This window comes from Lissotriton vulgaris, chromosome 12 (assembly GCF_964263255.1).
Source record: "Lissotriton vulgaris chromosome 12, aLisVul1.2, whole genome shotgun sequence".
Classification (NCBI taxonomy): Eukaryota; Metazoa; Chordata; class Amphibia; order Caudata; family Salamandridae; genus Lissotriton; species Lissotriton vulgaris.
The window spans coordinates 317,047,233-317,191,411 of NC_141700.1; the positions used below are offsets into that span (position 1 = coordinate 317,047,233).

Below are 144,179 nucleotides of genomic sequence, written 5' to 3' on the forward strand. Positions count from 1 at the left end.
TGCTTGTACCGCTTTCTTTTGAGCTCCTGTGTGGGTATAAAAGACCCATGGTTCTTCTACTCCTTGTGCTACTTCATACACTACCGAAGGGTGTTGTGTGAATGTAGTTCCACCTCATGAGGTTAATAAAATATCTTTTTACTATTTCAGCTTCTGTGCCAACTTCTATTTTCTGGTCTGAGGACTTTTGTGCAGAGAAAGGTGAATCCCTAGCACTGGTAGGCCTTGCTGAGGTCCACCTTTACAGATTGGTGCCCTACCAAGTGGGGCTAATCGGCGACTTGGATGCCCGAAGGAGTGGATGAAACGAAGAATTGGAATCTCGCTACGGACGATCACTGCCGGAGGAGACCCGCGTCTTGGCACCCACGGTGTTTTTCCTCTCTTTCTGATCTGACCCTCCAGGTGGTGCCCGTCCTCGACTGAGATCTCTTCTGGTGTTCGCCATGCAGAGACCATTTGGTCGATTCAGAACTGGGCAGTTGGAATCTGGAGACTTTTGTTTGGTAAGGCAGTTTGATGCAACACTTTGTATATAGAAATTGGCCAATATTTGGAATTTGTTTGGATATATATGAATTGCAAATTATATAGACCGGTAACGAGGAGACTTTTCTCTACTTTTTATAAAACTTAAAAGGCACACATTTAGATAAGTGCTACTTTGCGTATAATATTGCATATACTGCAATATTCTTGACAGGCCTGCTCTTAACACACTTCGTAGAATGTGTTGCTTTCTTGGAGGTACCAGTATGGAACTTGAACGGAATCAGCCGGCTCCTCCAGAGGGGACACCAAATAGGGATATGTATATTACAAGTGGTATTTCTTCTAAAATGTACAGCACGTTATGGAATAAATATACTAGTAAGGATCCTGAGTTGCGATGGCCTATAAATGGGTCATTTTATCTTAAAAAGATTCAATATGTGGAACAATGTATGTTTAAACGTAAAAGTAGACCGGATATGTTTGATTGTGTACGAATGTGGGAGAAAGAAGCGCATGAACGAGTGAGAAGAGAGCAAAGTTTGGTAGAAAAAGAAAAAGGCAAAAATATCCATGAGAAAGCGCTGGAACTGAAAAATAAAGAAATGAAGGAGATAAAAGAGAGAGAGGATAGGGAGCGACGTTTTCAGGTAAATGGCCAATACCCTGTCCGGCGCCCCCTTTACCCTCTACTTATTAAACCACAAGACGATTCCATTTTGTTAGATCGTTCCCCACCTCCATACACTTTTCTCTCTGCCCCTACTATTAATTCTGATGATGATATTTCTCCTACAGATCAGGATCAGTTAGGATCCGATGCTCAGCATCAGACTCGCTCAATTCTACCGGTTGATCGTGCAGCCGCTCTTAGATCAGCTGCTTGCAAAGCAGCTTGCGATTGCATTTCTGTTTCAGATCTTGTAGCTGATGTACAACAATGGCAGGATAGGGAACAGTTATATTTTGTAGAAACATTCACAGCAGAAGTGATTGCACTGTTTAGAAAGCATTCCACAGAGTTAGAGCATGTTGATATAGCAAATGATTGTAAATAATTGCATGACAGTCTTTATCTCCCTTCTCAGGTGGCTGACTTAATTAGACATGTGGTTAAACTATGACCTGATGAACTCTGTGTGCTAGAGGAGAAAAAGGCAGCTGCTGCAGCTGAACAAGCTGTTTAGAACCTCCCTGCTGCAGGATGACGCCTCAGGGAAAGATAAGAATATTGTGGTTCATGTGAAACCCTCGTGGGAAGCCTCGCTTTGTATGTCCCTCTTAAGGGTACGGGAACAGATGATAATAAGGATTCCACTGATGCAAAGGGTTATTTCATTTATAATTGGGTTTATACTCCATGGAGTAGAGCAGATGTCATGGCTCTTAAAGCTGCTTTGCCTGACCCACGGAAAAATCTGGCCGCCTTTTATGAAGAAGTTGAGTGAGCTCTTAATTCTTGTTCAATGACTTTGTCTGATATTGATATTTTTTTTGGCTTATTCTACCCCCTGATATGTGAAGATCTATTCGTAAAGTTGATGCTCATGTAACTTTTGGGGATGTCTGGAAGGAATTAGAGAGGATTGATTCCGAAACGAAACCCGCACATAAACCACAACAAGTGATTTTAGATCTTCCAGAGGCTATGGTAGTTAAATTGAAATCTCTTATTCCAGCCAAAAAGACAGATTGGACCGTGGTAGCATCCTGTAAGCAAAAGGCAGATGAATCGGTCTCTGACTTCTTTACACGTTTTGAGGAGGCATTCCACGATTTTAGTGGCCAGTCATTGACAGATGACAAGGGCAGGTATCTGTTTGTCGATAAATTTGTCGCGAACATGTTGCCAGGAATAGCTAGTCGCCTAAAGGCCAGTAAAAATTCATGGACAACGTCTTCCCCAGTCTCTCTTTTGACTATGGCTCAGTATTATGAATGTCAGGAATTGGAAGCTGAGGGCAATGAGGATAAAAATACTAAGGAGTTGAAAAAAAACAGTTATGTTAGCTCATGCTTATTGTCCATCTTATAGAGGTGTTGGCAGCGGCGGACATGTGTCATATTTCCCGAGCGCACCATCTTATGCTCGGACTACTCTGTCTTCTAAACAGTGCGCATATTGTAAGAAAATTGGACATTGGGTTGTTGACTTTCAAGAATTGCATGCTCAGCAGTATCAACGTGGACGGGGGCAAATGAGAAGCCGCATGGGGTATTTGAGAAACAGGGGTGGCGTGGATAATCGCGCCAGGTTTGAAACTGTTGCGTATACTCAGAATTCCCCTAATACTTTTGATAGACGAAACCAATATCATATGCCTGATTATTTATCTTCTGGTTTGAAGGATTCTGCTTATGCATAAGAACGCCTAGGATGGGGAAAGGAATCAGTTAAAGTCCCAGTAGATCGTAGACACGTATTATGCTATCAGCTTTCAACTGGAATGTATATGGATTTCCACACTGCACAATATGTTGGTCTAATTTGGTTGCCACCTCAAAATCTGTTTGCACACGGGTATCTTGATTCACTGATGCACCAAACGGTCATAGTTCAATCATGTATACATGTATGTAACTGATTGTATTACATCTATATAGGGTATTTTCTCATATGCAATAACCATTGTCCTGAAGATGGTCTGACGGACTGACGCCACCTAAGACCGAAAGGTTGACTCCATCATCTGCTTCCAAAATATTGATTGTATCCAAGTGATTATTATTCTCATTAGGAGTATATCATTGATATTTTGATTGGAATATATGTTTCTTTCATGAATTGTAGAACAAACTTGATTTCACCTTTTTCATGAATTATTGCTGAATTAATTTTTCATGTGTACGCCTTTTTACATATATATAAATATTTTTGTACTTTCAAAAGATATCCCAGTGTGTTGTGCTTTATATATTCTTTTATTGACTTTGTCGAATGACAATTGGGTGGCTGTTCTGATTAGACTCACTACCAGAGTAGATCTAATATAAATAACTACATAACTTTTCCTAAAACAAAGTCCCTGTAGTCATCTTTACCTGTCATTAACAGTTTCGCTCAAGCCTCCAAGGGTGTATTGGGATTCCCCTGCGATTACACAATACCCAGTATTCTCTGACATCATAACACTCCTCCACAGAGATAAATAGAGCGCGCTGATCACTAGCGCCGCTCCACTGTAAGCATTACTCCTGAGGCGGAAAGCCGGGAGCTCGTAATTGCAGCATTTTAACTTGTTAGTTTCGTGTTTTAAAACTTGCTTATTTGCACATTGCATTGTATTTTGGCACACACCCCTGCCTCGCCGAGCAGCTGATCATTAGCTGTTTGAGCCAAAACGCTCGTATCTTGGCGCCATTGCACGCCGAGGGAGAGTATAGTCACGCCCATCTCTTGCTGCCCACGCCCCCTCCACAGAGATAAATTGAGCGCGCTGATCACTAGCGCCGCTCCACTGTAAGCATTACTCCTGAGGCGGAAAGCCGGGAGCTCGTAATTGCAGCATTTTAACTTGTTGGTTTCGTGTTTTAAAACTTGCTTATTTGCACATTGCATTGTATTTTGGCACACACCCCTGCCTCGCCGAGCAGCTGATCATTAGCTGTTTGAGCCAAAATGCTTGTATCTTTGGCGCCATTGCACGCCGAGGGAGAGTATAGTCACGCCCATCTCTTGCTGGCCACGCCCCCTCCTACGTCATCAGCTGCCACTATAAAATATGTGTCCATACCGGAAGCGCAGCGGACGAGCGCAGCGGGCACGCCGATTGCGCGCCGAAGGCGCGCTTAAGGCAAGCTCGTCTGCGCTCGTCCGCGACGAGGACGCGACCAGCGCCGCCAACCATGCCCAAATCTGCCCGCTGCCCTCACGTTACACCCGGGATGCACTGCTTAATCTACGAGGTTCAGCTCACGAAGGTAAGCTCACCTTTGAAAACACAGCGTTTCCTCTATCTGACTTCACCCACAAGGGCTTGATCTTGGGAGGCCTACTGAACGTCAGATCTCTACCTAAGCATGCTACTGAAATCAATCTCCTTATAGAATCCCACCATCTAGATGTCCTTTTCTTAACCGAGACTTGGACACATGCCGACTGCGATATTGATTTAGCATCTGCCTGCCCTCTAAACTTCAATATTCTGCATCTCCCCAGACCCAAAGGCCGCGGTGGCGGAGTTGGCATTATCTTCCGAGCCTCCTGGCAAATAAACACCATAGACATAGACCCAGTGCCCGGGATTGAGCTCTTTGGTCTGGCCATAAACTGCCACCTAGGAGATATCTTCACGGCGATCATTTGCTACCGACCTCCAGGGGCATTTTCCATCCCGCAACAGCATGCATTTCTCACGATTTTTACAAACCTGGCAACCTCCCACAACAAACTAGTTATTTTAGGGGATTTTAATCTCTGGCCAAACGGCAGCTTTGATACAGGGCTAGACAACCTCCTGCTGTCCTGTGACAGCGTGGGGCTCCACCAATTGGTTAAGCAACCCACCCATTGTGCAGGCAATCGACTCGACCTTATTTTTTCGAGTCCTGATCTAACACATGTAGGCAACATTTTGCCTATGAGCTGGACGGACCACTCACTTATCAAATTCTACATCACCAGCACCACAACAAGAAAGCCCAACAAAAGCTTTCTACCAGAATTTACGTACCGAAATTGGAAAGCCCTAGAAAAACTAAGCTCCACCACCAAAGTCTTCAATGTGGAAGAAAGTTTCTCTTCTGCCAGCTCGGTTGATAACAACTACAGATCTTTCAGCACGAGGATAACATCCATCACAGACTCTATTGCCCCACTGAAACAGTGTAAACCTAAAGGCAGAGCACCTGCTCCTTGGTACAATGATTCCCTGAAAACTCTCAAATCAGCTTGTAAACAGGCTGAGAGGAAGTGGAGACTAGGATATTTTGACAACAATAAAACCCTCTGGAAAAACAAGCTCCGTGAATACAAATCTGCTATCGCAGAGAGCAAATCGTCCTACTACTGCTCCACTATAGTTAACGCAGCCAACAGTTCAAAAAGCATATTCCAGATCCTGGATAACCTCATACACCCTGACTGCGCCAAGAAAACTATCCCCCCATCTCAGACCCTCTGACAATCTCGCACAGTTCTTCACGGACAAAATCGAGACCATCATTAACAACCTGGTAACCCCCCCATCGCAAAACACTCTAACCTCCCCCGGAGCTGTTTCCGCCAACCTTGATCCTCCAAGTTTAGCATGCCCTCCTAGGGAAAGTCTCCTGGCCTTTCCCCAGATCCCCGAAGCAGAATTCGAGAGACTGGCACAGGGCATCACCTCCGGGTCCCCCCTTGACCCATTGCCCCCTAAAATCTGGAAAGCATGCGGGAACGAATTATTCCACACCCTTCGGAGGATCTGCAATCAATCTCTCTGCTGTGGACTCGTTCCCAACCCCTGGAAGCAAGCCCTCATCACTCCGCTACTGAAAAAACCATCTCTGAATCCAGAATGCCTTTCCAACTTTCGACCCATATCACTTCTGCCCTTTCCGGCGAAAGTGGTGGAACGATGGGTCAGCACCTGCCTGTCAACATACCTTGAGCAGAAACACGTTCTGGACGACTTCCAATTCGGATTTCGTCCAGCCCATGGCACCGAAACAGCAGTACTTACTGCCATGGAAGAACTTCGAGTGCGGGCAGACAGGGGCCAAGCCGTGGCCTTGATCCTATTGGACCTGTCTGCCGCATTCGATACTGTCAACCACGTGATCCTGCTAGAGAGGTTGAGAGAGGCTGGGGTTGACGGCACTGCCCTGCTCTGGTTTCACTCTTATCTCAGTGATAGGAAACAGGCTGTATCCCTCCCCCCTTTCCAATCTGCCTTCTCCCCAGTCCCTCACGGTGTACCCCAGGGTTCCTCTATCAGTCCGATCCTTTTCAATGTTTACTTAAAGCCACTGGTCACTTTAATCAAAACCCATAATATGACTACAGTAAACTACGCGGACGACACCCAACTCATTTTCTCTTGGGAGGGGGAAGATTCCATCCCCATGGAAGCCTTCCACGACTGCCTAAGAGACACTGCAGGCTGGTTACACCGTAATTCCCTCCAATTCAACTCCTCGAAAACCGAGGTTTTGTTCTGTCCTGCGAGCCGAATCCCTCGCCTTCTGCCTGTGGAATTCTGGCCCCCGGAAAACCCAGATAATCCGCTACCTGTCGCCAGTGTTCGCAATCTGGGCGTCATGCTATATAATAAACTTAGCATGGAAACGCAGGTAACAAGAACAGTCGCCACCTGCTCGGCCCTTATGCGTTCATTACGTAAAATCCTGCCATTACTACCACCTCAGGCCTGAGCATTGATAGTCAGGTGCACTATTCTTAGTCGCCTGGACTATTGCAATGCCCTCCTGCTCGAATCTCCTACGGTACTGTTGGACAGACTCCAACGAGTCCAGTCGGCAGCAGCCAAATTGGCCCTTGGATGGACCAGGAGATCCTCGGCCACTGCTGCCCTAGCCGAGCTTCATTGGCTTCCCTTGAAGCAACGAATAGCCTTCAAGGCTCTCTGCTTGGTCTTCAAGGCATTACACGGATCAGGACCAAGATCCCTACAACAAATGTTTTCTTGGTACATCCCATCCAGAACTCTACGATCCGCAACCGCCTGCCTTGTGACAGTACCCAGATTTAAGAAGGCCAGGATCAGGGGAAGATCTTTCAGAGTAGCTGCTGCTAAGCTTTGGAACAGTCTGCCTGCCGACATTCGCCAAATTCCACAGCTCCTACCTTTCAGGAAACAAATAAAAACATGGCTCTTCCCCTAGCTTTCCCTCCTCTTCCTTCCCCCATAATCACTTCCCATCGCTTCTAACCCAGGAGTAAGCTTCTCAGCGCCAGGATACCTGCCAGGTGACAGCCGCGCTCTACAAGTGTTTTAAATAAATAATAAATAACGGTTCCTTCGACAGCAACTACTTTTAGTGTGTTTGATTTGAAGAATTATTCATCCTGACAGACGATTTTGTTTAGCTTCACTTTGAATACCCATCCTTTAGATTCTGTAGAGTTCCCCAAGGGTATACAGAGAGTCCTAGTATTTACAGCCAAGCATTGAAAAGACAGCTTGATTCTTTACCTGTGCCGACTGGGGTAGATCTCATACAATATGTCGATGACATCTTGTTGGCAGCTGATTCGCCTGAACAGTGTTAAAAAGGAACACTGTCATTGCTGTTCTTTCTTGCATCACACCATCACAAAGTTTCACTGAAGAAATTGCAGTATTGTAGACAGAAGGTTACCTATTTAGGTCACCTCCTGTCTAAGGAGGGACGTGCACTTACACCAGACCGCATTCAAGCTATTTTAGACACACCGTGCCCATTACTCAGAACGATGTTCATGCATTCATTGGTCTTACTTCTTTTTGTAGGCAATGGATTTTAGGCTTCTCAGACATTGTTAAACTTTTGTTGACTCTTCTGACTAAAGACACTCCAATGCCCCTTCCATGGACGACTGGATGCCAGAATGCTTTTCAACAGTTGCGACAAGTTCTCTGTTCTGCACCAGTATTAGGCACCCAAGACTACACTAAGGCTTTCACACTCTATGTACACGAGAGGGATGGTTGTGCGCTTTCAGTTTTAGTACAGACACACAATGAAAAGCAATGTCCTTGTACATATTTTTCAGCAGTTCTTGATCTAGTTGCTCGTGCATTGCCTGGGTGATTCCGTTCTGTCGCAGCGGCAGTTGTGTCTATACGTCAGAGTGAAGGGATAGTCTTGCCACATTGACTGTTGGTGTTAGTACCCCATGCAGTTGATGCCCTTTTGAACCAAACTAAACCACAGCATTTATTAGTGCTAGGCTGACAGGATACAAATTGACACTCGTGGCCCCTCATATCACATTGAAAAGGTTTTCAACCCTGAATCCAGCTACTTTGTTGCCATATCCAGCAACTCAGTCCCAGTCACAAGAGCCTCATGATTGTATATTCCTTACTGAGGAACAGACAAAGAGTTGTGTTGATTTGCAAGATACGCCCCTCTCAAATGTTTGAAGCTATCAGATGGCACAACATCAGCTGCATATGCAATCACAACACTTCAGACAGCAGTTGAGACAGCTCGTATTCCACAGAAGTCAGCTCAGGTAGCTGAGCTAATAGCTTTGAAACGAGCGTGTGAACTTAGTACTGACTTGTCTGTGAACATCAACACTGATAGTCGCTATGCTTTCGGAGTGGCTCATGAGTTTGGGTTACTCTGGAAGGAAAGAGGCTTTCTTACTTCCCACGGGATGCAAATAATGCATGGAGAATTGGTACACAATCTTCTGACTGACTTGACATACATGAAGAAAACAGCGATTGTTAAAAGTAGCGCACACAAGAAAGTGACAAATAAAATAGGACAAGGTAATGCCTTCCCAGATCACACAGCTCGTGAAACTGCAATGCAGCGAAGCACCACATCTCTGTACATAGTGAAGTCACAGGCTGAACGTTGGCATGATGTTAGGCAGGAAGTGCTAGACATGCAGAGATTTCTTTCTGCAGAAGAATGTGAGCAATGGTCTAAGGAGGAACCATTCGATGATGAGGGCTGTTGGGGAAATAAAGACATGACCAAGTGGAGACAACCTATGATTAATATGGCACATGGGCCGGCACATGTTGGAGCCTCCTCGATAACAAAATTGCTTACACAAGTTTGGGAGCACCCAGAAATTGCCGGCACAGCTAAAAAGACAGTGCAGTCCTGCTTGATTTGTCTTCAGTACAATCCTGGAAAAGGGACACAAACTCCTACAGAAGGGTTTGCTACATCAACTGCACCTTTTGAAGTTTTACAAATGGATTACATCCAGCTTGAATGATGTAATAATCTAAAATATGTCCTAGTAGTGGTATGTGCCTTCAATAAATGGATAGAGGCGTACCCTACGAAAGATCATACAGCTCTCACTACAGCAAAGGTGCTTTTAAAGGAATTCTTCCCCAGATTTGGTGTTTGCAAACTTTTAAGTAGTGATAAGGGACCCCATTTTATTGGGCAAGTTGTCGAGTACGTCTTGAAAGGATTAGGGATTAAGCAGAAGTTTCATGCTGCCTTCCATCCACAATCAGCTGGGCTAGTTGAGAGATACAATGCTACTCTCAAGCTGAAGCTAACTTAAATCCAGGCTTCCACCTTTTTGAAATGGCCTGATGCACTACCCTTGGCACTGTTGTCCATTACATCAGTGCCACAGTCACAATCTGGTCTTACACCATATGAGGTGGTATTTGCAAGGCCTATGAATATTTGGGGAATTCCTAAGCCATGCCCCATACATGATGTACCATATGTCTTGATGAGTGACTACCTATCTCAGTTGACCGACAGTTTTATTTCTATTCATCAACAGGTTCGAGAAGCTCTTCCTGACAGGTCTGAAGGTGAGAGCCCCGGACTACGGCCCGGCGACCATGTCATAGTCCGATCCTTCCAGAGGTCGAGCAGCTTGGAGCCTAAGTGGCGTGGCCCAGAGCAAGTCCTCCTAGCGATGAGAACTGTGGTACGAGTGACGAACAGGAGGAACTGGGTGCATTCTACCGAATGTAAAAGAGTGCCGTCTACCCTGGTGGAATCTGCTGCCCTGATCGACCATCGAGACATCGTGAACATGGAGAAAGGCCGAGCCATATCACCTGAAGAACCTGAGGAAGTCTTCCCGGACCATATGATTCCTGGTGTATTCCGACATCAACTGGGGCTCTAGAAAGAAACTTCATTGTTGAAAAAGACTGGTTGAGCAACCGTCCTGGGTTTGTGATAGACTGATGTGGTGAGGGGGGGATCTTTTTGCTAAGTGACACCCGTCTCAGCCCTCAGTGGAGAAACCAACGGCTGCCCAGGTCTTTAGAGCTCCAACGGTTTTGTTACTTGTTACTTTGTTACTCCAACAATGAGATGAATGTGCCTATGGAAAAAGCATTAACTGCTGCGAGGATTTGCGACAAGAGGATTATGTGTGTTGTTGGGTTCACTGTCACTATGATCACTATGGCAGTGATAACTTGGGTTGTAGAGGAAGTGGCTCCTGCTCAACAAATACTGACTGTAACTACTCCAGCACCCATTGAACACCACTATTTTACTATCCCTTATCATGAGCAAAAAAATAGACAGTCTTATCTGAACAACACGTCCACTCAGATGTTGCACCGCACGCACAATGCTACGCACATTACTGTCTGTTGGGTGTGTGGAATGATGCCAGCTCATCAGAAAAAGGGAGGAACACATTGCATTCCTCTTCCCTTTTCCCACAACGGCTCTTGTCAAGCCTGGTTTGCACTTCTATTGGCTTCTCAAGTGGCTAATATTACTGATATGGGTCTATGGAGATTAAACTACTACCTTAATAAAGCATGTTATCCTGATGAAGAAGGTGATTCGCAAGCTAAAGGGACTAAATGGGTGATGGAGGCATACCGACAAGGAAATGCTTCTGCACATTATGTTTACCCAAATACTCGAACTGCTAAGGGTAATGGACCATTTGTTATAGCTGTCACTAGAGCCCGAGCAGATTTGTGTGTGAGTAGTGTTGGGAAAATTCCAGTGGGAAGAAGCGAACGTACCTTGGCTTTGAACATTGCTGGCACCAACAACAGGAGTTTTATGTCTTCACATAATACATACTTTATTTGTGGAAACAAGGGATACTACTATCTACCTGTTGGATGGTCTGCGGTCTGTTACGTGTCCTTTTTGCTACCTCCTGTGTTTCTGGTGCCTTCATCATATCAGAAGGACTATCAACTGTTTAATGATATTTCTAAGAACAGATACAAAAGAACAATAAGTAATGATGAGGTGGATCAGACTGACACCCCACTGCAGCAATATGTTGACTTCAATTTTGGGCTGTTCTTTTTCGTTGGTGCTGCCTTGAACAGCAGAAAAATCCGACGATTGACTCGTGTCTTGGAAGCTGTGACCAACCAGACAGCTATGGCATTTGGAAACATCACAGAGGAACTACAGATTGCGAGAATTGTGGTACTCCAAAACCGTATGGTCCTGGACGTGGTTCTGGTTCGAGGTGGTGCATGTCACATCATCGGAAGTAGTAGTTGCATGTACATTGCAGATCATGCCCCCTCTGTTTTTGATGCAATATCCAAGCTACACAAAATAGCTGCTGAGATTCACCCTGATACTGGCACATGGACTTTGGACAGTTGGTTTTGGACATTGATCTCTACCTGGGGCTGGAAACTATTAACAGTGCTGTGCATATTACTTGTAATTCTACTGAGATGCTGCTTATGTATACAATGTGGTCCAATGCTTTGCTCCATCTTTATCACTGCATGTACACCTACCAGACGTGATGTTTAGCAAATAAATGCACAGCGTGTACTAGATAAATGGATTGATGAAATGATGAGGATCGACATACATGATGTATACCTAGACTCTTCTAGAATATAGATGTCTTCAGCTAACACCAAAAGGGTTGTCTGTGGAAATTTGGCAGAGATCGCTGTTAGCATTTATCGGAAGTCATCTAGTTTCTGGCAGCCATTTTGTCAACCATGTGCTCGCCATGTGCTTTTTCCTTCTTCACTGTTGCTTGCCCTTGTTCTTTGCTTAAGGAACTGGCTATACTTAGCCTCTGCTACTCTACACATGCGCAGAAGAGTCTGAAGCTGCCTATGCTCCTGCTCTAGTTTGTAACTGTCAGGTTGTTTTTACCAAGGTCAGCAAATGTTGGCTCCTTCTTTACTGTTGACTGAGCATTCTTTGTATGAAAATGTATGTATGTAACTCTCCTATGTGTGCTTGGACCGCCTTCTTTTGAGCTCCTGTTTGGGTATGAAAGACCCATGGTTCTTCTACTCCTTGTGCTACTTCATACACTACCGAAGGGTGTTGCGTGAATATAGTTCCACCTCACAAGGTTAATAAAATATCTTTTTACTATTTCAGCTTCTGTGCCAACTTCTATTTTCTGGTCTGAGGACTTTTGTGCAGAGAAGGGTGAACCCCTAGCACTGGTAGACCTTGCTGAGGTCCACCTCTACAGAACTGTACCTCCATCTTCAACAAGAGTAAGGAGATTAAGAAATATGTGAGGAATATTGCGGGGTGTTGAAGGAATTAAACAAGTTGGAAGAGGCAGGTGCACAGGAAGTGACTCGGAGGAAGGGATTTTCCGCTATAGGTACTTGGCTTAGTTGCACTGGTGGTGGACTTCTAGTTGATCTACAGATGCCCATCTGGATCACTGGTGTTTGTGTGATTTGCTTAGTTGCTAGAGTGAAAGGGTTTAGAATTATGTAAATGAAGAAAACATTCACAGAGAGTAACAATACTGACAGGGGGAAAATAGAGTTGAAGGATGAACAGTGTGAGATTTATGATGAGTGGAGGGAAATGGAGAACGCTAAGCTTAATCAACAATGGATTAAAAAGTACTTATTCAGTAATGGGGTGTTTAAATGTCTTGTGGGATGGCTGTTCTAACCATCAGAGGGGGGACTGAGACAGTGTAGCTTTATACATTATATTTTAGACTAACAATATATTAATTCATATGTTATTATGTGGCCATACACTCATAGAGGAGCTACATTTTGTATAACTAAATGTATGCTCACTAGTTTATAGTGATTAACTAAATGTTTAACCAGATGTATGTTCTTGAATTGGCCTTATTGTGGGTAGGCTTCAGCTCTTCAAAAGTCGTTCACTGATATCCTAATGTTGATTTCAAAATGTCACATTTTCAATTTCGTTGTAGGAGCAAGATAACAATTTGTTGAACGACTACACTAAAAATTGTAGCTATAGAAATTGCACTGTATCATCACTGTGCCCAACTCTAAATGAGGCCCTATTAATTTATTTTTATGATATTCGACTGTATCAGAATCTGATATAGTTTCACTGGCAGATACTTTATTTAATGGAGAGTGTAACTGTTGAATGTGTCACAGTGCATATTACTATCGCTAAACACTAAAGGACTATTTCGTAAAGGCATTTATGAGTATGTAAGGTACTTCACATATTCTAAATGTCTCAGTGAAGTTGCCTTATAAACCTTCTAAATAGGAATGAAATGATAATATTTATGCTCAGTGAGCACAACAAGAAATACCTGTACACTTTTTGGCACTTTTACTAAATAGGGAATATTTTGTGGCTGATTCACAAAGGCATTTCTGAATGTGTGATATATTACTCCTATAGAACTATTTCACATACTCCTAAATGCCTGTGTACCCTATAGTTCTGCTGTGAATCTGGCCCTTAGTATACACAAAAAATGAACGCCATAATCTTTATTGAGTTCAAAATGAATCTTAGGAAAATACCACATTTTGTGATCGTGCAGAGATCCAATAAACCTCTTCTATATTATCTGGGTTTGAAAAAAAATCTTGTGTAACAATAATTCTTCCACAGAATTCAACAATTTTAATTTATCTCCGGATGTGTATGATTTTATCAGAACTTTTTAATAATTGTAAAAGTTTGTTAAGTATTTTCACATCAGTCACCATCAACATTTTGATTTACATTCATGTGAACATACATTCTTCAGAACCATTTTGTTCATTGATGGAGAGCTGTGAACACACTTGTTTCAGTAAATAAGTATTACTTCAAATAGTATTTATTTTAGGCTGACCCATCATTTTGATATTAATGGCTTTAGAGCATACAATACGAGTATTAATGATTGATTAGGATGGTAAAAAAGAGGGTCTTAAAATATAAATTTGTTGACATTTTAAAAAAGATCTTAAGTAGCCAGGTTTCATAAATGATGGAGCTAATCTTATAAGCAACTGTATTTTTATTACTGGCCACCACATTTTAAAGTTTGGCTTGATTCCAGTTTCTAAGCAGAGTGCTGCCTTCTGCAGTTCCTTACGTATCATAACTAGGACTCCCAGTTTTATATTATTCCTTTATTAACATTCCCATATATATTCTTTCATAATTTCTTTTGATCATATTATTGGTATTTTTCCATGTTTTTTGTTTGCTCAGTGACATAATGAAGTTGCAACTAGTGTATTCTTATATGTATTCATTGCATAAATGCACCCTCACACATCGATGCTTATTGAGATATAACACTATAAGCAGTCATGTATAACATAACAGTACCTTCATATGTAAATAGAGTCTTAGCACAAACACATATCTGCAGATATTTGAGGAAATTCAATACAAATTATTGAGTTCTTTCAGCAGTTGTCCTGCAGAAGTGTGGGTATCGGTGTGTCATTCATGACTTGCAGCATGATCAGTTGCTCAAATGATGACTTCTAATCTGGGCATAAATAAAGATCAGAAACCTATTGTTTTCCATATCTATTTATATGTGAGAATCATTAAAACTGAGAACTAGAAGCCCTTGTCATAAGAAAATGTCCAAAATGGTAGCCCTTGGGTCATTTTATAGAAAGGGCCCTGAGGATATATGGGGGGGGTTTGCATCTGCTTTTTGCTCTCCTTGGCCACGTCAGTAATATAGATCATGTAGGATGTAAATGTGCACTGATACAATTTCAGGGATGTGTTTACTCATGGCAGCGTTCAAATGAGGGAATCATTTGCCTTTGTTCCATATTACAGACGTGGGTGCAGAGGCCACAATTCTGTCAGGAGGTGCACTGATTGCACCATATAGAGGTGGTGCATTGGCACTGCACACTCAAGAGTACTGCTTGAAAGGGGGGTGCCACGAAAACTATAGGCATCCCCATGCAAGCCAGTGCAGTCACTCACTCACCTGCCTGCAGTGGTATCTTTACCTATCTCCGAAATGCAGGCCAGGTTGCTGCCTGCACAGTGAAAGATTGACCAAAGGCTTCAAACAGCCAGTCTATTTTTTACTTTGCACTGTTTGCAGTGCCAGCACTGGTTCGCATCTAAACTAGAAACCACACATTGGCTGTGATATGACACTATCGCAGTCTGGTACTGCCGCACAGACTTAATATTTGCTGCAGTGCACTGTGAGGCAGTGCATCATATCCAAAATTCCGCCCTGTAGGGGCATATTTATCAAGATTTTGCGTCACCCTTGCGCCATGCAAAGCGGTGCAATGCCGACGCACAGTCTAGATTTACCAAGCCATGCATTACTATGCAGCAGGGAGGAGTTCCATAGGTGGAGCTGGGATGTTCCCTCACATCCACCCGTGGATTATGGCATATTCCCAAATTTATCATTAGTGGTAGACCTAGAAATGTGTCCAAATACTACACCTCCCCAGGTGAGGTATAACAAGGAGAAATATCTTTATTTCTTCTCATTGTTTCCTCTTTCTACGTGTGCTGCATTCTGCAGCACACATAGAAAGAGGAAAATGCCTCTCAGGATTGTCTTGCCTAGAAAAAGTCACCCTTGCAACATAATGCAAGGTGGCCCGTGTAGGCTCTAGGCAGTCAAAAGTGTGCCAGCACTCGGATAGGACAGAAATGTGCCGTATAATGTTAAATATGGCCGATTCCTGCTCTTTCCCTTTCATGCAGTGCAGCAAAGTGGCTTGCTGCATTCCACTGCTTGAAAGATTGATAAACATGCCCCCTAGTATTCAAATCATGTTTTCCATTTTGGACAAAATAAGGATGCAGCACAGGATAGGCTGATCATTTCCACGTTCCTAAAGATCTTGCCCAAGTCCGAATTTCAGCATGCATGTGCACTACTTAGGGAATGATAAATTCACAGATATATTTTTTTAAATTGCGGCAAACTTCATCCTGCCACTTGCCCTGGGCAGACAGATTAATCATAGCACAATTTTCACGTTTGCCTCCATTGGGCTGGGCTCGATTCCAGTTGAAGTAATTGATGGCGATCCCATTGACATCCACAAATTTCCCTTCCGTGACCATATCGGTGATTCCCAGCCAGAACTCGTTTTCTCCTGGAAGGCTTTTCTTCCCATAGTCGCGCACAGCATTGTTTTCATCAATGTTCCTGGGAGTTGCCAGCGTCCCTCCTTTTGCAATGCAGTCTTCATTCGCTTCGTGGAAGTGCTTAGCCTCATCAAACGACAGGTAGCACCTTTTGTGAATCTTTGTGCCTCTCAAGCAGACTGTAATGCAACAAAAGAAACGTTGACACATTATTAGACAGAAACAACAATACAAAGTTACTACTAAGGTTTGCCATTTTGGTGTCCAAAATACAGTTTTTTTCTTGGATTTTTTATATTTTATTTTATTCTTTTAAACCATAAAATACACTATGCAGTGTTATAGAGAAAAAGTAGTATCTGATCCCTGAACTAGATGTCATCATTTATAGAGGTTTAGAGCAGGTAAAAATATTTTTTTCCTAGAGGAACTACTTATCAAAGAAATGTACCCCATGCGCAAAATGGGCTTTGTTCATGCACATTACTTTACACACACTCACTCATCTGCCCCCTGCCAAATGTGTGATTAAAAGATACCAGGGGGATTGGCATAGTTAGCACTCAATGCATTCCTTATTCACAGTGGTATGCGCCAACATCTTGAACATACCACACTTTCCCCTCCACTACAGCTTTCTTGAACTACATTACATTAGTGCTCCAACAGGGGAAGGTGCATTCCAGTACACAGACAGAAATGTCCCCTGCTTGCCAGCAGCGTAGCTAGAACTTTGGTCGCCCATGGCAGTCCCCCCATTTGACGCCCTGCAGCTGCATGTAAGAGCGGGTGGGGGGTTGCTGGCGATTCCTGCGTGTGCTGCCCCGCGATGGCCGCAGTTAAGGGCAGGGATAGTGGGCCGCCAAAACTTGCACTGTGTAGGGCAGATCGCCCCTACGCCCCCCTCCCCCCACTGCTGCCTGCACTGTAGATCCGGTACTCCACCGCCCATGAAGAAAATTAAAGATGAGTTCAGAAATTCATTCCTATCCCAAACTCGTTCATTGACATAATAAATCTGTTTAAGGCTGGTCCTTGAAAATTCACTCACCTGAGAGGCTTGGGTGCAGAGCAATGCAGTACAGTGCTTAAATTGTGGTGATGGATGCAAGTGGTATGTGCTAGCACATATTTTTGGGGCCCATAGTCTATTTTTCATGCTTAAATTTAGATTCAGTGCAACATGCAGAATTTAAAAAGTCGGAGAAAGGAAGAGGAAGTGAAAGCTAGCAAGATTGATATTAAGAGTCAAGAAGTGTACTGTGGTCGAAAAAATAGGCATACACTGAAATTGAAACTATGCAGTCTTAGGGGTCTGTTAGGATGACCGGCGGATCGCCACCACCCATATGGCGGTGGCGATCCACCCGCCATTTCTGTACACCCGCCTAACATTTTCCCCCGCCATATTACGATGGCGGTGGGGAATCAGGTGGACGGAAAGACCGTCTGACAGTTTCCCGCCGGTACCGGGCGGGAAAGACCTGCAATATGGTGGTGGTGGTGCCTTCCAGGCACCGCCGTCCACTTTATTATGATGGCAGTCTCATGCCTTTCCATGGCGAAGAATCCGCCTTGGAAAGGCATGCAGAAAAGGCCTTTGGGGACCCGTTCAGGCACCCAGGGGGTTGGGGGGATGGGTAGCTGACCGTGGGGGCTACCCATGGTTCCCACAGACATTTGCATGCACAAGGTGGCAGGCATCACGCGGTGCCTGTCACGTTGTGCATGCAAATGCACAACATGGCCTTTTAACAATATGGCGGGTGCTGAATACAGCACCGTCTGCCACAATGTTAAATATATAGGATGCGACTGCCATGGTGGCATCCTAATTGGCGGTGCGGACCCACCACACCACTGGCGGCCGGACTCAGCACCGCTAGTGTGGCAGGCGGACTGGAGTCCACCTGCCATCCTAATAGACCCTTAGTATTCAATAAAACTGGAGCGCAGCAGCACCTGCAGCAGGCTACAAAAACACACAAACTTTGTTCTCCTGGGCTTACTGTTTATACAAACACTGGTGCAGGGAAGCCAATCAGTAGTGTTAAAAGGGAGGCATCAACTGCTTGTCATAAATGAAATGCCAGACTGAAACAGCAACTTACCAGAACCTGCCTGGGGGTGCCGAGAGTCCTCCACGCTCCACGCTAACCTGCATTGGTGTTCGTTGGTTTCCTCCCCGCCGCCGCTCGAGTCTCCCTCGTGGCCGCCGGGTGAAGGGAACTACATTTCCCAGCCTGCTCCTGACCCGGAACACCTTCCCTGGAGGCGCTTGAAAAACCCGCCGTCCTCGGTGGAGCGGGTGTCTTGCCAGCAACTTACCAGAACCTGCCTGGGGGTGCCGAGAGTCCTCCACGCTCCACGCTAACCTGCATTGGTGTTCGTTGGTTTCCTCCCCGCCGCCGCTCGAGTCTCCCTCGCGGCCGCCGGGTGAAGGGAACTACATTTCCCAGCCTGCTCCTGACCCGGAACACCTTCCCTGGGGTCATCGCGCCCGGAGGCGCTTGAAAAACCCGCCGTCCTCGGTGGAGCGGGTGTCTTGCCAGCAACTTACCAGAACCTGCCTGGGGGTGCCGAGAGTCCTCCACGCTCCACGCTAACCTGCATTGGTGTTCGTTGGTTTCCTCCCCGCCGCCGCTCGAGTCTCCCTCACGGCCGCCGGGTGAAGGGAACTACATTTCCCAGCCTGCTCCTGACCCGGAACACCTTCCCTGGGGTCATCGCGCCCGGAGGCGCTTGAAAAACCCGCCGTCCTCGGTGGAGCGGGTGTCTTGCCAGCAACTTACCAGAACCTGCCTGGGGGTGCCGAGAGTCCTCCACGCTCCACGCTAACCTGCATTGGTGTTCGTTGGTTTCCTCCCCGCCGCCGCTCGAGTCTCCCTCGCGGCCGCCGGGTGAAGGGAACTACATTTCCCAGCCTGCTCCTGACCCGGAACACCTTCCCTGGGGTCATCGCGCCCGGAGGCGCTTGAAAAACCCGCCGTCCTCGGTGGAGCGGGTGTCTTGCCAGCAACTTACCAGAACCTGCCTGGGGGTGCCGAGAGTCCTCCACGCTCCACGCTAACCTGCATTGGTGTTCGTTGGTTTCCTCCCCGCCGCCGCTCGAGTCTCCCTCGCGGCCGCCGGGTGAAGGGAACTACATTTCCCAGCCTGCTCCTGACCCGGAACACCTTCCCTGGGGTCATCGCGCCCGGAGGCGCTTGAAAAACCCGCCGTCCTCCGCGTCGCGGGACGCGAGCGGGATGCCCGGACTAAGCCCGGACAAAGGGCGGACAGTCTAAGACAGTCCAAGACTGGCCACGACTGGACTGGCCCGGAACACTAACATCTGCCGTACCGTGAGTTACTTGTCGCAGTGTCTTCTTGCTTTTGGTTTTGACTGTGTATACGTACGGGGCTGTTTTGCTATCCTACCTTGCCCCTTTTATTAACCATGTCAAAGAGGAAAACACCTGTCACCCCTGCCAATACTATGGAGAACTATCTGGTACACAGAGTGACTAAAATAATCAATGATCGGCGGTCCTCCCTAGGGCTTAATGATTCCCCTCCCTGTGCTCAAACAGAAGTGTCTTGCTTAATCGATTTAGACACAGAAGCCATAGAAGCCATGAATCTAAGTGACGCTGAAAATGTGGAAAATGTTGTCTCAACTGTACTAAACACTTCTATAAATGTCCCACAATCTGTTATAAATACTGAATCACTAGTGGTTGATGAACCTAACCTGCACTGTAATGACTTAGTGTTAGTTGATGGCAGTACCACTCCGCCAACACCAGTCCCTGCTCCAAGAGCAGTAAAGAGGTCCACTAAAGTTCCCACTAAAAGGCCAGGACTACGATCATCAAATAGTAAAAAACCATCAACTCCGCCTAACCCTAAACACAAAAATGTAATTGATGACATAGTAGAGGAAGGGAGTTGCACTATAGATTGGGATGACTTGTTGTCGAACAAATTCATGGGTATGTTAGAATCTAGGATTGTACGAATAATTAAACCACTAATATCGAAAATAGATCACTTGTCCGATAAAGTACACAAACTAGAGTCTTTACTAAAAACAACAAACGACAACATGGGGGACATTTCTAACTCAATCATAATTAAAATAGATGAGCTGCAGGAAAGTATGATTGAGAACGTAAAAGCTGCACCTGCACCAGTGCAGACTGGTGCTCCTAGTGCTACAAGTGATCTTATCAACCCCACTGTTGTAGTTTCCCCACCGACAAAAGAGAATGGTTTTATATCTGACTCCCACCTTGATCTAAATCCTGTCGAGCTGATAGTGGAAGCGTCACCTCTAGTGTTAGTACTTGCCAACGTCCCAATATTGAAAAAAGATCAGATTGAGACTCCAGATTCTCTCCTAAACAAATCATTGCAGTGGCTAGGCAATAATATCCAAGCAACTCCTTGGGGTAAAGAAAAGTTGTCCGAGGACTTGCTATCAGCAAGAAGAGTTAAGTGGATAGGGTCTAAACCCAAGAAATTTGCCGGGGATTGTGTGGTATTAAATTTGAAGGGTCCAGATGTATTGCCAGACATCCTACAAAATATGCTCCCACCCCAACGAAGAACGGCAGAAATAGTCCCGCTAACGTTAGACTTCTTCTATAGTAGAAGAGGTCTACTAGCAAAACCAACTATTCTTAGAACCAAGTGGTCAGTGGTTGGATCTAGAAGGGATAGGGGTGGTACTAGCGGTGACTGGGGGTTAAATTTGGATAACTGTTTTTCGGCTCTATCTGACTTAAACGAATGCGATTGACTCGAAAGCCACAATCGGGCCTCTAAAATTGGGGCGATGCAGCAAAAACTCACAGGAGAAGGTAACATAAATAGCTCTAATCTGGGCAACCTGAATAAAGAGAAAAATAAATCATCGCACTTGACATGTAACAACCGCGTTCTAAAAGTGTTAAAGAGAGCAACAGAAGTTCATATATGTGCTACTGGGGTTGGAGAGTCTGAGATTAGTTCAAGGGATGGGGAAAAATTTGTATTAGAAGTGCCAATTAATGTAAGCGATCAGAAAGAAGATCAGCTACCAGATCAATGCAAAACTAATACTCTATCCCTTGTATCATGGAATATTGCAGGCATAGCAAGTAAGATAAACACATTGGAATGGGCTGAATATATTAATCAGCACGATATCATTATGCTGCAAGAAACCTGGTCACTTACCCCAACATTTAAAGTGGGATATTTAAATTATTACATCCCGGCAATTAGAAACCGCCTCGGACGCCCATCTGGAGGCTTGTTAATCTGGGTACGACAATCTCTAAATGTCATTATAACACAACTATCAATACCATCAAATGACATTATGGCCCTTACTGTCAGATGGGAAAATGGCCAAGACCTCAGCATCTTTAACGTTTATGCTAGGGGAGTGTCTACGGGAAAAACTTCTAACACTTTAGCAGTTCTAGAACAAAACATAGAATTATTATCACCACAAAATCAATTAATAGTCGGTGGTGACTTCAATGTAACCTATGAGCCCCTGGGGGAAGAGGACAGGATTCTGTCCGAGGAAGAGGATGCCAAGTGGGGAATCCCACAGTTGGATTTGCCTGCCATTAAAAAATGGAGTAATGTGGCAATCCAGCTAAAAAGTCTCTGTTTAGCCAGAGGGCTGAGAGCGGCAAACGGGCGCTCGCCTTCCGATCTAGTAGGTAATAATACGTTCGACAATGGCCGATCATCTAGCAGAATCGATTATATACTAATAGATGTAAAATTTTGGAGCAAAATGCTAGACATGGTTGTAGAACCTAGACTAGAAAGCGACCATAATCCTTTAAAACTAACCTTCATCTTCCACTGCAAGCCCCCATCGCAGCCTAAGGATAATGGAATGGTGACGCAGGATGTAGTATGCTCCAACAACCAGCGCCACCTTAAATGGGGAATGATGATAAAAGATAATATAAAACTAGAGGCACTTAAAATGTTAGTGGTAAATGAAGTAAATAATATCAGGTCTGAACAAGGGATGTCAGGCTTCCAAGATTATATGATGGAGGCCCATGAAAAACTTTTTACTGAATTACAAAGTTTTTTCATCAAAAGAGTAGATTCCGGTAAAGAGGGTAAAACCCTACAGAGACAAGGCTGGTATGACAAAAGTTGTAGATTGGCACGACTTAATTTGAGTTCAGAATTAAAAATCGGCAATGCAATAGGAATTAGGAGAGCAAGAGATGAATACAGACAAGCCCAAAAAAAGGCCAAGAAACGCTGGGATGAAGAAGGATGGCAGGAATTGAAGGAAGCTTGCGCTGCCAAGGACTCCAAGCGCTTTTGGGCTATTGTAAAATGGGAGAGGGGAGGGATAGCTGCCCAGCCACAAAACAATGTCCCTATTAACAAATGGATTGAGTTTTTTAGACCACAGTATGCCCGCAATCCGGTCCATGCTTCTGTCCAACATCCGCCATCTATTTTCTTCAAAAACCAAATATTCGATGAGAATGATGTAACTAAAGCATTGGATGGTATAGCAGGAGGAAAAGCCCCAGGTATGGATGGCATCCCGGCCGACGTATTTCTGTCGGACCGGAATGCGTGGTGCTCATATTTTAAAATGCTGGCTAATGCTGTGGCAATGGGAGGGGAAATACCCCACTCATGGAAGGGAGCAGAAATAATCCCCATATTTAAAAAAGGAGACAAAACACTAGCCCAAAATTATAGACCAATAAGTCTCATAGATACTGCGCAAAAAGTGATGGGTCGCCTAGTTCAGAATAAGCTACAACAATGGATTGACGACAAAAACATACTATCCCCTTATCAGGCAGGGTTTCGCCCACTGACAAGTAGTGTTGACCAAGTTCTCTATTTCTTAACAATTTATTGGAGAAATGTCTCACTCAAAAAGGGATCGCTGTACGCAGTCTTTGTAGACCTAAAAGCAGCCTTTGACCTAGTCCCCAGGGAAAAATTGTGGGAGACCCTGGCTGATGTAGGCCTAAGCCAGGAATTTATTACTCTTCTTGTCCGCCTCCATGACAATAACTTTGCCAAAATTAGATGGGGCAAGCAAGGTGAAACCACAGATTCTTTCCCAGTAGAACGAGGAGTTAGGCAAGGCTGTGTGCTAGCTCCAACACTGTTTTCAATTTATATTAACGGAATTGTTGACCACCTAATGAAATCCCCAAGTGACGCCCCTATTATAGCAGGTCGCCATGTCCCAGTTTTAATGTTCGCGGACGACACGCTCCTACTCTCACGCACTCCGAGCGGTCTCCAGAAAGTGGTGGACGCCTTTGGGGAATTCTGTGATAGTAGAGGACTTGAATTGAATACTACTAAAACTAAATTCATGTGCCTAAACTACCAGTCCTCTTTCAAAGGAGTAATCAAATACAAAGGCATCCCTCTAGAGAAAGTGGACGCTTTTACCTATTTAGGCATCACCATGCAAGGAAACATGAAGTGGCAATCGCATATTGATAATACTCTATTAAAGTTTAACCAGCTTGCTGGTGCAGTAGCACTGAAACACCGCAAATCATTAACAAAGCCGGTTAAACCTGCACTAGAGATATACAATATGAAAGTATTAGGTGCCTGCTTGTATGGGTCTGAACTGTGGGGGGTTTCAAATCTGAGGGAATTGAGTTGTGCAGAGAACAGGTTTTTGCGAGGGCTAGTTATGGTCCCACAAAGCACACCCATGCTCACTTTGAAATTGGACCTTGGCAAGAAAAATATTGAGGATATAGCCAGACTACGGCCACTCCTATATTGGAGGCGCTTGATGGTGACCCCAGAGCTGGGCCATTATGCTGAAGCTTTGAAGGATGTCATTGAGTTTGACCGATTCCACTGTATTAAATGGTTAAAAGAACTCAAGGGGCTTCTTGTATTGTTAAAACTGGATCATCTATGGGGAAACTATGATGTGGCTAGTTTTCCATCAAAAGCAAAATTGAAAGAACTGTACTGGGAAATGGTGTACACAGTGATGTTCCGTAAAGGTTCCCAATCAACACTGACAACCCGCTTCTGGGATATTAAAATGTATCCGTCGTGTGAAATATATTGGGACATAATAGAACGCCCTTACGATAGGAAATTGTACTTCCAATTCCGCATTGGAACCTTACCGGTAAATGCTTTTAAAAAGCATTGGTCCCCCATGTGGGATGATCATTGCTATTCTTGTAAGGACCAAATTGAACATATTTCCCACTTGCTGTTTTGCTGTCCACAATATGCTACCCCTAGACGTAAATGGCTGAAGCCAGTGTGCCAAATTATTGGCACACGTAGTCAATCAACAGCCTTGAGAATACTTGAAACGGATTCCTCCACACTTTTTGTAGTTGCCGTAGCTAAATTTCTTGCCTGGGCATGGTCAATACGCACATGCACTTTAAAGACAAATGTTAATGTATTATGAAATAGTGTTGTCTTAAATTTTCCTATTGCATTGTATGAATTGTCCTTTTTTTTAAGAAATGATCTGAATTTTAACCGTATTGTATTTATCATGTAATATTCGGCTGTCAAATGTTTAATATGTGTTTTAAAATTATTTTTAAATATAGTATTTATTGTATTAGGGACAGGAAGGATGCTTTTATGACAAATGTCGAATAAAGCTTTACAAAAAAAAAAAAAAAAAAAGAAACTGGGAGAATACAATCTACACTGAATGAACAGCCCTTTCTCTGGACATGGTCCATTTTGTAAAAACAGCGCCTGTAGACACTTCCTTGAGTTACCTTGCATCAGGGAGGTATTACATGTGTAGAGCATGCGAGTTCCATTGTGTCAACTCATGTCTTTTGATGCAAACCCATATTTACTCAAGTCAGTAAACAAGTGTTTGTGACAAAATGGTGCACCTACCTGAGGCTGGTGTAATAAGGAGAAATATCTTTTATTCTTATTCCTTCACATGAATGTAATGTGAGCTGCATTCTGCAGGAGAAATAAGCATCTAAGAATAGTTTTTGTGCAGAAGGGTATGAAATCCTACACAAAAACAATTCTGATCACAACACAGGCACCCTTTTATTGTCGTGAAGGGGTGCTTGCTTTGGCGCTAGGTAGAAAGTAGTGTGCCAGTGCTATGAGAGAGTAGAACTATGCCACATCTTAGTAAATATGACACACTTCCGCATGCTATTCTTCAATGTAATACAGCACAGAAACTTCCCTTGCAGCATTGCATTGTGTCAAAGGTAAATGAATCTGCCACTATAGGTTTTGCCCAGAATCACTTAATGTCGAGCCAACGCCATGACTCAAACCTGATTCCCCTGTTTGAAAATAGGCAACTCTGGCCTCTCCCCTTGTTCCAAAACCTATCATTGAGGTTGCTGAATTCACTATGCCATAGGTTAAAGTCATTGCATTGCATAAATTCCCATAACTAAAACAATAAATATATTATATAAGATGCACAGTTGTGCAATGAGTGCAAGTCAGTTTGATATATTGGTAAACTAGAGATGTAACAAAAATCATGACATATAGTACTGCGTATGTTTCAAAACATGGTATACAAGATACATAATGTAGTGTTGAGAATACAATTCACATATTCTCTACTACCTGTCAGACAGACAAGGTGCACTTTCCTAGAAACACTGGGAAGTTAGGCAGAAGAAGGTAACCAACTCCGACAGCCCAACAAGGAATTGGAACACTCTTGCTCCTCTTCCTACATGACTACTGGTGCTGCTACATTCAACAAGCATTGAAACGGCATTAGGTTTCTCCTATGCTCTCCTACTCCATGATACATGAAGAGAATAGCCTCAACAGCACATGAGGCGGTATAAAGAAGGAGAAAAGCAACTGAAAAATTGCAGATGCCCATTTTGACACAAGCTTGTACGGTCCAGGGAATCTCACCTTTGTGTATCTAACAGTGACTAATGTTAACTGTTCAATGGTGCTGCACAGAAAAATGCAACTGTTTCCTGCATGTCACTGACTCAGACCTGTGACCCGTGCTTGAAATACCTTATCTGAAAGCTGGGGAACAGATAACAAAGATGAACACACTGAGGAAGATTCGGAAGCGATTCGTAAAGATTTCATTAAATTCATTTTTAGCTCAGCATCGGAGGAACACGGATACGAGAAAGAATATCGGTGATGTAGCTCAGATTTCATCTAGATTCAGGAATTGCTTTATTTTTGTGTTTCAGGCAGACTGCTTTTAAAATGGCATGCAGATTTTAGTGCAAGTGAAACACATGAAGCATGAAATGAGGCCTGGTCAAAATGCTTTGTGTCTGAAATGCTTTCATTTAAAACCCATGCTCAAATAATTAATCCAGGGTGTTAAAAATGTGTTTAGTTTAGATTTACCTCACTATAGAATGTACATTTAATGTAAGAAATGTTTTTTTAAAAACTTTGAAAGTAGCACATAATTGTGGTGAAATAACCAGTATTTTGCAGTGTAGGAAAAACTTGTGACTTCAGTTTCATTTAGAAGGTTCACTGTGGCCTCTTTAGCCTTAAAGATAAGAATGGAATGTGCGTTCTATGCTCCCAGCTCCTTTTCCTTGTATCCACTGTTCCTGTCTCAAGAGACCTTGGCTTTGTTGCATATTTTAGACAATGCATATTCAGTTCATAACACATCTTTCTTATAATGTGCATTCATTAATCAACCATGCACCAACACTACACGTGGGGCAAACGCAATTTACTTGAAAAGCTGTCTAAAACATTAGAGTATGTTGCTATGAGCATGTATTAACTGTTTGCGCTTGGAAAAATTGCACTAGTACATGTTTATGCTATGTTGTACATTGCCCATTTTTCATGTTGTGCACAAATAATAAAAAGGCTTCTTTAAATTAATAGCTTTTGCTAGGTGATAATTAATACACTGACTGACTGACTGGCTGACTGAAATATTTTTAAAGTGCTCGATTGCCGAGGCGTCTTGGCGCTATAGAACAGAATACCAGGAAGAGCAAGTTAGGTCATGAAGAAGAGCCAAGTTTTTAGTGTCTTCCTAAAGCTCAGTTTAGACTTGTCAGACCGCAATGCAAGAGGCAGCGAGTTCCATGATTTGGAGGCTTTGTGGGAGAAGGACTTCCCGCCCCACCGGGCTCTCCGTATTTTAGGCAGGCACACCAGATCTAGACTGGCTGATCTTAATGTGCGCTGCGGAGTATAGCGGGGGAAGAGTTTAGCTAAATCTTCTGGTCCTTTCCCATACTGCGATTTATGGACTAGGCAAAGGGCCTTGAATTGGATTCTACGTCTAACTGGGAGCCAGTGCAGTTCGTGTATGACTTTGGATGTTGGATGACGTTTTGGCAAATTCAACAAGACTCAGGCTGCCACATTTTGAATTGCCTGCAGCTTAGTCATTTGTCTTTCTCCACTGCCCAAATAGAGTGAGTTGCAGTAGTCCACTCGAGACATTATGAGGGCTCCCATCACCATCTTTTGTATAGTGGGTGGAATGTACGGTAGAATCTATCTGAGTACCTTAATGGTGTAGAAGCAGGCCGACGTGAGCTGGTTAATTTGTGCAGTACAGGAGAGGTCTTTTTCAAGCAGGAATCAAAAATTCCTGACCTTATCCGCTGGAACAGGACAGGAGCCAGCCTCCGGGGGCCACCAAAACTGGCTCCAGACAGATGGCTTCTTGCGGAACTCTATTACTTCGGTCTTCTCGGTGTTCAGTTTTACGAAATTGTGGCTCATCCAGCATTTTATGTCTAGGAGGCAGTTCCTGAAACATTCTGCTGTAGCTTCTATTGATTAGGAGAGAGACCCCGCGATTTGTGTGTCGTCGGCGTACGACACTAGATGCAAGCCATGGGATTTTATTAGCGCAGCTAGTGGCGTGACATACAGATTGAACAACGTCGGTGATAGGGCCGAGCCCTGAGGTACACCACCTGGGAGATAACATTTGTCAGATTGAAAGCCTCCCCAATGTACTTGTTGAATACGACAATCAAGAAAGGATGTTAATAGGGCTAGGGCAGTGTCTGTAATTCCTAGGGCTCTCAATCTGCTCAGTAGGACCCTATGGTTCACGGTATCGAACGCCGCGGTCAAATCTAATAAGACCAAGGCCGTTCTTCCACCCTCATCCATTGTTTTGCGGATATCCTCCATTGCCATGATAAGAGCAGATTCTGTTGAATGACCGGGCCGGAACCCATGTTGTGAGGGGTCGAGTAATTTGTTTTGATCTACATATTTCATTAGTTCTTGGTTCATAGCTTTTTCCAGAATCTTAGCCGGTAGCGGAAGGCAAGATATCGGCCGGTAGTGTTTCGGTTCCATCGGATCCAGGGTGTCTTTTTTGAGGATCGGCCTGATGCAGGCTTTCTTCCATCTACGTGGAAATTCGCCCGATCTAATTACCTCGTTCAGCAGTGGAGTCAAAGCTGAGGTTATTGTCTCTGGAATCATATGCATTACATACGGAGGGCATGGGTCGAGGGGAGATCCTGATTTCATCTTGGTAAGTAGATTGCTAACCTGTGTCTCCTCTAAGAGTGGGAAGTGATAGTAGTTGGTGGCACCTGGGGTTGTGTGTTCAGAAAGGGCAGCAGAAGTGCCTGCTGCTAGGGTGTGAAGGTCGTCATAAACTGCCTGCACCTTTTGTTGAAAGAAGATGGCTATGTTCTCAACAAAGTTCTTATCCGGTACAAAGATGGTGCCACGAGGACTCTTTGCCAAGAAGGTCATTGTTTTAAAAAGTTCCCTAGGAGTATTGGGGGCTTCTTGAATTTTTTTGGTAAAAAAGGCTGATTTAGCACAAGCTATCACTGTCTTGTATTCCTGTAAGGCTTTAGTGTATTCAAGCCTGTTGTGCTGACTATAGTCTGTGCGCCAGATTCGCTCATAGCGCCGGCATTTAAGCTTTATTAGTTTCACATCTGCAGTGTACCATTGAGCAGTGGCTGAGCGTCTTCTAGTTTTTTTATGTTCTACTGGGGCCAGCTCATCCACTACATGGCTAATTCAGTTGTGGAACCTGGTCGCCCCCGTATCGCTATTATAGGTTTCAGGTAGTGGAGGATCCCTCAAAAGTGTATTGGCTAATTTATGGGGGTCCAACTTCTTCCAGGGGCGTGTTTTCTCAGGAAGCGACAGGCCTCTTTGACAGCTAGTCAGAGGATTTAATTGCAGGTTTAAGAGGATGGCTGCATGATCGGACCACGGAACAGGCAAAATAGATTTTACACTTATGTGGTCATTATTTGTAAAAATCCCATCAAGAGTGTGTCCTGCAACATGTGTGGGTTTGGAAATTAGTTGATGCATCCCAAAGCTAAGGAAATTATCAATTAGTGTAGTTGCTTCAGAGTCATTATTGTCTTCTAGGTGAAATTGAAATCACCCAGTATTGTGTAGGTGACTGAATCTGGGGTCGATTCCAAGTATGTGTGGAGTGCTTTAGAGAAAGGGGCTCTGGGCCCAGGAGGCCTGTACACAAGCAGGCCAGAGAACACTAGTTGGTTTCTATCTTTAACGGTAAAGCTCAAGGCCTCGGCCTCCAGGTCCAGTTGGGGAAGAGTAAATACTTTAAAGTGAGATTTGTAAATTATCGTGATTCCACCTCCTATTGAGCCAGATCTATTAACGTATGCTACAGAGTAGCCTTCGGGAACTGCTGTATTCCAGTCTGGGCCGGAGGTTTTGGATGCCCATGTCTCTGTGAGGAATTCTAAATCAGCGGCATAGTCCGTGAAAAGAGCTTCAATTTTGTATTTGTGTTTAACCATAGATCTAGTATTTATAAGAATGTTTTTTAGGGTTCTTTTCCTGCCTTGCGTGTGGTCAGCCGTACGTGTGCAGTTATTATTCGTGAAAGTGCAGCTATTTGAGGTATTGCGCTCACTCCCAGCTTCGCACGAGTCCTGCAAGTTATGAGGAGAGGGAAGGGGATCTCTAAGCGCCCGATACCCACAGGAGAGGCAGCTTGAGGACGTAACGGTGCCCTTGTCAAGTAGCATGGTAGGATGTATAAAGCTTATTGGGATCAGACTAAGTAAATCCTCTCTAGAGTATTGTATGGTGGAAAAATGGGCATAGGTTTGGGCGCTGAGCGCGGGCCCAGCGCGGACGGGCGCAGACAGGCTTGCCTTAGGCGCGCCCTCGGCGCTGCGCTTCCGGAAGAGCATAGGGCTATGTAGGCTCGGGTCCCGGAAGTCGCGCCTGCTAGAGAGCGTCCCTGCAGTCCCACCACCCCTAAGATGGCGGCTATCGGTGCTAATAGATTATGGACAGCCCAGTTCTCCTACCGCTTCTAACAGGACTTCCCGCGGCGGATAGGGTGTCGGTGAGCAGAGAAAGAATTATTAGTCACTTTGCAGGTCGATTTCTAATAAGCAAGCGTGCTAAGCAAATACAATTTTTTTAAATCAATTGTCTTTGAAACAAAATTTTAAATCAATTATTCGAAGATGCAAGAATAAAACGAAACTTTTCTTAAAAACGTAGTAATCACGATTAAAAGAAGCTGCTTGGTTCTGGTAACAGATTTGAGCATATCTAAGTAAGCGCTAACCGCTCCGCTGTATTCTGTTCTAGTGCCAGGCCTCCGGCCGAGTCCAGTCTATGTAGGCTTGGGTCCCGGAAGTCGCACCTGCTATAGCGCGTCCCTGCAGTCCCACCACCCCTAAGATGGCGGCTATGGGTGCTAATAGATTATGAACAGCCCAATTCTCCTACCGCTTCCAACGGGATTTCCAGCAGCAGATAGGGTGTCGGGTGAACAGAGAAACAATTATTAGACACTTTGCAGGTCGATTTCTAATAGGCAAGCGTGATAAGCAAATACAATTTTTTAAATCAATTGTCTTTGAAACAAAATTTTAAATCAATTGTTTGAAGATGCAAGAATAAAACGAAACTTTTCTTAAAAACGTAGTAATCACGATTAAAAGAAGCTGCTTGGTTCTGGTAACAGATTTGAGCGTATCTAAGTAAGCGCTAACCGCTCCGCTGTATTCTGTTCTAGTGCCAGGCCTCCGGCCGAGTCCAGTCTATGTAGGCTCAGGTCCCGGAAGTCGCGCCTGCTAGAGCGCGTCCCTGCAGTCCCACCACCCCTAAGATGGCGGCTATGGGTGCTAATAGATAATGGACAGCCCGGTTCTCCTACCGCTTCTAACGGGACTTCCCGCGGTGGATAGGGTGTCGGGTGAGCAGAGAAACAATTATTAGTCACTTTGCAGGTCGATTTCTAATAAGCAAGCGTGCTAAGCAAATACAATTTTTTAAATCAATTGTCTTTGAAACAAAATTTTAAATCAATTGTTCGAAGATGCAAGAATATAAGGAAACTTTTCTTAAAAACGTAGTAATCACGATTAAAAGAAGCTGCTTGGTTCTGGTAACAGATTTGAGCGTATCTAAGAAGCGCTAACCGCTCCGCTGTATTCTGTTCTAGGTATTAGAATGTTGGGAGGTGAACATAATGGGGTTTACCTCATAAATTAATATTCTTTTGTGTTTGTTTTGCTTTTAGGCCCACAATAAAATGGATGCCTAAGATTCCAGCATGGCTGAGAATTGTTAGCAGTGTGCTGAATGAGAGATGCATGCGCAGAAGAATGTGCCTGCTGCATGAACTGCCAAGTGCCTCAAGTGAAGAAACATGGGTCAAGGCCACAATGATCTGTACACTCCTGTCCCTGTGCCAATGTACCAGAGAACAAGACAGAAACTGATTGATAATTGTTTTGCAAGAAATGTTCTTATTGATAGATGTTATGTATATTATTATTAGCACGAAGCTCCTATTGTCAGAACTGGTGTGGGTTGGACTTGCGATGAGAACAGGATGCTAAGATCCCTATGTCACCTATGCCAACCAATCACAGTGCGAGTTTCTACTGAAACTGCAATATTGTTAGTCTAGTCAGCCAAGAATTATGGTATAAATAATGACTCCCTTAGGGGGCATGTCAAGAGAGATGAGGAGAGGGAGCAGATCTGGCCAGACATCATTTGGGTTAGGTACGTGAACGTCACGGGTGCAGTCTGGTAGGAGATTGCATCTGAGGAGACATAGAGAGAGAGGGGAGGCTCTGCTCATTATTTTTGGCAAGAGACCAGGTAAGTTCTGCGAAGCCATAGTGAGAAGGAAGGGCAGCTTCTGTGGGGCATGTGCAGCTCCTGACACAGAGAGACAGATGAACAGACCAGGGCAGAGAGAGCAGCTGATAGAACAGGTTTATATTTAGATGCTAAAACTCTAAGTTTGTGCTTTGACTAACTAACTAGTTTTGAAAAGATTATTTGTCTTATGCATTTATTTCTCTTTATGGGAGATTTCTGCCACATATTAATTATTGATTAGCCTTGCGAAACGTACTCTTGAATTATATTTTCCTGAACTCTTTAAAGAATTCTGACTGACATTTGATACCTCATTCCCTTCCTTTAAGGAATGCCTTGTATTCCATCTGTAATATGTTCTGTATTAATTCTATTTTTCCTATTTTCAATTCTGTAACCTGGTTGATATTTGACTAAAGAATAAAGGGTCAGAGAATCTTAACTTTTAACCTGAAAATAAAACTCTTAAAAAATACTCCCAACTCTCTTTATTGGCTTAAATAATAATTGAATTTTGATTTTTCATGTTAATTGAAAAGTTTCCTGAAGGTGATACACGGTGGCAAAGGCCCATCACCTTTAACACCTTAAGTGGTGCGTTGGTGCGTTGGCCGACGGCAGCACTACCTCCCCAGTGCTGCGCACGACCATTGGACGTCCATTCAGCACTAGTTCCAATGGACAGCGCAGCACTGGGGAGGGATGTTTACTAGCATCTATGAGGTTAAAGCGGTAAACTAGAGGTAAATGATGTTTTGCATTGGGAAATTACTGTGAAATTACCGCTGGATCACTGGTGTGATGTATTTTTAGAAAGAAAGCATACTTGTTTCATTAAACTCATTTCTTAGCCAGTGTTAGAACTGGGATTTCTGGTTGGCTAAGGCTTACGCCAAAGCCAGGCAGAAAGCACCATTGTAGTCAGGGCAAGGGAGTCACACGCCAAGATAACCCCTGCTCACCCCCTTGGTAGCTTGGCACGAGCAGACATGCTTATCCCAGAGGCAATGTGTAAAGCATTTGCGCACGCACACAACAGCAACAACATCCTAGGCACACCACAAAAGAAACTCCACACAAGGTTATTTAAAAATAACTTTTGTATTGTCAAAACACATCAGATATTAATCACACAATATACTTTGTGCCAACTGGCACGGGCAATATTCACAAGGGATTATTTACACCAGGACAGGGCCACGTGGGCCACTGTCAGAATCAGCACTTATTAGAAATAGCACTTCTAGAACATAGAATAAGTGTATCACAAAATAACAATTCTAGACCACAACCAGTAACCACTGGTAACAGGTAGGTACACACTACGCAATACTAATAACCATAGGCCTAGATCACGCATGGACACATTACCTCTCTAGTGTAAACTATACTAGCCAAAACACAACCACCTAAGAATAAAATTGATTTAGGGGAATAGGTCAGAAGCATTACACATGATGCATAAAAACATTCAGAGGTGTAGGTAAGACACATAATGCATAAAACACATTCAGCGGTGTCACAGGCATAATGGCACAGCACATTACGCATAACTACATTTAGGCCTAACCAGTAAAACTACAGTAGGCAATCTCTCACTATTCTAAACACATTAGACTCTGCCTCCTAAGAATAAATCACATTTAGGGGCGTAACTCACAGTGAAGTAAACTCTCACTAACATACACCTACATAGGTAAAATAACCTCATAATCATAGTACCATCACATTGCGCAAAAATCCCATTAGGCAATTACCTTTATAAACATAGTAAAATCACAGTGCGCAACAATCACATTAGGGCCTTGCCCCCTATCCACATACCAGTCCCCTGGCCAACTGGCCATCTCAAGAAGGGGCTCAAATGCCCTGTGTCCAGAATGTCAGGGCGTGCTGCCAATGCAGTGCCAGTCAGGGGTGTGCCAATGGCTCAAGCCTAAACGTTGCAGCTGCCCACTACTTGCTGGGCAGCTGAGGACAATCCCAAGGGCCTAAACGCTGCAGCTGGCACTAAGTGCTGCACAGCTGTGGAAGGCCTGGCACCTCTGTGCCATCTCCGCCCCTCACAAGGACTCTCACTCAAATGCGCCTAAACGGTGCAGCTGCCCACTAATTGCTGGGCAGCTGAGACCTCAGTAAAACTGTGACATGGGCTCTCACTAGCCATCAGGACAAGCTGTGCCGCAGGGGTTGGAGCCACACTGGCTCTGAAACTGTGCCACATTGTAGCCACACAGGCTCTAAAATCACTGTACCCCCTTAGCCCACTAGCTCCTTAAATAAATATGTCCCCAAACACTAGCGCTTGAAAATAGGGCCAGGGGATTGCCACACAGGCTCTTTGAATAATCAGGCCCAACACTAGGGCCATGCAGGCTCTTAGGATTATCAATAAAACATTGGGGCTGCCCGCTACCATCCGGGGCTGCCCTAAATGCATCCTATGCTGAGCCTGTACTGGTAGGGGCGCGGGCCTCTCGGGGCTCTCCAACCAACATTGCCCCCTCGTTGGAGCCATGTGGGCTCAGGAACTATGCACTCTCCACCGTCCCCCGCCCCCCGGGGCAGCTCTACTCACCGGCTGCTCTCCAGAGGCGGCGGGGGACGCAGTCTTCTGGGGGCAGTCTGCTGGGGCTCTCCCTCGCTCACGGGGGCCTCGGCGGACATCTGCTGGCAGCGAGCAGGTGTCTTTGACTGCTTCAGGGCTCCTTTGCGCAGAGCTGGGCTCTCCTCAACCATCGAAGCCCCGCCTGCACCCTCGATGCTGCACTCCTAACACGCAGGGCTCTCCCCGGACACGGGAGCCCTGCTTTCTCCTCTTCCTGGTGCCGGTGGCAGGTGCGGGACTTCCATAGCAAAACCGGAAGTCCCGCCCGCCGTCAGGCACCACAGTGCCTGACTTCCGTTTTCACCGCGATCGCAGTGGGGATCTCCTATCGGGGGCAGCACCGAGGGGTGGGCACCCTCGGCGCGAGAAACAACCAGAGAAGTGGGGTGGGCACCCGCTACAACCAAATAAACAGCGAGCAATATGCAGGGTAGGCTCCTGCTGGTAAACAACCAGACAAGCAGACATAATGCAGCCACAGCGCCCAGCGCTGCAAGAGTTTAAACAGCGTTCCCAGAGGGAAAAATAAGCGCTCACTGGGCCAACATCTCCAAAGTAAAATGCAGCCTCCCCACGCCGCCAAAGGTCCTAGAGAATCCAGGGCAAAGCTAGGTCCCCCATCCTCCCAGGCAAGGCATAGGGGTCCCAAAGAGTCATCCAGGGCATCCAGGGGCTGGGCAGGCACAGGAAGGCAAGCCTTCCCCTGGGCCCCAGCAGCAGCACGCCCCTGGTTGTTTCAAGTGTAGCACAAGAACATTTTACAAGAGGTCACAGACTCTTTTTATACACAAAATCCCTTTGTCTAGCAGGGTGCAGGCCATGTGAGAACCAGCTACAACTGTTTATGGGGAACTCCTTTCACTGGCCAGGCTAGGGACATCAGACGCACCACAGGGGGTGGAGCCAGCATTGTGGAGGGAAAAATCCAGCCCTATTCAGGTCCCAGGTGTACCCCTCCCTCACATCAACATGCTAATCTCTCCATTCACCACCGGGGCAGACCCATCCTGACTCCTGGAGCCAGGCTCACCAGCCAGCTCTAGCCAATCACACGCCAGACACAAATTACACTAACATGCCAACTTCTAGAAGTGGCACTTCCACACTAGACACAATCATGCTGCATACATCATTGCGCAGCATTCAATCTCATGAGTTCGCACATACCAAACTCGACCCTGCACTCCCCACACATCAGGAACTACCATGGTCACACATATTCCCCATGCATTCCTATGAGAGGGTAGGTCACTCTCACCACACACACAGAGAGCGCCCGCACTTTACACTGAACCACAGTGAAGAAGGGCACAGAGACCTAAAATCCTCAACACCAGGCTACAGAAACAGGCTAGGCAAAAGCAAAAAGTTTCGGGGTGAACCTGCCAAAAAGGGCCGGGTCCAACAGCCAGTGTGAAATGTCATGTTACCTTTCCAAAATGTCAATAAATGTCTGGAGAAACCTTTGCAACAAAACAGAAAAAAGGCTGTCCTCTCCGCCACTGGAAGTATCCCCCATTGACCGATGATTAGTTTGTGGTGGCAGTTTGCTTCAAAAAGAATACAACAATGCAGGGCAAGCATCACAGGAGTGGAGAGGATGTGGTGCAGCAGCCACAGCTGCTGACTCAAGAGCTGGGAATCCAGGTTTAAGTCTCGGCAGTGCAACATCCTGCAATTCAGTGCAAATGACAATCTCTCTGGGTGATAAAGTGCACAATATAAATCTGCTAACTTAATTTAAAGTATCACCCAAGCAAAAAGAGGCAAAACTTTAAGAAAAAACAGTTCACCAAGGTAGATGGTAACAGTGTTTTGGCTACGGGATTCTGATAAAAGAAGCATTGGTAAATACAGGAAAAATATCTACAGCCAATAGAAATGAAGGAAAAGTAAGTGGAAAGCACAGGAACCAATGAAACACCAAGAAACAGAGGGGGCAGGATGTAAGTCCCTTTTAAGTTTATATTAAAAACAATAGATTTTACAAGTACGGTGCAAGCGCTGTGCAGGCGAAACCTAAAAAGAAAACTCAAAATATAATTGTTGTTATGTTCCAAGCCATGGATACTCACAAACTTTCTCTTGGGGACCAAATTTACACTGTGGTTTATGTTTGAGGGCCTCACCAGTGGGGGCTGGGCCAGTGGGGGAGGGGGTGGGGCTAGAGCAACCAATAAAAACTGACCATGAGGTTGATCACTGGTCCCTGCAGCGGACACCTTCGTCCACTGAGCCACCAGACCCGGCATACACACCTCTCTCTCTTGCTCTCTTTCTCTCTCTGTCTCCCTGTCTTGCTCTCTTTCTCTCTCTGTCTCCCTCCCTCTCCTTCCCTTTCTCACTCTCCTTTACTCTGTACCCCTCCCTCTGTCTCCCTCCCTCTGTCTCCCTTTCCCTCTCTCACTCCCTCACTCTTGTCTCCCTTTCCCTCCCTCACTCCCTCACTCTGTCTCCCTTTACCTCTCTCACTCCCCCACTCTGTCACTCCCTTTCCCTCCCTTCCTTTCCCTCCCTCCCTTTCCCTCCCTCACTCCCTTACTGTCACTCCCTTTCCCTCCCTCACCCTCCCTTTCCCTTCCTCCCTTTCCCTTTTCTTCCTTCCCTCTCACTCCCTCGCCTGGTCTCCCTTTCACTCCCACACTTTGTCTCAACTTCAGGGATTGCGCACTCCTTGACCTGTTCCATAATTTGCCTGCAGTAAGAAGAATTCACAATTATTACCAGTGTATTAGTATTAGGCAGAAACTATTCTTGAATCAAAGCTAATGGGATCTTGAATGCAGTAGACTCAAGTGCAAGGGACTCTGCAGTAAAGCACATGCCACCCTCCTAAAGTTCACATACTTAAATATGAGTAAAGATAAGCATTTTAACATTTGTAATGCTGCCATGATAACTTTATCCGCCTACCTTCAGATTTAATTTACCAATCCAATTAACCTGCTACAACCCCAGATACTAACCAAAATGACAGGAAAATTTGAGCCAGAGGATTGTCTAGTTGGATACAAGTGAATTGTCAAGTTACTAGTTAATGTGTTTATGTGCCCACGATAAAATTAGGCTATTCCTCAACACATCAGTTCTTGTGCTAACTTTTACATACGAGGACTTGGAATACATAATGCAACGCAAGTTGCAGGGGACGGGGAAGCCACCTTCAAGTCCCACAACCGAAAGAAAAGTTACTAGTCACAGCAAATTAAACTGGTCTATTTGGTCACTAGAATGTTGAGCGCTCAATTAAAGAAAATGGTGTAGCATACAACTTGTACACCAGCAATCCAACATTGGTCTTTGTTGCACCCTTTAATTTACAACATTCTACTCGCAGGGTACAGAATGTCAAATAGCCTTTCTGCTGCAGGCTATTCCAGTTAGAGTTCATTCTTGTTCGAAACCTTTAACTTTGGTTGAGGGTAGCCAGTAAAGTCTCTCCCTTTCCCTCCCTCACCCTCCCTTTCCCTTCCTCCCTTTCCCTTTCCCTTTTTCCCTCTCTCACTCCCTCACCCGGTCTCCCTTTCTCTCCCTTACTTTTTCTCACTTTCTTTCACTCTCCCTCCCTTTCCCTCCCTCTCCCTCTGTCATTTCACCCTTCCTCTGTCATTTCACCCTGCCTCTGTGTCAGACCGGGCTGAGACAGCTTCGGAGCACACACACACACACACACACACACACAGCCGCACCAAGCACATTAACAGGTCTTTAAAAGACCATTAACATGTTAATGAGGCTGTGTTGTTCACCTCTCAGCGCCCCTGCACCTCCACTCTAACTATGGCAGGAATCGCCAGGCCGGCCCCCACAGAGCAGCAGTCTCCGAGTTGCGCTGCTGCTACTTGTGTTTGCAGAGACTCTTTAAAATAAAAAAATTTAAAACACTGGTATGATATGTGCAAGGTCCACGGGCCGACAGGGAAGGCCGTACTATGAGTACCCGTATTCCAAGCCATATCTCCTTTTCCTCATTGGGTTGCATTGATTGTATGGAAAGATTTCTCCTTGCAGGAACACAACACAACCCCCAAAGCCCCTACTGAACTAGGGACCCTTAGCACTTCAGGGCCCCCCATCCTTTCAGAGGGCCACCAATTACTAAAAGGCCAATTAATATCTGTGAGATATGGGAAACTCAGGGTCCCGTCTTCAGATTCTGCAGAGGTGGCCATAATTTTGTGTAACGTGACTGGCTTCTTGTTTCTAATTTCAATTTTCTTTTGTTACAAACTGTAATTCTTTTGTAGTAAAGTTTAATACCCTTGTCTCATGCTTGTGCTATAAATAAAATGCAATATTAAACAAAATATATTAAACCTCTGGGGCTTCCAGTGGAGGAACACTGAATTGCCCATGCATGTAAAAATATCACTATTTTTCCAGATGGATACACCAAATGTCACTTCAAATGCGTTGGTAAAATACTACAACCATTTCTGCGCTGTCTAATTATATAATACAGTAAGTGGTTTGAGTTATTGTACAGAAGTGCTACACTAGGACCTGTTTTGAACCTATTCAGTAATGAGTTTCACGGGGAGCATGGCTTACATGTTTTAAATCCTGTGTGATCCTTGTTATGTTATGTATTTTGTTATGTTATGTATTTTTGTAGAGCGCGACAGCTGCCCCAGCGACGGGGCATCCCGGTGCTAAGAACCATATCATAACCAACTGAGAGGGGGAAAAAAAGGAGGCCTACAGGGGGGGAAGAGGTGAGTTTTAATGGCTTTACGAAAAGCTGAGAGGTTGTCGATGCAGCGGATGTGGAGGGGAAGAGAATTCCATAGCTTTGCCCCCAGCAATCTGAATGAACGTCCTCCGATGCAACAGAACTTAGTGTGTGGGACCACGACTAGGTGTTGCCCTCTAGAACGGAGGTTGCGTTGGGGGTTGTAGGGCGTTAACAGCGGGCGTAGGAGCTCGGGGCCCTCAGTTTTCAGAATTTTAAAGGCAATGGTGAGGGCCTTGAATTGGATGCGGGCTTCCACGGGCAGCCAGTGAATTCTGTGAATGGTAGCTCTCGCGGAGCACCTTCTCGGCAAGCCTACTATTGCCCTGGCCACAGAATTCTGTATATGCTGAAATCTCTTGGTTTCCGCCTTGTTAGCGCCTAGCAGCATGACACTCGCATAGTACAGTCGGGCAAGGATGGTCGATTGTACAATGAGTTGTCGCGTTTTGAGGTCGAAGAAGCCTAGGATGGGGTTGAGGCTTCTCAGAAGCCCAATGCAAGTCGCGGCAACTTTTTTGGTGTGGGACTGGAAATTTAGCGCAGAGTCCAGCCATACTCCTAGATTTTTTGCCAGAGTTTTAGGGGGAGGGGCTGGGCCCAGTGAGGGGGGACACCAGAGGTCACTCCAGCTGTTGGGATTCTTGCCCAGGAGCAGCACCTCTGTTTTTCCTGCATTAAGTTGAAGGCAGTTAGCAGTCATCCAATTGGCGACGGCGGGCAGTCCATCCCTGAATCCAGTGGCATCGGGGGAGGGCGCCTCGTTGAGGGTGATAACCAGCTGTGTGTCGTCGGCGTACAACACCATTGTGAGATCCCACTTTTTGGCTACTTCGGCCAGAGGCTGCATATATAAATTAAAAAGGGATAGACTGAGGGCAGAGCCCTGTGGGACTCCTTGTCCTATAGCTTGGGATTGGGAGATAAAAGGGGGAGCTGACACCCGGAAGGACCTATTCGTGAGGAACGATCGGAACCATTCCAGTGCCAAGTCTTGGACCCCGCTATTTGCCAGGCGCTTTAGAAGGATGTCATGGGAGATCGTGCCAAAGGCCGCGCTGAGATCGAGCAGTATCAGCACAGCACTTTGACGGTGTCCATGATTTTCCGCAAATGCTCCGTGGAGGAAAGGAGAGCGGACTCCGTACTATGGCCCGGCCTGAACCCGTGTTGGGAGGGGTCCAGGATGTTATTTTCCGCCATGTGGTCATTTAGTACGTTGTTCGCGTGGGCCTCTGCTAGTTTGGCCACCAAGGGGAGCAGAGAGACGGGCCGGTAGTTCTCCGGTTTGGTGGGGTCTAGGGTGGGTTTCTTTATAATGGGAGTGACCCAGGCCTGTTTCCAGCAGATGGGTACTGTGGCCGAGGCGAAGGAGAGATTGAGGAGTGAGAGACAACAATTAAAACAAAATTACCCCATATCAAGTTTTATCTTATAATTGGAAGAAAGTATGTCACTGCTCTCCCTTCTGTTCATAGAAGCAGTGTCCCAGAAATGTCTCTTACTGTGCATTACAAAATACTGATAACACAGAAAATTGCCAATAAAATTAATCAATAATGATGTCAATTTGTCTTAGGTTCCAAAACGAAAATGCATTGAAAAATGTCACATAGAAAATGGTGCAGAATGCATTAAGCTGACATTCCTACTGCTAGGCCTCAGCTAGGCTTTTATTTTTTCTATAATATGGATGCCTTTAGGACAATGTTGAACTTTGCACAAGATTATTCAATAGCTTGACCTTAAAAGTGACTTGCTTAGATACTGTCATAAGTGTAGAATGTGCCGAGTTTATAAACTGTATTACTTTCTTCAGCTACATATTCTCGATAAACTTGAATTGAACTTCCTTTTTTGTTATGTGTCCATATAGTATTGAATAGAGAATTTGTTTTTAAAATAAACGTATGCTTATAAGAGATTGACTTCCATTACCTAACAGGAGATCTGCAAGTAAATCATTCTGTATTTAGAGTAGTTCATTGTTCTTCAGTGAAGCATTTAATAAATGATAGACTGAACACTGCAATGTTCTACCTGGGAACCAGGCTAGCTTGTCTCAGTTGTATACATGCTAACATGGTAGGATACATTTCTGATACTGGATCAGGAGCTTCACATTTTTGCTATGGCAAAGGAAGAACAAGACCGCTTACATATGGAGGATTCCTTCTCATTGGAGGAGAACTTTCGGAGCTGTCACATTGTAATACCATGTTTGTATGCCTTTTATATTAGTGCGTGGTTCTATCTAGCGAGCGCACGTTTGCTCTTACTCATTCCTTTTGCGCCGCTCCTGCCCACTTGCTGTAAGCTACTGCTGATGGTGATTGGTGTTGCTTGACACTTTGCAGGTGATTATTTCTTCACTTTTCTCTGAAAGGTACAACTACTTCTATGTCTGTTAATCTAAATTCACCTGATTGAGATTTACTTGTGCAGTTGCTACCTTGACTGCATACTGATGGTGTTGGAGAGATGAGATTCTGCTGAGTTTCAAGATTTGCTCTTTATGGGGAGTTCAACTTACTTTAGACTTCAATTTTGCTCTTTTCAAAGAACTCTTTATGGGTTCTAGTAGGTTAGGTTCCTTTTAGATAGAATAGGTACTAATTCCTTTGTGGAGCACGCTGATGTATTGCTATATTGATGCCTCTAACCATATATTTTCTATGAAATTTGTAACCAGATGTATTTGATTTCTTAATTGAATAAGAAGATAAACAAACAACTTACTAATTTCTGAATGAAAAATAAACTTTTCAAACTTTCCAGAACCTCTCATCATTGACTGAACTTAAATGTCATTTATCCCAATGATTGATTTGATTTGAGCCGGTTTCCATTCATATACGGTGGCAAAGATTTGTTGCCTGTGAGAAGTTGTGGTCCATTCTTCTAAGAAAAAGGTTGATTTTGTACTGGAGAGTACATTTAGACTCTTACAACACTATCAATCCAAAGGCCCAGATTTTTCAACTAAAGGCAAGGCAATCCCATAAGCCAATTGATAATGCCACGTAGAGCCATGTGGAGTGGCAATGAGTGGCTTAGTAACGCAAGGCAGTGCATGTCACTGCCTTGTGCTACTCTGCATGGGATAGGCTTTTCATGGGTGCAGCGTGCATGTTCCCATGTATCCACCCATGGTTTTTGGTCCATCTCCAGATTTTCTAAGACTAGTAAACCTAGGAATGAGTCAAATGCGTTGCCTCGCCAAGTGAGATGTAATGAGGAGAAATATGTATATTTCGTCTCGTTATTTCATCATACTGAAAAAGGAAAAAGCCTCTAAGGATTGTTTTTTTCTGCACAAAAAGAATCCTGCCTGCAACACAGGCACCCTGCACCATGGCGTAAGGGTGCCTTCGTTGGTGCTTGGCAGCCGCAAGTGCACCAGTGTCGGAAGAGCAGGACTGCTTCATATGTTATTAATTATGAAGCATTTCTGCTCTCGTCATTTGACTCAGGGCAGCACAACGCAGCAAGTTATCTTGCTGCGTTGTGTTGCACCAAATGATGATAAAACTGCCCCAAAGTGTTTGAGTAGCGGTCCCTGCACTATCATGGTAAATCCTCTGGAATTTATTACCCATGCTTGTCTGCCTGGAGGGAAACATCTAGCTGTACAGTCAAATCTTAGAGACCCATCTCCATTAGACCAATGCTCTGGGTAAATCATCTTTCATGTGTTGCTCTTATTGTATTCTTTTAGTCCTTAGTCCAATTGCATTGAATCAATCAATAGACCACACTGATGTGATACGAAAGAGTAAATACAACAAAAGCTAGCAGAAACACCTAGCCCTACCTTGCCCACTGTGATTAATCAATGTCAAACATGTAATACATTGCACTATGAAAAATAAGATAATGAAACAAGTATTTCAACATGTATATGTATGAGAAATATTGTGATAGGACTACATCACGACATCAAGGTAGACTCAGGGATTTTGAAACAGAAAGATATTAGGAAAATAATTGTATGTCATTTTTTAATATGGCCCTTCTTGCAGGGTCATCCCCAAACTTTTTGCTTCTTCCGCCCTTATTTTTTCCTGACCTGTGGCTGTTGCCAATAGGACTCTGCGAACTTTACCACTGCTGATCAGTGCTAAAGTGCATATGCTCTCTGTGTAAATGGTTATGATGATTGGATATACATGATTGGCATATTTGTATCACCAAGAAGTCCCTAGTAAAGTGCACTGGGTGTTCCAATGCTACTAGTGGCCTGCAGCACTGATTGTGCCACCCACATGAGTAGCCCTAAAATGGTCTCTCAGGCCTGCCACCGCAGTGCCTGTGTGCAGTCTGTGAACTGCCATGTCCTCCTGGTCAGTGTCCCCACTGACCAGGCCTAACCCTACCCTTTTTATGCACATTGGTCACCCCTTTGGAAGGCCCAAGGTACCCCCCTGGGCAGAGTGCAGTGTATGTGAAAGGTAGAGCATGTGCTTGTGCAGGTGACATGCTCTGGTAGTGAATTACAGCCATTTTCGTTTTTCACTATTGTAAGGCTATCTTGCTCCATAGGTTACCATGGGGGATGCTGGCTACAGTGGCTACCATCATTTCTTCCCATAGGAACAAGATAGGACATAAAAGTCTAGTATCCCTGAACTCAGAATTTATTAACACATCTTTTAGGAAAGGTTGTTTTTAAATCCTGGGTTTGAGAACAGCACTTTTAGAAAGTTGCTGTTCTCTTGTCTGACCCTTCTGTGTGCCTTGGCCTGTTTGTGTATTAACTGTCTGGTTTGAGAGTGACAGGGGCTGGGGATTCCCCAGGAGGCTTGCTAAGTCAGCCCTAGGCTGAATGACTGCATTTGCAACTTTTGTGGTGGGAGGAGATAGCACCTGGGCCTGAATAGGGCTGTGCCTGCCTTCCACAATGCCTGCTCCACCTCCTGCTGGGCGGCTGATGACCCTGCCCCTCACTCTGAAAGGAAAGGAGAAGCCAGGCAAACAAAGTGCTCAAGCAACACCCAGAACTGGTTCAGACCGGGCTCAGGGCCCACTTGCACAAAGAGAACAAAGACTTTTAGGGGTATAAGTACAGGACCCCTGACAACAGAAAATTAGATCATCCTGGAATCAAGAAGGAACCTCTGCCAAGGAGAAAGCTGAAACTAAAGAAGGAAGATTGTCCAGCTGTTGCTCTACTGGATTGCCCTGCTGTTGCTTTGCTGCCAAGGAGATGAGAAGGACTTTGCGGTGTGCTGTGTCCCCTTGATTGAAGGAATCTCCAAGAGCCTGAGAAGAGCTGGCTCCCTGTTATGAAGTCCTAGGAACAAAAGGACTCAACCCCCAGCTTCCCCTGAGCTCTACTGAGAGATTTCTGTTCTTCCTGGAGTGCTTGGCCCATGTGTGGTGCCTCTGGAAGTTGTACCTGTGTTGGGAAGCTGGAAACTAAACTTGAGAGACTTTGCTAAAGAAAAGTTATTGCATCGCTCGCTGCGGAGCGCATCCCCGACAGTGCGAGAAGTTTCCCGCCGCTAGGAAGGTCGAGATTGTCGCAGCGCCTGTTGCTGCTGTCAGAGCCGTCGCATCCTTCGTTTGCGGGACGCACCCGATCGGTGCGGGAAGTCTAACATCGCTGCGAGTGTCGTCGCAGAGCCTGTCGTCGCTGAGTGAGATCGCCGCACCGCCTGCTTGCGGACCGCGTCACGTCGCTGCAAGAGTCATCGCCAAAGCCATTGCATCGAGGAGCTGCGAGAGAGATCACCGCTGGTTCGCGCATCATCGCCCCGGAGATCGTCGCACCTCCAAAGATCGTCGCATCGTGTCTTTGCGAGAACAAACTTCCTACGGAACCTACGCACCGGAATCCATACAAGTGGCCTTCCTCCCCATACAGACCGGATTTGTCGCAACACGCCCGCTGCTGCAGCGGGGCTGTTGCATCGCCTCCCCAGGGTCTCAGGAGCAACGCATCGCTTGTTTTCCACCGCACCAGCTTCTGCTTTTGGAATTTTGTCGCAACTAAAGGTACTGTGTCTAAAGCGTGATGAAACTGTGAACTTTTCACGCAACTGTGGATTATTTTATCGCAACCTAAAGAACTTTTATTACAACCTTAAGAACTCTTTTGAAACCATATTCTTGAACTGTGTATGTTGGATTTTTGTTGTTTTGGTCTTGTGTAGTTTAGATTAAATACCTTTATTTTTCTAAACTGTTGTAGAGTCAGTTTGAGGTGTTTTCACTGTGTTACTGTGAGTGTTGGTACAAATACTTTACACATTGCCTTCTGATTAGGCTCGACTGCTCGTGCCAAGCTACCTAGAGGGTGAGCAGGGATTATCTAGAGGGTTTCCTCCTTGCCCTGACTAGAAGCAAGGGTCCCTATTTGGACAGTGGTACCTACCTCTGCCAACTAGAGACTCCTAGTTCTAACAGTCACAATATGGACATCTATAATAATGACCTGCAAATATGTCGTCTCCACAGTATAGACAACCAACATATGTCTGATTTACTGTTCTGAACTCCACATCTATTTACCTTGTCAATAGGTTGGTAGTCGATATACTAGACTCAAAATAGTATGTATGTAATAAATGTGAGTACATATTATAACTTCACCATTATGGCAGAACACTGAGACAGTTTTTAAAGAGATCGCCCCAAGCAAATTTCTTCATTGCTATTATTGGACTAATAAGCCTTATGATACATTTACCAACAATTCCCCTGAGCAAAGTGCTCATTTTTAAGCTCCTGAGAAAAAACTTGCATTACAAAAGGGCACACAGTTAGTGGGGTGACTTCTGTAATATGGATTTAGTGAGAACAAAGTTTGCATTCATGTAATATCAAGTGGGGTTTCATTAATACACTTAGGTGCTTCTGTGCACACACCCTATATTATTGTATACTGTGTGGGAAAAAATATCCTAAAAACCTCCTTGCACCTCATAATGAGTGCCCAGGTTATGGGGCTGTTAATTTCAAATAGTAACAATACTGAGGGTCCAGGTAACTAACTCTGGGAGTGCAGAAATAAGAGGGCTTCAAATGTTGGTAAACACCTGAGAAAAGAGGTTAATGGGAGAACCAGTCATTCCAGAATCAGTTTCCCCGGTAGCTCCTCATTTTCCTCCAGACTTTCACATGGCTACAGCTGCATCTCTGAGTGAAGATAAGGAGATCCTTAGAATTGGTGAGGATCTCATAATGCCAATTGGTCTAGTGAACAATGTAACTGGCCCAATTAAATCAACAGGAATCTAGTAATGAGGCCCTAATTGCGCACAAAATAGAAGGTAATGCCATCCGTACCACTCTCAGAATATTCTGGATGTACTTGTGTCAGTCCACCATGAATAAGTGCAGCCACAGATTGTCATTCACTTCAGGTGAACCGTACCCTAATTTGAAAGAAAGGCTAATGGGTGAATCTGTTCAAGCAAACAATGACAGTGTAGCAGAGCACTTTCTGTTAGTATCTGCACACAGGCAGGGGGCACCTTTGATGGGGCCCTTAATATGCTCATGTGAATGAGTGCCATCTTTGACTGTAACCACCCTTCCCTTCTGTGCACCATCAGGATACCCGTCAATATCAAGGACTTCACATGTTCAGGAACATCGAGTAGAAAATGTCCTGTCTTGTTTTGTATCCCGGAAGAGCTTGTGTCTGTATATTTAGCAGCAGGTTCACTTCCTTTGCGAAACCTGACCTCCACAGGGTAAAAAGGTTGCCTCCTCTGATGCCAGGGGTCACAAAGGAATTGACAGGAGTAGCAGAGAGCAAGCTATAGGTTGCATCTGCGACCTTTGACCACCCCCAAATTAAAATGAACCTATACCACACAGTTTGCATGCAGATCTTTGATGACAGGCCATGGGTACTGTGCTATATTACAATTGTATTTCTGAACTACAAGTAACAAAAGGATTTTGTGGCAAAAGTAGTAACCCAATGAGCTATCCACATAAAATACAGTTCTGTTGTTTGCATGGTACATATTCTTTGCAGCAAGTATGTAAACCTGCTGCACTACTTTATGATGCGTTACAACTGTCACTAGACAAATCATTGAACTCTTTCCAGCAGGGTCATTACTCACCCGAGTTATCATGACATTTTTATTGATGCCTGAAAACTGCTAGACACACAAGGAACTCTGCAGCAGAGGCTTTAAACTCATAGGTTATTTCTAAACACAACAGAGCTCACTACCAGGTGTATCAGCACCGATCGCATTGCCCTATAGCTGGTCCTGCCTGTGTTTTTCCATGTAGTGTGAATATAAATGAATGGAAATTTTCGTTAAAAAAACAAGCTATTCCTACACAGTTATAAGTGCTACATTTACCAGCATGTCTACAGTTAAAAGATAGAAGGTTCCACTTTCAGTTTGGTGCGGTCTTTATTAAATATTAATATGACTCGTGATGCAAGAACATTTACCTCAAAGCAGCTTCAGTATAAGGTCTCTTATTTACTATAAAACGACAAATAGCAAATGATAATAGCTTTGTAGTAGCCTCACTCTCTGACCCTTCCGTCCTACCTTGGCCATCAAGGCCCAGTTTAATTTTTAGGTCGAGCCTGGGCAGTGCATGCGCTGCTCTGCGAGGCATGCTGTATTCAAGTATGGACTTGAAGCCCCGCCCACTCTCAGCCCTATTTGTCATTGGCTTGTGTCATTGTCCTTCGTAAATGCTGGCTTTTGATTCGTTAATAGGCTATTTAGTCCCTCCTTAGTCCCGCTTTGTCTTCATTTGTAACCTCCCATGAGGACTGGCCCTTTTACTTCAGTTGTTACGCGGTATGTCTTATTTAGTCTGTAAGCACAATTTTCTTTAATGAGTTTCACCTACTGCAGGCACAGCATGCTTTCCTACAACGCGCTTTCACTTCCAAAGCAGCCCGGAAAATGGCAGCCACTTCTTTGAGGTCTCGCATTTACAAGAGTTTGAGCTACTGGCATTGTAAATAGGGCTCCCGGTTTTCCGTTTTTATGGATTTCTACATATAAATACAGACGGAAATCTATATTTCCTTTGTCTGTATTTATATTTAGAAACGGTAAAATACTAGAAAATGTTGCTGGCTCGAATCCAGAGTTCTCGCCATGCCCCCTTCCTGCTGCTGGAAATTCCTTCCTTGGCAGCCGCACCCAAGTACTTCACAGGTCTTTGTTAAAGCCCATTTACTTGTTAATGAGCTTTTATTGTTCTTTTAACGCCCCTGACTCCCTGTCCCAGGCCCCATTCTGTCGAGATTCAGGACAGCTTATCAATTAAACAGATCAGGAGCGAAGAGATAGACTGATAAATAAGTGCACTTCAGAAACATTTATTGTCAAAAGATCCCGTGAGGTTGTAGTCTTTCCTATCCTTTTGTAAACTAACTTCAAAACAAACATAGAAAAATTATGCTAAAGAAACAGCACTACAGCACGCTCATTGGGGGTTGTGCATCAAAGTCCATGCAGCTGTAGGCTGGTGGGAACAAACTTGGCGAAAGCGCGACCTTGAACTGAGCAAAAACAAAACTCCAGCTGGAAGAAAGAGACACTCAGCAGCGCGAAATGAGACTACTTTCATTGCAGGCTGCTTTCATTGCAGGGTCAAATGTCGAGTGGCTGCACCTGGGAGCGGGGACGGTTTTCTTTTAAAGGCAGTGATGTCATCTGATATGTCCTGGATGCAGATTGGGATAGCTCACAACCTAATCCCCCCACCCAATGCATTGTGGGAGATGAAGTGTAATACAAGCAGTGAAGGACGCCATACAGGAAGTCTAAGGTGTAACACATACAGAGCAAGTTTTAAGCACTTGAATTCACAGTGCTGCAGCAGCGCATCCTGGCACATGGCTTTTTTAAACTTAAATGAAGATGACTTTTCCTCTCATAAGGAGGTATTGTATCATTTTCGACACACAAAAGTGCTGGCGGGTGGGTATTTTTGCATTCCTTGACAGATCTATCCTATGTAGCCTGCTTCAGTTCCTGAGAGGACAGGAGTCTCTTCCCTTGCTGAGCTTTCCACGACCACTGCACATTTCCTACACAGCTCTGTCAGGCATCAGATCAACAACCCTACGCCACACCTCCCCCCACTAGAATGTCTGCATGTGGAGCCCACACAGGAATATGCAGGGAGTGGCGTAGCACGTTTGCCATAAGCAAGAAAGAAATTGGAACCCTTTCATTCAACAGTTTGGGCGGTGAAGTGCAGCTATAGTGGAGTACAGTGCGGCCCCAAGGCTCTGGTGCCCCTGCACCTGCTGCACCACCGATAGCTGTTCCTCTGGGTAATATTTTGTACCACCCCCATGATTTTCTTAACTTTGTTTGCAGTACATATATAAATATTAACTTTACATTTCTATGGCATGAAAGTCTCATAGCACCCTTTGCAATGTAAATGGTCTAGCCCCTTGGCAATCACTCAGTGGCTTAATTCATAGTTAATGATGGTACACATCATGACTAGTCTGTGGTACACAGATGTGCCTGTGAGGGAAAGGAGGGAAAATGAGGGGCAGATTGCTGGTGGCAGGGAGCTGAACGAGGGGAGGTGGAAGGAATGTCCACTGCCCAAGACAGAGGTATTGAGGGAAAGGTAAAATGTGAAATGCATGGAAATAATAGAAAAATATTGCATTTTTGTAATGAACGCATCTGTTCTGTCAACCAGCATCAGGTAATTTTTCACCCGAGGAGTTCTGTCTATATTTTAAATTTGAAAGGAAAGCTTGATGTGAGGAAGCATTTTATGAGGCAGATCAAATGCAGTTCTGCAATCTACAAATTTGTCAAAAAATGGCCATCTGCTGTGGAATGCCAATTTCACACAGCATTCTGTCTGTGGTTAAGAATGATCATTTTTTGGCATGGCTTCATATGTTCATGCCCTTCGAACTTTGCTGTGGGTGTGAGAAAACATGGATGGAGTAGAATAAGAGATTATTTAATCTGCTCGCTGGGATCACCCTAGAGTGGTTTAGCATCTATTTTCAGTCAGTGAACCTTAGACTGAAATAGTAACTTTCAGGGCACGTGGTGTGTAGCTTGGGATCTATCCGCCTGATTCATCATGCTCCCGTTTTGCGAGGCCCTAATAGCGATTCATAGCGAATCGCTATTAAGGACTCGCAAAACGGGATTCAAGTAGGAATATGCAATAAAAATGCGAATCCTTACAATTCCTTATTTGCGATTAGCTAATTGCTAATCGCAAATAAGGAATAACTCGCAATTCATTCCTATGGGCCAAAAGGCCCATAGGAATGAATGGGGAGTATTCCTTATTTGCGATTAGCAATTAGCTAATCGCAAATAAGATTGCGATTTGAAGGGTGCCAGGGGTGTCCACAGGACACCCTGTAGCACCCCTCAAATGAAATTTCACACAGGTGTTGCACACACACATGTCCAAAGGACATGTGTGTGCGCAACATGCAACTTAGAAAAATGCTTTTAAAAGCATTTTTCTAAGTTTTTGCTATTTACCGAGAGGTCTGACCTCTCGGTAAATAGCGGCCCGAAATTGCGAATTAGCAATTTAAAAATGGTTGATGAATTGCATTTAAGGAATCTCTAATAGAGATTCCTTAAATGTAATTCCTCGCAATTTAGCGAATTAGCAATTACCGATTTTTGCATTTGGGATGATGAATCCCAAATGCAAAAATAGCGCTCGCAAAGGGCCAGATTCTCAGAATCTGACCCTTTGCGAGCCGATTTCAGCTTGATGAATCAGGCTGAAACTGTCTGTCTGTCTATCTACACATAAAAACACCACCACCAATATAGGTAACCTTACGTACTTTCCGTGTGAAAACTATAGACATTTGAAGGCAGATTTCTAGCTGGCTTTAGATGGAAATACAGAAGCGCTGGCACATGTTTGCTCCTGATTAGTGCTTGTACTCTATCCTAAAGTGTTTTTATAGCAGAACTGAGAAGCACATGTACTCTCCTTTTCAAATTACTCAGTACTGGACCATTTAAAGCACTGCTAAAGCCACAACATATAGCTAGTTTAAGTGAGCGCATGTATGCATTGTCAATTTAAATAAATGTGGAAAAATACTAGCTATAGCATTGCCTTTTACTTGTGGCAAAAATAAATGTGGATAAATACAGAAAAAATGCCCAAAAAATAAATATGGATAAATACAGACGGAAATGGCAAAAAAATAAATACCATAAAACCGGGAGCCCTAATTGTAAATGACAATTCCTTTTATTTATGTTAAATATTAAAACAGATAAATAAAAGGCATTGTCATTTACTATTCTCGTAAATACGAGGCCTATTGCATTGCAAATGCTTGTTTTATTTACCTCTGGATCCTATAATCTCCACAAAAGGCATTCAGTGCTGGGAGGAGCACTAACAACTTCGGCGATGCAGCGCTTGTAAGGTAAATTGTTTTCTTTATTTAGTTACTTACCTTACTCCTGTCCTACGTATGTCAGACTCCACTACCCTCCCCAACCCTCCCACTTCCCCTCCCCCACCCCGCCCACCACCCCACAGCACTCCCTCGGCGAGCCGCCACTGGGGTGCGGATGTGTCAAAGCTGCACAATGCAGGTCGACAATCACTTATTCTAGATACCTGCTTTGTTCTACTTCGCATAGTGTCAAAATGCCACACAAATACTCATACTAAAACAATGAAAACGTCACACATAAGCAAACTGAAAGCTTGGCAACCAAGGGTTCAATTAGTACAAGCGTACTAGTAGTCAGAGACTTATTGTTATAATTGGGCGCACAGCCCAGATCAGCGGTGGGGGTGCGCCCAGTATGGGTGAGCACAAGCAGGAATTATTTTGTGCACAAGTTGCTAATGTTGCTCTTGTTGGTTGCTGGTAGTTTGTGAAGAGGATCTATAGCGCAGGGACGCTCTTTGAGCAGCTGAGCGCTCTACAAAACACCCAGTAACATAACATAACATAACATAACAATGTGGGACCGCATATCCACGGACCTGAATTTATTTCTTTATTCTTTAGATGCGCCATGTTGTAATCTTTGAAAATGCCATATTTCGATCTCTGAAAGCTATTTGCGATGTGTCCCACTCAAACTGTCATCAAAAGCCATCTTTATGCTTTCATTGCCTTGCATAGTGCTCCCTATACTTAGCTTGGAGGTCCTCCAGAGAGGTGAACTGTGTCTCCATAGTGAGTTGGGCTGTTACAGTCTCTGGGAAGTGGGAGGGGGATGGACCTCGGCCAGATACCGAGAACTGAGGGCATATTCATGCTCACCTTCACTGGGAGCCAAAGTAAAGGAACCCGTGCACACGGTAACCGGATTTGAAGAAAACACACAGAGGACACACACGTTTGGATACAAGATTTTAATTCTTCCTCTGAGAAAATATAGCTAATTTGTTTGTTGAGATTTCTTTAACTTACATATTATTTTAATTCCATTTCATTCGTCGGAAGTCTCAAATGTAATAAGCAATATGTTTAGTTTTTCAATCAAGTTTCTATTCCACGTAGCAAAAATAAGATAACATAACATGTTTGGATTTGCACCATGAAATAAAATAAAGAGGAAAAAATGGGTGATAGCGTATTCAGGACATAGGAAAATTCCACATTCAAAACGCAGTGTCCTCCCAAATTGTAATGATGGTTGAGAACATCTAGCTTGTCTGAACAAAAAGCAACACAATAAACCATGTTTAGTTGCTAGTTTATTTAATTATTTGTTTTAACAGAGGCACATACCCATGGTTTTGTTATAGCTCATGGAAAAATGCAGTGAAGCTGAGAGACAATTCTTTTTGAGGTGGTAGTTATAAAACTATAGATATTTCTTTACAAATACTTAGTTTTAGATTTGATTTTATATGTAAATACACTTTTCACAGATCTATTTACAAGGCCCTTTCTGTGTATTGTTTTCGGAGGAGATGGCCTATGCTCCTGTTGCCCTCTGAGGTCTAGCGCCACAGGATCCACCAACACAAATCCCTGCAGTGTCTGTCTGCCAGTATGGATAGCGTGCTCGTAACAATCATTGGCAAAGTCAGTATGTAGTGTCTTTAAAGTGTGACTATAAAGCTACTGGTTTTGACAATGCTTGTTAGTAACGCGCAATGAAAAAGATTTTCAAAAAACATGACCAGGGGCCATTACATCTTGGCTCACTGACAGTAATCTTAAAATGTTCGGTCTTTATTAGAAAAACGCCTTCCAAGATGGCCGTTTGTGCATCAAGAAAAAGCATTCCAAGACGGTCAGAATATGTTCATGGGTTGTGCTATCACAGTGCATGCATCCAGTTCATAACACATTGGCAGGCATTTGTTGGTAGCCTTAATCTACTGTTATAACATTGGCAAGGGCAATTTTCAAATGGTGAGTGAAATTGCAAAAATTGTAAACATGGGAGCGCTAGCAGCCTGGTATCATTGTGCAGCTGTTGGACTCTTCCTTGCCTATGTCAATGAGCAGGACTCTTCGGGGAGCCCGTCGATACTCTGGCCATTTAAGATACCATGCACGCTTCTATGTGGTGTCCAGTTTGGGCTTTCACATGGTTCTCGGCTCAACAGACGTATGCTGATCTGAGGTGGTCTGCTGTAAAGCCGAGGATGACTAGTGTGAAACAATTTTGAGAAGCAGAACTTAAGGTCTGAGCACATTTAGCTGCACGCTGCACAAGGTGTAGAGCTGCTGGGGTACTGACAGCCCACTGATCGTGCAGCACAAAGGCATCATGTTGATGGCGTCATCACATTTATGAAACTCTACCAGATCGCTCAGACATTTTGGATTGGACAAGGAAGGGCACAATCGCCTGCAAAATCACATATCACAATACGCCAGCAACGGGATGGTTGCATTGCTTTTTCAGTCTCTCGGACCTCAGTGTTCACTTTTGGTGATGGACACACCTTTTGATTACTTGAATGTTCAATGCTGAGGTGCTATTCATGGATGATAGGCATGTATCACATCATCTACCAGTAAACCTGCTTACATTGCTGCAATATTTCTGAAAAGATACTGGTATCATTTTCTGCAGTGGTACATTGTTATCTGTGAACAAACTGCATGTGTCTGCATCTTCTAACTGTGATTTGCTTACATCGCTGCACTATTTCTGGGAACTTACTGGTATTGTTGTATTTTATTATTAAATTCTCCATGGCATCCAATAAGTAATTGATTCAAATTCCAGATTTTCTGCAACAACCTCATAAGCCTCCCTTGAAGTGGAGAAGTTGGTAGCGTTGTTTTGAAAACTTTGTGGTAGCTGTAGATGCCACCAAATTTGTTCCTGTGAAGAAGTGACTTTACTTTTCAGTCATTTGGGCCAGGAAGCGCAACACATTTTGACAACTTTCCCAAAGTGGATGCCCCGCCAGATCAGTTTGGGTGCTGCGATGAATATACTAAAGCTGCGGTTAGACTTACCAAGAAATTCTTGGAAGAACTGAGTGTTTTGTGAGAGAGACTCAACTTCTGTAAAAAAAAAAAGGGGTAGATGAAAGTGTGGGACGATTTGTGTCAACTCTGAGGATTTTAGCCTCAACGCACAATTTTGGGTCTGCTCTAGACATCTATATAAGAGATCAATTTGTTCTACAGTTGTTTCTCAAAACAATTCAGGAGCATCTTTTGAGTTGCAGAGATCCTACGCTGTTGGAAGTAGTGGTTGTTACTTAAGATTGACAGCCAGATTCATGAAGCTTAATTGCGCTTGCAAAGGGCCAGATTCTGAGAATCTGGCCCTTTGCGAGCGCAATTTTTGAATTTGGGATTCATCATCCCAAATGCAAAAATCGGTAAATGCGATTTCGCTAAATTGCGAGGAATTACATTTAAGGAATCTCTATTTGAGATTCCTTAAATGCAATTCATTAACCATTTATAAATTGCGAATTTGCAATTTCGGGCCGCTATTTACCGCGAGGTCAAACCTCATGGTAAATAGCGAAAACTTAGAAAAATGCTCTTAAATGCATTTTTCTAAGTTGCATGTTGCACACACACATGTCCTTTGGACATGTGTGTGCGCAACACCAATGTAGATTACATTTCAGGGGTGCTACAGGGTGTCCTTTGGACACCCCTAGCACCCTTGAAATCGCATCCTTATTTGCGATTAGCAAATTGCTAATCGCAAATAAGGAATAACTCCCCATTCATTCCTATGGGCCTAAAGGCCCAAAGGAATAAATGGGGAGTTATTCCTTATTTGCGATTAGCAAATTGCTAATCGCAAATAAGGAATGTATAGGAATCGCATTTTATTTTGCGATTCCTACATGAATCCCGTTTTGCAAGTCTGTAATAGCGATTCCTTATGAATCGCTATTAAAGACTCGCAAAACGGGTCTTTGATGAATCTGGCAGTTAGTCATTAGGCTTAGAGACCAGTGGTGATTTGCGCTATAGAAAAATAAAATAACCTAACATAACATAACAATAATTCAAGCAAACCTATTTCTCAAGAATATTCTGTACAGCAAAATATATCTGTAAATATTTTATCAGATGTTAAAACTGTGAAGTTGAACTTGTAAAAGACAAGAAATTGGGCTTTACACATGGGAAAAATCAACCTGCTTGCTACCGGTGTAGATCCAAAGCACACTTCGGAAATAATGATGGTTGTCCTGCAATTGGGAAACGCTGTAACAAGGGTAGAGAGTTAGGTCATTTTCAGAGTGGTTGCAGAAGTGGAAGAAACTAATCGGAGTGAATAGTGTTCGTCTGGCTGTTGAGGAATCAGTGTATGGACTTTCTAAAGTGGTTCTCGCAGTTGAGTTGGAACCTGATAGTACACCACAAGTGAAAGGGCCGTCGTATGATTTCTTGGTAGATGATGTTTTGCTCAATATGATGGCCCATTCTGGTGCTCCTATCACAATTTTGTCGTTTACAGTTTTTTTCAACCTATGGGGTAGAAATGTGATGTTGAAAGAACCTGATGTTGATTCCAAAGTGTTCGAGGAACAATACATTGATATTCTGGGGTATTCTGTTGACTCATTTACATTTCTTGGCAGGAAAGCTACTACCAAAATCTACATGGCGAAGAAAGGTTTGCAGTTTTTGGCAAAGCTTGAGTTGATTCTGGTAAGGGGTTCAGATACACTAGTTGTGGTAGTACCAATGCCTATTTTATTAATTGAGAATAATCCTAAAGAACGGGTTGATGTAATTCTCAAAACATATCCAGAGGTTTTTCAGGACAAAGTCTGTGTCATCAATACGTTTCAATGCAGCATCAGGCTTAAATCCTGTGTGGAACCTGTGACACACAAGGTGAGACCAGTTCCCTTGAGTGTGAGAGATGATTTCAAGATGTTGTTACAAAATTTGGTCACCTAAGGAATCATTCCAGAGACCAATACAGAGGAATGAGTTAATCTCATTGTAATTGTGAGGAAAAAATCAGGCAAGATACGTTTATTTGCTCACACTGAATAGGTAACATATTAGTAGCTTGTCATCAATTACCACAAATTTATGAGTTACTAGCCAATTTGGTACATGCAAAATTTGGAACCTTTCTTGACTTGAGATCAGTGTACCACCAAATTCCTCTTGACACCAAGACACAAGAATTAACCACTTTCATTACAACTTTTTATGCTTTCAAATTTCCGAGAATGTCATTTGGTTTAGCCTTGGTTCCCAGCGTTTTCCAGAAATTGATTTTTGTTCGTGGAAACCCCTTCCAAGATGATGTTTTAATTTTTCCACAGAGCATTTTTGACCAAAATTACATTTGGTGAAAGGTTTGTCTGTCTTTAAAGAGGTTGCCATTACATTAAGATCTGTTTAGTGTAAATTATTGACTAGAGAGGTTGATTCCCTTCGTCACAGAAGTACTTCTGAGGGTAATAAACTAGAATTCTCACATGTCCAAGCTATCAAGGATGCAGTCCCATCTAAAGACAAGGATGCTCTTCCGTCATTTCTTGGGTTGAATGAATATTATTATCATTATTATTTAATGATGGGTATGCTTTAATTGTCCAACCCTTAAAATGCCTCCTTAAGATGGGACACAATTTGTCTGGAAAAATGAGGTGAATGAAGCTTTTGGAAAAGTGAAAGAATGTATTATTTTGGCACCTGCATTGACACAAATAATATCTGGGAAGAAATATTTTCTTACAGTTGATGTTATGAAACTGGGCTGAGTGCTGTTTTGTCCTAGTGGATGAATGACAAAGAAATGACTGTGGCTTACACTTAAAGTTGTTTAGATTGCCAGAAACAAATTACAGTATAATTGAAAGGCTTGACCTTGAGCGGTGGAGAAATTCAAAACCTTTTTGTGAGGTGCGAAGTTTGATATTTTCACAGATCTTAAAACTCTGGTGTACATGCTGAATGCAAACAGAACAGGCACAACATCAGATTGCCTTGTAAGGTTACTAATGCATCTCTAAAAATACACCTTTAATATCAGGTACGCTCCAGGTGGTAAGAATGTAAGAGCTGATTGTTTGTCAAGAATGCCCTTGGTTATGGAACATATGATGGATGTGCATGAGGATGTTGAATGTGTTGTTGCAATGATGAGGATCTATTGGATGGGAGCGGTATGATTACCCCATGGGATTGGTTGAATGCCTTACAGTGTGAAGAAATCCTCCAGAAAGTGATGCATTTTTATAAAGGTTGGCTGTCCTAAGGAAAGGAATATGGAAGTTGTTTTGAAACCATCTGCTCAGGTTTCCAAGGAATTGTGAGCTGTTGGAGGAGTGCTAATGCAAAATGATAGGTGTATTCCCCAACATCTATATGTGAGACACTAATCAAAGTAGCTCATGAGGGTCATCTAGGTGTTAATAGCACTTCTAAGAATTGTATTGGCGGCCATCCATGGATGCACAAGTTATTAAATAGATTGATGTCTGTACCTTCTTTTTGCTATCGGATGAGCATTGGAAAACGCATGAAACCCCTTTGCATGTTTCCCATGCCTGATAATGTTTGGGTAAAACTTGCTTTGGATTTTGCAGTATCTTTTGATTTGTTACCTTCCCAACACAGCTCCAGTAATTACATTTCTAAAAAAAGTTTTTCAAAATGAAGGGACCCCAAAGGAATTAGTCACTGACAACAGTAAATATTTCACTTTTACACTAATGAGGCAACATATTGACTCTCTACATACTAAGCATCTTAAGTGGCCTTGTATTCACCTACCTCAAATGGTTTTGTGGAAAGGATCAACAAGTTCTTGAAAGAAGGGATACAATCAGTTTTGACTTTGGGAACTGATGCAGATGATTTTTAAGAGAGAAATTGTGGTCCTATTTCATCTCGCCACATAGTACCACTGGAGTGTCTGCATTTGAGCGTTTCTGCGCAAGAGAACACCAAAATCCATTTTGGGTGAAAAATGTGCATACGAATGTGGAAAAATTGCCTCTGGAATAGCACTGGAATAGCTGGAGTAAAGAGTGTCAACTTTCTAAAAGTTGCTTTCTTTAATGGTGACATTTAATTCTACCTGGGCTTCAGGTCAGGTTTAATGCCAAAGAATTTGATAGCTTACATGACCCACTTAGGTATTTCCATTCAGAGATTACCCCGGCTGGGATAGCAGCCGAAAACCCTGTGTTAGCCAATGGAGCTACTAACCTTTCCCCAGAAAAATAACAATTTGCGAAGTTTTGCTGTTAAGACTTATGAATAATGTATGTTCTACCTAATAATAGGTAATAACAGATCCCAGCCATAGGGCTTCATGGGCCTTCTTTAGGGGAGACTTGCATATATCATTAAGGGAAGTGGGGGCTTTGCTATTAGTTATAATGGCAAAGTCGCACTAGCAGAGAAAACACTGCCCTTTCAGTCTTCAGTGAGAGGTTGGGATTCATTTTATCAATTTTCCCACTCAATGCAGCACCAACAGTGCTGCAGCCCTGAGTGAGCATTCTGCCTTCTTTGCCCTGGCTACCATATACAAGGGACTCATAAGTAAGTCAGAAATTGCGAGTTGGGTGTACTCAATTCAACATATCTTTTGTATGAGGTTAGAACACTGGCACTGAGGTCTGGTTAGCAGGCCTTGGTGTACTCGCAGGGGCATATTCTCAAGAACCTGTAATAACCATTGCAAAAGTAACTTAACGCAACTTCCAACATCGCAGTCTATTGGGGGAAATTACACCGTGTTAATGAAGGATTCTCAACACGGCGGTACCATGCGATAGCATCCAGATAACGTGTCAAATGTCTGTGTTAAAATCAACGCCACACCGCAAAAATGCGGAACAAGAACGTAAACAATCTTGCATGAGGCCAATCGTGGTACAAAAAGCAGCGAAAACCAGTGGCAGGCCTGCAAATCCCATGCGTCTGGGGGGAAAATTCACTATAAAAACTACAGAAGCAACACACCAGAAACAATCCAAAGCACGTAGCAACATGGATGCACTCTGATCGAGTGCTGCGGCCAACGTGAACCTCACAACCTCACAGACCACCATCAGGGAACACCTTGAACGGGGACGGCCAAAGAGAAGACAGAGAGGAAGACAGGGTGCAATCTGCAACAAAACTAGTCCAGCATCACAGAGGTGACAGAACACTACCATCAACTGACCCTTAAGTAGACCACCGGGAATGTGTCAGAGTATTGAGGAGGCCAAGAGGCGCTGGCATGATGTGACAACTTGAACCAGGCACAAACCCGCTGCCAACAGGAAGGGAGCAATGGCGACAGGAGGTGGGAGTTGCTCCGTGCCACAGTAGGAGCTGGAGGAAACCCAGGCCACAGTCATCAGTGTAGAGACGGTGCAAGGAGTAGGGAGTACGGACACAGCTCAAGAGGACCTGACACAACACCAACAGGGTGAGTAATGACCAGGGACTGGTGGGACGGGGAAGATATGCACAATGGCACACATGATCAACGAGGTGCAGCACACTGCACACCCACAATGACCCTGGATCATGTCCTTGATCCCCGTGGCACACTGCAGCACAGACACATAGCAATAACAGCACACCCACATTGACGAAAATGTGGTACAATGTTCAAAGGCGAAACCGCAGAACAGAAGATACAACTGGGACCGCACACGCAAAAAACAGGCCTACTCATTCTGACAGAGCTGGAAACAGTGAAATGGAAATGTACGCGAACAACCTCACGTCCGTCAAGTAGTCCAAATGAACATGGTCCCACATCCAAATCCTGTACGTCCCTAACAGTCACAATGTACATTGTCATACAGTCTGCATGTAAACAAGAACAATGCGCCAACATACATGTCAACACAATGTCAACATTCATCTCACCTTCACATTGCAGAGGGACACACAACACCTCCAGCAGAGCACAGAAGTTCACACATCTGTGATGCCAGAGAGGACCACCACACCTTTGACACCGACGCCCTACAACAGCCCATAGACATCCTACGCAACCAACCACCAGGATCCGGGCAGCCAAGCTACATAGCGGAGAACACAGACCCTGCAACAGACCACACAGCAGGAAGCACCCGCAAGCACGGCTGGCTCACAACACTTCACCGACCCACACATGGCACCCCAATGCCAAGTGTCAGACCGCCAAATGGAGGTGGACGAGCAGGTGCGGGTGGGGTCCGAACCCATGGAAGGTGAACTAGATCACATACCTGGGCATCTATTATCCTTCAGGAACCACCTACGGACCACTAAGGAGACCCATACTGCCATAGAGACACATGCAGATGCACATTAACGGTACAGACCATGCCCAGGGGCACACAAATAGCAGTAACACACCCACGTTGGCTCTGCCTACGACGACCCAGGCCTCTCCCCTTACAAATTGAGTGGGTGACGACAAAGCTACATGTCCAAGCTCGAAACCACTGCCTGTGGTGACATGTCTGCGCCCGCTGTACAACAGCACAATGTAATGTCATATGGCCCAGGGCCCTCATGCATACAACAGGATCACAGGGAAACATGCAGATATTATGTTGAACTGGCTACTGGCACACGCACCCGGCCCCTTTATTGGCATGGCCATATGTACAGTGACGCATGTGTGTGGGGTGAGTGTAAGCCAGCCTGCACGGAGTGCTTGGTGCTGGCAACAACTTGAACAGTTGACACCAGTACAAAGGAAAATGAAACACCTCTAACACTCTGATCTATGCCATGCTAAAATCTATTCAAAGTGAGGCACGACAGGAGCATAAGAGGGCTCAGCTAGCGACAATGAAGATACAAGGGGCTATTCGGAAGAATACCAAGGCATGTTCTGAGGTTATAGCCAGGACTGCCGCCCTCGAGGATAGGATTGTCGAGCTGGAGTCTGGGCTACAGAACACCGAAACAAAAACTACGGCTAATGATGAAAAACTGTCTGATATAATGTGGAAGCTAGAAGATTCCGAAAATAGGCTTCGCAGGAACAACCTCCGATTCTTAGGGATTGAGGAGAAGGCGGAGGGACAAGATAACAGAGGATTTGTTCTGAAGTTGTTTCAAACCGCTTTTCCTGAGCTCTCTCATTGGTCTTGGGAAACTGAGATACAGAGAGTCCAACGATTTCCTTTCATGCTGAAAAAGAATGCCGATCCTGAAGCAAAGCCCAGGGCTATTCTGATATTTTTCTGCAATTTCCTATTGAGGCAAGCTATTTTTTAAAAAGCACGACCAGATGCCAAAAGATCTGCAGAGGGTCATACTTTTTTTGTGCACCCAGACTTTTGCCACGCAACAGTGGAACGGAGGTGGCGACTCCGTCTACTGATTACTCCCTTTCAAAAGAAGGGCTGCGAGGTATTCATAATGAACCCTGCACGTTTAAAGGTCATCTTTCGGGGCAAGATACAGGTCTTTTCTTCAGAAATACAGGCCGAAGAATACCTGAAAGAACTTCCTGACGGCTAATGGATGGGGGACTTTAAAACCCAGATTTAATCATCGTTCGGGACTGAATCTTCTAAAAATAAGAAAGGTAAAATGCTAAGATATTTAACATATTTGCTTTGTTTTTCTTTGTTGTTGATTTTGATTGTTTGGGTTTTCTTTCTTGCTCCTTCAATAAGAGGATGTACAGACAGGGAGTGACCGGGTTGACACTCAGGAAGTGGGAGGCATCACATGGGTCTGAGGACCTGGTTTGCCTGTGTTTGGGGATGGGGGTTGAGGGGGGGAGGGGGGATCAGGGGGGTTCGCCATGGGGGGAGGGAAGGTCAGGATTGGAGTTTGATTTTCGAAATAAGTTAACTGAATTAGAGCTAATACAAAGGGCAGGTGTGTCTTGTTTCTTTTTTTTTAGGAATATTTTTTCAGAGGCATGGCTAATATCCGAATAGCATCCATAAATATTTGCGGGCTTAATGACCCGAGTAAACGGCGTCAGGTAAGAGAAGATTTCCAATTCTTGCGGGCAGATATTATCTGCCTTCAAGAAACGCACATCGAAGCCAGTCGGCACAAACTTCTAGACTTTGTGGGATATCAACTGGTATCAATGACTAAATTGGAGGGTAAGGAGTGGCTATTTTAGCTCGACGGGGGAAGGCGAATATAATTTGCTCTTCTGTGGATAGTTTTGGCCGCTGGGTCATTGTGCATGGCAAATTCCAGAATAAAAGTTTTACACTATGTCCTATATATGGCCCAGTACTCGATGACCCAGAAGTATATAAATGGTTGAATCTCGAGCTGGTAGGCTGGCCAGCGCCGTTCATAATTTGTGGTGATTTTAATATTAATATGGATTGTGAACTCATGAATCAACCAGGAACAGTTTATGCATGGAGAAAACCAAAAGTCTATAGGGCTCTACGACATTTGATTGATCTTCATGGACTGATTGATGCCTGGGCTTTTTTTAATCGGAATGACCCGGGATATAATGTCTTCTCTGCACCTCATAAAACTTGCTCTAGGCTTGACTATTTTTTATTTCACCTGCTCTCATTCAAGGTTCTAGTATCACCAGATTTCCAAGAGTAATGTCGGACCACAATCTGCTTTTGCTTGAGGTTAATACACAATTTTGTAAGAATAAACCAGACGCTTGGACGTTTAATCGTGGTCTGCTTAGGGATAGTGAGTATATTGAATCTATGACCCCATGGATTATAGGGTTTTTAGATGACAATATAGACAGTACAGGCATCCAGAACATTTGGGATACACTTAAGGCCGGGATAAGGGGGGAAATAACTTGTTATGGTTGAGAAAGTCAGAAGAAAGAAAAGACCAATCTACAAAGATTGTAAAAAGATTTAGAGAAAGCCGAGATGAAGCTGGCCCAAGAGATACAGTGGGGTGGGGATAGCGATGCAGCCCAAATACAGATTATTATAGCAAAATCAGCTATAACAGAATTGTCACAGGCCAAAGCGGCCAGTAAATTTGTAGCCTGGCGATCTAAAATGTTTGAAAATAGTGAGAGAGCAGGACATATGCTAGCGGTGAGAATTAAAGAAAGAGAGTCTGCTACATGCATTAAAAAAATTCTGGACCCGGATGTAAGTTTAGTGACTGAGGAGGGGGCCATAGCTCTTGCTTTCCAAAAATGTTATCAAAAACTGTATAACGAGGATATTAGCTATAATGAGGCACTGCAGGTTAAAATCCAGGAATATCTTAAGGAGATCAAGGTCTATGCACTATCCTCGGAAGAACTTGACATATTAGATGCTGAAATTAGTATTGAGGAACTTTGGCAAGCTATAGACTCTCTCCCTGATGGCAAAGCTGTTGGTCCTGATTATTTACCGGGCAAATTTTACAAGGTTTTTCGACCTCAACTCACTCCTGTCATGCTGGAAATGTTCCGCAGAGTTCAAAATGGGGATGTTCCTCCTGAATCATGGCGAAGAGCTAGAATCATTACATTTTTAAAGAAAGATAAAAGTCCATCTGATTCGGGGTCTTATCGCCCAATCACGCTAATTAATAGTGACATCAAAATATACTCCCAGATCCTTGCGAATAGGCTATCGGGGGTGATTAAGAAACTAGTATCCTCTCAACAACATGGATTTGTGCCTGGGTGAGAAACGATAGACCATATACACCGCACAATTGCTTTATTTGATTTTACTAAGGTTTCAGGAGACCCTATGACCCTATGGCCTTAATCCTGCTACATGCAGAGAAGGCCTTTGATAGGGTCTCCTGGCCTTTTTTATGGGCTGTATTGAGGCATTATGGTCTTGGGGAAAGAATCATCTGTGCTATTCAGAGCATGTATAAACAACCAATGGCTCAAATATCGGTTATGGGCATTCAGACAGGTACAATTAATATTTTAAGAGGCACACGGCAGGAATGTCCCTGCTCCCCTTTATTATTTTCAATTTATATTGAGCCCTTAACTAAAAACATTCTTTCTAATGTTCTGATTCATCCGGTGAGATCCAAAGGTGGAGACACTAAAATTCTGGATTATGCGGATGACTTTGCCATCCTGACAGATTCCCCACAGACCGCATTGCCAGAAATTCAGACTATGACATCACAGCTTGGTAAGCTGTCAGGTTATCATTTGAATAACGCTAAAAGTCAAATAATATGCAATGATAAAATTTCGTTTGCAGATCTACGGGATATTGGTAAGGCAAAATATTTAGGAATAGAAATAAGCTCTAAACCTGAGGAGATAGTGGAGATAAATATGCAAAATCGAAACCGATGCGCGTAGGATTACCAATTTGCAGCTAACACTGATGGGTAGATGCAACGTTGTTAAAATGATTTTTTTGCCTAAGATTTTGTATTTTTTTAGAGCTATTCCTGTATTGTTTGATCAAGTTTGGTTTAAAAAACTGGGACGGATAATCTCCTGGTCTGTTTGGGCTGGTAAACCACCTAGGCGAGCTATGAAATGTATGATGCTACCCAGAGAGAGGGGGGGCTGGTCCCTACCAAACTTCCAGATATATTATTGGGCAATAAGGTTGAGGCATATTGCTGAATTAGTAGATGGTGAGGATGTAGAGGATTCTGATATATCAATATATTATTTAATTTACGGGGAAGAGGTTAGGGGGTTGTTATTCAGACATATTGATTTTGCTTATTTTAAACGGGTGAGGTTTAAGGTTTTGCTGGCGGCTTTTAAAGCCTGGACGCCTGTTCGAAAATGATATAATATTGGTAGAATACATTTATATAACCCGGTTACAGGAAATACTCTCCTACCGGCAATTTTTGCAGATGGGTATTTTAGAGAATGGATTAAACATGGAGTTATCATAATAGGAAACATTGTCTCGGAAACAGGGATACTGACCTTTGAATGTATAAGACAGAGATTTGGTATTAGTAATCAGCATTTTTTAAAATTTCTACAGATTCGAGATTTTCTTCCCAGAAAAACTGGTAGCTGTACTTGTATCCCGCTAGTTGAGGTTATTAGGGGGGGGGGGCATTCAACTATCTCTATGATTTATAAAATGGTAAATGAAAGAAGGAGTGATGATTTCCCTAAACACTTTAGCCATTGGCAGACTGGATTACATGCCCAACAGGAGGCATGTGGAGATTCACTAGGTTTTAGTTATACCGCAACCATAAACGCTAACCTCCAGGTTCAATGTTTTAAGACTTGGCTTAATTTGTATATAACCCCACATCGTATACAACAATGGGGCAGGGTTGCTGGAGTTAATTGCCCCAGATGTGGGGAGTTTGCTGTTGATAGTATTCACATGTTTTCATCCTGCCCTTGTCTGATCCCATTGCTTATTAAAAAATTGAACAACGGTTAGAGCAAGTGTTTGGACATATGATACAACTATCACCTCAGGCTATAATGCTGGGGGTAGTAGATTTGAATATGACTGTATCAGACCAGTCGTTATTCTATGTTGCAATGGCTACATTGAGATTGTGTTTAGCAACGGTGTGGCTAGATCCTGCTCCCCCGAAAGTACATGAATGGTTCAGCAACTTTATAAATGTCGGGATGTGGGAGTTATTGGTTTTTAAGAGGAGAGGTCTGAGGGCTCGAAGAGAGGGAGAATTGATATGGGAGCCTCTAATTAATTGGTTGAATTGTGAGAATTAAGGGTATGTGTAGTCTGATAAAACCTCTGATGAAATGGGTATAGCTGTGTTAAATTTGTTTCTCCTTTTCCTTTTTTTTGTTTCTTTTTTGCCTTCTGCGCTTTCCGATCCTCCTGTAGATATCCCTTGGGGGCAGGGAATGGGGGGGGAACTGAAAAATGTGGGTAATGACATAGATATAAATGGGCAGATTTATGTTGGACTTGCCCCACGTTTGCGTGAGGCAACGGCGGCGTAAACGTGGCGCATCCCTGCGACCCATTCACAACGTGACGCATCTAGGCAGATGCGTCACGTTGTAAAGCCCTGCGCCACATGTGGCGTTCAATTCAGAAAAAGGGGTTGGTGTGGTGTTCAGGCACAGGGTGGGCGTTCCGGGGCAGGTGCGCCTCGCAAAAGTGGCTGAGTGAAATCTACAAGATTTCACTCAGTCACTTTTAGGCCAATGCTGCGTCAAAACCCTGCACCTGCTTGAAGCAGGCGTAAGGCTTGACGCAGCATTGGACAGATAGGGCACGCCCAAGCCTTGCTGGAGCTGCGTTGCGCTTGCGACGCAACTCCTGCAATGCGCCATCTTTACGGCACAGATGCGTCACGCATCTGTGCCGTTTTCGCCCCATGGTGCGCCGCATTGTAAATGTGGCGCACCATGGGTGGCGGAGCTGTGGCGCACAATAACTGGCGCATCCCTGGGGATGCGCCAGTTATTGTAAATCTACCCTAAAGTATTGTTTCCTTTTTTTTTCTATGCCTGATTTTGATGTTATGTATCTTAAAAAAAAAAGGAAAACGAAACACCTGCATAACAGAATCAGCTGCTGAGCAAAACGGAGGGAGCCAGAGCAAGTACAGAGGTCACCCAACATGCAAACAGAAGTGTCCGTGAGTTGCAGTGCACTGATGTTGGGGCCCTAGGGCTGAGCGCCCTCATGTGATGGAAATGACTAGGCATGTGTCCATTTGGGATATTCATGATGCAGATGCAGTGGGTGTGTTAGACCAGCATCATCTTCCTCATCAACGTCCCAGGTCATGTCACACTGCCTGGGGTGACATTGCTGCGCAACCTCTCCACAGCACAAAACTTAAACAGCAACTGTCCATGGGTTGCGGTGCACTGAGTCAGTGGCACCTTGAGTGCTGAGCAGGGTAACAGGCAGATAATGGCATCCACAACAGGTAAGAGCAACTCCATCAGTCTGCCAGGACCACTGTTCCGACTCTGCCAGATGGCGGTTGGAGGTGGTCCTGGCGATGGTAGCGTGTGCCTACTGCGGTGATGCCATGTCTGGGCCGTTCAGGACTTGATTGGATGTGTTAGCCCTGGTGGACCACAGTTGAGGCCGGAGGCAGCGGACAGCGCAGGGCCACATACACATGGCGTCAAAGACCCTAAGGCCACTGTCTCAGAGGTCATCCAATATAACAGAAGAAAGGGTCCCTGACTTGACCAGCAAAGAGTTAGTGGCCCTGGATGCACAGCGGCCGGCACAGGCACCCCACCATGGGACGGTGACTTGCCGTCCACTCAGGTAGGACCACGCAGACAGAGTGGCTTGTCGTCAATGTCGAAACTGAATATGGCGGAGGGTTTTGGGGGACTGTGGAAGGTGTCCTCCAGGGCATGATGCAGAGGTCTGATCTTATCCGGAAGCAGCAAATGGGGGAGTTTAAAGTGACAGCCTTGTTGCCACCACCAATTCGGTATCAGGTACATGAGGATGAAAACTACCCCCTAGTCCATAGACTCAAACACCACCAATGTACGACCAGAGAGTGTCCATGAATGTCGGGTAACAGAATTAGTGGTACCGGGGTTGAGAGGGGATGCAGTCTGCGATGATGCCGGTACAATGATATGTACTCCGCAATTGCTAAAACAAGACTCAGTCCCAAATGTATGACCTACTGGACCGCAGTGTAGGCCGGAGGCAGTGGTCAGCAGTGGCCCACAGCCACATATCGTAGGCTCGCGATGCACAGAGTTAGTGACACCAAGGCAGTTGTCGGTAGTGTTCGATCACCTCCGTAACAATGATCCTTTTTTCCTCCCAAATGCAACGCATCATCCTCTTACACCTCTCCTTGCGTGCAATTATGTACTCTGCCTTAGAAAAGTTATTGCTCAATTCCAATTGTGTGACCTACTCGAGCACAGCCCACAGAATCTTACAGCTGTGATGTATGACTAAGACCTGGCGGCACCACATCGAAGGGTGTATAGCGACATACACTGAGCCAAAATTAATGTGCTCGGCCATGGTGTAATCAAGACTCAGTTCAAAATGTGTGACCTACTACTGTCATCCGCCTTGCTCGCGGAGGCCGTGATGGTCATAGCAGGTTGCCAGGGTCGCGGGCCTCAGCCTTGGAGCTTGCACCAGCATGTGGTGGGCCCTCTTTGACACACGCTGGTGTTGGAAGGTAGGCATTGAGGCCTCGTGTGCTGGGGTGGGTAAGACCAGTTCGGGAACCAGCGGTGGGTGCAGCAGGCGCACAGGATCGCAGGCAACACCACTCACAGCGACAGTGACGGCCTCGTGGCAGGGCGAGAGGCGCTGCCCTGGGAGAGACGTTGGGCATTCCGGAAGAGGACCACGCCCAGATTTACATGCCTTTTATTCACACCCCTACGCTGGCCTGGCATATGCCGGACCATACCACTCCGCTCACGCTTATGGGGGAAACGTAAAAAGCTACAGTCCTGCGATCTTCCCCATTAGCTGGGGTGACATGGTTGCATCCACTGTCCACTACACTCCAAACACCAGTGGTGTGTGTTGACATGGACATGTGTGTGTGGTCTGCATACTGCCGTCGGGCCATCACATCCACCCCACCCTTGGCATTATGTACATTCTCATTCATCGGCCACTTGCCTCCTTCGCATATGCCTGGTCCCCACCTCTTCTGACATTCTGCTGATGTGTGGCTGAGGTGCCATGGCGTTGATGGCTAATGTCCATGGCTAGGCCATGTTCCCACAGTGAGTTGTGCTGTCGTGTCTGGTGGGTGTGCATGTTGTATGTGAGCTTGTGACATGTGAATTTCCTGTGTTGTGAGTTGCATGATTGTGGAGTTGAGGTGTGTGCATTTGGTATTGGCCAATGGGCAGTGTATTTCTTTAGAAGCCATCCTGGAAGCGCTGGTTGATGAGGGACTGTCGGAGGTGTATGAATCATGCCCACTGCCTGGGTGGTTGGTGGCGACACTGGCGGAGATTCCCCGGTGGTCCACTATTTCCTGCACATTGATGGAATAGGTGGGATGTTGGTTGTCCGCTGTGTTGGTACCGTCGGCCTGTGGCCAATGATATTCAGGATGCAGAGGATGGTTGTCCCTTTGAGCATGTAGTGGGCAATGACATTCTCTGGTGTTGGGTCTGTGAGGTTGGTGTATTTTCTGAGGGTCGCTGTCTTTGTCTGCGCTGCCTCAGTGTTGGTCCGTTGGGGTCGAGGGGGGTGGGGGGTCCTGGGGTTGGTGGCAGTGGGTGCTGTGGCTCTCTTGGGTGTCTGGCCTGTATGTTCAGTGGCTCCATGGCATCTGGTATTCTTCAGGTGTGGCTCTGGGCTGGTCTCCCTTTTTTGGTGCAGGATGTCGTCCGACTTTGCACACGTCAGAGCAGGTGTTAGTTTCCTGCTGCTAACGCGCCTTATCGCCTGTTTTGGGATCTTTTTGCTGATCTGACTGTTCGTTGAGAATGTTGCGGAGTGGTGTTGTTGCAGCTTTTTGCACGAGAACGCCTCCTCTGCATCTCATTAGCTATAATTGCCGGGGTCGTCTGTGGCGAGGTTTTTTGCTGCTGCTATCGCAGGTAAACGGTGCTATGGGCTGTTAGCACCAGCTTGTGAATGGGGCGTTACATTTATCGCAACTTTGGCTGCAGTAAAGTGCTGTTAACTCGGCGATAGCTCCTTGAGAATATGACCCCAGAGTTAAAAAAACAGCAGTGTCAGTTCAAAATTATGGGGTGAACATGCAAAAAGACGCATTTACTTACACTGTGACTAAATTACCTTTCTCTTGGCCCCCACTTGACAGATCATCCCAAAACATTCCAGGAAGTTTTGTGAAGATTTGTCAAATGGCCCCAAATATATACGGAAACCAAAAAATGCATTTGGTATTGAAATACGATCCTAACTGTAACTAGGTTATGGCGACTGTTATTGAGATTTATAAATATACAAAGATATAAAATTGATTTACTGATCGAGAGGAGAGTGTTGTGCTGTGAAATATATGTGTATGTGTGTGTATCCGTGGGTGTGTGTTTCCCACACTCCACTATTCACAGTGGTCTGAGAAAATATGAATGATTTTGTGAAAGGTGAAATCATTGAGTTTTTAAAAAGGAACGTGTTTTTTATAAGAAATTAAAGGACATTAAGGACATTTCTATGAACACTTATGAGACTACATTCATTATTATAAAATACTTTATGTAGTTCTTTTCATGTTATGGAGCTAAATGATCTCATTGTCTGGCCAATCAGTAATATGACATTGTACTTGAAGCACTGTAATTAAAATAATATATATTTTACTGTATTAGGCTGGAGACATGCATTTTTCAATGACAACAATTAGTTTGGCATAAAAGTTTACCTGTCTGTAGTGCCTGCATTTCTTTCAAGGAATTGACTTCTCGCCAGAGTTTATCGATCTGAGTCTTCAAATCAGTATCTTTTTCTAAAAAGACAATGATAATGCATAGCAATGAAAATAGTTTTTTAGACTACATTAAACAATTAGGATATGGCATTATTCCAAAGTTTATTAAAAAAGATGTGTATTCTTAGTTTGTCTACCAGTGTCTTGACAATACTTGAGTCTTGGCTATGGATTGCATACAGGACACGTTGTTGTCACCACTGCCACAAATTCTCAGATTTTTTTTGTATGGGGTAGGCTCATCCAACTTCCACATTATAAAAATTATGAATATTATTAACAGTAATATTTTTCTGGTACAATTACTTTTGTCTACTAACAATAACATTCTAAATGCCTACCTTTTAAGTTGCTTTTATAAAGAACAACCTGTACATCCAAAAACAGCAGCAAGATTTGACAAATGTGTAATCTGTTATGCTCTGGTGTAATGTTTACTTTTCATACAACATCATGAATACTGATATATTGGTGTGGTATGTTGTTCTACTTATTTTTCTTAACCTTAATTAATAACAGTCACCTAAATCACCATTCACTTTGTTAAAGAAATTTTAACACTCCTAAAATGTCAGAAAAATAAAAGGAAACAGCATCAGTTACTTACTGCTAATCAACACTCCACAAAAAAACAAAGGGGCATATTACCAAGGACATTATCGCCGCATTAGCGGGACTTTTTCCCGCTAATGCAGCGATAATTTTATCGCCCTATTACCAAGCTGTCGCTAACACCAGTTAGCGACAGCTTGTAGGTGATAGCGGGCATTTAGGGGCCCACTTTGCATGTCAGCGATAATTATCGCTAATGACATGCAAAGTGGGCGTGCCAAGATGTTAGCGACTGAAAACAGTCGCTAACATCTCTAACTCCTATTAACAACTTTTGGAAATATTCGCGCTAAGCGCGAATATCTCCAAAAGCTAACGCCTGCTAAAAGCAGTTCTTAGCCATGTTATCCAATGGAAGGTGGATAACATGGCTAAGAGCATTGTCACGATAATGCATGAATATTGCTGATTTTTCAGCGATATTCATGCATTTCGCAGGATTTTTACCGCTTTTGAGATAAACCTTGATAATATCAAGGTATCTCAGCGGTAAAAATCCTCGGTGCTCGGCGATATTTTTTTCCCGCTAACCAAGCAATAGCGATAATTATCGCTATTGCTTGGTAATATGCCCCAAAGTTTATTGCCACAGTCCTTGCTGCAGTACAACATGAATAAAAAATATAGGCGATAACTATTGGCTTTGCCAAAGCTTTAAAAAAAAATCTTATCTGAAAGGGGTGGCAGACAACAAGGAGCGGGCAGACAGAGGCAACACAGAGGAAAGGTTGAGGAGTGGAAAACGTGCTATGACATGGTCAGTGGTGTTTGCATCATAACACATTCTTTTTATTGCACGTCTCTGGGGGCACTCAGTCAGGTGAGTTCAGAGCAACTCGGACAACAGAGATGGAGATTTGGGGTAAAGCAACATGGAAAGCAGACAGAGAGGGTGGGTGCAAAGCAGAACAGTGCAGGGACGGTGGGGGGGAAGCAACAGCACATTCATGCACAAGTGTTCTTGTAGAGCGCTGTAACTAATATATAAAAAGTAGCTCCTAAAAAGCGAGCAGTGGAAGAACACTGGGCAAGCAGGCAGTGTGTGGGCCATGGTCCAAGGGAGGGACAAACACACAAGAAGGAAGTGAAGACAGCACGTGCTGGCGAAAGTGAACCAACGGAATTAGAGTGATAATGAAGCGAATCAATGGTAATCAATGGCTGGGCTCTAAGCTGCCTGCAATTAAACACACTTTCTCACAAGCACATTGTATGCACTGTGTCAGTTAAGACCTAAAAAAGCACTGTGTATTAATCCTTCACTGGTATCACTCCCTACATCATGAATGCTACTCCCTTGGCACACCATTTATGCCCTTTCTAATTTCACTTATGAGAAGAGTAATTTTTCTTTGATCTTTCCTAACCTAGTCTGAAGTAATATTCTTTTTCACATCTTAGAATGACCTTGAACGGATCTCAACATATGTAACTAGATCCATCTGAAGAATTTTCTTCAAATGACTTGTTTACCATAAATTCATTATTCTGGTTGTGCCTTTTTAATCTCCATGATCTGCTCCCAGGTTTATTTTCTCTTTATTAGGAAATATCAGTTTTTATTGATATACCACTGTGTTTTCGCTCTGATTTGTGATTTCGTTTTTCTCTTTGTGTTTGCATTTATTGCATATTCTAACAGCCATTTTTTTGCATCTCAATGGATCAAAGTGTGTTTTCTTTTCTTTTCTCGGAAAGCGCCTTGACACCTACAAGAGGTGTCCACGTTCTATATCCAACCACAAAATAAAATAAGAATATAACTATTGAAATGAACAAACCACTAGACCTTCCCCCATGATTCCAACCACATTTGGCAAGAAATGAATGTGCATTGAATATATTAATTTGAAAGCATTTTCTAATCATCAATAAAACTGGAACATATAAGATGGCAAAAAACTGCTGGTTAAGCAAGCACACATGCTACACTCCCTGTATTCTATTACCAACTCGGGGGTTTAATATACGCATAAACTAAAAATATCAAATGAAGCCTTGTTTTAGTCATAGAAAAATTATATAAATACTCAGCAGGGCAAGAAGGCATCAGTAAAATGCCTGCTTCATATTTCTAGCGATTGTGTAAGTAGGCTCAAGATTGCCCACTTTGCCGCCTTCTTTTAGTCTCAAGTTTTTTATCATAAAATCTAGGTTGGAAATGTATTGCTACTTTAATGGAAAAGATGCTGGCTGAAGAGGTTCAAAAATAATGGTGGGACCCATCTGGACTCATTATTGGTGAGCAGCACTTATTTTTCCGAGTCAGTCGTTTACGGAGACAATAGAGGGGAGCACACAAAAAACAGAAAGATGGAGAAAAAGAAAAACAGAAAAACTGTCACATAGTAAACAAGCATTTACAATGCAATGGTCTCGGCATTATTAAAGGTAGAGCTATTGGCATGGCACATGACATATATATATATTTTTTAAAATAAATGGCATTGTCATTTACATTGCCAATAGCTTATTTGTTAAATAAATGACATTGTCATTTTCAATGCCAATTGCTTAATCCCTCGAAAATGCATGACCTATTGCATTTACACACACACAGAGCCACACACACCCAGAGCCACACACAAACACACAGAGCCACACACACACACTGAGCCACACACACAGAGCCAAACACACACACAGAGCCACACACACACACACACACACACACACACACACACACACACACACCCAGAGCCACACACACACCCAGAGCCACATACACACCCAGAGCCACATACACACTGTAGAGCAAGCACAGCGAGGGGGCAGGAGAGCATGCACAACCAGGGGGCAGGAGAGCATGCACAACCAGGGGGCAGGAGAGCAAGCACAACCAGAGGGCAGGAGAACAAGCACAGCCAGGGGGCAGGGGAGCAAGCACAGCCAGGGGGCAGGGGAGCAAGCACAGCCAGGGGAGCAAGCACAGCCAGGGGGCAGGGGAGCAATACACACCCAGAGCCACATACACACACACAGGAGAGCAAACACAGCGAGGGGGGCAGGAGAGCAAGCACAGCGAGGGGGCAGGAGAGCAAGCACAGCGAGGGAGGCAGGCAAACCAGGGGGCAGGGGAGCAAGCACAGCCAGGGGAGCAAGCACAGCTAGGGGGCAGGAGAACAAGCACAGCTAGGGGGCAGGAGAACCAGGGGGCAGGGGAGCAATACAGACCCAGAGCCACATACACACCCAGAGCCACACACACAGGAGAGCAAGCACAGCAAGGGGGCAGGAGAGCAAGCACAACCAGGGGGCAGGAGAACAAGCACAGCCAGGGGGCAGGAGAACCAGGGGGCAGGGGAGCAAGCACAGCCAGGGGCAGGGGAGCAAGCACAGCCAGGGGGCAGGGGAGCAAGCACAGCCAGGGGGCAGGGGAGCAAGCACAGCGAGGGGGCAGGGGAGCAAGCACAGCAAGGGGGCAGAAGGCAAGAAAAAACTGCACAATCAGGTGGCAGAAGGCAAGAGAAAACGGCACAATCAGGGGGCAGAAGGCAAGAAAAACGGCACAATCAGGGGGCAGAAGGCAAGAAAAAACGGCACAATCAGGGGGCACCTCCCTAAACCTAACTGTCGGTGGTGGGAAATCTACAAGTGTAACCGATGTTTGCGCAAACTTGGAGCTGCCAGTGGACGGGTGCCATCGACCATTAGAGCTCCTGCGCTATTTGTTCACTATGTCAGACACCTCAAAACAAAATGACCTCATGGGGCTCTGATGAGGCAGGGCTCAGTGACTATTCTCACATAAATGTATTTATAATGAATTAAATACCCACGGCTTGCTAGAACAGGATTACACCATGACCCGACTTTCGAGTGTGCGTATATAGGTCTCTTCCTGTTTCAGCAGCTCTGCTCCGCTCTGTGTGAGGCCACATCTTCTTTACAAGGGGGAAGTGCAGATCATGGGAGAGGGTTGGGTGGGCTACATTTACACAGAGGCATGCAGTGGGTGTCACCTCTGCCCCCTATAGATTTCAGCCAGGCATGATTAAAGCGCTCACACTACGACTGCATCATCTCAACGCCCAAAAGCATCCTGGACACGTGGTAAACGAGACGTCCAAGAAGCTTTGCACAGGATCACACAGGACATTAATGAAATGAGCTGACAGTACAGTATCTCACAAGCGCTGCTCAAACACCCGCATATACACAACTATGAACAGACTCTCGCTCGCACATACTCTCTTATACACGCACACCCCTCCATCACCTGGGCATAGTTTCTCACACACACCCAAAACCAATTTCTCGCGCTCATACCCTCACACGCACACTTTCTCTCAAACACACAGCCTCTCCCAGACGCAAGCCCCCTCTCTCGTAAACACGCAGTCTAATGCACAGTCTGGCCCCTCTCGCTCTCACACATCCCACTCACACATGCACCCCCTCTCTCACACACACCCAATCTCGCAAGTTGAAATAAGGTAAAAGGAGTGCCAAGTCGCGAAACTAGAAGGTTGGATTCAGTAGACAAAATAAGGTGCATGAAGTAAGAAAACGAAAAGACAGTTTAGGAGGGAGGCAGTTGAACACGTTGTTATTGACAGCGCGCCAGCAGCATGGAAACGTGCAGGGTCACACAACAGGACGCCTGTGGATGTATTGTTTGAGCTCGAAACTCGCACACAGCACCCCTTTGTGTAGCTTTTTCCACCGGCTGAAACCAAAAAGCCTCTTGCCACGGTTCAGTCCACTTTTTCTATTACCTCAGCTTGCGCACCTTAAAGTTTACAAAACTTGTCACCCGCACCCCTCATATGTTCTCTAAGCATACCGTGAACGCTTCCTGGCATAATAACCAGCCTCGAACCCACTCCCTGGCACTCAAACACAACTCACCTCGCTTAGCTTTCATCCTGCTCCACACTTCAAAACTTTCCCCGGTCGGGAAGAACATAGAAGCAGGGGGACAAAGTTTGAGGCGCTGGAATCCGCCTGACTTTGGAGGGGTTGAGGGCAGCAGGTGCCCGCTGCCAGGTCTCTGGGGTGCCCTCCTGTCGGTGTGAGCCTCCTCTCAGGGCAGCACGTGTTGCCAGTAGCACCCCTCGGTCTCAGCCAGAATCCGTGCCACTGTCCCCAGGGCTGTCAGAGGGGGGCACAGGGAGGAGGAGGCCGGCCGAGGGAGAGACCTGCAGCAGGAAGGACGGCGAGAGTGGCAGCGGGCTGCCCGGGCCCCCTTGCTCTGCTGAGGGCTGTGGGCGGCGGCTGCCAGTGCAGTCACGGCTTGGGGCGGCTCCAGGTTCCCTAACTTGAGTATGGCTTGTAGGTGTACAAGACAAAGCGGAGAGGAGGAGCAGGATTTTGTCTGGGGAAAAAAAATGGCGGCCACAAAGCTCCGAACATTTTCGGATTCGGGGGACGTGTTTTAGCGTTCTGAGTGACAGATGACGTCACAGTGGAAAGAACGCAAAAAAACATGCCCCCAAATCCAAAAGCAATGGGGCTTTATTGGAGCCAGCCAATGGAGGAGAATGGAGTAGAGAGGCGGGTTCAAGCCCCCATACTCCAAAACATTAAATCTCCTCCCGGAGACTGCGCAAGCGCAGCCTTTCGGTCCTCGACCTAAAAAGCAGGAAACTGCAAGAGTAAGATAAAGGGGATGGGAGTTCCTGGTAGTGAATTAAAAGTGAATCTGAAGTGGATTCAAGACTGCACAGCCTTGGTATGCAGCACAGCAACATTTAATTGCACCATCATGGGCTTCTGAGCAAAGATTTGGGCACCAGAACTAATTTGTGTGAAAATTAAGCACTAGGAAGGTCATAAGCTCTTTTGGGGAAGAATAAGCTGCCACCCTGTCAGTGCCTAAGGATCCAGATGGGAGCTTGGCTGTGCCTCTGCTTTGCTGCACCTAAAAAGGTGCTGAGTAAAAGTCTGTTTAAAAACCCTCTGAGTCAGTAAATAAGAGGGTTTACAAACACTGAACTACTTTTTCAAATGTACAAAGCACATTTAGTGAGTCGGAAAACATTTTCACAATCAATAAATGGGTTTAGGAAACCATACTGAATCGCAATTTGACAAGGGTGTGTTTAGGATGACTCTTCCAAATGCCCATTCGTTATAGACTGTATTAATGTTTTGTGACTGAAATTTAGTCGAAAAACAGCTCATAGGAGGTGGTAACACATTTACAAATGGTAAGGGGTAACAGAAGGCCCCTTCCCTTTTGTGAATGTTGAAAAACAATCTCTTTAAAAAATGGGCAGTAGTCTATGGTACCAGTCCTTACTGCTGAAACGTTTGCAAAACTTGTAATCTTTTTTTCAAACACCTCCCATTTTCCCTTATGGAAAATTAGCTGCCTTCCATTCCTGAGCCAGATTTAGTTGACCTTTAGGACTCTATGCACATGTTCTCTGCTAAACCATTGTGAAGTGCTTGTACTCTCCTCTTAAAGCATGGTATACTTGCCCTTTACCTGATTGGTATATTTCATTTACATGTAATTGCCTAGCATATGGTACTATATGTAGACAGGGCCTGTAAATTAAATGTAATTAGTAGGAAGCAGCACCCTTTGTGCCTCTTACTAAAATAGCCTTTTAAAACATGCCTCATGCCTGACACTGCAGTCTGAAGTGCCATTGTGAAATGCCATTTCTGAAAAGGCCTACATTTTCTTTTTCTAATACATATAGGCCAGCCATAAGTTAGACCCTAAAGTCTCATAGGGCAGGGTGCATGGTATTTAAACATTAGGGCATGAATATTTAAGTTTTACATGTCCTGACACTGAAAAAACTCATAGAGTTGTTTTCTCTGTTGTAAGGCCTATCTTCTCTCCCAGGCTATTAATAATGCTGGGTTACTAATTTAATGAGTGCCAACTTCAGTTTGGGTAGAATATTTACACTCAAAATAATTGCAATTAAAATCCTTTTTAATAGAAAAGTCAGATGTTAGTTTATAATTTTGGGAATCGTTTAGACTGTTGGTATTTCCTGCCCCAAGCTTCTGAGGCCTTTCTAGGAGTTTCCAGATGTCTGGGGCTGTTAATGATTCCTCCATCGAGAATGTGTATGAATAATGGGACCTGGGTGAAGAAGAAGTATTGACCAGAACCAGTTTTGGAGTAGGTCTGGAAATTTGCACACAAAATGTCTGGCACAAGGTATAAAAAAAGGATTTAAGGACATTTCACCACAGAACCCCATGATTGTCAATAAACTGAAATAAAATGTGTAGCTTCCAGATACTACAGTACAAGGCTAAAGAGAAGGAAGGTTAGATGAGAACATTAACTAAAAATAAAGTGAGCAGCAAAAGGAGAAAGATGAATTGCTGTACAAGAATATTGCTTTTTCATTAAGCCTACATGGAGGAATGTGTTTGAAATTAGATGTGTGTGGTTGCTTATAGTATGCAATGTAATAGTATGTAATTTGCACCCACTCAAACAGTCAGGCAGGAATGTATACACCCAGTTACACTCCCACATAAGCACTTATGTACTCACCATTCATATAGCTAGATAGTGACTGACACACTCAGTCACACACCCATAAAACCATTCACACACCAGTTTACTCACCTATATGTTCGTTTACATAGTAATTCACACACCCATACAGTCACTGTCACTGTCACTGTCACAGTCACTGTCACACCCATTCACAACCCTATACAGCCATTAATGTAACCAGCAGTCATTCAGTTACACACGCGCTTACACACCCATACACCCAGTTATTCACTGAGTCACCCACCTATATGTATCCACTACTAATAAAGTATCTTGCCCACACAGTTACACACCCAAACATCCACTAACAAACAAGTTACTTACCTTTGGTAATGATATATCTGTAAGAGACATATATTAGCTATAGATTCCTTACCTTGTGAATTAGCGGCAGGCGTCATACTGGATCTGGAGAATTTTTTCGGCAGCAGTACCCCTGCGCGTCGAAAGGTGACGTTGGTTGGCTCCGCGTTTGCCGTTGGCGTCGTGGTCACTGGAATGACATTGCGGCAGCTACTAGACGCCACCCTCGCACGCTAATGTCAGTTCTGTACACGACTTTCCACGCCAGAAGCGCAGACCCATCCAAGACAATGACCACTGGTGCGCAAAACTAGGACCCTGAAAGGAAATCTTTACCCCTAGAAGTCAGTTTGCAAAACGGGGAGGATGGGTGGGACGTTAAGGAATCTATAACTATGGTCTATGCCTCTTACAGATATATCATTACCGAAGCTAAGTAACTAGTACATCTCAAAGAGACAATTAGTTATAGATTCGTTACCTTGGGAATAAATATACAGCATCACCAACCCCAGAGGTGGGTCTGTGAACCAAGTTCACACCAGAAAGTCCTGAAGAACAGAACGGCCAAAAAAGCTGTCTCTCCCGTTTTAGCTGTCCAGGCAGTAGTGCTTTGTGAACGTGTGCAGAAATGCCCAGGATGCAGCCTGACAGATCTCGTTGAGGGGGACTCCTCGTCCCAAAGCAGTAGAAGCTGCTGTCGTCCTGGTGGAATGGGCACATAGCCCCACAGGAGGCTCCTTCTTTGCCAAAGAAGACCAAGCATTATTACACAAAGCAACCCATCTAGAGATTGTCCGTTTGTGTACGGCGGACCTTTTTTAGTGCCCACATAGCCAACAAAGAGTTGGTCATCCACCGGAATTGTTCTGTGCGATCCAAGTCAAAGGAAAGAGCATGTTTTGGATCCAGACGGTGGAGCATCTCTTCCTCCTTAGAAGGATAAGGAGGCGGAAGGAAGGTGGACAAAGTGATGGTCCGACCAATATGGAAATAATTAACCACTTTGGAAAGAAAGGATGGACGAGTTCTAAGGACAACCTTGTCCGAAAGAAAAGTTAGAAAAAGAAGTTTTGAAGAAAGAGCGTGGAACTCACTATATGCCCAGAGGTGATGGCAAACAGAAAAGCAGTCTTTAAGGTCAGAAGCCTAAGAGGACAGTTATGTAGAGGCTCAAAGAGAATGCACATAAGCTAGGTTAGAACAAGGTTCAAGTCCCACTTGGTCATTACGAAGGAAACAGGAGGAAAAAAATGAGTAATGCCCTTAAGGACGCTATTTACAACAGGGGACATGACAAAAAAAAGACTGATCAGGAAGCCCAAGGAAGGCTGAAATGGCCAAGATGTAGCACTTAGAGTGCCCAGAGCAGAGCCCCCTTCTGGGCCAAAGAAAGGAGGAACAAGAGAACCTCAGAAAGAGGGGCAGAAAGGGGATCCACAGCTTTTGCTGTGCACCATGCCATAAACTTGTTGCATCTGCTGGTGTATACTGTTTTAGTGAAGGGATGTCTGGCTGCAAAGATAATATCACAGACTTTGGGAGGAAGGTCAAAGGCCGTCAACTTTTGCCACTCAATCTCCATGCAATGAGGTGGAAACTAGACAGGTTTGGGTGGAGGACCGTCCCATGCTGCTGCGACAGAAGATCCTCCCAAAGAGGCAGTCGGATCAGAGGATCGATGGCAATGTGTAGCAGTTTAGGATACCAAACTCTTTGTGCCCAATCCGGAGCCACCAGGATGACTTGGGCCTGGTCGCTCTTGATCATCTTCAGCACTCTGGGCAGAAGTGGTATAGGCAGAAAGGCATGTAGAGGACCGCAACTTCACTCACGATGAAAAGTGTCACCTAATGAGTGCCGCCTTGGAAATTCCAGCACGCAGAATTGCTGATATTGCACATTCTCTTTGGTAGCAAATAGATCTAACCGAGGCTCTTCCCACTGCTGAAAGAGACCTTGCCCCACCTCAGAGTGAAAATGCCATTCTTTATCAATCATGAACCTGTGGCTTAGTTTGTCCGCCCTGGCGTTCAGAGAACCTGCCAGGTGTTGAACCTGATGTTCCAGCCATGTCCAGAGATGCAGAGCCTCTTGCATAGGGTCCATGACCCCACCCTGCCCTGTTTGTTGCACTACCATATTGCAGTGGTGTTGTCCGTGAACACCTGCACTACTCTTCCCCAGACAGAGGGAAGGAATGCTTTGAGTGCAAGACGAATCGCCAAAAGCTCCAGAAGGTTGATGTGGAGCCCGGACTCTGCCAGAGGCCAGAAGCCTCTGATCTCTGCCTCACCCATGTGGCCACCCCATTAGAGAAGTTATGCATCGGTCACCACTGTGAACTCTGGTTGGGAAAGGGAGAGGGATCTGCTGTTGACCCAATTTCAGGTTGTTAGCCACCACTGCAATTGGCGTGCAGTGACCTCTGAGATCTGGATGCAATTGGACAGGTTACCCTGATGCTGTGCCCACTGGAACTTCAGGTCCCACTGCAGAGCCCGCATATGTCATCTGGCATGATCCACCAGCAGGATGCCGGAGGACATCAGGCACAGTAGCCGCAAGGTCACCCTGACCGGATCCCAGGATTGAGGCTGAAAGATCAGAATTAATGCCTGAATATCCAGGAACGCTGCTCAGGAGGATAGACCCGGGAGGGAGTCAGGTGTGACTTTGGCACATTGATAGAGAACCTCAGTGAATGCAGGAGGTTCACCCTAGTCTGGAGGTGAGAGACGACAGCCTGGGGCAAGCCCGCCTTCAACAGTCAGTCATCGAGATAGGGGAAGACTGGAACCCCTGATCTGCGCAGATGAGCTACGACCACCGTCATTACCTTTGTGAACACCCGAGGGGCGTTGGTAAGACCAAAGGGAAGCACAATAAACTAAAAGTGCTTGTGGCCTCCATGAACCACAAGTAGCGCCGGTGTGCCGGCAGGACAGGGATGTGAAAATAGGTGTCCTGCAAGTCCAACGCTACCATCCAGTCTCCAGGGTCAAGGGCAGAAAGGACCTGAGCTAGAGTCAACATTTTGATCTTCTCCCTACGGAACCTAGTTGACGTCCTTGAGATCCAAGATAGGATGCAGGCCTTTGTCCTGCCTTGGCACCAGAAAGTGGTGAAAATAGCAACCATGACCTACTTCTTGGGCAGGAACTCGCTAGATGGCTACCATGGCCAAGAGATCCATAACTTCCTGTTGGAGAAGGACCAGATGATCCTCCTGCATGCAATGGTACTGAGCTGCCATGGCTGTGGGCTAGTCTCTCAGGGGAAGCAGTAGCCCCTTCAGACTATTTGCAAAACCCACCGGTCCGACGTGATGGTGCACCAGTGGGGGAGGTGATGGCGAATTCTGTCACCCACTGGTGATTGGTGGCCCTAAAAGGTTGCACTACGAGGGTTTGGAGGCTGCTGCAGATGAGGCGTTGGTGGACTGGCCTGCTCGCTTGCCCACAAACACACGACAGTGAGTCGCACGTCCCCGGCTGCGCAAGGGCTGAACAGCTTGCTCCGGTCTGTGGCTCTGGGTGGCATGTGGCGGGGCACCCCTTCCGTAGCCACGAAAGGGGCAAAAAGCTGACTGCACAGCTCCTCTCTACAGTCCGAGTTGTAATCCTACCGGTCAGTCAAAGGGTCTCCAGACTTCTCCCAGTCCTCCTCCCCTTCCTCTTATTGCCAATCTGGCCTGAAAGAACCAGGGTAGAACAGGAGCACCAAAGTACCTGTCAGTGCCGGATCCTGCGGCGGTCGATGTAGGTCCGGCTCTGTGTCCACGTCGGGGTGGAGGGCAGGGTCGACGCCGGCTGGGGACACAACTGGCGTCGGCTGCAGATGTGGTGCCGGTGGAATCATAGTACATGATAGACAAAAAGATGTTGATAACGGTATAAAGGGAGGCTCCACAAATTGACATATTATTATGCCATTGTGCAATATTGCCTCCGCAATTTCAGGAGGTTAAAAAATAAGAAGACTTTACATCAAAAATCCAGATGGTTTGACCAACAATGTTCTAAATTGAATCAGACCTTAAAAAAAGCACTAAAGACCAAGCCTAGAGACAGGGAAAGGGTCGGAATCCTAAAGAAATCTTACAAACGGATTTTGAATAAAAGGATAGCAGATATACGGGAACTAGCCTCTGGAAAATTAGTACAATCGGTATATACATGGAATGCAATATTATTTTGGAAGACAATAAATCATCACTGTTTTAAAGAACAGTCCACTGTTAAGATTGGGACCTTGGTACAGCCCTCAGATTGGCTAACGTTTTTCTGACACATTTTTTATCCAAATAATGATGTGATGAGAAAAATGGGAAGTCGTCCGGTCCTGATGGGGTACCTATTGACAATTATAAGGCAGATATAGACTTCTGGTCCCCCGATTTTGTTAAGAGTATGCAATGCGGTGGAAGAAGGTTTACTGCTTGCTACTTGCGTGTAGTTTTATTGTTCGCAATTTTCATGAAGGGCGATAGAAACAATGCAAAATGCCATCGCCCAATGTCCCTACTGGATTCAACATACACGTTGATGGGAAGAATCCTCCTAGAGAGACTAGAAACCTGGGCAAATAATAATCAAGTCCTTAATGAAACCCAATATGGATTCACTTAGGATATAGGGACCATTGAGAAGTGTGTCAATCTCCAATTGTTGGTTGGAAAATATACACTGTCCAAAAGAGGGCCACCTACATCTATGCTTTGCAGATTTAGCAAATGCAAAAACAACAGGTGATGGACGGAATGCAGAACAATGTCATACATTCACCCCAGTACAGAGAGCTGGGCTAAAATCCATCGAATTTTTTGCTCACCATGCCATTCCAGTTTGAACCCAGCCATATGCAAATCAGTCTTGACCCTGTGCCCCATGGGAACAGTCCAGCCCGAACTGCCAAGCCAGGTCCTCCCTGGACTGGAAAGAAGCATCCAAGGACCGGTTTCGGGCTTTCAGCCCTCATCAGCCTGGATAGCTTGACTCCAGTGGCATGGAGAGCACGGGACTCACGTCTGAGCATACCCGTCCCACTCGAGGTGACAAATGCAAAAACAACAGGTGATGGACAGAATGCAGAACAATGTCATACATTCACCCCAGTACAGAGATCTGGGCCTAAATTCATCGTTTTTTTGCTCCCCATGTCATTCCAGATTGAAACCAGGCATATGCACATCAGCATATGGCTGGGTTCAAACTGAAATGGCATGGTGAGCAAAAAACGATGGATTTAGGCCAGATCTCTGTACTGAGGTGAATGTATGACATTGTTCTGCATTCTGTCCATCACCTGTTGTTTAGCATTTGTAGATTTAGCAAGCTCTTTTGATTTAGTCAATCATGCCAAACTATAGCAGAACCTCTCAGAGATGAGCACCTCAAATTACATCATTATTTACCTATCAAAAATATATGAATTACTATTTACAAGATTCCAAAATGTACTAAAGGTGAATATACCCCCACTTTAGAGTCATGCGCAGTATAAGGGAAGGCTATGTCCTTGCGCCGCTTTTGTTTTTCTTTTATATTAATGATGTTGACAAATGCTTGCAAAAGTTGAGCGCCGATAGTCCATGGTACTCATGTTACCCCGGTTCACTTGTATGTGGATGACGCAGTTTTTCTGTCTAGAACCGCAAATGGGCTCCAGTGTTTATTGAAAATTTTGCTGACTGTTTTGTTGAAAAGGACTTAAAACTTAACCTAAAAAAAAACTTTACGATGACATGTGGAAAAGGGAAACCAATAAGTAGGAGCCACCATGTTAGGGTGTACCAATTGCTAAAACACATTCTTTATTGTACTTGGGTCTACTCTTTACATCTGAGGGGCATTGGGGAGCACATATTGATTTATGAAAATTGAAATTCTGAGTCGACATAAGCCCTTTTCAGATTAAAAATAAATATGGGAATAAGCCAATTAGGGAAATTCTGACCTTGTACAGGAGTAAGTGCCTCACAGGAACCTGCTACGGTGCAGCATTATGGGGGATGGCTAATCATACTCCCTTCGGATCCAAGAAAGCATATTTTTTAGGAGGTTATTAGCAGTTCCTAATTCAACTCCTTCATATGTTGTCCATAAGGAATTGTCAATCTTCTATATTACTATATTACTGATTATATATTAGTATAACAGCTCTCTCCTTTGGCACAGAATCTGGAGCAAGGTTGTAACCGAATTCCCCCAAATAAGGGACTGCCTTGCTTTTGAACATAGTATAAAGATCCCATGGATGCAGTATATTGGAAAACTCCAAAATGAATGTGTTGAGAATGCTGATTTTAAAGACCCCATTGATATCCAATATCATAGTAAAGGGGATCTAAAACAGGGCTTATAGGAGCAAGAGAATCATTAAGGGAAGTCGAAGCAAGCTCAAAACAGATGATGAAGTCATATTGTGAAGGGCCTTTTGTGATAGGTACGCAACAATACTTACTGTGGTTAACAAATTTTCAACATAGGTTTTACCTTACAAGGCAGAGAATGGGTACTCTCCACTTCCTTATAGCATTTCCGATTATGGGCAAATAGAACAAAAATCTCCCTAATTGCCCCTGTGACGGAAAGTCACTTCAGTCAACATTACATTTTATTCTCATTTTTAATTTCTATAGAGATATTAGGAACAGTATTTTACAACATCTATTTCTTGATAGAAAACTTTATTTTTACAAATCTACTTTTAACTTTATCTGCAGTTTAGAAAATGAGAAAGTATGTAAGGCATTTGTCGTTTTTATACAAATGGTGATTAATAGAAAAAAAGATAACTCACACCTTGAGGCTCTAGTGCATGAAAGGATACAGGATCTAGTATTGACCAATGCACTTTACAATATATATGTATAGGTCTCATGGCAAACAACCAAAAGGTGTTTCTATATTTACATTTATGCACTTATACAGTAATCCCTAATGATTTAATTGAAACTCCCATGAGATATCACACTGTAATCTATCTTATGTACTGTAAAACTGATGTATTATGTTAACTTATTTTTAGAAGTGTTTTTAAGAAGATTCTCTCTATGTACAAGTGTTTTTTTTAAATTATATTGGCTACTTGATCTTTTATGAAACAATTGTTTTTTAGAATGGTTTCATGGTTGTAGTTTTTAACCAAATAGAGCTACATTGAATTCAATTGTATTGGACTACAGTTTAAAAAAAATAGTAAATTAAAAAGCAAAATAAATTGTTGTATAGTTAGTACTAAAGATAAACCCTAGCAAATAACTCACAAATCTTGAAAATCCTATGAAATTTACTGAAAAAAACAAAAGTTACAGGGACGTCATAGTTTTCAGTGAAAAAACTATATATATATATATATATATATATATATATATATAGATATTTTTTACAACAGGCCCGTTGACAGACCCATAGACCTTGGAAACCTGTACAAATTGCAGACAGAGAAGGAATCAAAGGAGGGGGCTAGAAGGAAATGTAGGAAATGCAAGAAACAAGAAGCAACACAACAAAAACTGGAAAAGAAGTGAATATGAACACCAATACAGTAATTAATCAGTCTCAGGTCCAACTAGATCAAGCAGAACTACAGCTTTTATCACTGGGCCTACCATTCTGCCCTGAGAGTAATTTTAATTACGTTCAAACACATTTTCAAATTAATTCGAAAGGTAAAATTAAAAAAATATTTTGCCATTAAGAAATCTAAAAGTAGTCTTAAACCAAATTCCTTCATTACAACATTGGTACAGGCAAATCAATTGACTCGATTGGTATCTGATAATCCAGCATTGAGAACGTTAGATTCTTTAGCATCAGAAGGCAACAATGAGGATCCAATACAAAGCACACAGGATCTTTTGTACAATGCAGGAATTAGTCTGTCATCAGCAAAATCAAGTCCTTTTAAACCAACATCATCATTTATCCCCAACATGCCGCAGGATGCCATTGACATATTCAAAGATTTGGTGGTAGACAAACTTAAATAATTACAGTTAACAAATCAACAAAGAGAGAACAGAGTTAAGTTCAAACTGAAAAAATATCAGGATGTCATGTAGAAACTACCGGATCAATGCGATGTCATCATAAATAAATCCGACAAAGGGTGGCAATATTGTTTTGTGGCCCAAAAGTCAATATCTGATAGAGGCACACAAACACTTGGATGACTTATCCTGTTACAAAAAGTCCAAATACAATCAACTTAAAGTGGTAAAGGAAACATGTAAGCAGCATCTCAATAGATGGAGACGAGAAGGTCTACTATACTTTTTTTTTTTAAATGTTTTTATTGGGTTTTTTACCCCCTTTTTTTCCCTCCCCCCTTTTTGGTACAGAGCATGTCACATCATTTACACATTTACACTAACTTCATAATCCGATTTTTACATAATAGTTCAAAAAGAAACATTGACGGCAATAGCAGAAGAGCATAGATAAATAAAAGTAATAGTAAAAAACGGTAGATAAAGATTAGCAAGAGAAAAATATACATATACCAAAAGGCTGAACTAATACAGTATAACTGAATTCATCCAGTTGATTGTCCTTAAGAGTCGGGCTCAGGCATACAAATTAATATCTATGTCTGTACTTCCATAATTTCATGAATTTAAGCGGGTTCCTCTTCCCTCCATCTACTCACTGGAGCCCTAATATCTTCCCTCTTCTCCCTCTTCTAGTATAACTTGCTTTTTCTGAATTATATGCCGACAACAGCCTACCTAGCCAATCATGATATGTTGGTGGAGTTTTTTCAAGCCATGCTGTTGCAATAGTTAAACGAAAGATTGCCATGGCCACAAAAATAAAGTAGGCATACTCTGGCTGTACTTCAGGCTCCCCTGCTCCAAAAATGATTATTGACGGTGTTAATTCAATTTCTACTCCTAAGGATCTTTTTAAGAACAGCTCTATTGCTTCCCTCGTTGTTTGCAGATGGGTACATGTTGCAAACATATGTACTATATCCACCTGATCTGCACCACATCTGGGGCAGGTAATACCCGTAGTCCCTCCCCACTGCGCTATCCTTGCCGGAGTATAGTATAAAGAATAGAGTGTTTTGTAATGTTGCACCTGAAGTGACGCTGAGCATAGATTTTCCTGCCCCATTTTTAGCGACATATGAAAGATTTCTTTATCTATGCCCAACTTGGTCGTCCATTTCTGCTCCTGCTTCTCTAGATCATCAGGTTTACCAGTAAGCAATTCTGCATACAATCTTTTAATTGTACATTATCCTCCCTGAATCACCTCCAGTACTGGATTTGAGTTAAATCCTACTAATTCTCCTTTTTTGTGGCCATAAAACTTCTAATTTGCAAAAACATGAAAAAATACTTTTGATCCAAATCATATTTTTTCCGAATTTCAGAGAATTGTAACATTCACTATGTCCCCATTATATCCCCTAGTTTTTGAATACCATGCCTACCCCATTCTATAAAAATCGGATGTGAAAATATATCAGGAGGTAGTGTGTTATTATGTAACAACCTAGTGTACTTATTATATTTCCCTAATCCGTACTTTTTGGTAAAAGCCTTCCAGATGTTATAGGCAGCAGATATCGTCTTAAATTTAGTCCTTTTGAAGTAAGAGGAATCAGCACATTTCAAAAATAAATTTTCTGCTTCCGTACCTAATACCAATGCATAGATATCAACTGTCCCAAGAGAGTCCTGGCCTTCTGTTTCTGCTCCTCCCATTAAACCGGACATATACTGCAGAGCAGCCGCCCAGTAGTATAATTTCAAGTCCGGTAAGGCCCACCCTCCTCTCTCCCTTGGTAATGTCATAAACCTCATTGCCCTTCTTGTCTTTCCCTGTGCCCATATGAACCTATTTATTGTGTACTCCAGAATATTAAACCATTTTGATTCAAATAATAACGGGATTGCACTAAATACATACAAACATTTTGGCAAAAAATCATTTTAATAATATGGGTGCGCCCAACTATGGAAAGATGTAAATTATGAAGTCTATCTAAATCTTTCTTGGTTTTACTTATTATCAGGGCTATATTTAATTCGACTAATTAATCTAAGTCTGCTGTAATTGTTACCCCTAAATATATACCTGACGAAACTACCCGCGGATCATTACATGTCACATTATTATTCTGAATAATTTGGGTCTTAGAAGTATTTAAAGCGTACCCTGAGATTTGACCAAAACGTGAAGCCTCCCTTTCCACCTCCCTTATGGCCTCTGTGGGATCTGATGTAATTATGGCCACATCGTCCGCATAAGCCAAGATTTTACAGTCCCCCCCTGTGAGTCTTAATTGGAGGAATACTGTTATTAGCTTCAATTTTACGTATATATGGGTCCATGTACAAAGCAAACAACAATGTCGAACAGGGGCACCACTGCCGCGTCCCTCGAGTGATTTTTAATGGAAGGGTATAACCCGCATTCACTCGTACACGAACCGTCGGTGTTGTATATAATACCTTTATTGCTCTGAGAAACCCCTGACCAAACCCCAAAATGAATGTGTTGAGAATGCTGATTTTAAAGACCCCATTGATATCCAATATCATAGTAAAGGGGATCTAAAACAGGGCTTATAGGAGCAAGAGAATCATTAAGGGAAGTCGAAGCAAGCTCAAAACAGATGATGAAGTCATATTGTGAAGGGCCTTTTGTGATAGGTACGCAACAATACTTACTGTGGTTAACAAATTTTCAACATAGGTTTTACTGTACAAGGCAGAGAATGGGTACTCTCCACTTCCTTATAGCATTTCCGATTATGGGCAAATAGAACAAAAATCTCCCTAATTGCCCCTGTGACGGAAAGTCACTTCAGTCAACATTACATTTTATTCTCATTTTTAATTTCTATAGAGATATTAGGAACAGTATTTTACAACATCTATTTCTTGATAGAAAACTTTATTTTTACAAATCTACTTTTAACTTTATCTGCAGTTTAGAAAATGAGAAAGTATGTAAGGCATTTGTCGTTTTTATACAAATGGTGATTAATAGAAAAAAAGATAACTCACACCTTGAGGCTCTAGTGCATGAAAGGATACAGGATCTAGTATTGACCAATGCACTTTACAATATATATGTATAGGTCTCATGGCAAACAACCAAAAGGTGTTTCTATATTTACATTTATGCACTTATACAGTAATCCCTAATGATTTAATTGAAACTCCCATGAGATATCACACTGTAATCTATCTTATGTACTGTAAAACTGATGTATTATGTTAACTTATTTTTAGAAGTGTTTTTAAGAAGATTCTCTCTATGTACAAGTGTTTTTTTTTAAATTATATTGGCTACTTGATCTTTTATGAAACAATTGTTTTTTAGAATGGTTTCATGGTTGTAGTTTTTAACCAAATAGAGCTACATTGAATTCAATTATATTGGACTACAGTTTAAAAAAAATAGTAAATTAAAAAGCAAAATAAATTGTTGTATAGTTAGTACTAAAGATAAACCCTAGCAAATAACTCACAAATCTTGAAAATCCTATGAAATTTACTGAAAAAAAACAAAAGTTACAGGGACGTCATAGTTTTCAGTGAAAAAACCATATATATATATATATATATATATATATATATAGATAGATATTTTTTACAACAGGCCCGTTGACAGACCCATAGACCTTGGAAACCTGTACAAATTGCAGACAGAGAAGGAATCAAAGGAGGGGGCTAGAAGGAAATGTAGGAAATGCAAGAAACAAGAAGCAACACAACAAAAACTGGAAAAGAAGTGAATATGAACACCAATACAGTAATTAATCAGTCTCAGGTCCAATTAGATCAAGCAGAACTACAGCTTTTATCACTGGGCCTACCATTCTGCCCTGAGAGTAATTTTAATTACGTTCAAACACATTTTCAAATTAATTCGAAAGGTAAAATTAAAAAAATATTTTGCCATTAAGAAATCTAAAAGTAGTCTTAAACCAAATTCCTTCATTACAACATTGGTACAGGCAAATCAATTGACTCGATTGGTATCTGATAATCCAGCATTGAGAACGTTAGATTCTTTAGCATCAGAAGGCAACAATGAGGATCCAATACAAAGCACACAGGATCTTTTGTACAATGCAGGAATTAGTCTGTCATCAGCAAAATCAAGTCCTTTTAAACCAACATCATCATTTATCCCCAACATGCCGCAGGATGCCATTGACATATTCAAAGATTTGGTGGTAGACAAACTTAAATAATTACAGTTAACAAATCAACAAAGAGAGAACAGAGTTAAGTTCAAACTGAAAAAATATCAGGATGTCATGTAGAAACTACCGGATCAATGCGATGTCATCATAAATAAATCCGACAAAGGGTGGCAATATTGTTTTGTGGCCCAAAAGTCAATATCTGATAGAGGCACACAAACACTTGGATGACTTATCCTGTTACAAAAAGTCCAAATACAAATCCGCTCTTTCTAAAATAGCCCACAGATAGACCCAGGAGACCCGATCAAAAGCTTTCTCCACGTCCAGCAGCATCGATGCCATCGGGTCTCATGGAACCTCTGCAGCGTCAAACAGGGTGATGACCTTTCTTGTATGGTGAGTAGTGCCCCTCCCAGGTATAAATCCATGCTGGTTTATACTTACTAAACTCTCAATATTTTTAGCAAACCTAAGGGCTAATATTTTAGAAAAAATCTTTGTATCAACGTTCATCAAGGTTATTGGCCTATATGAACCTGGCACATCAGCTGGTTTAGCCTTTTTTTAAGATAACCACAATATCGGCCCGGCCCAGGACTCTGGTATAGAGACTCCTAGCTGAGCCTGCTGCATTGTAATAAATAAGTCCTGTTTGAGTACACCCCAAAAAGTCTTAAAGAATTCTGCAGGGAGTTGGTCTGGACCCGCAGCTTTGCCTGATGATAGACTTAACATTGCGGTCTCAATCTCATCCTGATCAAATGGCAGATCTAAGTTCTGTCTATCCTCTTCCGAAAGTGTCAAACTTGGAACATCCTGTAGGTATTTACTTATTTTGTCTGGGTCCTTCGGCTGCCCCTCATTTCATAATACAGCATAGAATTGCCTAAAAACCTCTCGTATCCCCTCCGCATCCCTAAGAGTATTTTCAGCAGCATCCTTAATTTCCCAAATCTCACCGGAGGCTACCTTCTGCCTTGCCCGTACTGCTAGTGTGCGCCCTACAGTATTGCTACACTCATAGCATCTTTCTCTATTTACAAATATGTTTTAGCAGCCTTCTCTGCTACATTTTCCAGCGCTTCCATTTTTGCTTTAGCAACCTTGATAAGTGCTTGATCCAGTGGGTCGCCTGCCATAACAGCTCTTGCTAGGGCCCCCTCTGCCTCTTCCACAACCAAAGACAACTTCGTTATTTTAGCCCTCTCCTGTTTTTGTTTAAAAATGCTGAAACTTAAAGTTTCACCATGGGCCGTAGCCTTGAAGGCATCTCAAACAACCCCCGAGTTAGCACTCACTCTATTGATCTCAAAGAATGATTTAATCCATTGCTTCATAAGTTGAACATATTGGTCATCTTTCAATAACCCCCTTTCAAACGTTCAGCTTCTCTCTGTCTCCCCCCCTTGCCATACTTAATGTTAATACCAGCGGATTGTGGTCAGAGAGTATCCTGGGCATTCTTTGTATCTTTGTCCCCAACATTAGAGAGTTTGAAATAAAAAAAATAATCTAGCCTAACACAAACCCTGTGTGGGGCCGAATAGTAAGTAAATCCTGGATCATCAGGTTTTATAGATCCCCAAACATCAACCAGAGCATTGTTATTTATAAGACTAGTCAATGCCCGATACACTCTCAGCTTTCTCCCGTGATATAAATTCCTTCCTTTATCCCAGAGCCCCCCTGCCCCATTGATATTCAAATCCCCAGCAAGAATAATATGAGGAGGCCATGTCGCCAATTCTGAATCCAACAATTCAAACACTTCTGGATCATCTTCTGTTGATCCATAGAGTGTTGCCAAAGTGACCCAGTCCTGACCAATCATGCATTCTAGCAAAGCCCTACTCCCCCACTGATCCTCAAGTTTTCTTTTTATTATAATACTTTTACTCCTAGAGATAATAACCACACCTCTCTTCTTAGAGCCCTGTTTGGAATAAGCTAAAAGATTAAACCCCAACTGTTCTAATAGTCCTACATTCATCCCCTCTACATGGGTTTCCTGAAGAAACACAAAGTCAGGCCTCATAGTTTTTAATAGTGTTGCCACCCGCATTCCATGTAATTATTTGTGTTTCCATTTATTATCTTGTATTTCTTTTTCTATATATCCATACACCATAATTATTTTATTATACTTTTTGTTTGTACACTTACCCTTCATATCTCTCTGTCCCCTTGCTTCACTTGCCTCATCCGCCCTCAATACCTTCTGTTTCAACACCATATTTTTTACCAAATGTTTTATCCTTGCACCATGCCCTGCACCAAAGCTCCCCCCACCCCTGAACTCCCTTCCTGCCCCCCATACAGGCAATTAGGTCAATCCTGACCTATATGTGACTGCTCCTAACCCCGAAGGCCCCCTCTCCTCCTTCCCCAGTGCCATCACCTGTAAATTGCAAATATAATATATAATATTTATCTAATATTAGACAGGTCTATCAGTCTGTCCTCAAATTGCTTCTTACTAGTAAACATCCTTATTCAATTACCATTCAACAAGTTATGATATTGTCATTATAATACTAACAGAAGTTATTATTATTATTTTTTTCTTTTTCCTTTTTTTATTTTTACTTCCTATACTGCTTCGATGCCCCTTGTTGTACTGCAACCCCCATGCTACTTGTCCTCCCTTTTCCTTTAGCTCCGCCAGATACTCCTGGGCCTTAATCTCTGAAAGAAAGAATCTAGCATGACCTTTCACCACAACTTTCAGTTTACATGGAAACAGCAAATATGCTTCGGCACCAATACTTTGAAAAGGGCTTATTAATTGCCTCATTCGCCATCTCCTTCCCACAGTGGTGTGGCAGAAATCTGGCCTAGCAAAAATAGTTACTCCTTCAAAGGTACGCCTTGCCTCTGGCTTAGCTTTCTCCCTCACTTCTTTTCTTGCCAGATAATTCCCCACGTAAACCAGATAAGCTCTCGGTTTGCCAGATTCTTGTCCCTTTTTCTGAGCAAACGGGAACCGGTGAGCACGCTGTATCTCCACATCCCAGTTCCACATCTTATTTTCCAGAAAGGCGCCCTTGAAAAGGTTAATTTCAAAAGTACGAGCATCTTGCCCTTCCAATCCCTCTGCTATTCCAAGGAGTCTAATGTTATTTCGCCGCTGGCGATTTTCAAAATCTTCGAGCTTCCATTGCAAGTCCATTGGACTATCTCTTCCTGATCCTGCTTGAATTTCTGCCATGTGTTAACCTCGTCTTCCAGCTGAACTGTTCTCTCCTCTACCTCAGTGACTCTTGTTGCCATATCCACATAAAGCTTGTTAACTTTCCTCGTAGACCCTTGAATCTTTTAAATTGCCTGCTTAGCCCTCCGGCTTTCGACTCTGGCCTCTAATTGTATCTGTTTTAGCATGTTATATAACAAGTCCATAGTAGTAGGCTGATTCAGAGTATTAGACTGAGTCTGAGGGAGAAGCTTTGGATGTGAATATAAGGCGTTACTTACTTCCCCCTCAATGTAAGTCTGGAAGGTAGCTGAGTAGTCCCAATCCATTTTTTTGGACACCTGTAATGGACTTTCAACTCTTCTTGGATTGTTTTGTAATGTCCTGCTAGCTGACCGTGTGTTACGAAAGACATTAGGCCTGTATGATGCTTTGTCCACATCCCCATCTGTAGACTCTAAGTCGGAGAGTTCTGAACTGCTTCCCTCTGGGGTCAATGTCAAGCCTGACTCGGCTTCCCCACTTTCAGCATCATTCACTAAAAAAAGCAGTCATCACTGGGAGAGCCTGGGGGGGTGGGGGGGGGGGGCATCGTTTGCAATAACTGGAATATGGACTACCGGAATTTGAGAAGTGGACACACTTTTTGATTTTCGTTTTCTCCGCATATCAGCCCCATTATAAACTTTAGACGAACAGATGGCTCAGCTGTTTGTTTTGCTTTCTTTGCTTCCTTTGCAATCTCTTCAGTCTCTTCAGTTCTAGAGCGCTCTTTCTCCTGATTGTCTAGATTGTCTGGGTTATTTGTATTATTTGAAAGCAAAACATCAGCCCCATTGCTATTGCCATTACCCCCAGCTAATTCCAACTCTTGCAGATCCTCACCGCCCTCCCCATCGCTCATATTGATCAGTCAAATCAGGCAAATCAGGCAAAACGAGTAACACAGGCTGACCAGCGGAGCCACCGCCAGTATTACTTCCCCGTACCTGCAAAGTCTCCAGCATTTGTTTCTCCGTGTGATCCGGACATTCTGATGTCTCCTTCTGACCATCAAACTCTGCTGTATTTCCTTCCTCCATCTCGTCCTCCTGTAACTCTGGGCCCGACAGTGTTGCCTGCGGCATCTCAGCATCCTGCTGATAGTCTTTCCGTGAGCCCGACGCAGGTGTATGCGTTTGGGTGTCCAGAGCTGAGCCTGCGGCAGAGTTTGGTGCCTTTACAAACAAAAATGCTTCACCCAAGGTAGGGTGCCGAAGAGGGATATCTTCGTTTTCCTGGAGTTTTAAAACTTTTTTCCCCAGGTTTCCTCTCTCCTTTTTCTCCTTTATTTGTGACTCATTTCTTCCAGGGTTGTCTTCTTCTCTATTTTTCGTGACACCCCTGCGTACCTGCACCGCTCCCCTTGAGTTAGAAAAGGGCACACCAGGATCACTCTGATTTGCAGCATCTTTTTCCTTTTCTTTATCATTTTCTTTCGTTTTCAGCGCTTTCGCTTTTTTCGGGCCCATTGCAAAAGCCTGGATTCTCTGTGAAAAACAAACACAGCGTTTCCACAGCGTGGGCTTTGGCACAGCAGGATATATGTCAGCTGTGTCTGCAGTATCTGCAGACAGTCCAAACCAGGCTTGCAGTAAGATTCTGACTACGTAGATCATTACATCTGATTGATAGCCTTCATATCGTTTTCTAGGTGTAGATTCCCTCTATGCACTGGAGAAGGAAGAAAGTGCAGCCACTCTCTACGGGCTATAGACAGCCATCTTGCCTCTGTCAAGCTTGCCTGCCCTCCGTCAAGCTTGCCTGCCCTCCGTCAAGCTTGCCTGCCTCCGTCAAGCTTGCCTGCCCTCCATCAAGCTTGCCTGCAGATGGTCTACTTTCCACTGATGCATTTCTATTTTTGAATACGGATATTCCAATCACACAAATTTTGTATTTCATACCAAAAATACACAAGAGAATGTCTCATATTCCTGGAAGAACTATAATATCTGCCAAAGGAGGATTGTTGTAAAACAAATTCACAATATGTGAACTTTTATCTCCAGGATTTTGTCCTTACATTGTCCTTATATATAAGGTATACTAATTGTTTTTTAGACAAGATAAGAAATGTACCCTGGTCGGAACATTGCATGCATATTACTCTAGATATTAGTGCTCTGTACACCAGTATCAATCATGTAGATGGTGTTAAAGCTGTGGAATACTTTTTTAAAAACAGAGCAGTTGAAAAATACAAACATGGGATAATTATTTTTTTAAATGATTAATTTCTGTTTGCATAACAAGTTCTTTTTGTTCAACAATGATATCCACCAAGAAGTAAGAGGAGTTGCAATGGGAGCCTGCTACTCCCCCAGCTATGCAGGCCTGCACGTAGGGTGGTGGGAGGAGCAGGTTCTCAAGGTAAGAAATATGAAGGACTGGGACCAACACATACCATGCTGGATGCGTTTCATAGTGTGGAATGGGTCTCAAGATCAGGCTCTAGCTTTTATTGATAACATTAATAACAATGATTTGAATTTACAGTTTAATGCAACAATGGATGTTGGAGCTATTGACTTTCTAGATGTTCGTGTTGAAGTAATTAACAATAAACTAGAAACAACCCAACATAGGAAGAGTACTGCTGGTAATTCCACCCTCCATGAGTCCAGTTTCCACCCACACCACATGATCAAAAGTATTCCATATGGTGAGTTTCTGAGACTATGGAGAATCTGCAGTACTGATCAGGGATATTTAAAAAATATGTCCATGAAACCACTAGTATATTAGTAGAGAGGGACTATAATACCCACATTATTCAATCTGCCCTTGACAAGGTCCATGAGGTTTCACGAGAAGACTTATTACATAAACAGTCTTGGCGGTCACTCAGGGGACCTGTACTGAAGTTATATCAAGTAAGACCAGTCCGGAAACCTGCCTCATAATTACGTATAATAAAAAACATAGACAAATCAGAGCAATTATTAACTACAACTGGCCTATAATTAGAACAGACATGATTTTGGGAAAATTATTTCCATTGCAACCCACGTTACCATTTAGGAAAGCCAAATCTATCCAATATGCTTTAGTTAGAAGTTGCCCAGAGATAATCTGTGGGGTCTCAAAGCCCAAAACCATGCGGCTGACACCAACAAATGGGTTCTCCAAATGTAGCTTGTGTCGAGTGTATACGTTTCTTCTGTATTTGGTCCCACTATCAATCAACTTAAGGGGATATATAACTGCCGTACACTATTTGGGGTCTATATATTAACATGCACTTGCAGTTTACAATACATGGGGAGTACAAAATTGCAAGTTCATGTGCAAATTCTACAACACCTCAGGGCAATAGTTAACTCGGATATGTCATACCAAGTAGCCAAGCACTTCAAAGCAGCCCATAACAATGACCTTAGCTGCGTGAAATATTATGTTTTAGATGCAGCACCCCATTAAGAAGAGGAGGGAATAGAGAGACAATATGAGGACGATTGGAGCCCAGATTTATATTGGAGTTAGACACGCACACGCCCAATGGCCTCAATAACGGGGAAGAACTCAACAATTTCCTTTAAATTCAGGATAGGCCTTAGAGTAGATTTGGGAGCTTTTGTTCTATTGATTCCTTTTAGTTTAAAGTCTTACAAGAAAGAGTATAGATACGATGGAATCTGTACATTGATAACCCTTGTGTTAGGCCTTTTGGGGCTTCATTCCACAGAACTTTCTCACCCATCCGTAAGTAACAGCAATTTTATTATCCAGGATAAAGCCACAAAATAAAGTAAAATATCAAGTGGGTTATTAGGTTTCTCCAGTTCAGGGAAGTAGAACATAGCTGGACATCTAGCACAACAATGTTATGTTATGTTATGTTATGTTAAGCTTTTTTATAGCGCGCACAATTACTGCCGGAGTATCCTGGCGCGGAAGAAGGAAACAAGGGAAGTATAGCAGCCGAGCCCTGAAATAACATAACAATTTACACAGCTAATCTAAACAAATGGGTTTTTAGTGCTTTCTTAAAAACCGTGAAGTCCACCGTGCTGCGCAAAGAGACTGGGAGCGCATTCCATGCTCGCGCCGCTCTCACTGTCACAGAGTGCCCACCCAGCCGGGTGCGCCGGAAACGCGGTACTTGCAAGAGGTGTTGAGATGCTGAGCGCAGATCTCGATTGGGAGTGTACCGCAGGAATCGTTTCATCAGATAGGCGGGGCCACGCCCATTGATGGCTTTATGGGCCAAAGTCAAGATTTTGAAGGTAATTCGATGCTGCACCGGAAGCCAATGCAAGCTCTCCAGGTAACTCCTGACGCTGATCCGCTTGGAGATGTTCCCCAACAATCTAGCGGTGGCGTTCTGAATAACCTGGAGCCGCCCTATCAAGTAAGCCGGAGAGCCACTAAACAGAGCGTTCGCGTAGTCCAGGAGCGAGAGAATTAAAGCTCTCGCGACTGACTCGCGAGCAGAGGCCGGCAGAAGCGGAAAAAACCTTCTAAGAGACTTCAGGGTCCCAAAGCAGCTTCCAGTGAGCCTCTTAATGTGCCCCTCGAAACGGAGGTCCTCCCCGAACCAGACCCCGAGGTTCTTGGCCAAGGTGTTTGAAGCACCTGGAATGGGGAAGCCATCTGACCACAATAGTGACCTAAAGTCAGGGGGAAACTGGCCATAGAGCAAGATTTCCGTCTTGTCCTCGTTGCACTTCAATTGAGATGACGCTAGCCAATTGAAGACTGAGGACAGACAATTTTGGATCTGCTTTGTATCCAGTGCCTCACCTGGCCAAGTGAACAACAACTGCGTGTCGTCCGCGTATGCAATAATTTTGGCTCCCCAATGTTCGGCTAGTTCAATCAGGGGGGTCAGATATATATTGAAGAGCAAAGGGCTCAATGTCGAGCCCTGCCGGACCCCTGTACAATGTATATAACTATGCTGCTGTCTCCCTAAAATGGAAGGGTTTTAATTTTAGCACTTAAGCACTTTTTCACGCTCTAAAGCACATTTAGATTATTAGTACTTAGGAGGGTAATTTTAACACAACAGCTATGACTAACTGTAAACCATTTTTAACTGAATTTTATATTTACTTTGTCTAAACAATAGAGCATTAAGATTTGCTGTGGAAACTTTTACCAGGAGGTTATCATTAAGATGAAGGTATTGAGACCAAGAGTATTTTTGCATTATGCACTTTATCAAATTGTCGTGAGGAAACAGGTACTATATCAATGAGAGATGTATCTGCACCATGCACTTTATCATAACTCCAAAAGATGAAATGCACTATATCTATGAAGGTTGTTTTGCATTATGCACTTTATAACAATTCCGAGAGGAGATTAGTACTGTATCAGGATTTATTTTGAGTAATGATTAATGTATTCAAACGGTCCTAGCATTTGAAGGAATGACAGGGGTACTCCTGCTTTAGTATGTTATATTATATTATACAATATGTTCAATACCCAAGTGTTACCTCTAATTTGCACTTTAATTATCTAGACAGGGCAGATATTGCTTTTGTTATCTTAAGATAGGATTTTCAATTGAGTAAAAATCATTTGAAATAATTATTTATCATGTCGGAGAAACGATAACAGTCTATGTACGCACATCAATTGTAAAACATAAATTGAAGTGTATTGTCAGATAGATATTTTGGCATGTGTAGTTGCAGTGATAGTCTGTTGTCTCTGACCAGTCCCTAGTGCAATAATGTGATGGTGTGTATATTACTTTAAACGATGGTCTCTGAACAGTGTTTTGTTATGTGAGCAAGCCTAGTGCGGTGCTCTAAATGCGTCATCCTGTCATGATATAAAACAGTCATCAGCACTATTTTTGGAGTCTGTGTCCGGTTTAAGTGAACAAGCGCCTTCGGATCTTTTTTTTTATATATATATATATCTCAAAAGCATCAATTACTTCTTCCGGGAGCCAGGATACCCGTATGGGGGTAGCCCGTATGACATCGGAGCTTTCGGTGTCTTGCACATGAAGAGTTTAGGTAAAACTCCCTTTCAGTGAACAACAAAGTAAGAGATGCAAAGAAGATTTTTTGCCTCATAAATCCACAATGCATTTCTGCCATCAGGCAGCCTTTCTCACAAAAGTGAATGTTTGTACTGTGATGCATAAATACAACATGGTGTTGGCATAAAAAACTGACTGTACATCAGGCTTGGCCCACTGTTGCCCTAACATGGTGGATATTGCTGTATACGCTTTACTGGAGCATAGTATTTAGAACAATGTACGCATATAACGAAAACATTACAACCACAACAACAACTGTCTTGTTAATCAAGTAACATGCCATACAGAAAATTAACTGTTGCACGTATGAATGTACATGTACATCTGCTTCCTGAAGAGGGATTTCCCCAAACTCCCAGTCCTATATCTACTCCCCAAAGTCCACAAGGACGCTACCAATCCTCCAATGGGCCCATTGTGTATTCCACAGGAAGCCACTAGAAAATGTTTCACGTTACACTGAAAACTTTTTGGGGGATGAAGTTACCACCTTACCCTCATACGTGAAAGATACCAAGGATTTCCTTAGCAAGATACTGAATATCCCTTGACGTACCGCCTTCCTATTGGTCACACTTGATGCCAACTCACTCTTTATGGACCATGAAGTAGGCATCAGGGCATGTGCCAAATATCTAGCCAAACCTCCTGTACATTACTTGGAGCATACCAAAATGCTCCTCAAGATGATTTGGTACTGTTTACTGAACACATTTTTCCTTTTTAATGGTGAGAGGCAGACCCTTGGTACTTCCTTTGCCCCCAGTTTCGCTAATCGTTTCTGGGGGCATGGGAGGAAGCTATCAGAGATAATTCTACCCTCACCGGAGATTTTGAACAGGTCAACGTTTGGCACTGAATCAGAAGTAAATCAGTTCATTCAATAACTCAACACCAACAATATTAATTTGATACTCACTGCCAACATAAGTGGAGTTTCAGTTGAGTTTTTGGATGTCAAAGTTGAGATTGTTGACAATCAAGTACAGACAAGACTGTTCAGGAAGACCAGGAAGGCCCCTGCTGGAAACAATTTACTTCATGCGTTAAGTAGCCACCCAGAAAATCTCAAGTGGAGCATCCCCTATTGGCTGTCATGGTAAACAGATTTACTGAAAGAGAGTATCCCAAATGGGTTTTCTGTTGAGCTATAGAGAAAGTTCAAAAAGTCTCCATAAGTACCACTCTAAAAAGAAAAAAATCAAAACTACTGGTATTACCCTTTCACAAGACAAGAAGACCCCCAAAAAACTTGAGGGATCAATTTGCACATCAATCAATTCCTCAGGTGCAGTTTCACATACATAATATATGTCCTCGAGTGTCCGTGTGACCTGTGGTACGTGGGCAGCCCTAAACACATGGCCAAAAAACTAGTCTTGGAGTACATGCGAGCTATAGAAATAAGAACCATCATTATCCAATTGCAAGGAATTTTGAACCATTACATTACTCTGACAGCTCCAAGCTCAAGTTCTTTATTATAGAACAAGTACCCACTGGCACACATGGAGGCAACAGAGAATTGGCTCTGAGGAAAAGGGAGTCCAAGTACATTATAGATCTTGCCACCCGATATCCTGCTGGACACAATATCAATGAAGAGATGGCAATCCATCTTCACAATGAATAACTATCACATCTCTCAAGGTATTGCGGTTTCTGTTTCTCCTCTTAATGATTCTAGTTCTCCACTATCAGGTAATATGACAGTCTAGTTTAACTTATTCACACTACATAGTATCTTTAGGATACATGCAACTCATTAGTGACTATTTCCTGTTTTTCCTGTTATGTTCTTCCTCTCCTAGTTCATTGCTTTGTCTCCCCTCTTTTTTATCTGTCTATTCTGTACCACATATATCGGAACATATGTACATTAATCTTCCTGTCTTCTCAGATGTACTACGATAGGTTGTATTCATATTGTAGTTACGTATTTATATTTCCAAGATACAACGCCATGTACTCATTGTAGACAGGTGAGACAACATTTGAATTTTCTTTATATGTTCCTTTTTCAGGATGAAAGGAAGGAATCACGAGACTCGATTTATCATCTTTTGGGCTCCCTAACCTTTTCTTCACTTGGATTATTTCTATGGTTTTTGATCTCTACTTTCCCAGATAAGAATTTAGTTTTTTCATATTTTATTTGCACTTTTCATTTTGTTTTCTTCATATAACATGTTTTTTGTGTGCATGTTTCCTTCTATATGGGGACACACAATGTCCTCCCACTTTGGGGGACATTAATTATTTTGGACTGAACCATGAATTTTCAGGCAATATCAGATGGAAATACTTTTTGCTACAACTGTTTTGTAACCATGACTTTAGAACATATTCTTTGCCCACTTGAGGAATGCACTTGCTTATTAAGCATTATGTTTTGAATTGTTACGATCCATCTGCCAAAATATATGGAGGCAATTACTGTATAGACTATTCTACGAGGGTTATACAGATCGCCCACATTGGATTTACTTGGCCGGTCTGTACTAACATAACTATGATTTATTATATTTGTTGTACATTCATACGTGCAACTGTTAATTTTCTGTATGTCATCTTACTTGATCAACAAGACAATTGTCATTGTGGTTGTAAAGTATTTGTTACTGTACGGGGTTGGGGAAGGATTTTTATCAATTTAGTAGTAGTAAAGTTAGGACTCCTAAATGCCTTCTGTGAATACCGAAAGTCTTAAAATTAGGATTTTTATCAATTTAGTAGTAGTAAAGTTAGGACTCCTAACTTTAGGACTCCTAAATGCCTTCTGTGAATACCGAAAGTCTTAAAATTAGGATTTTTATCAATTTAGTAGTAGTAAAGTTAGGACTCCTAACTTTAGGACTCCTAAATCCCTTCTGTGAATACCGAAAGTCTTAAAATTAGGATTATTCTAAGTTTAGGAGTCCTAAAGTTAGGAGTCCTAACTTTACTACTACTAAATTGAGAAAAATCCTCATTTTAAGACTTTCGGTATTCACAGAAGGCATTTAGGAGTCCTAAAGTTAGGAGTCCTAACTTTACTACTACTAAATTGAGAAAAATCCTACTTTTAAGACTTTCGGTATTCACAGAAGGCATTTAGGAGTCATAAAGTTAGGACTACTAACTTCTGTGGATACCGAAATGAGTAAGTGCATTCTGTGAATATCAAAATAGTAGTAAGTTTAGGATTCAGTCTTAAATTCATTCTGTGAATCGGGCCCTTGGGGCCTCAGTGGGGTAGCAAGTGATCAAGCTTGGTGCTCCTCCAGCGCCATCAAATTTCCTTGGGGTCTAGTAGTGTGAATCCCTGGCTGTGGATTGCCCTCCTGTGGCAACCCCAAGTAGGTATTCACTAGGGAAATATACCATTGGAATTGGGAGGATGTCTGCTTTCTAAAAGTAACTGGCCCATACAAATTGGTGGTCCGGAACTGAGCTGTAACCCCAAAAACTGTTCAAACTAAAAGAAATCAGAAGCTCTGGCTGTTTTTGACATCAGAATATATAGATGTGATTTAGAGTTTGGTGGTTGATTTACTCTGTCACAAACATGACAGACATCCTATCTGCTGTATTACATGTGCCATTGGATATAATGGACCTGTGATATTGACGGCAGAGCAACCCATCTGTCAAACTTTTAGTGAGGCCCATAGTATGCTGATCATCTTAAAACATTTCTTGACAACAAGGGAAGTTCTATCCATGCAGTCTGTGGTGGTATTTTTAAAATGAAATATCCCCGGTGTAAGCAGTAGAAGGATTCTTAGCACTGGGTGCTTTGACGTGACATCAACAGCACCCAAACGGTTACATGTGTACATCACACAAGAGATTAAACTGAGAAGACACACATGCATCTTGCCTTGTCTGTATTTTGCCAAAGATGCCCTTAAACCACTGCAAAAATATGAAGTGATCTTGTAACCAGAGGTTAATAATCAATCTCAGTAGCATGCATCTTTGCATGAATGAGATAGAATGAATGTACTCTTATCTTGATCCATGAGGAATCTAGAGGAATGGGATAGCACAATGTGCAAGGAAGCATGAAGGATACCAGGGATAACCAGTGAACTTCTCTGGGAATGCCATACCAGTCCCACTAGAGTGATGGGCAACAATCCCTTAAATCTTTCCTAATGCTTGCAGATGATCCATATTTCCTATGGAGCGAGTGGAAGTAAAAGTGTCAGGTTTGCTAACTCCAGTGTTCTCAAGAATACACAGAGCTACAATACACCAAAGGTTCCCTAGTACTTGCAGATGGAGAGAGAGAAATTAAAAAGTCAAGACTACTCACTCCAGTATTCTCTGGAGTACACAGAGCTGGTTGATTCTATCTAACATAGTCATCTCCAAGATTCACTAGAAATATGTTTATTGTGTGTGCCCTTAACTGCAAAGGATGTTCGTATGTGTCTATGAGCTATTCGCAAAATGTGGCCTTTCAAACGGTCATGATCTTCAACAGGACCCAATAGAAGCTCTGGAAGTGGACAGTAATATTGCACTCTCCCTGTTATGGTAATATCCAAAGCCTTTTGCAATGAGCGCATTGAGCTGACAACATGGGCCTGGGCGAAGATGTATAATAAGGAGAGAGAAACAACAGAGTATTTTTTAGGCAGCCCCTTTAGAGCTTTAGAGCAGTACTTGAGGTGACTATCAAAGACACTCCAGAACAAGGAGAAGATGTAAATACAAAGGTAGTAAAAATAAAAATGTGAAAATGTGAGTAAATCAGAATATTCACCAGGATATGAGATGCCAATGTTATTAGACCTCCAGCTGTTGAGATGCCACATGGGAGCAGTGGTAAATCTGGAATGCTCAACAACATGCTGAGCAAGAGACTTCAAGCTTGTAAGTAAAGATAAGAGGCACATGACCCTAATGTGGTAGCTGCCCCACAGTGGAAACTAAATAAATGTGCAGGGACCCTGAAACAGCCCAAAATTATACAGAGAGCAAGAAACCCTAACAAATGTTATTGCCAGGCACTAAGCCTATGAGAGTGGAACATCTTATTCTCATTCTGCTTTTCCTGCCCCAGAATCTTTTCCTCCCCAGCTGCTCTGGAAATGTCTAACAAAAGCTCCCTGTGAACCAGTCGATTATCAAACACTATTACGCCACCTTGCCCATTTATGCAACTGCCATGATGGAGACCTCTGTCTTCACTGAGAGGGTTGCACTTTTTGTACGAAGTCTTTTACTGCGACTTCCTGCGACATTATCATTGGTATTGATTAAATATTCCAAATGCAGGGTAGGACAAAATAACTGAAAGTTTTAGAAAAGAAGACAAACATCAGGCTGGTGTGCCGTATATATGGAAGGAAAAATGAATGGTTGTAGTGGAAGTAGGAAAGAACAAGATCCCACTGCAGCATGAGAGATCATAGTGTCTACCTGTGATGAATAGCTTCAGAACACTTCAATATTTCCGACTGGAGCATGGGTGAAAAAGTGAGAAAAGAAAATAACATGAAGATGCTGTAAGAAATAGGGTGAAAATTTGAGGGAGTAGGTACCCACCTCTGATGATAACCATAATCCTGGCCAAGGTGAACCCTGGAGGTCACTAAATTAAGCTGAGCTCAACCTCTGGTAGCTATGGCACTAAGCAGGCAAGCTGATCTATCAGCCTGATTCATCATTCTCCCGTTGTGCGAGCCCCTAATAGCGATTCATAGCGAATCGCTATTAAGGACTCGCAAAACGGGATTCATGTAGAAATTGCATAAAGAAATGCGATTCCTACATAATCCTTATTTGCGATTAGCAAATTGCTAATCGCAAATAAGGAATAACTCGCCATTCATTCCTATGGGCCAAAAGCCCCATAGGAATGAATGGGGAGTATTCCTTATTTGCGATTAGCAATTAGCTAATCGCAAATAAGATAGCGATTTGAAGGGTGCCAGGGGTGTCCAAAGGACACCCTGTAGCACCCCTCAAATGAAATTTTACACAGGTGTTGCACACACACATGTCTAAAGGACATGTGTGTGTGTGTAACATGCAACTCAGAAAAATGCATTTAAAAGCATTTTTCTGAGTTTTCGCAATTTACCACGAGGTCTGACCTCGCGGTAAATTGCGGCCAGAAATTGCGAATTCGCAAAACAAAATTGGATGATGAATTGCATTTAAGGAATCTCAAATAGAGATTCCTTAAATGTAATTCCTCGCAAAATTGCGAGATCGCAATTAGCGATTTTTGCATTTGGGATGATGAATCCCAAATGCAAAAATCGCACTCGCAAAGGGCCAGATTCTCAGAATCTGGCCCTTTGCGAGCTGATTTCGGCTTCATGAATAAGGCTGTAAGATACTTAAGGTACTTATGCAGTATTAAAACAGTAGTCTAGGTGAAATGCAAAACAATCCAAATCTAAAAGAAAATTTGACAAATAGAGCAAAATATAGCAAACAAAACACCAAAATGAAAAAAATCCAATAAGGGGAACTGAGATGTATTTTTCTTAAAGGTTTTAAGTAGAGATAATGCAAGGAAGCACACAGTGCAAATGAGAGCCATTGATCCCAGTAAAAGAGGACTTAGGCACAATTTCATGCTGACTGCGATGAAGCACGAGTTGGATACACCAGATTCATCCTGTTCAAAGATTTTACCTTCTGACTTTAGTCCTTTAAGTCCGACTCCACCACAGGTGTACAGTTCTAAAGCCCCCCAGGACCTTGGGGAAGGCACTTAGAGACCCCCAGGTTGGCAGGCAGTGGCCAACAGGAGGGTCCAGAACAGGTCCAGTTTCCACTGGTTAGCTCAGAGTTGCAGGAAAGGCTTTTTTTAGCTTGTGTTCCAGTCGCTTTAAGAGGATGTCAGCCTTATGACACTTGGAGCCACTGGTTTGTGCTGGTCCAGTCCTCCTGGGCTGTTCTCAGGTTGCAGACAACAGGTTGAACCCTCTTCTGATCTTCCTCAGGTCCAGGAGTGTTCTGGAATGGGTACCTGGGGGTGCAACATTTATGCCTGGAATGAGCTAGTGGTGAAAACGACCCTTGGGGATGAACTAACCAATGGGATAAATGTTCCCAGGGCTTGCCATGCTTTTTCAAGATAACCTAAGTCTTCGGCCACACTGAACTTGGGTTCGGAGCACTCGGGGGTGTCAGGGTATATTGCTAGGTGATCTCAGTGTCCTCCCATATTGAACACCAAACTCCAATTTGATGCAGTCCTTGTACCCAAAGCAACCACAGAGGTAAGAGTTTGATATACCAAAGCTCAGCTTTTAGCAACCTCTCTGTGGATACACACAAAATGTTTTAGCATTCGGTTTCTCTCCATTGAAGTGCATCCAAATTGTTACAGGGAAAACTGACAGACCTATCATACAGGATGTGACACTGTAATGGCAAAACAGGTTCACTGTGATTGGGGCCTGACCGGCTGGGAAGACAACAGAAAGTCCCTGCCCAGGTGTTAGTTAACATTTTCCTTTTCCTTTGACAATGGAGGCTTCCTTAAAGTGAGCCCCATGTGTCAAATGAAATGTCACAGCACACCTGTCAAGCAGGATGTGACAATCAAGCAGGATTTGACTGTTTAATGTCAAAAGGATCATCCCAGCCTTTCTTGCATATTCTGTCAGGTTCAGGAGGGTCATCCATGCCCATTCAGGTCAGCCTATTGTTTTGCTACTGGGAGCAAGTTCACACCCCATTCACTTTTATTTAAATCCACATTACTTGCTGGACAAAGTGGGAGAACAAAATGCAAATGTAGCTTCAAGGGGCTTCATGTAGGTTTTAAAAGGTACTTTTGCCTACTATTTAGACAAAATCTGACTTCACAGCTAAATATCATTTTGACAACTATTAGAAATTGTTGTTTCATTATTTTCTAGCTAGTATCATTTCAGAGATACTATATTCCTATTTAACATTGCATCCAAGTGTATGCCTATGGAACAGAAAAGCCTGTTGCAGTGAAAATTGACTTGTGGGCATTTTCACAGTAAGAACATGTTTAACATTGAACGTGTACATTTCCTACTTTTAAATATTATGCTCCCTGCTTTTATAATCTAAAGGTCTGTTTAAGGGTGACTTATAAATATTTAAAAAGAAGGTTTAAGCATTTCAAAACCTGCAGATTTGAAGCACTGGGGTTAGATGCCTGATATGTTTGATAGGATCAAGAAATAAGCAAATGTAGAATACAAAAGATTTGCTGATCAATGAATTGAAAGGATTAGATAGAGTGTATTATCAATTAGCTCATTTATTTATGAGGAGGAGCACTGCCGACAAAGTGGTGGGGAAAGTCGAAGTGCAAAGCAGAGTGAGTCTTGGGACAAGAGGTACTGTAGGATGGACGAGTAGTGAAATATGTAGCAAAAGTTTGTTGAGTAGTTGCGACTTTAGATGAGATATATGGTGCAAATTAATTTGCAAAGAGTAATAACTGTAAGATAGGTATGTACTGATTCTTAAGTGTTGGTTTGTTAAGTGTGTGAAAGTTTCTGATATTTAGGTTGAAGTAAGTTGATGAAGTTTTGCAAGCAGTCTGATTCTGGATTGTCTAAGTATAGTTTGTCTAATATATGTCTAGGCCATAATAATCTGGGTCTACTTAATTTTGCACCCTCTGCTTTCATGCTTTAGTGAGAGATCCAGGACTGTTGGATGGGAAGCAGCAGGAGTGAATGAGCACCAAGGACAAACTGTGTCAAAAGTACGTTTCAGAGCATTATTAATAGATTTGGAATGCAGAAGAGATTGAAGGTCCTGGTGAATTTGAAGGAAAATAATGTTGGGGAGTAAGTCCTGACAACATTTCTTTCTGGAGATAGGTGTCTGGCAAGATGTTGGAAGGCAGAGAAGTTTTTTTAGATAACATGAATATTTTAGATAACAAGGCAAGAGGTTAAATGGTGGGCAGTGAGGTAAAATGCCTTAAATTAGTCTTAAATGCAGCCTGTACCCTATTTATGAGTGGGTGAGAAATGTGTGTTGATGCGTTAGTGGCCAGGTTACAAAATAATGTATTATGTATTGAAACATGCATTCTGCAGTTTATTAAGTCTTGCAATAAGATCCCTGAGCATGTTGATTGCTGTAGTAGAAAGAATAGGTTGAAGGGCAATGTCGAGGTCATCAGAGAAGGAGCGGATACAACATGGCAGGCAACAGGGGACCATACTATTAGATTTCAAGGAATAAATAACTGATGTGGAAAGGTATTTCAAAAGAGAATGGGGGAGGGTGATGTGTCAGGAGTGGGTGTGTATTATTTAATGAGAAGAAATGCTTTAGCACAGGTTTTGTGGCAGATGGGGAAGTAATTAGTCTGTAGAGATGAAGGATTGACAGAGTTTTGGGTTGATCCAGTTCCTGGTGATAAATACGAAGTGCAGTGGGTTAGAAGGTGTCTAAGTGATGATAGTGAAGGAAATTCTGCTGCCAACTCCTTAGGAGTTTGAGTGAGAGAGAGAAAGAGAGAGTGGGGGTTATTGGATTATGGGAATATCATATTTAGTGGTTTGGTTCAAAATTAGACCAAGTTCCTAAGTGTTCCCCATAGTAACTGTTAAACTCTACCACCAATAATACTCCACACCATTCAATCTCACATCTAGCACATACATAAGCCCATTGTACACAATAAAACAAAATAGAATGCCAAGAAAGCTAATAAAAATGTATATGGTAGTATTAAACACAAAATCTGTGGTAAAAATGCAAATATATAACAAAATATATATCACATATCTGAAAACAAGGAAGATCCTTATAAGACAAGTCAATTGCTCTTCAAATGTACACCTCTATTTCGAATATTTCTGAACATCCATAGTGTTTAAATAATATCCTATCAAGAATCCCATAGTCCGTAGATAGTGTCTTAATATTTCGTCAATGTGTTTGGGTGAAGTTGACTTATAAATTCCAAATTATTCAGGGCTAAACTACATATGAATGTTCCATAAATGAAAACACACAATTTCATGTACATCTAATGTAACTGGGCAGCTGAAAGTCTAACTCACCCACTATATGTGGTTCATTTTCTAGCTCTCTAGCACTAAGCAATTTATTAACATAGAATCATGCCCCCCCACCAGACCTTCGGATCTGAAGTGTCTCACAGAAAATCCCTAATTATTTAATTGGCTATTTGTTTCATCGTGGAGCTTGTGGGAGCAATTTTATCACACAGTACATTGTTCTTCATAAATATACCAACACACTCCACTTTTTTCCTGCTAAGTGTCATCCACTGACCTCCCTTTTTCCATGGTTCATACATGTACACCATCCAAGTATGAAAGTCAGACATTTATCTTAAATCTAAAAATTCTCAGTAGATTCTCATTCGTCATGAGACACGTCATCAACAATTTCAGTTTTGAGCAACTGCATAAAATTGGAAAGTCTCTCAACCTGCAAAAAACGTCTTGTCATTTAGATGAATATACACCTTTGCTTTCAGAATCAGGGAACCTCCAGAAATCTGTTCTCAAATCAGCCTACTTGGCATGCTCAGGCCATTGCTCTCACCAAGAAGTCCCACTCCAGACTCTCTCTCTACCTTATACGGTTGGCTTACTAATGGGCCTTCTCAACACCACCATGCTTGTGCTAAATCTGATACTTCTTGATCACCAACCCAAGCAAATTTGATTACATCTCCCAAAGTCAAAAGCAACTACATTATCTCCTGCATCCAGCTTGCATCCTCTGTAACACCTGCTATTTGAATTTGAAGACTGCCCTCCCAGATTTCTCATACTGCATGGCACATAAGCCCATAAACTCTGGAGGCAATCATATAGCCCATATGTCAATGTCCCTATATGAAATTTTAAAAAGAATGTAACTGCATCCAGGTCTTCCCTTAGGATCCCGCTAGAGTATCAAGTGACCCAGCCCCATTTATTTAAGACCTGCTCTCTCTGTATCATGTTTTGTGAAGGCCTTTAAGGCACAAATCGCCATCTTCCTCCCAAACATGAACTAATCTTCCTTTTTCGTCTATGCACCCCCACATCTCTACTGTCAGTGTAATGTATGTGTTTCCGGTTGTAAATATCTGCTGTAGGCAGACAAAATATCGATTTTTAAATATCGACATAACAATAATGTTGATGTTTAAATATCAAAGGGACAGAATATAAAAGGTAAGTAATATTGATATTTTTAATATCAATGGGACAGAATTTCGAAGGTAAGTAATGTCGATTTTGTTAATATGGATGTTAGTAATATGGATGTTACTCATATCGATGTTAGTAATATCGGTGTTACTAATATCGATTTTTATATGATTTTTATGTATATTATTATGTATTTAATAAGTATTTTAGTACCGTAGCGGGTTGTGGGTTTATAGGGGAATAGGGTGGGAAGTAATTTAATTATACTAATTCAATTAATAGTTTTTAGGAATTATAAAATAATTTTTAATAATTGGTAATTATTTTTTATTAATTGGTAATTAATTTAAATTAATTGATTATTTGGTAATTATTTTCTGTAGCGGGTTGTGGGTATATAGGGGAATAAGGTGGGAAGAAATTTAATTATACTAAATTAATTATTATTATTTTTGAATTATAAATTAATTTTAATTATTGGTAATTCATGTGTATTAATTGGTAATTAATTTAAATTAATTGATTAATTGATAATTATGTTCTGTAGCGGGTTATGGGTTTATAGGGGAATAGGGTGGGAAGAAATTCAAATGTAATTAAGTAATCATTTATTTTAATTAAGTGTTTTTGTTAATTATATAATTGTTAATTAATTATTAATTGTAATTAATTTTTATTAATTTATTAATTGATAATTGTGTTCTGTAGCTGGTTATGAGTTTATAGGGGAGTAGGGTGGGAAGTAATTTAAATGTAATTAAGTAATAACTTATTTTAAATAATTGTTGTTAATTATATTATTGGTGATTAATTATTAATTGGTAATTAATTATTATTAATTGGTATTTAGTATTAATTTATTTTCCCTTAATTATTCATTGGTAACTATGTTTTTAATAATTATGTATTTGTATTTGTAAATAGTTCACATTCATTTAATAATTAGTTTTTTTTAATATTTAAAAATATTAATTTATTTATAAGTATGTTATTTTTATCTTCAACGCTATCCAACACTGTCCCTACTGTTGCACTCTCTGGAGTGAGAATAGTAATTTTTACCCCTACGCTATCCAACACTTTCCCTACTGTTGCACTCTCTGGAGTTGGAATAGTAAGTTTTACCCCTATGCTATCCAACACTTTCCCTACTGTTGCACTCTCTGGAGTGGGAATAGTAAATTTTACCCCTACGCTATCCAACACTTACCCTACTGTTGCACTCTCTGGAGTGGGAATAGTAATTGTTACCCCTAAGCTATCCAACACTTTCCCTACTGTTGCACTCTCTGGAGTGGGAATAGTAATTTTTACCCCTACGCTATCCAACACTTTCCCTACTGCTGCACTCTCTGGAGTTGGAATCGTAATTTTTACCCCTACGCTATCCAACACTTTCCCTACTGTTGCACTCTCTGAAGTGGGAATAGTAATTTTCACCCCTACGCTATCCAACACTTTCCCTACTGTTGCACTCTCTGGAGTGGAAATAGTAAATGTTACCCCTACGCTATCCAACACTTTCCCTACTGTTGTACTCTCTGGAGTGGGAATAGTATTTTTTACCCCTACGCTATCCAACACTTTCCCTACTGTTGCACTCTCAGGAGTGGGAATAGTAATGTTTACCCCTACGCTATCCAACACTTTCCCTACTGTTGCTCTCCCTGGAGTAGGAATAGTAAGTTTTACCCATACGCTATCAAAAACTTTCCCTACTGTTGCACTCTTTGGAGTGGGAATAGTAATTTTTACCCCTACGCTATCCAACACTTTCCCTACTGTTGCACTCTCTGGAGTGGGAATAGTCATTTTTACCCCTACTCTATCCAACACTTTCCCTACTGTTGCACTCTCAGGAGTGGGAATAGTAATTTTTATCCCTACGCTATCCAACACTTTCCCTACTGTTGCACTCTTTGGAGTGGGAATAGTAATTTTTACCCCTACGCTATCCAACACTTTCCCTATTGTTGCTCGCCCTGGAGTTGGAATTGTAATGTTTACCCCTACGCTATGAAACACTTTCCCTACTGTTGCACTCCTTGGAGTTGGAATTGTAATTTTTACCCCTATGCTATCCAACACTTTCCCTACTGTTGCACTCTTTGGAGTTGGAATAGTAATTTTTATCCCTACGCTGTCCAACACTTTCCCTACTGTTGCACTCTTTGGAGTGGGAATAGTAATTTTTACCTCTACACTATCCAACATTTTACTTACTGTTGTTTTTTTTGGGAGTTATAATAGTATTTTATTCCCTCTGTTATTTAATATATTTTGTATAGTTTTAGCTAATGTAGTATATCATTAATTTTAAAAATATTAAAAGTACATTTAATTTTTTTAATTTGTTTTGCATAATTATGTCATTTTTATTTATGTTAGTATTGTATGTGTATAGATGAATTTGTAATTTATAATAGTTTTTGTTATTTATAAGTTATTAAAATAATTATTAAAATGATTATTAAATACGTGTATATATTATATATTATATTTATATGTTTAATTATTTGTATTCAATTATGTATATTACTTATTAATTTTAAATATTATAAAATATGTTTAACTATGTTTATTATATTTTTAAGTATTATTTAATTTATTTTACATATTTTTTTAATTTAAAAAAACTATATTTTTTTTAAACAATATTTTTGACATCAATATTTTTTTCTCTATATTTTTGTACTTACCTTGTTGTAGATAGGATGTGGATATTGCTGACATCGATATTAATGCTCCGATATTTTTGTACCTCGATATTATCTCTTTCTATATTTTGTCAGACATTCCAAAAATAGCCATATTGAAAATAATTCAACATATGACTGATATATTTTTTCATTCAGCCTAGTCTTTCTTTGTAGAAAAAAAAGCGCAGGAAATGTGTCTCTGATGCTTAGCTGTGCTGAGGAGCAGGGCGTGAGAAGTATGCGAGGGTGTTTGAGAGGGAGTGGTCCAGGAATGGTGCATTAGGAGGTGCGGACCTGACAGGAGGAAGAGGGATTGTGCAAGTACTGGAAACCCACAAAAAACAGTACCGGCAGTGGGATACCAACACTCCCCAACGCAAATTCTACTTTAGGCACGCTGTTAAATTCAGAGTTTTGCAACATCATTATTTTTACAGTGGAATTTCAATATAGAGTCCTGCCAGGTAACACTATAATTGCTTGATGCTATGAGACTTTTATAAAATGTCCGTGGTTTATTTACCAGTGAAAGAAAAGAACGTTTCTTCTCTCCTGTTATCCTTACTAAGGTGACGTACCTGTTACCCATGTATTTTAAATCAAACAAAATCTATATTTTCTCTAGTTTTCCATAGGCTCAACCTTACTGTCCGTAACGCAGGACACAGAAAGAGACGACGGGCCTGTCCTAATATATTTTTGTTATATTCATTACTTCGGTCTTTTGTATTATTATTGGAAGCCCTCTCCTATTTTACTGGGAGGGAGATATATTTTCTGACCCACGCTTATTACACCTATATTTGTTTTTGTGCAATTGTGTATGCTGTGTGCTCAGACTATGTCCAATCAGGTTGAGAGCATTTTGCCATGATGACATTACTACTCCAATGTTTTTAAATAACCATAAATAAACTTCAAAGCAACTCTTGAATCCTTCTTCCGACCCCCCGCCACAAGAGGAATATATTTTTCTATTTCCATGGCAGACATGCACATCAAAATAATTCTGCTCACACTGTAATGTGTAGCAGAGATGTGCTGATGATGTAGTGATTATATTATATGTTACTTGGAACAGACCCGTATTATTTTTTCATCAGCCTTCAACTTTCTAGGTACACATTTACATGATATCATTCTGTGGGATAGTTTCACTTCTTCTGTTAAAACTGCTGACACATAAATGCTATTTATAGGAGAAACGTATTTAGCGAGGCTACACTTTCTGCGCTTCATAAACTGCCACATGTTCAAGTTGTAAAAATAAATGTAAATATTACCTTTTTCTTTGGACCTCCGTTTTTTGCCTCTTTTGGGTTGTAGAGACTGACTCTCAAACTGATCCACCAGCAGGAGAAAAATAATGAGAAGTACAAGGAGCCCTGTACGTCCCATTGTTCTGGTGGGAAGTGAAGTGCAGGTTACAGAAGGAAAGGGGTATCCGTGCTTGGAGCCAGCACCTCACTCTTCCTCTTCTCGACCAGGACTGGCCAAGGTCAGCTTAGTGAAAGGCTTCTGATAGCTCGGAGTACACTCCTGACTTGTGAAATGTGCTAAAATGTGGATGTGGCCGGTGCATGAATGGCGTCCCTTGTTCGTATGACCTCATGCATCTCTTATTTACACAGGCTTTCCGTTCCTCTTTCAGGACACATGCTTTATTTATCCTCCGCCTTGACTGCCCGCTATTCACAAGAAGATGTGTTATGTCTTCTGCATTTTTTTCCGATTATAATTTATTTATGTGAATAAGTGTTGATCATCAACATATTCTACATTATTTTTTTTTTTTTTACAAATGGAAATCTTTCCGCGAATTACCATCCAGAAACGGGTGTGACAGCTAAAAATAAGTATTTGCAAGACCCATGCACAGAAGGCTATTTGTCGACCATCTTTGAGTAACTGTATTCTACATCAAACACTTGACCGATCGCTCTGTGTGAATATGTGTCTCCCATGAATATGGAATTCCCATAGCAAAATAAGCCATAAACACAATTTAGAAATGCAATGGGTTTGATGTTGCTTGACCTACTTTGCAATATCCCGGCTTTGGCAAAGTCTTTTTTATTTGGGTTTCAGACAGATGATTAGCTAAGCATGTGTCTTGTGTACTCACTTGTACCATCCCTGTCTTCTCGGAGCCTGTGATGCTTCCTCTCAGATTGACTTGATGGACAGAGAATCTTGTGAATGTGTAAAATGTGTCCAGGACTCCAAAAATCGGGCCTCATTTACAAGTCCCATTGGAGTGCTGCTGCATCACTTTTTTTTTTACACAGTGATGCCGCAATCAGGGAGTACAAAAGGGGGTGGTGATAGACAGAGCATCTGAACCAATCAAACACTCACACCCAGTCAACAGACCTGAGTTGAATCCATCACCGTTCTTTAGCCCACTCTGCCACCCCAGTTCAGACATGGCCATAAGCAAATCAGTCTGACCCTGTGCCTCATGGGAACAGCCCAGCCCGAACTGCCAAGCCATGCCTTCCCTGGACCGGAAACAAACTTCCTAGGACCGGTTTCTGGCATTACAGCCGTCTTCAGCCAGGCTTGCTTGAATCCAGTGGCAAATTGAGCAAGGGACTCACGTCTGAGCATACCCTGCCAACTTATGGCAAAAAAAGTGTTACAAAAGGGGGTGGTGATAAACGGAGCATCTGAACCAATCAAACACTCACACCCAGTCAACAGATCTGGGTTTAATCCATCACCGTTCTTTAGCCCACTCTGTCACCCCAGTCCAGACATGGCCATATGCTCCGTCCATCACCACCCCATTTTGTACCGCAATCAGTGAGTGACTGTGCTCCTTATCTACAAACAGACGGTCCCGTTTTTAAGAGCCATGCATCCATTATACCTGAGGCAGGTATAATGTAAGCAAGGTAGGCGTTCCCATGCAAAAACCCAAATAGTAGAGGCACAGTGAAATTTACATTTTGCGTCACTCTATGACTTGACTGTGTCAAAATGCTTACACCTGCTCAGACCAGGCATAACGATTGATGCAGGGCTTTTGAAAAGGGACTCGCCTATGTTTTCGGACGCATTGCTAGAGTTGCGTCAGTTTTACAACCAGCTCCAGCACTGCATCACTTTTGCACCAACAGGCGCGTCAGAATTTCTGACACATCTGTTAATCCTTGCACAGAGGAGCCCTGTATTATAAATGCAGCACATCCATGGTTTTGCAAGGGCATGTGACGCAGGTGCAAGAAACTGATGCATCCATGCCGGTGCGTCAGTTTCATGTAAATGAGGCCCAATATTGTGTCACTGCCCATGATGGCAACATGCTTCAAAGGGCATTCATCAGTGGCCTTATGCGAGGAGTGTCTAACATTGGGATGGAAAACCAGATCTATGCAACAATTTCACAGTACTCTTTGATTAGTTCCATATGCATATCTACTGTATGTTGATGTCCGGCATCTATCATGGATATAGCCTGGATGAACCTACTTAGGGCATTCCTGTCCGAGGTGGTTTAATCATCCATTGGCTCCTTTTTAGGTCTCGCCTAGATGAAAGCAAAAGCGAAGCTTTTGCTGTCTAGGGCGAGACAACTTATGTTGTTACTTTTGGGGGAATGTGGACAGCAGAGTTCCACGCGCTTTTTCTGGCCGAGATTTAACCTCGGGAGCACGCACGTCGCCGTGCCTCATATTCCCATTCGCAAACAAAGCCACACTCACGCATGCGCACATACACAGCCATACACAGGCACACACACACTGCATACACACACGCACCCCCCCTTAAACAGACACACGCGCACACAGACAGACAGACGCACGCACAGACACACTCAAACAGACACACACCCGTACACCCCCACCCTCAACCCCACTCACCGGGCTCCTCTCCCCTTACGCATGTTCACCCCTTTCCGACGTTGTTCACGACAGGAGCTGCCGGACCTGGTAGTGTGGGGGCTGCCCGCCGATGTTCTTCACGACGGGAGCTTTCGGACCTAGTAGAGCGGGGGCTGCCTGCGCATGCGCGGCATTTCTAACCAGGGCCGGGGCTCTCAGAATGAAAGTTAGAAATGCCGCGCATGCGCGGGCATCCCGTACCATGGCTGGCGCGCCCTTTAAGGAGGTGATACTAGTCGCTGCAGCAGTCTCACCTGAACCGGTCGGGACGCCGGTATCCTGCAGGGAATATTCAGTGAAAAGCTGTGGGGTGGGGGGCCGCAGCACACACAGCGGGTGCGACGGAAAGATGCTCTTAAGAGGCCGGTAGCTGCAGTAGGAAAGGAAGGCAAAAATGACATGCCTGTGATGCCAGTACAGGCCGGGTGGGCTGCAAACCAGCACACTGCCCGCACAAAAGTTAACGGGCATGCCGCCATCCAATCGTACGGCTGTGTGTCGTCTTCCGGGATCCCTCAACCAATATTAAATTGGCAGACCTCTCTCAGCCAATCCACAACAACCGTGTAGTTTAAGAGCATTGCTGTCCAATGAACAGTTGACAATAGCCTCCCAGCCAGTCATATGACAAAAGTTCAACAAAGCAATCCCTGATTGTCAGAGTACTGACCTATCTAAACCGGATATGTTTTCTTACACCTGATTGAGTGTTTATGGTTGGAGCCGCTGGTTCGGTCCTCGTGCGCAGTGAATACAGTGTTTACCATTGATAACGCGCAAACTTGGTAGGACTTGCACGTTCAATGCTTGTTAATTAACAAACTGGGCATTCTTTGTTTCCAAGAGATGGCACCTGTGATAATAACCTTAAGGGGGGGAAAGCAGAAAAAACAAGCGTGTTTGTTACTTGTGGTGATGCGTTCTGCCAATGTAATTGTGTTGGAGCAAGTCGGAATAAGAACACTGCTTCGAGAAGATTATATAAACACCATTAATCGACTCACTTTGGGTGAATATAACGTTTCCCTTAATTCGATGACCTCTGTACCTCAAGGCTTTTGGTTTTCATCTTCAGTTTGTGCACTAGTTCCTTTGATGCTTCTGTATCCTAGAACACTCGTCAACATCCGTTATCGTTGGTGGAAACCTTTGGAGAAGGGGCATGTGGCCTTACAGAGTTAAGATTCACTTCCTGCCCTGTCCTTACTAGCATTTTATTTGAATGCCGTCATCAGCGGCGCCTTCAGAGCAGCGAAACCAAAGACTTGGCAGTTTGATTAATGTCTGAGCCGGAGGAGGTTTCCTTAAAATTGGAGCCAAGTCATGAAATCAGTAGATGGAAGCAACCGACTCCGAAGAGAACAAGCATTTGCAATGCAATAGGTCTCGCATTTACGCGTTTGAGCTATTGGTATTGTAAATGACAATGCCTTTTATTTATGAAAAATAAAGCATAAATAAAAGCATTGCCATTTACAATGCCAATAGCTCAAACTCGCTTAAATGCGAGACCTATTGCATTGAAAATGCTTGTTTAATTAACGGTTCCCCTCAAGTGGGAAGTCAGAAAGTACTTGTTTCAGTGGCCACCTGAAGTAATTGATTTAATGGCACTAGGCATCGACATTCATTAATTTCTCTATTAGGGTCTCTTAACATAGGGAACTGTACACCTGTCCTATTACACTTACAATTACTCCAGTTCCAATGTGTATGCATATGATTTGCACATTTATTTTGGCTGCAGTACGATTGAGAACCATTGTGATGATGTGACTTACTGAAATATGAATTGATCTTTATTTGCTGCACTGGGTTTTATTGCAAGTTGTTTTGATAAAAAAAATGATCTTTTTTTGTTATGGACGATCTTGATTCATTTAACACGAATTAATTATGGCCGGCCGTTAACACTGGAAGTCTGTAAAACTACCTTTTCATGTTTGTATTTTAGCCATAACCTTTATTTTTATTGCCCATCACTTGTCTCTTACTAGATGCTAATAGAACTATTTTCATTAGTCAAGTAGAAAGTGCTTTATGATTTGCTGATAGCAACCGGAAAGACTGCAATCCCTATTCTTCTTTCCACGTTTTCATCATATTGTACAATAGTGACTTTTATCCTTGGGTTTTGTTGGTAACTTTTCGTGTATGTGATGGATAATGTATTGTGATGCACACTGTATGTCACTTTTTTTATGTGTTCATTTTTAGTTTTTAGGTTTATATGTATTTTTGTGTATTATTTTATGGGTGAAAATTGTTTGACGAACTGACTGGCATCAGCAAAACATAAGAGTGGGCATCATTTATAACCCCAGTAATGTGCAGGCATGGCCGTATTCAGTAACAATTTGTAATGGTTCCTCCTCATGACCAGCTTTAATGACCTAACAGATTAACAAGCAGGAAGGGCCTTACAGTAACAAGCATGAACAGCTTCACCCCACAAAATAAAATAAAGCCCTATGTCAACATTCCCAGACAGTAACGAGCATTATTTTCCCCACACACTGATTTTTGCTGACCAGCCCTTATCTCTGGTGCTGATCTGCAGGGCTTCTGCAGATTGTAAATCACTACCAGTGTAGGTTGAGTGCCCCTCTGTGTGATGAGGGTCAGGGCCAGCTCTAGGCATGGGTAGTGTGGGCAACTGCCCAGGGCCCCATGCTGAGCCCACCAACATGGGGCTTCACGCCAGTGTCCCCCTGAACTTGGCCTCGCACCTATGCTCCAACACTGTGAGGCTCAGGAGAGGGGCACATCTTTCCTGGGCCTTGTCGGCATGTGGTTGAAAAGCTTTATTCGATATGCAAGACATCTTGAAAGCATACATACATATAAAAACAGCATTTCAAAACAGTAAATAGGTATGTCAACATTTAGATACTAAGACAATAAAATAGGATATGACCCTAGATAAATTAACTAAAAGGTGAATTAAATAGAAATTGACAGTCTCTTGCAGCGAATCAACCATGAGCGTTTTAAAAATTTGGAAACACCGCAAACAATTGGAGGGGCGGTATCAGTCAATAAAATACGTAGTGCAACCAAATGCCTACGTGTTCCCAGGCGTCTAAAAAGAGGTTTAAGCCAATATCTCCTAGGATTAATATAGTCCGGGCACTCAAAGAAAATGTGTGCTACCGTTTCTGGCCTAGATGGACAAAGGGCACAGAAGGGCGATAGATGAACACCGGATTTCCATTTTGACACAAAGGCCCCGATCGGGAGGGTGCCTACCCTGAACTTAAAGTACAGGGCCCTATCAACTGGCAAGGTGATTAAGTCCAGGTAGGGTTCGTAGGCTACCACGTCCTTTATTTCCAAAAATGCTGCAGTCAAGTTACAGTGGTTTTGGTTCCCGATGAGTTTGCCAGAGACCCAGTCCCAATAAAGTTTTTTGAGGTCAGCCTTTGGTGGAGCAGATTTTGTAGTCCAACAGTCCCACAGGCCCAGCTCCCCCAAGAGATTTTTGGTGTCCCTCAGCCACTTAATCTTGGCCCAGCCTCCCATGCTCATTACCTCTGCCAAGCCGTCGGCGTAAAATTTTAACTCCGGGACCCTCCAAAGAAGCAGTGGTCGAAGGTGAGCCTGGTTTTTGATGCTCTTGCAACCCACGTCCAAGAGCACCGGGACTGACGGGGTGCTCGAGGGGAGGGCTAGGAGGTCCTTCAAAAACTTGTTCTCAGCCTTGGATAGGGACTCCAGATTGCAGTGGCCCCACAGCTCTGCCCCATACAATGCTGATGTTACGCCTCTGGCCTTGTAAATCTCAATTGCAGGTCTCACAAAATGTTTGGGAGATGCTCGAAATTCCATAAGCAGAGCACCCCCAACCTTTTTGTGATTCAGGACCATCTTGTCAATATGGGAGGACCAATTCATATTGTCAGTTATACGTAGCCCCAGGTAATCAAATTCGGAAACTTTCTCCAAGGGGACGGTGTTCAAAACAGGCGGGCGTCCTAGTTTCCTTGGAGGGTGCAAAATCAGATATTTAGTTTTATCCACATTAATTACCAGTCCTCTGGATAGACAAAAGTCCTGGAAGCGGGTCAATAGCTTCTGAAGCCCCTGGGGAGTTTTTGAAATAAGCAGAGTATCATCTGCAAACAGCAGAGTAGGGATCCGTACTCCCCCCAGACAGGGTGCGTCCGCTGGTTCTTGCTGGAGATGCTCAACCACACCGTTGACGTACAGCGAGAAGAGTGTGGGAGCTAGCACGCAACCCTGTCTGACACCCCTACAGACCGGAATCCTGTCTGTTGTTTCCCCATTTTTCCCCCAACTGACCTGGGCATAGTTGCTGGTGTGAAGTTTAATGAGTAGGGACAAAATGTAGGGGGGCAGCCCCAGGCCCTGTAGTACCCTCCAAAGTTCCTCCCTAGGGACCAGGTCAAAGGCAGTCTTCAGGTCAATAAAGGCCAAGTAAAGACTGCCCTTGCCTAGTTCCACGACCTTCCAGTTTAAGAGTGCTAACCTGAAGACCTGCTCAATGGTGCCCGTTCCTGAATGGAAACTGGCCTGGAAGTCAGATAGCACTCTGTTCTCGTCCACCCAGTGGAGAATCCTTCCCAAAATTGCCTTTCCTGCCACCTTTTGCGTGGAGTCGATCAGGCTAATTGGCCTGTAATTCCCTGGGCTATCTCTGCAACCCTTTTTATGTTGGCATGTGTACTGCTGCCAGGATTAGGGGAAGGCCCTTCGGAAAGACAAGCAACTGTCACTCTTTCAACGGCCTTGATGTGAAAGAGATGCTTGTCAGTGTCTGAGAGGGAGCATTGCTGCAAAGGAGGCGTACTGCCCATGGAGGTTCAGGATCACCTTCAACTACTGGGATGCAAAAAGGGTTGCCATCATTCCAAGAGAGAAATCCAGGCCATTTCTTGCTGTTTTAGGAGTCTGCAAGCCCACGACACAATACTAAAAAGTGCGGTAAAGAAAATCATATGTATTCATTTGAAACAAGACGTTTCTGCATATGTTTACTTTATTATTATTCAGGGATCAAACGCAGCTTTAAACATGTTTACATGTGTTTTCTGTGTATATATGCTGTTTTGATTGTGGCTGAAAATAACAGCTTTAGGTGATTTGCTTATGTTTGCTTGGTTTTGTGCCAGCGCGACATGAAACAGCACAGGACCAAAAACCAGCCAGGTTGCAACCCTAGATGCAAACAGCCTTGAATGAGGAATGAACCCAATTTTTTGGGCAGTTGTGTATAGCACAAATGCGACCAGAAGATATTGTTGTGCTTTACACTAGCACTGGTTACATTAGCAAAGGACGCATTTTTTTTTAGGCAAAGGGTGATTAAGTCCTTTGCCAAGATTCACAGGACCTTGAGCTGACACCAAGACTTGAACTTGGTTCCACATTTACAAAGTTACGTTATGTTATAACCAATTTATAGAGCGCATATTCACCATAGGCTTCTAAGTGCCAGGATAATGTAGGCAGCAACGGCACAGATTATTGCTGTAAGCTTGTGTGAACAGCCAAGTTTTCCAATGCTTCCTGAAGTTCATATAGTTTGCTTCTAGTCTACTTTCAGCTGGGAGTGAGCTCCATACCTGGGGTCCTATCACTGAGAACCTCACCCCTCCCATCCTTTTCTGGTTTAATCTCGGTACTGTTAGTAGGTTTAGCTGGGATGATCTGAGATTGCGCGTAGGGGTGTAACTCTGAATTCTTGAGGATATAAACTTCGGACTTTTATTGTGGAGAGATTTATGGTTGATGCAACCTGTTTTGAAGATGGCCCATTGGTCCACCGGAAGCCAGTGCAATTTCTTCATCAATGGTTTGATGTAACAGTGCCTTGGTTGTTGAAAGACCAGTCTTGCTGTCTGGTTTTTAATATTTGAAGTCTATTAAGGCATATCAGGAGTTGGCAGCTCTGGCTAAAATGCTGCATCCTGGTTAGATGGAGGGTTAGATGGAGGGTGGCAGGCAGAAGCCCTATGAAAGCTTGTGATACCAATTGGATCTCAACTGAGCCAGAGCCAGGGAGTATGCCTTTTGGTGTCTATTTCTCACATTAAGCCTGCTTCGAAGTGCTGCCATGTTGTCAGACTAGTGAACGAGGCACAGGGAGAATGTTCTTTGCCCAAGATCAAACAGTTTGTTAAATTAGTAGGCCTAGGATGGCAGCACACTGCTTCTTGGTACAAAAGCTATATATATTTACCAATATACTGGATTTAGATGACTATTACATATAACTGGGCAGCTCCCTTCTCTCAGGAAATATTCAGTAGTACCTTTTTAAAAATCTCAGTGATTATCAGTTTTTACATTGAATCAAAATACTCCCATTCTTGCTAAAAAGGAATCAGCAAAGCAACAAGCAGGGCCACTTGAATTATGTGGCAAGGGAGAGTCAAATTATGAGCCAGGGATGAGTAAATTATGCTCCAAGAAAAGGCATATTATGTGGCATATTTTGGCTCATGTTCTGATAGTATTACATTTTTGCACTTATTAACATTGCCTGGACATTGGTTGCACTAAATTAGTAGCAGTTAACTATCAAATGTAGCAATAAGCGATAGAAAGGTAACCAGTCCAGCTTTGCAAGGATCGTTGGCTGCACGCTTGTTGTGTTATTAGGAACGTTTGAACCATTTGAGCTAGAAACAAAAATATTTTTTGTTAAAATATGCAGAATATGCAGCAGACAATGGATTATGTGGCAAACATGGCATTTCTATAATTATGCAAATAATATAGGGGCACCACAATCACATATTTCCAGTGGCCCTGGTAATAAAGTCAGAAAAGTGATTGCCCAAGAGCACACAATTTGACCAAACGGGAAGCCAAGAGAAACAAAATGCTTATCCTGGTTCCGTATCACTAACTAGTCCACTAGACCACAACTGGGGTGTTAGTGATTCTGATGGCAAGGCAAAGGGGCTACCCCTCCCAGGGAATCACCACACTGTTATTGGCCCTGCTCAGCTTTAGAACACAGTGAATATTTCTTTCATAAAACTGAGATTAGATGTCAAATGCTCTAGTTCCATGGTTAAAATGTACCAGTTGGACCAGGTCCTGTGGTGGAGCATACCAACTGGACAGTATGCGTGGTGGACACTGATATATATACCATTGGTGTTTCAAAGCTTAAAGCTATTTCATTCTGTTTGGAAAGCAAAATTCATTTTCTAAACTTGTCACACAAATTTTCCATTCACAAGCAGTCAAGGCTTAGTCCAGGAGGTGGTAAAAGGATTAGAACTCAAATATAGTATGAACAGTAATCAATCATGCTCAATAAACTCAATCTCCAACTGAGTTATCTTTTAACATGAAATCACAAAAATGTCCATATCAACAATTTATTATTGTATTTCTTCAGTTAACAGTCAGCAGGCCAAGTTCCAATAAAATATTGCAATTTGCATTCCAAAATTGTTGCAGATGAATCAATATGTTACATATTCATGAAGTCTTTTCAGCCTACGCGTTTCATCCTATACCGGACGTAATCAGGGCTCATGATTCAAATATTACAACCAGTATTGATAGATTTCAGTCTAAATAATCATTCAGTTGGTTTCTTCTTGTACTCCATTCAATTAAGTCTAAATGATGAACAATTCTAATTATATATGTACATTTATTATTATTTGATCAACCTCTTCTTGCTCTCCAGACAATTCTAGCCATAATAATGTTAAAATTCTATGAACAGCTGTATTAGCTTATACTCTAATCCAGCTTTATTGGTGTTCAAGTCCAAAGACCCTTTATATACACATAAATATTCGGTCTTTGTAACTAGTTTCCCACAGTATCCACTGCTCCACAGTATCTATTCGTTCCTAGTTTTGCATTATCAGCTAAGGCGGCGATAAGCCTCCTCCATAAACAGCCGGTCCGATAATTCCCGCTGTGAATATTATTCTGGCTAGAATTGTCTGGAGAGTCAGAAGAGGTTGACCGAACAATTAAAGATTAATATTTATAATTATAATTTTTCATCATTTAGACTTAATTGAATGGAGTACAAGAAGAAACCAACTGAATGAATACTTAGACTGAAATATATCAATACTGGTTGTAATATTTGAATAAAGAGCCCTGATGACATCCGGTATAGGATGAAACGTGTAGGCTGAAAAGACTATGAAAATGTAACATATTGATTCATCTGCAACAATTTTGGAATAAAAATTAGAATATTTTATTGGAACTTGGCCTGCTGACTGTTTGCTGAAGAAATACAATAATAACTTGTTGATATGGATGTTATATTTCACATCAGCACCCTGACATAGGTTTAGAGAACATCATTCTCTTTCCCTACATCATCTCCCCTTCATTTCATATGAACAAGCCTTATAAAGACATAACTCCAAATCAGGACAGAATGCCTTATAGGGACTGAAGGCCTTATAAGGACTGGCGTCTTTTAAAGACTAAACCTTTCACCTAGTTCATGACGAGGGTGGTTTCTGCCAGATCGTTATTGCTAAGATGTCATCCTTAGCTCATATGAATAATTTATGAGTACACTCTCCAGGGGGCATACTTCACCTTTCCTATCTACGCATAAAGGTTTAATCCCCAACGTCATCCTCATACTAAACATGGATAACACATGTACATAGACTGTATAAATAGAGCAACTCTTGCTATCATTAAGCAGGAGGGAACCGAGACTTCAAGGCTGACACAATGACCAGAGACTCTGCGGCTCCGGCATGCCATCGCTCCAGCTGACAGTGGTCTAACCATCCCTTGCAGGGTGTCCAACTCAAGCCCAGGAAGAAGTCCCACACTCTCACTATTCAGGTACGGGAGTTCGACTAAATCCTACCAGGATTCTTGGCTCTTAGATTCTAGGCTCTTAGACTATAAAGGCTCTTAGGCTTATTAGCTCTTTAGCACCTACTCACATGCAAGGTACGCTCAGGTACATCTATACAGGCATCTTAGGAGTATGCACTTTATTTTATAAATGCATTTTATATTCATGTATAGGTTCATGACTATTGAAAAATGGTAGAGCTGTACTATTCCATTTAATTCACTGTACTGCTGATACTATATCTCTGCTACTGTGTTACAGTTATAGCAGCTCACTTATTTTACATGAGAAGAACAATGATACAATAAATTCTTATTGTAAACACGCTCAACTGTTTCTTCTGTGTATCTCTCCGAGAGCAAAACAAGCAAGCACGAATGACTGGGTGAAAAGTAGTATATTGTTTCCACGCGTCTGAGGTTATTATTTATTCTGAAAGTTGCACAAACGAATCTCTCTGACAACAGGAAATTCTAGTAGCACTGAGTGCTAGCTAATGCGAAAACATAGGCTGACATATTCGGTGGGGGTGAACGGAGTCAGTTTGCCACCAAGCCCACAGTATATGTTATCCGCAAATGTGTAGGTCCTGCTTAAGGGTACTTTTGGAACGACACTACATGGAAATTACATTTAGATGTTCATTTCCAATTTTGTGATTTCATTTTGAGGATTATGGCCAGGAGCGGTGGACTATGGAGGGCTGAGCGTCCTCTTTATAAACTTTGAAGAAAAGTACTGAACAATGACTATAGTGCACACTTTTTTTGTCCACACCGCCTTGCTTTTGGTACTATATCTTTTAACATGACCTGTTTTAGGGGGGGATTTAGAATGAAACCCCAAAAATCTGCTACGTTACTCTTAGTTTCCCTGCTCCCCAATAAACATCTTCCGAATTATCTCCACATGTGCAGTGTTTTTTCAAAGGTATAAACTGTCCTGTGAAGTTATAGTGGAAAAATATCCACCTGATTTGGCTCTTGCAGTGATGGCTGGGGCCCATGGCTGTGAGGATAAGAAAAGGGGGCTCTCCTTCCCTGGGTCTTGCAGAACTAGACCATGGATGTGAAACCCAGTTCAGTGGGGGCCACATGCTATAAGCCTTGCAGCACCAAGTCATAGCTGTGTGGCCGGAGGATGGGATAAAACTCCAATGGGCCACACAACTGTGGATTATGGTGGTGTGGTCCATGAAAGGGAATATCCTTCTCCTGGGACAAAAGACTCTAAGAGGCAATATAAACAAACAATCAGAGTACATACAGCACAAATGCCAAACACAAGCACTTTGGATGAGAGGAAGTCTTTGAATTTTTGGTCCTTTATTTCAAATCTTTAAGCCAAAAGCAAATACAGCCAACGTGTTTCACCCGTGGTGGACTTCTTCAGGACATACAGAAAGGAGAAATACTCCTCTGGAGACCAAGCCCCCTTTCCTGCTCCACTTTTGGCGGGAGGGAATGTGGAAAAATTAGCTGGATGAGGAGGAAAGTCCCCCCTCAGGCTGCACCAACCCAAGGGCGGGGCAGCCCTCTCATGAAATTCCACCATCTTGAAATGGTGAGAAAGGTTCACTGACAAAATATCGATGTTAAAAATATATAAGTAAAAAATATTGATGGAAAAATATAGAATGTAAAAATATCGACTCTTTAAACAGGTAAGTACAAAAACAGGTAAGTACAAAAATATCAAAAGATAAATATCAATGTAAAAATATAGTTGTACGAAATATCGAATTTTATATATATATATTTAAAATAAAATAATACATATTAAATATGTTAAATAAAAAATGAATATAAAAAATAAAAGTAGATTTAATATAAAGTAAAAAATATAATAAACTTAATTTAAAAAAGTTAAATGCACATACATATTAATTCATATATATTTACTTTAAACAAATAATGAACTATTAATTTTGACTTATTTTATCATTTTAAAATTATGTAAATATTTCCATGTATATATATATATATATTTTAAAACAAACGGTCCATAATCGGCGCGTACTTTACTTCGCTGGTGCGTGTGTTGAGGTCAGACCGTACCTCGCTGTAATCTCTTCCAACAATTATTCTACTGTTTGAAAAAGCATTTAATAAAGCATAGTTAGCACCACCATTACCACCCCCAAATGTTTTGACCAAGAGATGGTCTTTGTCACGGTTACGTGAGTCCTTTTTCACTTTCACCCTATATAGTGTCAGTTTATGTGCCCAGTTCAGTTGTATTCTGGGATTTGGATTTCCAAGTCAGTCACAGTTTTCTTCGAAGATGAAATTACGCTTTATTTGTTTCTTACAAATATATATTGGATGAGGCAAGATGGCGGTCGTGTGAGACCGCAGTGCGCACAGACCAGTGCTGAGGTTCAAGAAAAATGCAGATTGTGCAGCTCAAATGGACGAAATGAAAACTGAGAGATATTTCTAAACCCCCACCCCCCCGCTGAAGTTATACCAAAATTCTGAGTGTATACTAGCGCAGCAGCCCCGAATAGAGAAATGGAGACTCTGGAGAAGGAGATCATCATGGTTAATACAAAATTACCGTTTAGAAGTCAAGTTACAACGCTCAGATCCCTAATTGGTCCCGCAGTGATGCGATACCTCTGTAGCACCAGCCACGAGTCTCAGAGAAGTATTGGCCAGACCTACCTTGTTGGAGCTCCGGAGCAGAGGGCTGTCAGCGGAGGCAGTATGGCACCAAAGAATGCAGCGGCAGCAGCTGCTAAAGTAAGGGCGGCAAGATTGGCAGTCCGGGACACGGCAGAGCCTCCGAAGCAAGCCGGCGGTGTTCCTGAGTCTGCCCCGGGTATTACGGAGAACATACCGACAAGGACACCGAAGCAGGTTACAGCCTCTATGCGGAAGGGAAGTCAAACTGCCCCCTCTGTTGTTGACCTTCTCCGCAAAACACAGACGAAACTCCTTCCGGGTCGAGACGGGAGGAGTCAGCCAGGAACTCAACAGACACCAGCGACTGCAAAGGGGGCAAAGGCAATTGATGAGCAGACTAGCAAGCAAAGCAGCGAGGCGGAAGCCCCTGGAATGACTGGGACACCTGGCGCAAACACAGTAAGCCCTGCACATAACGATATAGAAGCTGGGGCTGAAGCAAATACAAATGAGATAGGGGGCAGAGGTACAATGTCGCAGTACTCCAGTGGCCCTGCTTGAAAAAGTCAATACTCTCTCCCACATAGCCATTGATGGCATTATCCCTATAAATATTCAGGTGCATACAGCTGGTCACAAAATCCCTGACAGCACAAGCCAAATAGAAGTCCCCAGACAGAGTTAATGAGCTCTATGGCAGCTAAAACTAAGGAAAAATGTCAGGTTTTAACACAGCGCGCCTACCTGAACTACAACTCCCAGGTGTAACGGGCTTTGAACTACGTCTCCCATGAGCCTCTGCTGCAGGAAGAATATAGCAGGTTCCGGCTGGGAGGCGAGTGTACTTGATTACGAGTGGATTTTTTGCGGGAGCGGCTGGCTCTCAATTAGGGAGTTCCTCGAAGCGGTGTCTGGTAAGAGCAGGCGTCTGTTGAGTAAGACGTTCTGCAAGACTACCTTTTACCGCATTTCTATTTTGGCGTTTGTATGAACCTAAAGAAGAGCAATTCGCTCTTAACCTTGGCGAGTATTTCTGTGGTCTCGCTTGTTTAGAGATACATTGGGCATTCCTCCTTTCTGGGTAAAAGTGAACTTGGTGGAACGCTGTTTTTCATTGAAGTTGAGTTGGTTTTCAAGTGGTGGAATGCAGGGGGGCTCCTCCGCATTGCCGTCATGAACACATGACGTTTGGATTGTACCTTATTGTGGATTACAAATACCAGAGCGGACGGCGGTGGTGTTTTAACTACGCCCTACCGTGTTTGGTTGTATTTGAACTTGGAGAATTACACATTTGTTTTCTATCGGTTATGATGAAGGAATCAATACCTGTTGCATAGATACTGCCTTGAATATCTCTTGTGTTTTGCATTACTTTCATTCTAATTTCCGAGGACGCTGGATTGTAGTCAAGAAAAGCGACTACTTATTATTGGCGTTTATATGTATGGAGTCATTACTCCTCAAGGGTATGTACTTGCTTAGCATTTCCTACATTGGATTAAGTCTCAAGGTGCCGATTGTGTATCCTAACTGTGGGCTTTGTATTGTTTCAAGGAAGGAAGGCACTGAACCATGACACTGCATGGATGCTCAGATGCATAGACAGCCAAGGTGATAACCCATCCTATTAGCGAGAAATTTAAAGAGAGTAGGTTGATGAAATGTACTAACCTGTTGTGCCTTTGTTTTACAGCTTCCATTTCCCTGCTGTCCCTTTCCTTTCCCTTTCCCGGGTTTTTTCCCCTTTGGGGTTTTTCCCTCACCGTATCGACTGAACACCCTGTGTATATCTAGCGGGGTGTTCGGGAGGTCCGGAGGTGGAGCTTTATTACGGCGAGCGGATCCTGCAGAGTGCCAGCCCTGACAAAAAATGTACGGATTTTGACCCGGACAGAGATAAGGATTCGGGTGATTTTTTTCATTCTCTGACGATCTTGGGTGGTCTGATGACACAGGATCTCCTCTGAGTGATTTAAGTGGTGACGAAATGAGCACAAAAGACTTTAGAGCAAGTCAAAAAACGATCCTAAAGCGCAGAAAGAGCCATCAGGATATAGCAGAGCCAGCTTGGGACTACACACCATCAAATCACCTCACAGCATCAGTAGCTTCGTCATGTACTGCAAATATAGCACAACACTTGGACTCCCCAACACTTCAAAACTCAGCCTCACCTCCAGCGCCAGGAAACCTGCAAGGTGTCAGCCGCGCTTTATAAATGTTTAAAATAATAAAAATAATAAAAATAATAATAATAATAATTGTGACTGTACTTCAAGCTATAGCGGCGCACAGAGTGGAGACATCTCATGACGGGCTTAAGGCCCAAGCTGCTCTTCGTAAGGTTCAAGGAGTAGTGCGCAAACTTTCAAGAAAAGTTGGGGCCTTCAGTGATCGAATGACAGAGATAAAGACTAGAATTGTCTCTAATGAGTCTGAGACGGCCGCAAATCTCCAACAGATTGAGGCACATGAGGCTGAACTATCAGATGTGAGGTGGAAGCTGGAGGATATGGAAAATCAATCACGTAGGAATAATCTACGCATGCTAGGAATCCCTGAGGAAATTGAACGGGGAGACGGCCGCTCCTTCGTAATTCAACTTTTTTGTGACTCTCTCCCTGAATTGTCTAGCTGGAACTGGGACTTAGAAGTTCAACGAGTTCATCGTGTCCCTCTTACTCTAAGACACCCGGCCAAACCAGGGTGGTATCCAAGGGCTATGTTAGTCTACTTCGGCACTTTCCCTTTAAGGCAGGCAATCTCTGAAAAGGCTAGGCCAGAAGCAAAAAGATCTAAGGGGTCAACAACATATTTCGTACGCCCGGACTTCTGCCACACAACTGTAGAGAGGAGGTGGCGGCTCCGCCAACTCATTAAACCTTTCCAAGACAAGAAGGTGCAGGCATATTTGAACAACCCGGCCCGGCTGAAAGTTATAAATGGGGGACAAACAAAATTTTTCACCTCCGAGATCAAAGCGAAAGAATATTTGGATGATCTTAAATGAGATATGACACAACTCTTTCTCTATTCCGCCTGCTTTTTTTGTGCTTTTTTCTTCTCTTTCTTACATATTAAGGATATCATGTAACCTGGTTGATAATTACAATTATAATATTCTCAGCCAGAAGAGTGTGTAAGGGGGGGGTTAGGGACCACAGTGAGACAGACTGAGTATAATAGGAGGGGCGGAAAGAAAGAAAAAAGGGGAAAAAAATGATCAGGGCGGGGAAAAAAAAAAGAGTGGACAAAAACATAAGGGTTATAAGGTTTTAAATTGCACAATCCGTAGGACTTACAGAAGTATTTAATTTAAGCACTGGTCTGGAGACGCACTTTCATCAAAACAGACTCTAATGGAGTCTGCACGCCTCACTTTTGGGGATCAGGAGGGGGGAGGCGTGGGGAGAGGGCTGAGGGGGCTGGGTAAGGGGGGGTAAACATTAAAAAAAGCAAACAAATTTGTACAAATAAAGTCTATATGTTAAGCACAGATTTTTCACATGGCAAAACCAGAATCTTTAACAAGTCGATAATCAAGATATTATGGATAAGCTGAAAATATGTTACTGGAATGTGGCGGTGCTTAATGATAGGGAGAAAAGGGATCGGCTGTGTGGGATATTTAGACAAAATCCATTTGATATACTATGTCTACAAGAGGCCCACATCCCATGGGATGAAAGAGATTTACTGAAGATCCCTGGGTTTAACGTATTAGTTAATGCAACACACACATCGAGAACCCGAGGTGTTGCTATATTAGCTCGACCCTTTCTGGGAAAGGCCATACGCAAGGCAGCGGACCCTCTGGAGAGGTGGGTTATCATTAAGCTTAATACTGGTCTTACAATTTGTTCAATATACGCCTCCAACCAGGATGATCCCTCTGCATTTAGGGAACTTGAATTGGAGCTGGCCTCTTGGCCTAAAACATTGATATTTTGTGGGGATTTTAATATTTCACTGAAGCAAAATGGGGCAAGACAAACTCATGACAAATTTAAATATACTGGATGCAAACCAAAAGTGTTTAGAGCCATCTCCCAGCTTAAAGAGAGTCTACGCTTAGTAGATATATGGGATTTAAAAAGACATTCTGACCCTGATTATACTTATTACTTGCATCCTCACTGCAAATTTGTATGGATCGACTAGATATGGATAACTAGAGATTGCTCAGACAAGGCACTAATTATTAAACTCCCAAATATCATCTCCGATCACAATCTCTTAGCCCTCACACTAGATATCTCCAATCTTAAAAGGCCTTGTTCAGTATGGAATTTCGATAGAAAATTGCTTTTAAATAAGGACTACATCGAATACATTAAGATATGGACTCAGGGCTTTTTTTTTATTGTAACCACTATAGTGCACACAGGAACACAGTTTGGGATTGTTATAAGGCTGCACTACGGGGGGAGACAATCAGTTTTGTAGCTAAACGTAGGAAAGTTGCGGAAAAGGCTAATGAGCTACAGATGCGAAAGTTAGCTAAAATAGAGGAAAAACATACCACTCTAATAATGCAAGGCGAGGACGGGGGATCGACTTTTAGAGAAATGCTTAGTCTTAAAACTGAGCTAAATAATAGGTTCACCCAAAAGGCGGCTGAGATCTTTCAGTCAAATCGAAATAAGATCTACGAAGACGGGGAGAAAGTTAGGAAGCAGCTCGCTTTACGTACCCGCCAGAAGCAATCTCTTAATACAATCGCCATTATTGAACCAGAGGGTCAGGAATATACATCACCGGAGGATATAATAGAAACTTTTAGAAAATACTACCAAAAACTATATCGAAATAAGGATACGCTTGACTGTGAGGAAATCAAGGATGCCCTGACTAGATGGCTAACCGAGTTAGAACCAAGTGAAGTCATAGATGATACTACTAGGGAAGACCTAGAAAAGAACATTACCCATATAGAAGTACAACTCGCCCTATCGGAATTGGCCTCGGGTAAAGCCGCGGGCCCTGACAAACTGCCTCTAGACTTGTATAAAATTTTGGGAGATATTATAACACCTTATCTGTTAGACCTATTCGTGGGGATTCAAGGGAGCGGCAGCCGTCCGGATTCATGGAGGGAGACGAATATAGTTATTTTTTCAAAAAAGGGTAAGCCCCCTAGACTGCCTTCGTCATAACGCCCAATTTCCTTAATAAACTCGGACTCAAAGCTATACTCCAAGATCTTGGCTAATCGGCTGAGGAGGATTGTCGAACACCTGGTTTCCCCGTGGCAACATGGCTTTATCCCCGGCAAGTCCACCACAGATCATACCCATAGGGCTATAGCGTTATTTGATATCATGAATGCTACGGGGGCCAGATGTCGAAGATCCTCCTTGATGCCGAGAAGGCTTTCGACCGAGTCTCTTGGGAATTTCTATGGGTTGTACTAAAAAAAAATTACTTTGGGCCTTGTCTTAGGAAGTCAATTAGAGCAATGTACCACTCTCCAAAGGCAAGGGTACTAGTGATGGGTCAGGAGTCTAGGTTATTTGATATATTAAGAGGAACAAGGCAGGGATGTCCCTGTTCCCCGATTGTATTTGCCATTTATATAAATCCCTTGATCCTGAAGTTGATTGCCAGTGATGAAAATAAACCAATCAAGGTGGGCCCCTATGATACCAAGATATTGGCGTACGCCGATGATGTGGCGGTAGTAACATCTAACCCCACTGAGGCAGTAACTGAAATAGAGCTAATTACTCAAGCTTTTGGGCAGATCTCTGGGTACTCCCTTAATCGCGATAAGACTATGGTTATCTGTACTGAAAATACTCGGTTCGAAGATCCTAAAAAGGTAGACAATGCAATATATTTAGGAGTTTGCATATCCCCCAAGATAGGTAAGATTATCGAATAAATTATGAGCCCCTCAAAACCACTTAGAAAGATCTAAAGAGGGTTGACAGTCTCCACCTCTCAATTATAGGGAGAGGTAACTTCCTCAAAATGAACAAAATGAATTCCTAGGGTGCTTTACTTGTTCCGCGCCATTCCATTGATAGTGGAAGATAAAATCATGAAAACATTTGAGTCCCAAATGAGTAAGTTTATTTGGACACCCAGCTGATCCTCTCCCTGACCAACGACCCCGCCGCCGCCAGAGCCGACCTACACGAAGAGATGAAACACGAAGCCGAATGGATGATGACCAGCCGCCTGAAACTGAACTCGGACAAGACAGAAGTTCTCATCCTGGGCTCCTCGCCCTCCGCCTGGGACGACTCCTGGTGGCCACCCGCCCTGGGCTCCGCACCCAAACCAACAGACCACGCACGCAACCTGGCCTTCATCCTGGACTCCTCCCTCTCCATGACCAGACAAGTTAACGCCGTCTCCTCGTCTTGTTTCAACGTCCTACGCATGCTATGTAAGATCTTCCGGTGGATCCCCACCGAGACTAGGAAGACGGACACCCAGGCCCTCGTCACCAGCCGTCTGGACTACGGCAACGCCCTCTACGCCGGAACCACCGCCAAGCTCCAGAAGAGACTCCAGAGAATCCAGAACGCTTCAGCAAGACTCATCCTCGACATCCCCAGTCGAAGCCACATCTCCGGACACCTGAGAGACCTGCACTGGCTCCCGGTCAACAAGAGAATCACCTTCCGCCTCCTCACCCACGCACACTTAAGCCCTGCACAACCAAGGCCCGAGCTACCTCAACAGCCGCCTCAACTTCTACGCTCCCACACGCCACCTTCGATCGACCAGCCACGCCCTCGCCGCCGAAGAGCCACAACAGGAGGAAGGTCCTTCTCCTACCTGGCCGCCAAGACTTGAAACTCCCTCCCGACACACCTCCGCCTGACCCAAGACCACCTCGCCTTCAGGAAGCAGCTCAAGACCTGGCTGTTCGAGCAGTAGCGGACCCCCCCTCCCCAAGCGCCTTGAGACCCTCCGGGTGAGTAGTGCGCTATATAAATGTTTTTGATTGATTGATTGATTGATTGAATTACGGGAAAGTAAGGAGAGCTCTGAACTACCTGTCCCTTCCCTCACATAGAGGGGGCTTATCAATTCCTAATATAACGCTTTACCTGTGGGCTTCCTTACTCCAGCAAATGTCACCGCTGCTCCATATAAAAACAACAGAACTAAACATAGAAGATAATCTCATACCGTCAATTTACGAGCTAGCGCTAGGTAATAAGGCTGAAGGCCTTCTGTTAAAACAGGTAGAACCATCAAATTTTAAGAAGGTCACAATTAAGATTATAAATAGTACCTGGAGAATCTGGAAGAAAACTGTGAGGCACCTCCATATTTCAAAATTTAGTAAGTATACACCATTATGGCACTCTTCCTTGGTACCAGAACAAGTCAATGATGATATCTCCAGGTGGGCAAACATGGGGGTTTTAACATATGGGGACTTCCTCCATGCTGTTCCAGATGCCAGGTTTCAATATCTACAAAACAACTTCTTAATTCCAAATACAGACATTTTTAAATTTATCCAAGTCAACACGATCCTTAACTTGAAAACTCCAAATATTTCCCTTGTTAACCTTCCCTTACTGTATTGTATAGAACAATCCACTACCAGAATAGGCACCTTCTATGACATATTATTAGAAAGTCAAAAGGATGACATGGAGAATGTTGAAGCTGGCTGGGCAAGCAAGCTCAACAACCCCAATGTCGGCATTGATATGTCACTGCATCTCTTATCTAAGCTTTTTGTTTCCTCCAACCTAAAAGCACAGTTGCATAAAACGATATATAACTTGTATTTACACCAGCCAAGCTGCATTCTAGGGGAAAAAGAGCAAATGCAGAATGTCCAAGATGTGGGATAAGTACAGCACACTTGATTCACATGTTTTATGACTGTGATAAACTTACACCTTTTAGATAAATGCAAGCTGGGTTTTGGCAAGAAGTGTTCGGTCATAGAGTAGCTGAATCATCCACTTTATATCTGCTGGGATATGATAATACTCTAAGGCACACTAAGGAAGAGGAAACATACCTCTTCTTGGGTACTGCAGGCTACAGAATAATCCTTGCAGCTCGGTGGAAGGAGGCAGATCCCCCTAATTTCCAAATTTGGTTGGCACGGTTCTTGGGGATCTTCAAACAAGAAAAGGCAATGCATGTGAGTAGAGGGAGAAAGGCTAGAGCACAAGGAAGTAAAATTTGGGAGCCTATTGATTTTTGGAATGATAGTAATAGATCTATGTAATGAAATATTATTTCGTTGATTAGCATGTTAAACACCCGTATATTATAATGTGTATAAAAATGTTTTTTAATTTTTTTTTAAAGAGTTCAAAATCAATAGAACTGTTAAAGAACTTTTTTTATAGCTGCATTTTTGATATTCTCTGATAATGCGAGCTATTATCCTTCTGATTTCTGTTTTATGAAATATTTATGCTGAGTCATGTGATATTTATGATATGCTCTCTCTTTTGAACAATTATCAAGTGTTGCTAAATCAAAAAAAAACTATATATATATATATATATATATATATATATATATATATATATATATTCAATGAAAAAAACATTGGTTATAGAACATATATAGTTAGGAATTTGCATTTACAAAACCTTATTTTACACGCATAAAACCATTGAAATTCCATATATAGTTAGATGCGCTAACTATATATCGCGCACCCGCAATCCACTGCTGATGATGTCACATATTACATCATTCATGACATGGTTAGTGACATCACTGATGACATCACTGATGACATCTCAAATGACATCACTGATAAAATCACTGATAACATCTCATTTGACATGACTGATCACATCACTGATGATATCATTCATGTGATAATACCATGAACCTCTTCAGACTCTAATATAACCTTAGATACAATCAGTGTAAACTGACAGTCACAGACTGTCACTCATCCATGGAGTTACTCACACACCTAGTCAGTTATGCAAAAAATCAATCACACCTCCATTTTCTCAACTATACAGTTATACACACCTTACTTATTCAAACATATACTAACACATATTTACTTTACTCTCTTATACAATCCCTGATACATGTTCACAATGATCCATACAGCCACTCACACATTCACTGGCTCTTATGCACAGTTATTTATAGATGTCAACTCTCACATGTACTGTGTTTTACATATGTACTTACTTTGACATGTAGCACTGAGATATCCATTCACTCACTAATACACTCATGCACAGTCAACCGCCCATACAGCTGTTTCCACATGCACTTTTGAACCCATACATATAGTGAATCAACTACTCACACATCTATGTACAGAGTCACACACCTCCCAGCCACCCATACACACACACTCAGTTTCCCATACAAATACTTGGACAAACAATGAATAACCCATACAGTTACTCATATAGCTACTGATCAACATATGCAGCAGTTTGTAGAACAACAGATATAATGATGCACAAATTAAAACAGTTTAGTCACTAACCCATGCACTCAGTGAGACACATTTAATCACTCACTCATACAGTCAGTCATGCACCTACTAAATCCTTCATCCAGACACTTATACATCCACTCATTCTTCAATATGTAAGACATATTTTAACTTTACAGAAACATACAGTCACTGGATGTTGTCATCAGTGATGTCATCAGTGATGTCACTAACCATGTCATGAATGATGTAATATGTGACATCATCAGCAGTGGATTGCGGGTGCGCGATATATAGTTAGCGCATCTAACTATATATGGAATTTCAATGGTTTTATGCGAGTAAAATAAGGTTTTGTAAATGCAAATTCCTAACTATATATGTTCTATAACCAATGTTTTTTTCATTGAATTTTCAAGGTTTTGAAAATGCAAATTCCTAACTATATATGGACTATAACCTATGGTTTTTTCTGTGAATTTCATGGGTTTTTTAAAAGCTAACATCTGTAGCTGTAAAATGTATTCTTCTTTAAAACCCAAAATATATTTTAGATGTTTATTGATAATTTTTTTTAAAATATTTTTTTTCTTCGCTTCCGGTAAGCGAACCGAGAAGCTTTCCGTTAGCTCATCTTGATGCTGTGATCTAGTACGCGAACCGGTAAACGTTTCGTTAGCGGAACTGTGACGCGTCGCGGAAGCGCGACGTATCACGTTGTCGCGTAATGCGTCTTATGGCGCGCCGCGTTAGCGCTCCCGAATGTGCTCCGGACCGCGAACCGGAAGCGATGCGGAACGCGGCGCGCACGGCGTAACGTAAGCGGAACAGGTCATGTGACTTGTTTATCAAACTTTTCATTGGTTCATTTCACTTTTGGTTTCCAAATGATGTATGACTAGGTCATGTGACCTAAAAATAACACTTTTCATTGGTTCAGAACTTTTGCTTTTCCCAAATCATGTAAACCCCTCCTTCTTTCCTCACTCTGACTTTCATCTTGGTGAGAGAAAGACCATTTTCCAATTTGATTACAATGGCTTCTATCCTTGCTTCAGCTGGTGGACCCCCACCACCACCTCAACCTCCTCATGACAAGAGAGGACCACCATCACAATTCATTTCCAACAGAGAGGAGGAAGAGGAGGACTTAGAAGAAGAGGACACTGATGAACCTGAATTTATTCAGGAGTTGCCCCGTGTTTCCCGAAGGAAAACAAGTTTTATATGGCAGTTTTTCTCAATTCCTCGAGGGGAGAAGAAGGTTAATGCCAAATATGCCACCTGCCTAATTTGCAAAAAAAGATTATCTCGAGGCACAGACAAAAAGTATAGTATGGGCAACTATACTATGCATCGCCATATGGTCAGGTGGCATCCATTAAATTACAGCCGGGCAGAGTTAAGGGACCTTCAAGATAATCCCCCGACAACTCCTGTGGCCAGATCAACATCAAATATATCTTTGACTGCAAGAGAGGCACAGGAAACTGTGCCAAACATACAGCCAAACTTCAAGCACATGAAGTTTACGTGCATACATTGTGGTGCTATGCTCTCATGTGGCAACATGAGCGTGAACTTAATCAACTTGGTGTTTGAAAACCATAACTGCCCTAACCCACCCAAGCAGTAATTTTTTTTTGCTCCTGTTGAGCCCTTTTCAATGTCTGTTTTTTTGTTGTTTCCCCTCCATGAAAAACACAAAAAAAACATAAAACTGTTCTAAAAATACCAAAAAAACAAAAAATGTTCAGAAAAAATAAATAAATAAATAAAACAACAAAAACATAAAAAAAAGTTCTTTTCAGAACTTCCTCCCCTTTCAAATAAAATTGCTAGAATGTTTAGCAATCTGGCAAGCTCTATTTCTTTTGGTTCGCTTTCCAGTTCGCTGCCCGGTTCGCGAACTTGAAGCGAACCAAAAAAATATTTTTTTTAAAAAAAGAAGAGTTAGTATAAGGGAAGTAAACAGAAAGTAATGTAAAAAGAAAGACAGCTATAGGGAGTAAATTAGAGATACTGTTTAATAGATCTATTTATTAATTCAGGATGACGATAAGGTGTGATGTCTCCTGAGGTTTGTTTAAGGTGAGACCTACTCAGGGTTACAGATCAATTTTACACTTGTTGAAGAATACAGAGCAGATAAAGCATGTGAAGGCCTACCAATGAAGTAAATCATGTCCTCTTATTACATCATTCATGACATGGTCAGTGACATCATCAGCAGTGCATTGCGGGTAAAAAGAGTAGAAAACATTTACCTTATAATTCTTGTTACCTTTTTTAAATATTTTTTCATACTTTCAATCTGTAAAAGAGAGAACAAACATTTCCAAAAATATTACAACATGTATTTAAAAATTAGAAAAGAAAAGGGAAAAGGTTCAAGAAGAAACAGTTTTTCAACAACTTTGACATTTACAGAAGCCTCTGCTTCTCTACGTCCCCTACACAATCCTAAAGATATATATTTTAAACAAACAGTATCTTCATGCTGATGAACTGAGACCTATTTTGGAACATGGTACTTCTTTTGCACTGCTAATATCTCACAATAGTGATGCAATAGCAGCGCAAAAAAGATGTAAAGCCATCATAAAATTGTGTCTAATATTTTAAATGATTGTTTCAGGATGCAAATAAGATGTGTGCTTTCAAGAGCTTTCTTTGAGGTGAGGCCTATTCCTTTTTTTAAAAAAAACAGTACCCAGAAGTACAGCACTGTAAGCATTAAAATTGACACTTACAGAAGACTCAGTTTCTCCATATCTACCTCACATTTCTAAATGTATATCATAAGTACAAAAAGCAGAACATTAATTATACATGTTAAATGGTTTATTTTTGCTGTTCTCAGAATGTATCAAATTTCACTTAAATCAGTGACTTGAAGGTATTCATCATGTAACAGCGGGGAAAAAAAAACACAATCAAAATGATTGTGTTTAAAAAACCCATACAACCTAAGATATCTGAATTCAAAACTCCTTAAAATTAACTTACTTTCAATGACGTCGAAGGATCTCCTATGAACAGCGTCCACTCTGTTGTGCTATAAATATTTTCAGCCCGCCACTTTCTGAAAGAAAACCTCCATCGATTCGAAAAATATGTTACATACAAGAAAAGACTTCTCTCATTCTATCACATGTTTCCACTAGGCCAAATCATGTTGCCGCGATTCGCAAATCTTGTAATTCTTCCAATCAAATCCCGACATTTTCTATTTTCGCAACTTTCAAAAAGAATACATTTAAGATTATTTTCACAATCCTGGACTACTAATATCTTACCCTTCTTTGTCACTCATGTTCTCCTTTTCCTATGACACTGATACTGCTTACTATGAAGCAGACTTACATGCATCAGGTTTATATAGTTGGATTTTTAAATTGACATTATAATTAAAAGTTTTGGACCAATAATCTAGACAGCATTGCAGACTTACATTCCCTCTACTTCATGAACCTTTTGCAATTCTTCACAGGAAATCCCGAGATTCTTTCATTAAAATTTTGGTTTTAAAAACACCAGGTAAGAATTTTTAAGGTCAAACGGCAATTTTTTTTTGAAAGTTACAACGGAATCATTGCAGAATGACCAGCCGTTTCGAGACTTTAAATAAGCTGTATAATGTCCTGATGTTGTTGAAGGACCATCGTGATAGATAATTGCTACAGTTACAAAAGTCCTTCCTGATATTGAAAGCTGAGAAGCCACAACATTTTTTATTAAAGTTGACAATTTTGATCCATCAGGCCTACATCGTTGGATCATTAAAATGACATACTGTCCATATCTACGTATAAATAATGTTGACATCATTTCAGATTTACATTGGCTACACTCCATGTTGTGATCCGCTGCATTTACTAGCTTATTAAAGGAGACTGATTTACTGTCTGGCAAAGTTAAATATATAAATCTTTCTGAGTCTACACTAGTAGTACTTGATACCCTACAATTCTCACAGTCATGCTGCCATTGATAAGAAAGCCCAAACAGGTGATCTACATCTACACCCTCATCTTGCAATACATCAAGCATATACATTAAAAACTCCTGACAATCTTGCTGATTATTTTCAGAGAAGTCTGTTTGACCTGAACATTCATCTTACAGATAACGAACTTCAGACACACTTTCTACTTTTGTTCGATCAGTGCTACATTTCTCGAAAACAGAATTCAACAAACAGCATAAAATTTGTTCTGAATTCAACAGA

General features: G+C 42.8%; 1 protein-coding gene across 1 annotated transcript; it reads right to left on the reverse strand.

Moving 5' to 3' along the window:
- Window positions 1-13,965: 13,965 nt before the first annotated feature.
- On the reverse strand, window positions 13,966-116,631 carry CLEC3A (C-type lectin domain family 3 member A). Its single transcript, XM_086945098.1, has 3 exons — window positions 116,479-116,631; window positions 71,500-71,583; window positions 13,966-16,622 (listed from the first exon to the last, which is right to left on the reverse strand). Exons 1-3 carry the CDS (start codon window positions 116,591-116,593, stop codon window positions 16,231-16,233), a joined length of 591 nt encoding a protein of 196 aa, XP_086801224.1. The 5' UTR covers window positions 116,594-116,631; the 3' UTR covers window positions 13,966-16,230.
- Between the last annotated feature and the right edge of the window lie 27,548 nt (window positions 116,632-144,179).

Coding starts and splice junctions, on each gene's coding strand:
- CLEC3A (XM_086945098.1), bottom strand. CDS start 116,593: ATGGGACGTACAGGGCTCCTTGTACTTCTCATTATTTTTCTCCTGCTG. Junction 71,584..116,478: donor ACGGAGGTCCAAAGAAAAAG/GTAATATTTACA, acceptor TTGTCTTTTTAG/AAAAAGATACTGATTTGAAG. Junction 16,623..71,499: donor AATGCAGGCACTACAGACAG/GTAAACTTTTAT, acceptor GTTGCATTACAG/TCTGCTTGAGAGGCACAAAG.